The sequence below is a fragment of the Brienomyrus brachyistius genome, chromosome 1 (assembly GCF_023856365.1).
Source record: "Brienomyrus brachyistius isolate T26 chromosome 1, BBRACH_0.4, whole genome shotgun sequence".
Classification (NCBI taxonomy): domain Eukaryota; kingdom Metazoa; phylum Chordata; class Actinopteri; order Osteoglossiformes; family Mormyridae; genus Brienomyrus; species Brienomyrus brachyistius.
The window spans coordinates 46,468,177-46,611,172 of record NC_064533.1 but is presented as its reverse complement, the minus strand read 5'-3'; the positions used below and the strand labels follow the sequence as shown (position 1 = coordinate 46,611,172).

General features: G+C 42.9%; 8 protein-coding genes and 2 non-coding genes across 18 annotated transcripts; 7 read left to right on the top strand and 3 right to left on the bottom strand.

Annotated features, from left to right (window-relative positions):
- Positions 1-2,131: 2,131 nt before the first annotated feature.
- On the bottom strand, positions 2,132-19,689 carry LOC125736726 (ephrin-B2a-like). 2 transcript variants are annotated; one of them, XM_049006334.1, is made up of 5 exons: positions 18,931-19,689; positions 12,122-12,405; positions 6,908-7,000; positions 6,211-6,324; positions 2,132-5,918 (listed from the first exon to the last, which is right to left on the bottom strand). In XM_049006334.1, the coding sequence occupies exons 1-5, from the start codon at positions 19,038-19,040 to the stop codon at positions 5,515-5,517; spliced, it is 1,005 nt and encodes a 334-aa protein (XP_048862291.1). In that variant the 5' UTR covers positions 19,041-19,689; the 3' UTR covers positions 2,132-5,514. The 2 variants fall into 2 exon arrangements, with proteins under 2 accessions (XP_048862291.1, XP_048862292.1); XM_049006335.1 differs by having other exon boundaries at positions 19,370-19,689.
- A 9,022-nt stretch (positions 19,690-28,711) lies between these two features.
- Positions 28,712-32,132, top strand: vgll3 (vestigial-like family member 3). Of its 3 annotated transcripts, none has more exons than XM_049006330.1 (4): positions 28,712-29,180; positions 30,072-30,429; positions 30,681-31,185; positions 31,335-32,132. In XM_049006330.1, the coding sequence occupies exons 1-4, from the start codon at positions 29,070-29,072 to the stop codon at positions 31,378-31,380; spliced, it is 1,020 nt and encodes a 339-aa protein (XP_048862287.1). In that variant the 5' UTR covers positions 28,712-29,069; the 3' UTR covers positions 31,381-32,132. The 3 variants fall into 3 exon arrangements, with proteins under 3 accessions (XP_048862287.1, XP_048862288.1, XP_048862289.1); XM_049006331.1 differs by having other exon boundaries at positions 28,716-29,180; positions 30,681-31,178; XM_049006332.1 differs by having other exon boundaries at positions 28,717-29,180; positions 30,138-30,429.
- Positions 32,133-55,584: 23,452 nt separating this feature from the next.
- Positions 55,585-59,137, top strand: tpt1 (tumor protein, translationally-controlled 1). Its single transcript, XM_049006336.1, has 6 exons — positions 55,585-55,693; positions 56,330-56,403; positions 56,675-56,859; positions 57,832-57,937; positions 58,115-58,231; positions 58,766-59,137. The coding sequence occupies exons 1-6, from the start codon at positions 55,666-55,668 to the stop codon at positions 58,766-58,768; spliced, it is 513 nt and encodes a 170-aa protein (XP_048862293.1). The 5' UTR covers positions 55,585-55,665; the 3' UTR covers positions 58,769-59,137.
- Positions 56,929-57,061, top strand: LOC125706192 (small nucleolar RNA SNORA31). Its single transcript, XR_007381923.1, has one exon. It is a non-coding gene; the product is annotated as a small nucleolar RNA SNORA31 (small nucleolar RNA).
- On the top strand, positions 57,975-58,044 carry LOC125706182 (small nucleolar RNA SNORD58). Its single transcript, XR_007381920.1, has one exon. It is a non-coding gene; the product is annotated as a small nucleolar RNA SNORD58 (small nucleolar RNA).
- A 4,477-nt stretch (positions 59,138-63,614) lies between the features above and the next one.
- On the top strand, positions 63,615-65,306 carry LOC125704587 (BTB/POZ domain-containing protein KCTD4-like). Its single transcript, XM_048970338.1, has one exon. The coding sequence runs from the start codon at positions 63,921-63,923 to the stop codon at positions 64,695-64,697; it is 777 nt and encodes a 258-aa protein (XP_048826295.1). The 5' UTR covers positions 63,615-63,920; the 3' UTR covers positions 64,698-65,306.
- Positions 65,307-69,305: 3,999 nt separating this feature from the next.
- Positions 69,306-73,846, bottom strand: gpalpp1 (GPALPP motifs containing 1). Its single transcript, XM_049018974.1, has 8 exons — positions 73,686-73,846; positions 73,290-73,431; positions 72,889-72,996; positions 72,644-72,770; positions 72,196-72,327; positions 71,546-71,710; positions 71,174-71,275; positions 69,306-71,069 (listed from the first exon to the last, which is right to left on the bottom strand). Exons 1-8 carry the CDS (start codon positions 73,765-73,767, stop codon positions 70,851-70,853), a joined length of 1,077 nt encoding a protein of 358 aa, XP_048874931.1. The 5' UTR covers positions 73,768-73,846; the 3' UTR covers positions 69,306-70,850.
- A 90-nt stretch (positions 73,847-73,936) lies between these two features.
- nufip1 (nuclear FMR1 interacting protein 1) lies at positions 73,937-80,439 on the top strand. Of its 2 annotated transcripts, none has more exons than XM_049018952.1 (10): positions 73,937-74,397; positions 74,543-74,607; positions 74,800-74,901; positions 75,033-75,095; positions 75,228-75,304; positions 75,696-75,788; positions 76,007-76,188; positions 76,476-76,607; positions 77,033-77,244; positions 79,209-80,439. In XM_049018952.1, the coding sequence occupies exons 1-10, from the start codon at positions 74,073-74,075 to the stop codon at positions 79,821-79,823; spliced, it is 1,866 nt and encodes a 621-aa protein (XP_048874909.1). In that variant the 5' UTR covers positions 73,937-74,072; the 3' UTR covers positions 79,824-80,439. The 2 variants fall into 2 exon arrangements, with proteins under 2 accessions (XP_048874909.1, XP_048874917.1); XM_049018960.1 differs by having other exon boundaries at positions 73,944-74,397; positions 75,895-76,188.
- Positions 80,440-85,439: 5,000 nt separating this feature from the next.
- LOC125738520 (TSC22 domain family protein 1-like) lies at positions 85,440-128,174 on the top strand. 5 transcript variants are annotated; one of them, XM_049007566.1, is made up of 4 exons: positions 85,443-86,338; positions 86,431-88,820; positions 125,681-125,732; positions 126,722-128,174. In XM_049007566.1, the coding sequence occupies exons 2-4, from the start codon at positions 86,545-86,547 to the stop codon at positions 126,989-126,991; spliced, it is 2,598 nt and encodes an 865-aa protein (XP_048863523.1). In that variant the 5' UTR covers positions 85,443-86,338; positions 86,431-86,544; the 3' UTR covers positions 126,992-128,174. The 5 variants fall into 5 exon arrangements, with proteins under 5 accessions (XP_048863512.1, XP_048863523.1, XP_048863544.1 ...); XM_049007555.1 differs by having other exon boundaries at positions 85,440-88,820; XM_049007587.1 differs by lacking the exons at positions 85,443-86,338; positions 86,431-88,820 and adding an exon at positions 121,088-121,504.
- Positions 128,175-134,325: 6,151 nt separating this feature from the next.
- Positions 134,326-137,427, bottom strand: serp2 (stress-associated endoplasmic reticulum protein family member 2). The gene is made up of 3 exons (XM_048972421.1): positions 136,676-137,427; positions 135,070-135,142; positions 134,326-134,732 (listed from the first exon to the last, which is right to left on the bottom strand). Exons 1-3 carry the CDS (start codon positions 136,757-136,759, stop codon positions 134,692-134,694), a joined length of 198 nt encoding a protein of 65 aa, XP_048828378.1. The 5' UTR covers positions 136,760-137,427; the 3' UTR covers positions 134,326-134,691.
- Between the last annotated feature and the right edge of the window lie 5,569 nt (positions 137,428-142,996).

The window sequence follows — 142,996 nt, the reverse complement described above, 5'->3', positions numbered from 1 at the left end:
TCATCATTATTGGAGGGATATTTACAGGACATGAGGATAGATTGGCTCAATGTGAGTTATGCCTCTCGATGACTTTGGCGTTATGGCCAACACGTAGGTATGAAATGTGGAACGTGGTGTTTTTGATCATGGAAACGCCTGAAGGATATAAAAGCACTAGATCAGTTTTAGAGCCGTGTAGGTAAGATTGAGCACTAAACCCTAACTATGGCGTATTTGTGAAACCTCAGGCTAACCTCTAACCCAAAAGATACCTATTAGAGTCACCAGACTTTAAAACATCAAAACCTTTTGGCAAGCACTGGACTGAAGAATGCAAAGGTGCCTGTCATGAAATTATCACTCAGCTTATGAATGCATCAACATGTTAGCCTTGGCTGATTCCTGGAAAGCTTGCATCCTGCACACCGATGCCTTGCTGGCCATTCCGGAAAGCTAATGCTGCCTTGTCTGGTTTCCGTAAACGATGGAGTAATATTGTTGAAACAGTGAAGTGTACCCCTACTCAATACATCCTTCAGCTATTATTATACAAATATGAAATAATGATCAAATAGCAGTTTACTATAAAAAAAAGGAATGTGATTGTCTAAATGCTTTTGGTTGAAGGTACCACGTCATCTAATAGATCTGGAGGTGAGGGTGACTCTCGAGCTTTATGTCAGCAAGATCAGAAGCTGCTTTCAAGCTCCAGATGACGGATGCTGGCACTGAGGAATGTCCACTTAAGAAGTGTACGGCCGTTCCACAGGGTGATGGCAAGAGAGGCTCATTGTAAAACATGGGGGTGGAGACTGGGGGGGGGCATCAATTCTGATCAAACAGAAACAGTCAACCACCACAGCAAATCTCTGGAGTGTAACCCATGTGCTCTTTGTATCCATGGTAACTATGGTGGCAGTGGGGGCATAAAGCTCTTGAATCTTTATATCTTTCTTCACTTTCTTCAGTTTTCCTCTTGTGTAACTTTTTATCCATTATACAGTATTGCTGTCTCTTACCAATCCTAATGTCTGTGTCTGTCAGTCTCGCATCCACTCTGATGTAAAGTCTGGCCCCTTTTTATTGCATCATTTTTGCATCTCGTTCTGCCACCGAAATGATCTACAATTTACATTTGCTTCTTCAGTGGTGTGCCCTTTTACACCCACCCTTAAAATTTGATGATGCTTCTTCAGCCACGATATATAACTGATATACAGCACAAAATGTTCAACTATAGGGCCTCAGAGATACCAGCTTTAAAAGCAGAGTGCTGTGCCAAACCTGTAGGTGAACAAAACGGCATTTTTATTTTAAGTTTAATATTTTTATTTCTGCATTCCATTTTTGCAGCCCCCCAGGGCTCGGCACGGATACTTGGAGAAGGCCGGACAATCCCTGGGGATTCCAGGTCTCCGGAATAATTGTTGGGAATGAGAAGCAGTAGGAAAACGAACACAATACTGCAGATGACACTCGTGCACACACACACACACACACACAAACACACATGTTGGCTATACCTTTCCTTATGAAGACCGCTCGTTATGGGGACCAGGAAACCGGTCCCCATAAGGGAAAAAAAAAACGCATATTTATCAGATTACGGGGACATCGTGTCCCCATAAGGATAGGTATACCCGCTCACACACACACACGCACATACACATTTGCAGTCATATGTTTATGGGGACCGTCCATTCACTTCTATGGGAAAAAACCTAGTCCCAACAATAACGACCTTAACCCCTACCCAGTGCTAACCTTAAACATCCATCCATCCTTCCATCCCTCCATTAACATAACCGCTTAATCCCCACTGGGGTCGTGGGAGGGGGGTCCGGAGCCTATCCCGGGAACAACGGGCGCAGGCGGGAACCAACCCTGGGCAGGTGCCAACACACCGCAGAACGCACACACTCACACAACTACAGGTCCAATTTAATCATAAGTAATCAAAAAGTATTTTGGCATTTTTAGTTTTATGACTGCGGTCACAGATTTTTATAAAAATGACCAATTCCTTTGGGGGAACCAAAAAAGTGCGATATATACACCCCCCCCCCCCCACACACACACACACAGCAACAGCAGTTCAGAAGCAGGAACTCAAGTACATATTACAACAAAGACATCATACCCACAGGGATTATTGGGACGTCTGTAACAGGAAAGTGCGGAATTTTTATTTATTTGTTGTTTAAATGTTGCACAGCCTGGCCTCTGAACTGAAGGGAAAAAACTGCAAAGAACAGATTGTACAAAACAAGCACAAGAATGTACAGCTGTTTCATACCATTATGTAACAAAATTAAACAAATAAGCACCACAACCATGGCACAAGTATGCAACAGTCAGCCTGACAAAGGTTTCTTTTTTATTTACTATTTTTAAAGAATTTCCATGAAACAATGCAAAGGGACAGGGGAGAATCTAGTGAAAATACATCACAAAAAAACTGTCATTTTTACAAAAGAATCTTAAAAACATTTTTCGGCAATGTCTTAAATATTTACACAGCCTGCTTCCTAAAAAGTGGACTCTTACATACTGTTATGTATATTGTTTGTTCCTCTTTAGTGTTCTATAAACTTTAATAAGGCTGTCATAATTCATATTTCATATAGATTATATCTATATATCACATATAGATATAGATATGATGCACACATGTACATACAGTTTCTTAAATACTGCATGGTGCAGAGTTCAGACCTGCACTAGCCATATAAGCACAGCATCCCACAGTAGTCTGAAGAAGCAAATCCCAACTAAAGCATAACATCACGGCAATATTTCATGAATGAATGCTATATAATGGCCCTTAATGGTCGGAGAATATTATGTATTAGTTGGGTAAGGACTTCAGATGTAAAGAAACTAACAAGATTGTCATATTCTGCCAAAAAAATTGGCAATTTTGAAGAAATGTTGTGGCATTAAATATACATATAAAAAAATGGTTTAAAATTGTTTCACAGTTTACTTAAAGTTATGGCACATAATCAAATTATTGAATGTAGTGAATGATAAAAATTTCACTAAAGCTAAACAGCAGGTTGAAAGAGTATAATCATATGTTAAGCTTATTAACAATGGTTTAAGAACACTTACTTGGGTACAGAATATTGTTTAAAAAAAATTGCATATTTGCAGAAATTTGGCCTCAGAGCAGCAAACTAGTTACCCAAGGCCCACCTTCTTAGTATATTGATATAGAGTGACAGAGTGACCGTTCAGCTATATGATGTAAACCATTCCAAGCGAATGCTGGAAAGTTGTTCACCGATGTGATTTCCGCAGTTTCTCCATATACTGTTTTTACGACATCTGTGAATTAGGTGGTGTGAAACCATGAATGGAATAAAAAGGGAAATAATTCATATAAAAATAAGGAATCTGCTTGAAGAGAAGGTATACAAACACACGCCCATGCCCTCGCCTAAACAAATTCCCAGAGTGGAATCTGTCCCACAATCGCTTGGGAATTGCTACAGTAGAGTGGAATAAGCTTGACAATGGATGGATCCAGCTAGTCTGCAACACCACCAGTTCGGAGCCCCTGACTGGATGAGAGAAGCTACTGACATTGTTTGGTTTTGAAGCACTTACAGAAACTCCCACAGCACCTGAACCCTTCCATCACCGGCCCTGTGGTTGTAAACAGGCAGCTTAGTGTCTGTGGGGATACGCTATGAAAATTCACAGGGACACAGAGCAAGACCACAATGCATTATTTATACTTTACCTATTCAGATAAAAAAGTGCTCTCTAAATCTTAAATAAATTCATTAGATTTGTTTGCGTCTTCCTTTACCCTCTACGACGTATCAAAATCAAAGGAGTGACTATATTGAAAGGCCAGGTTACCTGTGTTTGACCACACAGCACAGAACCGTGCGCTAAACTAACTTCCTGCGGCAGCTTTCCTTTCTTACCAGGGTTCTAATATCTGAAATGAAATTCAGTGAAAGGAAGGAAACTTCTTATTGTATGACTCTTGAACTCAATTATTTTCTCCATCAGGGAAGATCCTTTAGAGGGAAGTTCACTCAGACCGTACGAAACTCGATGTGATTGAGGTTGCTCTGCTGATTTCGCACTATATTTCTCTTTGTGGGTACAGGGCACAAGGATGGGCTGATACCAGCCCAAAACCTGGATCATATCGTTTCCTGGCCTGATACGAGACCCAAAATCGACTGTGACAATACAACAGAAATAAAAATGCCCAAATTCTCACAAAGTAATATCCTGTAACTCACAATCATAGAGATACTGTATGAGTGCACTTCTTCATTCTTCCAGGTTTTTCCTGCATTGATAATTCTCCAGTCTTTTACTCTCTCCCCTTCCATGTGAATCTTCTCTCTAAGCTTCTAACCCTCTCCTCAATAGGGTTTAATTACAGAAATCTTCAATGGAAAGTGCTGAAACGAAAGTGAATAAATGTCGACTTGTAAAGACTAAATGAATGGTTATATAATCCATCCACCTTCTAATCACTTATCCCATTATGGTGGAGGATGGGGCCTTTCCATTATAGCGAAGGGTGGAGCCTTTGCCCTTATGGTGGAGGGTGGATCCGTTCCCTAGCAGCATAGGGTACAAGGCTGGGGTACACCCTGGACAGGATACCAGTGCATCGCATGGCACAAACACCCACATATAATCACACACTACGGGCAATTTAGAGACATCAATTAGCCCAATTCTACATCTTTGGACTGTGGGGGAGAAACCAGAGAACAGAGGGAGAACACATGGAGAACAGAGGGAGAACACAGGGAGAACACAGGGAGAACAGAAAGAGAACACAGGGAGAACAGAGGGAGAACACAGGGAGAACAGAGGGAGAACACAGAGAGAACAGAGGGAGAACACGGGGAGAACAGAGGGAGAACACAGGGAGAACAGAGGGAGAACACAGAGAGAACAGAGGGAGAACACGGGGAGAACACAGAGAGAACAGAGGGAGAACACAAGGAGAACACAGGGAGAACATTCGCACTCTGCATGTTGTTAGAGTCAATATAAAGGCAGCAAACAGAAAGGAAACAGAACTTCAATCTGACGAGCATTGCACTAACTGTTAATGAGTGAAATACATTCATGAGATAGGCACAAACATTGGGACTCCCACTTCAGTGTCTCTATAACTTGTTTTCTCCCCACAATTCCTCTCCGGATCATCTCTAGAAAGCGTCAAATGATCAACCAAAGACCAACTGTTATTAAAATTAGTAAATGATTACCCATTCCTCTATTGCATTTCTCTGTTTTTACATCCTAGGCAAACGTTGTGTTTGAAGGATATTCCCAGAGTGAAATGCACCTTTCACAGTCCTTCACTCATCTGTGCTTCACAGGTCAGTGTCCAAGCCAAGGGTAACATTCGGCATTCTTAGCATGACAGGTCGTACCAGGAAGGAGCTCCGGCAATGGCAACAACGTGCCAGTCTTCCAGTGTCTTGACAATTATGAGTCCCACAATAATAATCTTTAAAAATCAAACGCTCAGTCTGGTGGAGCTCACACTTTATAGTAGATATTAGTGGGGCTCTGGGGGGCTATCTCTTGAACAATGTAAACAGGGTGGCCATAGTCACCGCTCACCTTCTCATAATGTGGGCAGAAGATGCTGTCAGCAGTCCTGAGTGGAATGATGATGTCACTCAGCTCGGAGCCATTGCTATGACCACCGTTGCCACGCTTGGGTGTTGCCAGGGATCTAAGTGACATAGTGACGGTGTGCTGGGGTGGATGCTTATGGTGCCTTTGCCGATATTTCAGCAGCACCACCACCAGGGTGACGATGATGATGATGAAGATCACGCTGCCAGATACAGCACCTACAAACAGTGCCACCTCAGAGCCAATGACACTGGTCGACCTGCCACCCTTTCCACTGGTCTCACCTTCCTGCTGCGAAGCCCCTAATGAAAGAAATTCACATGGTCATATGGTATCACATGGGGCCGCTTCAGTATAACGCCACCAGAAAAAAAAAATCACCTTAGATTTAATCACTCATAACTCAACAAAAAACTATCTACCTTGACCTCTCTGGGCAGCAACGGAACCCAGGACAACCATGTTCCTCACTGAAACCGACCCACATACATCTATAAATCCACTTTCTGTTGAAAACCACGTTCATTCATGAAGCCTGGTGGCATCTTCAGTAGGGTTAAGTTAGCATTAGCATTAGCATTAGTCTCTACCCACCGTGCTTCTCCACTGAATCATTCAGCTTCTTGTGAGAGACCTTCCCCAGTCCCTCTCGGTACCGGGGCGGATGTCTGGTAGGATAATCTTTGGATGAAACTGGATAACTGGGACCTGGAACAACACAGGTTTCACATACAGCTTTTTATTTAGGCTGGCTTCAGTTTTCTATATAGGTGTGACAACACCATTTACAGCATTAGAAATTTGTTACTTTTTTATATCTCTGGCCTTTATTGATGGGTGTAAGCTTCAGAAAGGTAGCAGGCGGTAAGTGATTTGCACATTTTGTTTTATCTTATGGGTAATTCATCCGGGTGTATACATCAGTGCTACCACTGACAATGCCCCATGGCTACAGAGCTCTGACACTGAACTGATAGTAGCTGAGACGCAGTAAATCCGATTTAGCAATTCTGACAGCTGTCATGACACCAGGAAGGCTGTGGGCATGATATTTTAATTTCAGGCTGAAAAATTATATGGGCTTGGAAAGAATCTGATGTAGAAGTAGCTAAACTGACATGCTTCATACAAAGCAAGCATGGATATAACGCAAATCTCGACACTAAAAAAAGTCCGAGGATGACAGCAGGTCTCATTACATGCACCTTAATCATGCCTTTTCCCCCCTTAATCTTTTACCTGCCCATACACAACATTTATTACCATCACGAAGGCCACTGGTTGCACTCACTTTGGCCAACTTTCATGACGATCTTCATAGATTTGGTCTTGCACACACCTCCTTCCTGGTTCTCCAGTCCTTCCAGGGAGCCATTAGATGTGGCTACGAGATTGAGAGAGGAACAAGGTAAACACAAGCACCCAGCATCAGTATTTTTCACAATATAATTACATTATATATCAAAGAAAGAAACCCAGCCCTCCCTTTGAAAACCTGCCACTGGCCTCATTGATCATGTATACCACACCTATATATTCAGTACACTGGTAAATACTGATTTCCACTCAGTTCCAAACAAGTTACATTTCACATGACTAAATGTCTAAGTTAGTAACCCTATCCATTAAGGCTGTTCAAAAATGTAGATACAGAAGTCCTATGAAAACTAAAATACGTGAAGATACAGCCAAGGTTCTCACTTCCCTACGCTGAAAGCAGAATCGAGGAACCGTCTTCTTAAAAGCACAGGTTTGCACCAATGTTCCCCATTCTTTCTTCTTAACTGGCGTTACGAGTTCAGTTATGAGCTTTTCTAAGACGTTACAGCAGCTGCTCTCCAAACACAATAATATATCCATTTATTTACATACATCTAAAGGTGTCCAACGGATTGTCATCGTAAGAGTTTTACCGGGCCGTGATTTGGGGTTGATAGGCGCATCGGCATAAATATAAATGGGGGTTCATAACAGAGTGGCTATTCTATCCTGAAACCGTCAGCTGGAAATTTTTCAAACGTAGTATGCATTTTATAATATGTCGAATAAATATAAGTCGTTTTTTTGGTGATTTCATGTTGGTCGAAGTTTGCGGTTATTTTCTATACAAATCAATCAGGTGAAACAAAACAAAATGTACGTGTTCAGGGTTGCAAACTCTTTCAGACTCTTACACAACAAATCTTATGGCAAATCTACAGTATATTATTCCATTCTGAACTTAAAATTAGCTGCATCAAAAGCGGTAGGGCAGTTTGCAAACCCTGCAGACTATTTACAAGGTAATGAAACATACATGAAAACGTGTGTGCAGAACAGAGAAGAGAAAATCTCACTCCATGCAGCTGACCTGCAACCCTGTATTTTATTTGAAATGAGAAGTAAAATGCAGTTTTCAACTGAAGTGGCTTATTATTCCTTTGCCTTGTTACTCTGACAAATAAAAAAATTAATGAATAAACATTATATGTGTCACTTTTTGTATCTTTTTTAAATAATAACATGGTGCCCATTCCCAACTGTAAGAGAGATTAAAGTGATCTGTTCTTTCAGTATTTATGTTAATGCAAGGCTTTTTTTATTACTGTTGTGGGATTAAGATTAATTTCACGCAATTAATCTATGGAAATAATTAAATCAATGAGAACAAAAACATATGACATAAACACGACTGTATTGTGGGTTTTATGGCTTTTTTGGGGGTCACCGACTGCTACTGTGAGGATTACTGACTGTCTTATTGTTGTTTTGATGGGCTAGCGGTATGCTAATGCTATCGGCCATTAACAAAAACAAAAGGTATGATACAATGGAGTATGTCGCTGCTGGTGGTTAAAAGGAAATCGCCGGTTCTATTGATGATAGGACCTTTCTGAAACAATCTCGGACCATGAAATAGGAAGGCAATTCACTTATAGCTCAGTAGCGGAATCAGTATTTTTTACGCACAGCGAATGCAACATTTTCCTTGGGTTTCACATGTTTGCTGTTTGTGGGCGTATATGCAGTCGTCTTAGGCCACTTCTGACTGGTGAGCCTGACTGGCACGCGCGACATTATACATGTGCTGTTTAATGTATATCTTAAATCGCAATGTTTGCGATTTGCTAATCGCGTTGTTTTAAATCGCGATTTCAATTTGAAATCGATAAATCGTCCAGCTCTACCTCTAACTGTATCCAGACAATAGCCAGAAAGAGACTCGGCCACCTGGAATGAACTCTGCCTTACCATCCGCAGTAAATTAAATTAGTATAGGTTATTTCGACAAGCACCTGCTACGGTAATAGTACATTTTCACTCTGTAATTCAATCACCTGTGTTCTCCTCAAGCCCAACATCACTCTGCTGCCCCTAGAGGCTCAGACAACTCAATACAATCAACATCCTGCTTGCCTAAGTTAATTTAGTAATGCAGATTCTATAACATCTGAGAGCCTATCCACTGACTGACTGCTTGTGTACTCTGACCTGTATTCCCTCCACTGGGCTGAGAAAGAAAGCCTGCTCCTTTCAAACTGCACCAAAGCCTGAAAACACTAAACAGAAGCTTCTCTGTTAAGAATAGCTCAACTATAGTTATGCATAACAGTTTTTCATGAATAGAATTGCCATAATGCATCTTTATATGTTCATTTTGTCCTAAAGCCTTTTGCCATTAAAATCTGTAACTCTAACCCTACATGCATCCACAGAGCATATATGTCTCAAGCAGAGAGCAACACCAGTGTTGTGTCGCAAGAAAATCCAACGAATCACCCTGCAGTAAATAGCCAAGGATTGCAAACACTTGCATGACCTTACACTTTTCCCAACAGACCTAATCTTTCAAAGCACCCCATGCAGTTTAGGATTATTTCCAATTGTCCATCAGTGTCACAAACATATTGCAAGACTGGCAAAAGAACCTATTATGATGTCATACCCATTCATATCTCCATTCTGAAAATGGTACCATTAAACAGACATACGCTGCAGTTGATCTTAAAGCGAAACACAAGGATGGTAATGCAGCAAAGACAAATGCGCAGCACAAAGTGGGAGAAACGCAGCGGGCACCACAGATAACACACATACGGCGTAGGGAGGAATACCACATCTTTCTCTTTGCAGACTGGGACTGTTTATTCATAATGGGGCCACGTGTCTGCAGGAGTCACACTGGAGTCACAGTAGAGGTACCCACCCGTGGTCAGGGTTACTAACACTCAAAGAAGTTAAGCGTTCACTCTTTTGTCACTAATTTGGCTATTTGCTTTCTTCAGAGGGCATCTTTGTTTAAAAGCTAAAACAGAACATCACTGTAATCACTCTGCAGGCACTGGAATGCTGTACTTGTCTAATTCACAGTCCAACATGTTTGATTCTGAAACTAATAACAAATTTGCCTCAAATATTAATGACATGGCCGTCGGCATCTTAGTTCTACCCCAGATTCCAGCTATTTCAAGCACTACCTTATAAACAAGAGTTTCTTTAACAGAACTAACCCTGACCAAGGCCAACACGACGTACCAGTGTCAACAAGAAGTTGCCTGTCACTTATCCGGCTCCAAAAATGTTAATATTGTCGAAAGCTTTGATGGTACTTGTGGAGAGGTAGATTTGTGTATAGTGGTGTATAAGATGCAGTAATTGCTTCCTGCTTTTCCCTGGTGCATGCAGTTATGGGTTTCCTGGTGCCACTTAACTCCAGAAGCTCCATTATCCTGATCGTAACCCTTGACAAGTCCACCATACGTCTCCGAAATTGGGTGGACCCTCACTAATGCTGCACGAAGGGGCAATACGGAAAATTTATCAAGGTTTCAGTTTTGTCTGTATTAATGAAATTAGTAATGGAACTGGAACTCAGATTTCTTCATTCAGCCTCAGGTTTTATACATATTCCGAGTTCTCCAGTGCATGAGACTATGAGTTGAGGCACAAAAACTGTATTTTTCTCAGTTGCCACTAGAGGACCTCACATTAATCTGAGCAAACATGCTTAATTTGCCATTCGCTCAAGTACAAATACAAGTACATTGGAATGATTCTCTTCACCAGCCCCATCTTGCTCTTCATAGCTTTTTGAAGGGGGGCAGCCACAACACAAGGGGGTCAGCCAACATGCAGCGCCCCCGGAGCTGGGGTTAAGGGCCTTGCTCAAAGGCCTGCAGACATGTGAGTGTTCTACCGAGGTCAGGGCTCAAACCACTGATCTTCTGAGCTGAGGCACAGAGACTTAGCCTGCTGAGCCTGTCACCGATTCAAACCCGAGCCGTATGGTGGAATACTGAGTTAGAGGATCACGAGACTCATTTCAGAGCTCATGAAAGAAGGTGGGTAGCTTTCTGACATCTTCCACACCCAAATGCGAATGTACTGACAGTTTCTGTTGACTGTATCCTTACTTTATGTCTGCTAACGTTGAGAATGGCGTTAGAGCTTACTAAAGCTTTTATCTGGATTTTTACCAAATCATTAAAACTATGCTCTTTATTGAACCCTCTACCCACAATATATTCAATCCAGTACAAACTCTGACATATACTGAATTAATTTCCCCAAGTGATGTAAGAAACACAAACTATCCATAGTGAATATAGTCATTATTCTTTCTGCATCTGTGTGGCATATACAGATTTATAGCGATTCGTGTGTTTTAGGTTGTCTAGGTTTAGGTTGTTTTAGGGGAAAGGCACATTCAAAATGAGGGTGTATGCTTCTTTAACGTTACATGTTACACTGTAATAACCAGTAACCCCGATATCTCCTGCAGCACCTTCAGACATAATGATGTGTAAATAAATATGCAAATTTTCTCCTTTGTGCAAACAGGTTGCAAGACCAGAATTTCCAATGAATAATTCATCAAACCACATAACCATTCGCTACAATGTGTTTTTGTCTGTGTTTCTTGACAGAAAGGCAGATCTGGAATTCAGACAGAAATTCATAAGAGTTGCATATTCAATAACAGCAAAATTTAATATACAGAAATGTAGATATGCATAAACATAACAGTAACAAAGTAACAAGAATGCTGTTTACTAAAGCAACCTTCAAATGTACCTATAGCCAGTCAGTTTTACAAATATAATCACTTTTGAGGATGAATCTGAATGCCTGCACACAATTAATTTAATAATTCATTTCATAAAATCAGAAGGAGGGCCATAATACTCTCCTAAACTGGCTTCTGTCACTTTTAAATCAATAATACATACTTAGCTGTTTAGCAAATGTCATGTATCAATACACGTATCAATACAGCATAAACAGTTGTTTCCTTACACATTCACAAGTACAAATGCAATCCCTGATAAGTAAATAAATGAAAGCGAATTCTAGCAACTTCGATTGTGGCTTTTTCAGACACTGCTGCAGGAGATCTCATGTCTGTATCGTTACTCCCAAAGCCTACATTAAGTGCTTTCAGGCAACATTGCAAGGGAGTGCAGCGTTTTCAAAAACTAGACCTTGTGGAGCTCCGCTACATGGAGTAATGAAGAGTAATACTCACAGATGATGTAATAATCTTTGCCTCTAAAGAACTCGAGACCCCACAGGTTGGGACTGAACTCTTGAAACTTGAGTGTGAACTTGACGTCCTGTTCAGGCTTCACGCAGTTCAGCAGCGGCGTGTCGGCTTTGGTGATGGTGCAGCTCTCCAACTGTGCTCTCTGAACCATATACAGCTTGTAGAACTCTGCCCCCTCACCCTCCCAACCCTCAACACGTGGGCACACAATGTCCATCTTGTCCCCGATCTGGGGGTACAGCACCATGCCCTGTCCGGCAACAAACCTGAATGAAAAAAACACACACAGCAATCACAAATTCTTCTCAGACTGCTATACGTACATTATTTGTATGACAGATTGAATGTGTTGCTCTCTGTCTTTCTGCAATCCGAACACAATCCAAACTAACTCTTATTTCCAGTGCATCCTGCATGTCTGACACCATTTCTAGTTAGCAAATGATGAAATCATTTTATCTGAATTTCCCAACACGTGCAATACATTATATCCTAAATCTTGTACAATAACACACTAAATCATGTACTGCATACCTCAAGGTTACTTTTAAATAGAACTCAGTAAAAACCAAGATCTATAGCCATAGCTGTGAAACTATGTACTTAAATATCTCTGCAGATTACTGTCCAAAAAGTGACCCTCTTTGAAGCAGTGTAACATAAACGGACATCAGCTGAGCTTTAAGTGTTTACTCTAGTGAGGCAGGATGGTTACTTGAATCAAGGGATTTGAGTCTTTTTTAGACCACGGACCCCCAAATGAAAACACAGCAAACTTGGGCCCCCCAGCCACTGGGGCTGGGTGGGCCTACGAATGGGGAGATCCCCCTTTAGCATTTTTGGAAAGTGCAGAGCACCTGCATCAGCGCCTCTGGGACCCTCTAAACCTACTTCCCTGCAGACCCCAGTTTGAAACCCTGGTCTGAGAGATCAGCACATCTGCCACCTAGACCATTGCCATTTATTTTAAATAAAAAATTACCATTTTGGGGTATTCTGACTCGTTTTCCCTTAAATCAGTACTATACAATTCATGACAATAAATAAAGAATTTAGACAAATATGTTAAAAAAACGACATTCAATAATAATGGTTGTAGAAGATGGAAGGATGGAATGCTTTGATTTAAAAAAAAAAAAAAGTTAAATATATCCAAGTTATAAAAGCAATATGAAACAGAAGCGGTAAAAAAAAAAAACTTGCTTGACATATTTAAAAGAATGTGTGAGTGTAGCTGCTCCAAGCATCGTCTAAGTTTAACCATATCGTCATCTTTTCTATTCTTTCCACAGGTTTCATTTTGTTCTCTTTATCAGGACCAGCAAGAGACGAATCTCGAACCTTCCTGCGTTGTGCTGACCCCTGCATTTCATCTCATATTCTACAAGTTCCATTATAATGCCTGCCTAGACGAACAGAAGTATATACACAGAGGAATCTCATCTCCGGCCTCTGCTGCAGATGGAATGCTTTGTCCGTACTGTAGTACCTCCATACAACACATTCATAACTTGCTCTCTGTCAATGAGAGCCACCTACACCGTGCCTTCTTCCACTTCCCAGTTAGTATTTGATGCTGCTGAAGAGAAACACTGGACAAACACAGTCACTGGGATGGCTCATGCTGAAGAGCGATGACAGATATGGTTCAATAGTGATAAAGGCCACTCTGTCTTTGAGCAAGATATAGTAGATATGAAAACATGAGGATTTATGCTGGGTAATAGAATGCGTCTGCTTCTGTTTCACGTGTACAAATTACCAAAGGTCTATGTGATCCATGTGAGGACTCACCCCTAACACGTCTTTGTGGGGGGAGGATAAGGCCAGGAAAGCTGAATTTAACATTAAAGAAAATACTTCATATTAATATACCTTACTATTACGGTGGGAGCCCCCCTTCTAAGGTTGCCCAAATGCATCACAGCAACATCCCAAGGCTCCTTCAAACGGATCCTTCACAGCCCAACATATCCCTAGATTCATTTCACGGAGGTAAAGTGGGTGTGTCCAGCCCAGGAGACAGTAGTAGGAACAGCAGCTGACGGCCAGACAGTCCCATTTGACAGCGCTTTCCATTCAACCTTCGGAAAACATAGACTATAAAGGCTGTGCCTTCACAGATCGCGTCCCTCGAAGGATGCGGCCCCTGAATTAGGAAACAGCAACTACATGATCTGAGTCACCCGTGGATTTGAGTCGCGTATGTGCTGCCAATCTAAGTCAACTGTTTTAGATATTAAAGTATTAAACTATTCAAGTAATAAAGGACTTTAGACCATCTGCCACACCGGCATCCTGGCAGTTATAGAAAGTTAAGGTCCATCTCATATATTTGCATAAATTTTGATTAAATTGCTGATTCCCTATATTGCCTGTATTGCTACTGGCAAAGTCCCTCAAAAGAACTAGACATGTGTTTTTTTGTATTTGGCTTGCTTTTAGTTAGCTTTCAGTTTTAGTTATTTTTTATTTGGTATTAGTTAGTTTTTAATTGCTTATGTACTTGGCTTTCAACACCGCCGCATGCACGACTCGCATCCAGGCGACTCAGATCCTGCAGTAATAGTGTTTGCACTTTGCACGCCTGCACATGCACAGCATTACACTTTACAGCATATGTTATGATGTGTACCACTTCGTTTCACGACATTTTCACTTCCTAACCTGATCCCATTAATATAACCTTCCACTACATCAGATTTGTTCTATGCACTGCGTGTGAGCGATATCCACGAGCCCAGAATGGGATTTTAAGCCAAATATCCCGATTTTGGATTCTTTGCGTTCTCTGTCTGTTTAATAGAAGTTCTGCAAAGCACCTGCACTTCTGTGCATTTATGGGTCTTGTTAGATACCCCAGTCCAGGGGCGTCAGAAGCATTTTGAATGTGGGGGGGGGGGGGGGACACACTGGCATTAAACTAATATTTTATGTTAAATGTGGGGGGGTCCAAACGAATAATTATGAAATGTGAGGGCAAAACACAGGCACACAGGGCAAAAAAGCGACTTCGCCGTAAGATGTCAAACTTCAACACTAGACTTCAATGACCTGACTGGGGAAACGTACTTGAAGTCAGACTTAAATACAAAGACTCAGTTTGTAAAGGCAACATAGGGATTTCACAGGAGCTTAACGAGGGGGCGTGGCACACAGGAGGATCGGATGAGCAGGACATGACAATGTGGTACAGATCGAGTAGTGACACACGTTATTACTGGCCATCGAAGTTTTATATGACGTTCAAAGAACTAATTGGAGGACATTAAAAATCACAATCTCTATGATTCACGTGAAAAGTAGATCATAAACATGTTCAAGATCAATCACGAAAAAGTTATCACTTCGCCCAGCCCTACTTTATTATATACTTTAAGGAATTTAATACTTAAAATATACTTTAGCAAAGATGAACCAGCAAGCCAGTTGCAGCATCCCACTGCATTACTACAAATCTACTCCCTCACTACGACAGGCCTTCTCACTCATCATCACAAATCTACTCCCTCACTACCACAGGCCTTCTCACTCATCATCACAAATCTACTCCCTCACTATCGCAGGCCTTCTCACTCATCATCACAAATCTACTCCCTCACTACCACAGGCCTTCTCACTCATCATCACAAATCTACTCCCTCACTACCACAGGCCTTCTCACTCATCATCACAAATCTACTCCCTCACTATCGCAGGCCTTCTCACTCATCATCACAAATCCACTCCCTCACTAACAAAGGCCATTTTGCTAAGAGATTCTGTTCAGCATGTGAATTAATAATAGAGACAGAACAGAAATGGGGCTAAATCTCCCAGCTTTTGCAGAGCCCCTTCTCCTTCTTTGTGGCCTGCCCCTTCTTTCCCTATCTGAACCCTTTCTTCATACAAACAAGCCTGTTCGCACAGAACAACCACCCGCCTTCAAGTCCCACCTCCCCAGCTTTCATTAAGTCTCCCCTCTTCCCCTCACATATACAGTCTGGTTTGTCAGTGTTTATTCTTTTCGTTTCCATGGAAGCAGTCTCATTCAGTCCACCTTTCGCTAAAAATGGGAGGATTTCATTTGCCCCTGCAATCCTTCTTTTCTCTTAAACTCCCTTGTTAAGAAAAAGAGGGAATGGAGGGCAGAGAAAGGAAGAGAGCTGAGAACGAGGGGAAATGAAACGAGCTTTTCTGTGCATAACAAATCAAGCTGCATCTTGTATTATCTCTATGGTTTCCTGAGCTCTCCTCATTCCCCTGGGATGTGAGTATCTCTGCACCTCACTGGTCAGGTGTTATGTCTATATAATCCCCTTACATGTTACACACCAGAGTGAGATGCTGCTTCATTTAAATATAAAAATTGTCAATCATGTTCTTTTTTAGGTTTAACAACAAAACCTCATGCAGTTCAAAGTGAGCCATAATGGATTTTATATCTGAAAAATCTGCACCTTCGAAGACAGAGTTATAAAATGCATACGCATAACTCAGTATAACAGTAATTTTTAGCTTATTTTCCTCGTGTTTTTAGGGACTTCCATTATTATACTTTTCAATAATGAAACGTATATGCAACAAGAATCCTATAATCACTTAAATCATAGCATTCTTATCTCTTAGACTTGGCTGTATTCTACAAGCCTATTCTCCATTAATTTTGAAAGCAAAGGGTTAAATATATTGTAATGACCATATCAACATGTTTAATCATACTCCGTGAAGATAATCAACCCAGTAATTACAGAATATTCGGTCTAAAGAGTATCATGGATTGCATTCGTTCCACTTTCACAACCCAGATAACCAGCCTGGTGTAACAAAGCTTTTCTGCTTCAAATCAAAATATAATATGTAAAAAATAAAAAAACGTGTTATGTGTGTTATCAGATAGACTGATAAAAAATGCAGATGAAGTAAGATGGATTTCAGCATGAGAGAACGTTTGACATTGAAAAAGAGAAGCTTTAGTCAATGCTATAAGACTTCATGAGAAACATTGTCTTGCATGAACCAAGTATGGCTGTATTTTCATGAACAGTTGTAAAAATATTTAACTAATATAATGTGATTATAAAACTATTTACCGTGCTGTCAGGTGGAAGAAGTAGATATGCTTTTCAGATCATTTTTATAATACGTTTTCCTACAAAGACGTGCGGCAAAGTGATGTCTGCACAATTACACACTTGAGTCACACTCTCACCCATGATGTTCAGTACTGCTCATACCCTCCATCACTAACAGCCCGGAGATGTATAGTATAATAACCAGTTTGAGGAGAATTTCATCAAATTTACATGGGAACTTGATAGTTTTTCCTTTTTCACGTCATTCTTTTGAACTTAAAGCTCATACTCTCATAATCATACTCTGTAACACTGCCCTGTAAAAACGTTCAGGTAAATGAATTTTCTTAATGATTAAAATTAATTAAAAAGTGGCTGATATCTATCGAGAAATTGATACCATACCATTACTCCCCAGGCATGGCTATAACTGTCTTCATATCTATTGCCCGCAGTTGCTTGTGTAGCTAAGGCAGATGGAGTTAAGGGTGGCTTTCCCAGCAGGCTCTGCTGCTATTTCACCGGCAGTTTCAGAAAAATTAAAATGACAACAACACACAGAGAGAACAGGAAGACAGGCCTCTCTTCCGCTTTGCAGTGACAGTCACATACTCCCCTTCAGTGTCTTTCTACTCCTACACCTTTCATTCATCAGCCACAGTTTGTCCTGATATGACACTGGACATAAAGGTAAAACCACGTAATATGTTACTTTGCTATGCAGCGCCAGTGAATGGCAATGTAGAATTAGTCAATCTGGGCCATGGTAAGAATATACACATTTATGTACTCTTTTGGCAAGTTTACTTGTAGAAATAAGAAGTTAAAGTTAACACGGTAATGTTTATAAGGAATTGTAAGCACATTCTTTGTACTGGATAACATCGGCTGAAAATGTGAACAGATTCTAATTCTTGTACAATGCTGATGTTCACAAATTATACATGTAAAACTGTTTTATAGATTACCGGAGAGCACTAAGTAACACTGGAAGAAGGACAGCTAGTTAGTTAAGTTAATAATTTAGCTAGGCCTATTCATTTACTTTTGGTCCCTATACCTGCAAATAATTCGTTATTCGTTTTACATTTCGTAAGGTGAGCATCACTATCCGTTGCAGTTTTCGCCTGAACTCTAATTATAATGACAGAAAACGACATTTTTTTTCCACTTTATTATAAGATTATCCAAACGTAACCAATTGCTGCAATGCCATAAATCCTTTAAATTTTAATATATAACGCTCACGTGTTATAAATACGCACCGGCACCGTGGGATTGTAATTTTTTATAATAGTAAAACACGGACCGATAATCATGAGATTGCACACTAAGTGTGTTTAAACGTACTAACGAGATATATATAAAACCACTTATTATATGAGGTGTCTTTGCACAAGATAAAAGTTTAAAACACCAGGGAATGAAATTCGCAGTATGACACTGGATGGACCGTGTATTTCACTGTAATGGATGTGAACGTGTGTGTGTGCATTTAACTACAAAAAAAGAGGAAAAAAACCCTTAAAACCTAAAACTACTATTTCTTAAATGCATAACTATATGAAATACCCAGTGGAAGATAATGTGTTGCTTTAGTTTGCTTTGTGAGCATTTCCCCTGAGTGTGCATATAACTATTCACAGCATTGGGCGCAACTTTACATGCGTTTAATTATCTTACATATCCTATATAATTAAATGTGCAAGATAGATTTAGGGTACTCCTTAAACTTACTTGGTGTTCGTTGTATTCCAATAGATAGACTCTAAAATTACTGCACTTGCCAGGTTTATCTTGTACGAAATCACGAAAACTCCAAAATAATACTTCCACAAGCCCCCCATTACTGCTTTGGCCAAAACCAAATTTAAAAGTCGCCTACAGGATGCAGGGAGGTTATCAGACTGTAATCCTGATCCAAAGACAGAGGAAATAAGAATTGATTAAAAAAACAATCTCTAGTACAGAGTATCCCAAAGAAGAGAGATGTTCTGGGTTTAAGTCCCATGGAGGAAGGACAGTATTTTCTGGAGTATGGCGCAGAATTCTCCTACGCACCGGGACAGACGCAACTTTCCTCTCGAGCGCAAAAAGCAAAGCAGGGAAGCGGCGATACCGAAGACACGCATTCAGATGCGAAGGGTCACATTCCTTGGAACAGGGAATCCCTCACCGCTGCTGTGGTTTACATGTGGCAATCCCCGGTGTCCCCAGAGATCGCAAAGACGTAAAAGTATTCATCCGATTTCATGGGTGCTCCGTAAAAAGAAACGCGATAGATTTATTCCATTGGGAAGCAACACGTATCGGGGACTAACATTATACGATGGTAAATATTAATTATAACAGATCATCAAATAAAATAAATCATTCCAAAATGACATTCCCAATGGAAAGAAAACGTGCCTTGTAATGAAATTATCAGTAGATTTGTTCTGCGAAACAAGACCACTGTAATCTAACGGAGTGTGACTGGATGGAGAATATTTAAGAGCGGCTTTTCACAGTCTCCGCCCAGGCTGCTCGTCACTGGGCAAACCTTCGCGAAAAAAGCCGATTTGTGAGAGATACGACGGCATATTAGTGTGCAAAATAGTAAAAGATCAAACAAACGTCAACAGCTCATAATAGACTGTTTGCAGTCAAGCTGCGTGTCACGCCGAGGTGATGGCGACTTCTCCGTTAATAATGAGAATGTTTAGTAATGTCAAGTTTGTTAACAAAATAACAATGATTATATGTCTTTACAATATTGCATGACTCTGTCTCCATTGTTATGAATTATTAATTTATTGTTACCTGAAGGACATTTGCTTCGTCATACTCAGCTTAGTCATATGATTATATGAAATTTACTTAGACAAGCCGCCTGGAATATTTGTTTTGTTTTTGCACAATAACGTTATGTGTAAGGTAATACTTTATTCCGAAGAGCGCTGTTTTACGAATGACAACAGTGCCGACTAGGGGACATGCATTGAACAAACTTTACTGAAGCAGGCGAAGAAAAAAGAAGAGGTTATGACTATTGTTAGCAGGGCTGGACTGGGATAAAAAATCGGCTCTGGACGTTTTCCCAGACAAACCCGTCATGTGTGTGTTTGAGGACGGGGTGGCTCATGATAGATTTTGCCAAATATGATCCCCATCTGCCCAGTATGCCTGACATAGTTCCATATCCAGTTGAATGTGGCCATGAAGAATAACATAAACGAAACCAGGAATACCAGGAATTCTACTGAGACACAGCATCTCTCCATCCAGGATGTCCTGGCCAAGATTGCAGCAAATAAGAAAATAAGACTAAAGTACTCTACAAAAATACATGGAATGAAATTATTTTTTAATTAATAAGACGTGGAGTGGAGTGGAGTGGAGTGGAGTGGACTAGTCCTTGGACATTTCTCTACTATTAAAGTTAATCAGTTATACAAACATCCCCTCCTGCAACAGAAGAGAGAGAGGAGAGCAGCAGTGCATTTGTCCACTAAATGAACACTTCTTAGAAAAAGAGATACACAAAAGAATGGATTTGAAACTTTAGATAAATTAGATTTAAAAAAATTGCATACAGAAGAACATAGACTGGGCGCGGGAAGACGTTCTGAACTTAGGGTGCTGAAAGTCAGAAGGACTAATAGATTTCTTTTGTATCATTGGTAGATCAGTAGCAAACAACTGCAGTATTTTTGGTGAAATAACCATAGTCTCTTCTGAGTCATTGTGAGATAATTAACAATAAGCTATGTTTTCCTTTGACGAAAACGTTAGCAGGGCTGCCAGTTCTCACGCACCTGGCGTGACACTCATGCTTTCAGACTCTCACACTTACGGCAAATCTATATTATTACGTTATAAACCTAAAATTAGCTATATCAAAAGCATTGGGGTAGTTTGCGAACCCAACACACTATTTACAAGGCAATGAAATTGATACATACATGTAAACATGCGTCTGCATGTGTGTGCAGACTTGTCTCGAATTGAAAATATCACTCAGGGCAGCTGACCAAAATTGGCAACCCTGGATAGCTATGGGCATGCTGCCCAGGGGTATTTTGACACTGCATTACCACCAACCACCAGAGATGGTGCTAAGGAAGCGCCCCTTCTTCCAGAGCTACTGCAAAACACAAATCACACTGAGACACAAGTCTAAGTATCACAGCGCACACTCAAGTGAACTGTAAGTTATTAAAGGAAGATCCAAACAAGGGGCGAGTGGTACAGAAAACGCCACATTGTCCAGGCCGTGCAGAGATGCAGCTTGGCAACAAGACAGTGACACTAGAGCAAGATGGAAGAGAAAGTCACGATCATTTGCTGAAAGCAGATGACTTCGTCTTGACTTACTTTTCAGTTAAGCAAACTAAAAATGAAAATGCTTTCCTAGGCTTCCACAGTTCGCAAACGGGCTTTATCTGCACCAGAGGAAGAGAAAAATGCCTCGTTTACAAAAAGACGATGAAAAAATTAAAATGGGGAGGATTGAAGGTACTGCATTGATTGTCTCTTAAACAGATTAGGTTGTGAGTCATGTACTTCATGCTAAGGAACTACAGTGACTTACAAGAAATGTATGAAGAGGTGAGTAATGTTTTCCAAATAATTGTCCTAACCCTAACAATAATAATTTTGGTGATGGTGAGCAGATTTGCGATAATAAAATCTAAGTTGATTTAATATGTATGAAGCTGTACATGGTGTGTAATAAAATAGCACCCAATCAGTTAAGCACATTATTCAGAGTATTCAACTGGTTGGTAGAAACAAAATCCTGGTCCGGATTTTTACTCTCTGGACCTGAATTTCCAAACTCTGGACAGCGTTCACTATCCTACAAAGGAAACCAAAGGATGGCACATTTTGTAAGACTGGATCACTGGATCCTAGTGCACACTGCATATGCATCAGACATTTACATATATATTGTATAGGTTATGCTTTGGTCTATAGCAGGGGTGTCAAACTCCAGTCCTGGGGGGGGCGTAGCCCTGTGTAACTTCTTTCCCTGTTCCACCACAAATTATTCAGCTCAAGAACTGTGTGGTAATTAGCACAAGGAGGTGCAAGGAGTTGAATCAGGTGTGTTAAATGAGGGGGGAACCCAAAAATGCATAGGGCTTCAGCCCCCCAGGACTGGAGTTTGACAGCCCTGCTCTCAAGTGACCTACAAGTGAGGCAAATAGCAAATTGCAAAAAATTCACACTGTCAAGGAGTCAAGTAGGCATAAGTGCTGCTAGGTAGATCTTCCAGTGACTGCACAGGTACAAGTGTAAGCAGTATGGGAGTAGGAGCTACACAACAAGTACACAACTACACAATGACTTCTAACAAAGCAAGAAGCTATTAAGACTGTTCAAAGAGCAGAAATGCAACATAAGGACATTCAAAGAACATAAATAGGCATTGGGTTAGTAGAGAACGTCATGAAACAGATGGGTCTTGAGGCAATTCTTGAAGGTGGAGAGGTTGAAGGAGTAGTGGTTCAATAGCTCATTTCACCATTGAGGAACCACACAAGAGAACCGCCTGGAGTGAGACTTCTTTCATGATGGGCAGAGCTCCAAGCTGTGTTGGTTTTCTGAAAGAAGGGGGCAAGACGGAACATAGGTCTTGAGGAGCCGTTTGATGGATATGGGCGACTGTTCATTTATGAACCTGTAGGCCAGCAGTAAGGCCTTGAACTTTAGCCCAATAGGGTGCCAATAGGGACGAGCACCTTCCAGTAGAGAGTTGCAGTAGTCAAGTCGTGAGGTAACAAGTGCTTAGACTAGAAGCTGAGCTGCATATTCAGACAGAGAAGGCCTGATATTCTTCATCAGACACATGCTGCTTGAAATATTTGTTCTGGTGAGTCCAATTTACTGGCAGTGTGCAGACTGGCCATCAAGCTGTAAACTGGCCATTTGAGCGCAGTAATCCTTTTGAACTCAACTTCAAAATAACAGCTCCATTTACCCATTAGCAGAACGAATTGTAGCCATAAAATAACAACAAAACGCTAAACGTTTGTGTTGTGTTGCTTTGGCACGTAGAGCGAAGAAATTGGTACAATTCCTGTAACTTCTCTCTACTTTGCTGCATCTAGGCTAACTAGTTAAACTGGCAGAACGCACGTGTGACTGTCTGGATATCATAGGATGCGATAACTGCCATGGTAACCATAACATTATGGAGAATAACCAGGGCTGTTTCCAGTGACCTAGGCAAAGCTTTACTAGGGAGACCCCCTACCAAGAGAACTGATGGTCATTGTTTGCGGGCCATAGGCTATACCTGCCAACAGTAGGCCGTGTAAATTAGGGAGATTTGCCAAGCATGGGGGGTGGGGGTATGTAACTCATAAATCTGCTGAGTGGGGGTGTCCCCAACCAGGGTATATCTGAATTTAGTAAGGGGAGTACGATCCCTGCAGCCATGGCATAGTCCAGGACTGATTGACTTCCACCTGAGCAGGCACGTTATTAATTTGAGGGTGCGATGCACCTGCAGGCCGCATGTAAACTTGGGTCTGTCCCTAACGATAAAATTTGTCGAGCAGGAGGAAATCAATTCTCACAATCGTAAAAATGTTGATACTGAAAATTGGGAGATTACAGGGAGCACAGTGGCAGGAAGGGTGGAACATTGGGAGAAGCCAAGGAAATCTGTTACTTCTCGTTATAAATTCAGAAAGACTCACCTCAAATTTCACTTCCTTCACTAGCTTTATATTGCATTTTCACATTTGCACTATACTGCATACATGCACATAATCATAGCTTATACACTTTTTATATCTATATTGTATTTATTGTATAGTATTATATCGCATTGTGTTGTTCATGTTATACTTTTATTTATTATATTGTATGTGTGGCTCCACAAGAGGTATATTTCAGGACTATTTTAAAATATTTTTAAATAAAATAAAAAGAAATCGATCAACATAAGGGGCCTATACAGAGTTTTATAGAGTCCCTCATGGTAAAGCAAACATGTTTGGCACCGCAGTGCATTCAGACTGTGATTCTGCTGGCTAAAGCTGCCAGACAGGACAAAAGCTCAAAGTTCCTACAATAGCAGTACAAGAACAAGGTGAAGCAGGAGACATTGGCAATGACCAAAAAGCAGGTAGGTAGAGGGCGGAAGCACCTTTCTGATGCCAGAGATGCCCCATAAGCGGACAGTTAGAACTGCTAGGACTCCTGGAAGCCCTTAAAGACCCATTAAGCATGGTACAACCACCTCATCAATGAGAATCAGGAAAGAGCCAGGCTGGTGTTTGCAACAAAAAAACACAAGACTAAATTTACTAAGCGACAAATTTAAATGCGCTGGACTTCCTTAAGATTATAACAATGGAAACCAAGCAAAATCATGGCTGGAGATGACAGGGAAAGAAAGGGAAAGGAATGGACTGGACGACTAGATTCAAAATTACAAAGCAACAACCCCACTAACATTGAGAACATGGTCTACAAGTCAACTAGCATACCCATCTTCTCCGGTGAAGCTCAGCACTAGATTAGCAAGCCTGGGAGATATAGATTTCCACACTCCAACTAACCAATACCTCCAGCACAGACCATTATCTCATCATCTCTAAATTGCCCGTACATTCTAAATCGAGAGATCGTCACTCAGATTTCTCGATTTTGCAAGCATTGCAATTTCTTTTTGCTACCACGAAGTGGCAGCATTGCGTAACATTTTCTAAGTAGCCCTCGTCAAGAACCACAAGGAAAGGAAGGACTTGTTTGCTCTCATAACAATGTAAAATTTTCTAAATCACCTTGAACATTGTGAGACCAAGCAGAATAACTTAAAGTTAATAGCATGTTAAACTTTTCAGCGCAACCGATTAAATGGAAATCTGTTCTAAATAATCAGATTCCCGTCTTTGCCAAATCAAATACAGCACTGGAGCAGGAAAGTGAGACCGCTAGCTTATGGCAGCCTTAATTTATTTTTTCGAGAGATATGTTGGTTCGTATTATCAATTCGAAAATTAAAATATATAAAACTTACTTGGATTTAAACACGTTTAAAATGTTGTAATGATGAAAGCAACCGCTAGTGGAAGGGACAAGATCACCCAGGCAGAGTGAAAGTATATTTTATCTGGCACAGTATGTGATTTGTTTGAATTACAATATGCAAAATACCCATTGCGCCATACTATATAATCAGTGTTAAGGTTGTACACTGATATGTAAAAACTTAACTGCTGCAAGACCATAGTGGAAATTCAAGGATTGTTTTTTGATAATAGTCAAAGCACAATGGCATCCAGAATATAAAAAACAGAGATCACTTAACCACTTGCAAATGGGTTTTGTCTATTAAAAACACACATAAAACATACATTTTCTACCAACAAACGAGGTGCTGTTTGTTCAACTACCAGTAGGAGGCAGTGTAATCACTTGGCATTGGTGAGTTTGTTAGCGACTTAAGATGTTTCATAAAAAAAAAGTTGTCTTGGATATTTTAGATTTTGTTAGTTATTGGGGAGCGAGAGGTGTGTGGCTCAGGGGGTTGGTTGCGATTCTGTGCCTGTGTTTGGAAGGTCGCCAGTTCGAGTCCTAGAGCCACCAAACTAATGTCACCTTTGGGCCACTGAGCAAGACCCTTAACTCCCAATTGGATTCCGAAAAAGAGAATTTCCCCATGGTGGTGAATAACACATGTCTGTTCTGTTTCAGATTTCCAAACATTCCCTATGCAATAAATAAATAAATATCACAGTGACATTTTTGTATGTTGTTAAAAAAAAAGTAACATGGTAATACGCCCGCTTTCCAGATTAAAAACTTGAGGTCTTTGTCGGCATATTGCCCAGTGCATGATTAAACAAATATAACAAGCAGGTGCTAATGATCAATGACATAATGTGTAGATTGAAACAAACTGATTAAGTGAAACAGAAACAGCTGTGTAGAGGGAAGAAATGCGGGCAGAGTACAGCAATGCAAAAAGGGCAAGGCTGTGTGGATGTGGCAGATTAACCTTTAAATTTTACACTAGGAGCACAGGAAAAAAATACACAGCCACCCACCCACAAACACACACACACACACTCATGGTGGTCACCCTACATCAGCAAGGTCCCAAGCAGATACTTTATGGCAGACAGTTGTTTCCAAATGTGCTGTCCTAGCACTTGAGCTGAAGTACAAGACAAGGATGAGAAGCAGAAACACTTTGGCCAGAAACTGAGAGCAATGGATAAAAGGTACATCAAGCTTAATTTCCCTTAAAAACTTAATAAGTCCAGATCTCCTATCAACTGGCAGAAACCACGGGGACCCTGGTATCCCCAACTAGAGAAGTCTTAGCAGAGGTGGTCTTCATGCGACCAAAAAGCCATTCTCTGATTTGCAAGCAAAGCTAAGCGACAAAACTACAGCAACTAGTGTGCAGGAAAATGGCAGCAGGTGCTCTGGACTGATGAGTCAAAACTTGAAATATTTGGCACTAACGGAAGGCACTTTGTGCGCTGAAGGGATGGAAAGCAATAGATGGATAATTGTTTGCAGGGAACAGTGAAGCACAGCACAGATTCCCTACAGTGTTCTGCAAACAGAGTTTGCAATTTGGTCAAATTTAATGACTCCCTCTCTGCTGGGAAGTGGAAGCAGATTCTTCCCCATCACACGGTATCATCAGGGAGGCATCCGATTGAACCCAAATTCATTCTGCAGCATGACAATGACCCCAAAATCACGGCCAAAGTCATACAGAACTATCTTCAGTGAAAAGAATAAGGAATTCTGTGGCATATGCTACAGCTCCCACTGAGCCCTGATCTCAACATCATCGAGCCAGAGATTATACAGAGAGACAGGAGCGAGTGAGACAGCCGAAGCACTAGCCAAAGAACTGTGGCAGCTTCTCCAGGATGCATAGGGCCACCTACCAGCCAAGTACCTTAAAAAATGCATACAAATGCATTTAAGAGAAGTGATGCTGTTTAAAGGTGGTTACACCAAATATTGGTTTGATTATATATATATGTGTGTATTTATATATATATGTGTGTGTGTGTATATATATATATATATATATATATATATATATATATATATATATATATATATATATATATATATATATATATATATATATATATATATATATATATATATATGTTTACGGCACATTCTAGGAAACCCATTGATTACGCAAGGGGCAGGTTTATTTCTATAGCACAATTCAGACACAAGGCAATTCATGGTGCTTGACAGACACACAGGGATGCATTAAAACAAAAATGTATTATGAAACATATTTGTCACATTGTTTTTGAAAGTATTCTCTATAGAGCATTTTTACAGGAACAGATTTGCACAGTAATGTGTGTGTGTGTGTGTGTTTGTGTGTGTGTCTGTGTCTGTGTAAGCAGGGGCAGATATACATTATTTTGTGGGGCCAAATGTCCTCACAGTGTGATAAAAAAAAACTGTTATTCTGACATTGTGGGGACCATTTTTTCGGTGCTCACAAGCAGAAATTCAATTTCATAAAAATCTGTGACTGCAATCAGAAAACTAACAATGCCAAAAGTCTTGTATTTTGTTTGGTTACTCATGATTAGGATTAGGGTTTTCCCCATAGAAATGAATGGACGGACCCCATTTAGATAGGTGCGAATGACTGACGGACGGACGGATGGATGGATGGATGGATGGATGTTCGATACTAAAAAGAAACTCTGACCCAGCTGATACTCATTGTCACATGAGTTCCAACAACATTAAAATGAAGTCACAACCAACATCAGGATCTCATGATCGCTTTTCCATGTTCATTCTATCGTACTGCTATTCATTTTCATCTAAACCATATGACGAATACAACTTCAAAGCGAATCCAACAAATTACAGTTAAATTAACTGCAATTGTAAATCAATCGTAAATAATATTAGCATCAGTACTCCGACGAAAAGTAATACCTAACCTCACGATATGAAAATGTCCGAATGTACGAAAAGACTGGCCGCATCACGGACAATTGCTAAAATTATTACGGTTATGCATTTTTCATAAATTCTGACACTGATGGAAACGTTTGAACTAAAGACGCCTATAGCTAAACAGCACATAGCCCACGTCTGTTATTTTTAACATTTAACAAGGTTCCAAATGTTTTTAAACTAAGACGAATGTTTTGAGCAGATTTTACATTGCAAAAAATATGCATTTCACTAAAATGCAAAACTGTTGCTGATTTTGTATATGCTTATTTTTGCTTTACATTAGCCTTAATGTGAACTAAATAAAATATGTAAACCACCTCACGACTTACACTTCATAGCAGGAAAAAAGTAAAAGATAAATCTCTTCTCAGATTACCAGCATCTCAATATCGGAACATATTGTCCGCTTTCTCTTATTTCAGCCTCCTTTGCCAAGTTTTCTGGCCAAGTACTTGTTCTCTGTTAACAAGTGAAACCCGTATCTACTCGTTTAAATAATGAGAGGAACAAGCAGGGTTTACAACCAAGTGGTTTTGGTGTATTAATAGAAAGGCGATCGCTTGGGTGTGGTTATCACTAACTTAACTAAGACTGAAACTCATCTCCCTCAGTTTTAGTGGGCGTGTGACGGCTTGATGTAAAACGCCCCATGAACATTTGTGCGGAGGCGAAATGGAGTTTTAGTAGTCTTCTGTTGTAGTCTGCTTTTTTGATGCATGGTCTATTAGTTGTGGAAAAACCTGATGGGGAATCTTTTGTTTGTATGCTAATAGTTCCTCCGTTGGCGGATCAGCCTTTTGTCCACGCACAGGTTTATAGGGACAATGCACCCGCTGACGTTTATCCCAGTGTGAGGATTGCACCGCTATATTTTTACCTCCAAACTCTTGAGATACAGAAGTCCTGCCATGAGTTGTCTGGATGTTATGTATCATCAGACTTATGGAGCCCATCAGTACTTGCCGGCGACATCGGCGGCTTACAAGGCTGCGTATTACCGTCGCCAGCAGAAACAGCAGGTAAGTCACTGGCTCATTGCTGATCATGATAAACCGCATTGAATTTAGAAGGTGGTTTGTGATCGATGCTTTTAAAAGAAACCTATCTTCCTCTTTCTTTACGTCGTCTATCAACTTCGCGCAGTTGTCTTGTTTTGCGCTGCGTTTTTACGCAGATTTAACAGAACAGAGACCCCCGCCCTTTATGTTTTTCTTAGATATTTATTATTTGCCAACTGAAGGAATGTGCTAACTAAAGCTTCTTTTTTTAAAGTGTGCAATTGTAATCATACAAGAAACTGTGACTGGGCTGTGTGAGCGTATAAAACTGGGTGCCTTAGCAGATCCACCAGCTGAATAGTAAACCTCGGGTGATTTATGGATGAAAGCGCTTGGATCGCTGAAATCTGATAGCCGATTTGAAAATGTACGAATGGAATACATATCCGAACATATTTTGTATTATTTTTCTTTACCTAAATAATTATCTAGTGTTAGTAATATACTGTACGGCAGTTGTTTCCTCACAATTTAACAGTACAGTAGCGTCAAGCGAGTATTCCACATAAAACAATGCTAGTTAACAAAAAGACAACTTCCAAATGTATGTTTAATTGGTGTATTTCGGTCTTAATGGTGCAAAAGGACTGTGAAACAAGGCAGAAATAATGAGAACAGGTGTACGTGAGACAAAATGAAAAAAATTAATTGCATTCTTCTAGAACCGTAACTTTCTCAGCGCGGAAAAAAACATAACAGGAAACATATTGTTAGTGTTTTTATTTCCCAGAATGCTGTGGCGTAAATGATGGAGTAATATAAGTATGAGAGTTTATACACCAAATGTATGATGAAATACTTTGATTCTTTGTGGCTCAGGGAGAAATAAAAGTTATAATTTATATATTACAGAGGGATGCCCCCCACACTTGTGATGTCACTGCCCTGATGTCACTCTCCCCCGCCATATCTTTACAGAAGAAACTCTGCTTCTACAGAAAGATGCAGGACTCTCTGGAAGTAACAGTGGAGGGAAAAGAGCAAAAAGAGGAGCGTGGCAGGGAGAGGGCGGGTGGAGAAAGGGAGCCTGCAAAGGAGGCTCCACCCGCAGAGGCTGAGTACCTGAGCTCCAGGTGCGTCCTCTTCACCTATTTCCACGGAGACATCAGTGACGTGGTGGATGAGCATTTCTCCCGCGCTCTGAGCCAGTTCAGCGCCTTTACTGAGGACAGGAAAGGCAGCCAGACCCCCTTAGGAGGACGCTGGAAAGGTGAGTAATATAACCCCATAACCATCATGACTTTCAGTTTCTGTGGCAAGAATCTATTGAAATGATATGATAGAAATTTTTTTTGTCTTTCTCTTGTGTGAAGTACAACCCAGAAAATGTATTTTGAACATACGCAGGCCTAGCTTATGGATCGGAAAGTTCTTTTGCTTAAGAATGTCATTTCTGTGTAGGTCTTCGTGGAGGCCGCGTGGGAATTATTCAGGCGATGACTCAGCATGCTTGTGTTGCAGATGGACCATCTCTCCCTGCAGGTCCCTGCACCGGATTCCCGTCGTCCCTGTGGAGCAGCAGTTACCCCCCACAGAGCAGTCCCTGTGTCCCCTCCGTCCATCCCGATATCCCCCCAGGCGCCGCTTTCCATTCTGGGGAACCCAGCACATGGGCTGGGCACAGTCTCCACCAGCCTGGCCTGCCTGCCTCAGCCACCCTGTCAGAGTCTTGGCACTATGCCCTGGGGGGCCAAGGAGGCACGAGTTACCCTCATGTGCATGAGGTGTACCCCCACGTTCACGCCCATCACCCGCATCCGCACGCCCATCACATGCTCCACCACACCCACAACCCAGCCCTGGACCCCCGTTTCAACCCACTGTTGCTCACCAGCGTGCGTCCAGCCTGCAACTCTGCCCCGCACTGTGAGGGGACCAAGACTGTCCCAGAGACAGGCAGCGGTCCTGCACACAGCTGGCCCAGTTCATTCCATGGGTCTCTGGACATCGTTGATCCAGGTGGGTGGTGAGTCACAACCACTTCCTAGAAAGTCATCTGTCCAACAAGTCTACTATTAGTCTTCTTCCTTTGCTAACCAATCAGAATACATGTTAAGAAGTTTTAAATAATCTAAACTGAATATAACTCCTGTCTTATTCCCTTTCTACCTGCAGTCGTGGATCCGGAGAAAGGAAAGCCTTCTGTTTGGTTCTGAGATGAAGGTGGTGAGTGAAGCCTTCTAACAGACAGTTTCCTGCGCTAAGACAGCGAGCGTGATGAATTCCCTGGGAATTCTTTCCGGAAAAGAAACTGTCTCCTTAGGTTCATGCACAGCGGCGTCTATCAAGAACATTAAAGTTTTACCAAAGCCAAAAGACTTGCCTTACGTGGGATTTTTGATGAGATTTACAAAGTGGTATGTTGCCAAAGAGAGAAGGTTCTCTCAGGAAGGACATCTTTGTGACAGGACCTGGATTCTAAGGTATACTTTTCTTTTTTAAAACCTGTTATGATTTTGATTTGAATTTTATTTTGAATTGTTGTGAGTCCATGTACACCCCGATAGTTCTGTTTAAAGAACTGATATTGTTTGTGCACTACAGCTCAGCCTATTAGAGATGTTATATTGCTGGAAAATCCCTTTAACTAACAGTATCATATTTTGTTTAACATAGAGTATAATATCATCCTTAGTGGTTTGTTAACTGCTTGGACGCAGTTGGTGGTTAATTTCTTGGGCTTTCATTTTCTTTCATCGTTTACGTGTGTACCATGAATATTTGCCTTTATGGTGCAAGTTGGTGTAGCCATTGATGTGAATTTATAAATTGCTAAGTTCTATTGGCAAATACTCATTAGTTCCCTTTGCATGAAAAAAAAAAGTGTAATTGCAATATTAAATATTTTAATGTGAATCAGATGTGCATTGGAAATATACTGTTGACTCAAAATCAAACTTTTCTCTCAATGCAACTTTAGTATTTTTAACGATTGACTGCCCCCCCCCCCCCGCCCCCATCGGATTGGAAAATCACGGAAATACCTGTAACCCTTACACTTCATTTGATGGATGCTCTTTGTTTCCTGCTTGTGGACCCAAGCAGTTGGGAGAAGGATGTGTGCATGTTCTACACAAAACAATTGACTCCATTTATATAACTATATGTATATTACTATAGTTATAGCTGGTTTGTATCAACACTAAACAGCCCTATTTAAATTCCACATAATTGACATAACTTATTATGTATTCAGTAAGCAGTGTTCCGTCCCACTCATATCCTGACCTCTTCATAGTGTTTCTCGCTGTAACAAGGAAATATGAGCATTTCAGTCATTGCAGATACTAATGCTGTGCATTAAAATTAGTTGTTTTCATAGTTTTGTATATTATTCACAGGCGCGTTTATGTCATTTGCAAGTTCAGCGTCCCGGCAGCCATATTAATAAATTATTATACTGCGTCAATGAAAATCTGCTTTACTTCTCTGGCAGTCAGATTCTACCCAGTGTTTATGAAAATGAATGCTGGAACCTTATCCGACAGGGAATGAAGAAAGAGCCGGCTTCAAATGTGTGATTCTTACATAAGAAGAAGTTCGTTAATATGTTTCTCAAATAACAGGAAACGTGCTCTTCGAAAGTCGGTGCGGGGCAGATTTACTGACTAAGCAGGAAGTGGTCCTCTGAGAGGGCTAGTAAACACATACCAACAGCATAAGCAGAGACCTTTTTTGATGGTTGCCATGGGAGCTGATGGGAGCTGGGGGAGGAATTGTGGGAGGCAACTTATAAATGCTGGTTTGCCCGTACGGAGGCCCAGAGCATGCTGGGAGCATGTGCCGTGTGCTGAAATTGAGTATCATCTTGGAATACTGCATCTTTTGGGTTGGGAGTCTCTGTGCCTGAAATTTTCCCCATTCCTAAAATGACTCAGAGCTCCAAAAGATCTTCAGCCTGCCCTCCCACCTCCGGGTCTGATCAGCATCCTAGAGTCCAAGGCATCCAAAAAGATCCCACTGCCTACAAGTACGGCACACGGATGGAATGTACTGGTCATCGTTTAAGGTCTCGGAAAAATAGTTCTTGCATTCCCAGTCACTGACTATCTGTTAGAAAAAAGTTTAATTCTCTGTCGCCCGTCCATAACCCGCTGGTAAAGAACAGAGGCTTTTCCTGACCTCTCTTGGTTTGTAAAAATGTCATACAGTAGATCTTATTTTCAGCACATTATCCTGTACATCACACCACTTCTGAGACCTGGATATCTCCCTCCTCGTGTGCCTTGTATGTTTTCATTTCCTATAGTGTTCCTCAGTAATGATGTCATTGTCCTTTCTGTTTTTTATCATTTTGATTCGTTGCCTGTGTATAGTGAGGTGTAAATGTTTTATTGTTGAATAAAAGTAAAAATAAACTATTTATCATGAATAATTAAGATGGCTGCTTTTGCTTTACATATCACAGACATTCTCTCATATTTCATATTAATATTTCTCATAACTCCTATTAATATCTGAAAACTTTATCTTCATGGTAACTGCTAGGTTATGAGTAAAATTAAATTCCCCGTTATCTTCCTGACACAGACTTAATCATCCCTGCCATCCCAATGGATGGATGGGTGTTGTAACAATGTTCTGTGATTCACACCTGGATGATCTTCAGTGGGGGACATCAGCAACAGGGACTCATCAGCAAATACTGTAGCTATTGTTGTCTTTCAGGAAGTCCTAATTGGTCAAGTGATTTATGAGGACCAGTCAGCCGCACCATCTCTGTTCTGATAACCATATGTCATGCTGGATGGAAAAGGCTCTTTCGTGGGCATACATAAAATTTAGAATCTAGAGTGCCCTTCGTTGGTGTAGAATGTGTACATATTTTACTTGTGGTAAATGGAAACCTATGGACAGTTAGTATTTTAATGATCTACTTCCGCCACGCATGATTGTACAAGGGACACTAAAAAGAGACACCAAAAAGGTTTTGCTGGAGGCAAAATAAAATTATGCAGTATAATAATTATGCATGGAAAAGTTAGAATTTGCAACAAAAAAAATATATTAACATTTCAAAGTTTTAAAGGCACCTGCTAGTGACACATAAGTCAAGGAAGTGGATGTTTCCGGTTCATCACTGTTTTATATTCCCCCCATACTGTGTCAGAGCTGCTGGCAGAGAGTGTAGGCAGCAGCAAACCCCTGCTCACGCCCCCCCCACACCCCCCACCCCATCTCCCGGCACGCTCCCCAGACCCCATTCATCCTTCAGGAAACCAACCATTGGAAAAGTGGAACTCCTGCCTAGAGCATGAGAATCAAAGGCCTGGGCTTGTAACCCTGTGATTAGCATGTACTGCACTCATGTGCTAATGGAGCAGGTCTCCCGCGGGTCCCTTTCAGACATGCCACAGCCACATCCCACTCAGTATACAGCTTTCTCTCTGCAGAACGTAGCTGATGTGCTTCAGGGTACCGAGCAGCAAGGCCATCGATTTCTAATGAGCAGAACGCGCACAAACCTGGCTTATCCGCCAGGTTAAGTATCAGTTTAAATATTTATGTTTACACTTTTTGTAAATACACTGCGATGGATTTTTAGGTGGCATGCTAGCACCCAAAGTCCAGGTTATTACTTTCAAGCATTAGTATGTGCAGAGGTTTGACTTTATAATGTTTGGTCTAATTAAGCAGCCCCATTTAAAGCCTGAATCCGTGCGTGCATTTCCTCATCTTTAAATACGTTTTTCTTTACGTTTGTAGAAAAGCTTAATAACTCACTAATGCTGAAGGTTCACTTCTTCTTTGATCTATACAGATGTGGACCAAAGTGAGCGTACAGGACAAAGGCTCCATCTCATTCTCCACAGGGAGCCAAACTCTTCGTGCACAAGCCAGAGCCAATTTCACTTTCCAAGTCCCTTTATTGCCTGTGACCAACACTTCCAGTCTGGGGTCCCGGCTGCCAAATGTTCAGTTCCGTCATAATCACCGTTTATGAAGCATCCTGGTATACAAAAGTTTTGAGTAAAACATTCTACTCAGCCACTACATAATGCACACAATCTTTCAAATTATGCACCTGTATATACTAAATAATTTCAAATCGCACAAGTCACTATACATTTAACCAGACTTGATCAAACAAAGGTGGACTCAGATGAACATGTCACAGCCAGGAACACTACAGAATGACTGTTTTCTTCTGTATAAGGTCTAAGTATTAGCATGATCTAATGAGTGAAGTATAGCTTGCATGTGAGCACTGGAGAACAAGCACATGAATGCTATGGCCCTTTGACTGACCAACAAAAGCCCTACATCGCAATGAAAGCTCCTCGAGGTGGGAGTGCAGCAAACGGACGAGATCACAAATAAACAGGAGTTGTAGACAAAATAAGCTGGAGGCTCAGCCTTTAGTCAAAAATAGTTCTCAGTTAACAGATTTCAATATCGACATGACCAGATTGGTCAACCACCAAATTATTCAGTGCTCTGCAGCCAGTAAACAATGCAGCTTACCTGGCTCAAAGTACAAATGTTCCGAACGGCCGAACATTATGAACTTGAAATGTTCGTAAGTCGTAAGTCCGTAAATTCGTAAGTCGTTTTAAGGATATACGCAAGTACATCCTTCAGCGAGCGCTGATGTCACATACCGACACCATATCGAATCTAGGAATTATCTGACTTTATGGATTTGGTTACTCTTCTGGGGGAAGGGAAGCAGACAGGGTGGGGACCGGTGAGGAAAGGGCACAGAGGTTCGTAATATAAACTGGTCTTTACAGAGGAAGTCCTACAACATTACACTTGTAGGCAGCATACAGGATCAATAAGTATCACTTCAAGGCCAAGCTAACCTAGCCTTTGCCGTCTATCTTTAAATTCTCTGCATAGTGCGCTGGATAGACTTCTCTCTTCTCTAATGGCAATTAAAAGTAAATTAAAAGTAGCCTCCTGCTACTATTTGGATATTAATGGTGTACATCTGTCTGGCCAATCTGCACGTGACTTTAATGAAGTGTATTTTTTGATTGGTGGTTTCATAGAATGAGTAAATAAATTATAAATTACAGTTGAGATTCTAGACTTTCTCGGGGCAGACATTAAATTTCAGCTCACCATGTCTCAGTAGTGACAGAGTGAAGCATAGAGGTTATCTCGATATTTTAGTAGTTAAAGCCACATTAATGGTATGTCGGTTTCAGTCAGCATGGGGTTTTAAACCACATGCAAAAACCCACTGGAAAAGCATTCATTACTTCACATATAAGATTTTACAACCGTCTTAAAATGAAGCACAGCCTGCCAAATATACTGACTCAGCAGATATTACATAATGGCTGCAGGATACGCAGGACTAGCACTTCAGATTCTTCAAATCTAAAGCAGACCGCAAATAAATCCACGCAACTAGCATGGAGTTACTCAAAATAAGCATTGCGATGTTTGGTTACATTAAACCAAAGGCATTGTGGTCCATCTTTCAGACATGGCAGGTGTTTATGTGTTGCAGAACAGCTCGGGAGATGCACATTTGCATTGCATTGCTAATTTGGGTCCCGCCAACACTCATGTAAATGGTAGTAAAATATACAGTTAAAGACACGGACTATGGTAATACTGATGAATGTTTATGATGTGCTGTAAGACTATCCCCCAAACATTGCACACTAATCCACCTTCACTCACCCAGCCCACCCAGTAACTAATGAGGGCATGTGCTTCTTTTAACTGACGCTTCTCTCCAGTTCACCACTGTATAATGTGATCACAATGGCTCTACCAGATTTTCACCAGTATAGCATACGTTACTTTTGCATGAAATTCAGAATTTTTTAAAGAATAGCAGGCAGCAGTGTTATCTATGAAATTACTGAATACAGCTTCTCCCCGGGTTATGATGGGATTACGTTCCGATAAACCTATCAGACAAAAATATCGTAAGGCGAAAATATCTTAAGGCGAAAATGCATTTTATTACAACACAAACCACTAACAAACCCTAACAAACATCATAGCCTAGCCTACCTTAAACATGCTTAGAACACTTACATCAGCCTACAGTTGAGCAAAATCATTAACACAAATTCTTGTTAGTGTTGAATTTATTGAGTAATGTACTGAAACAGAAAACATTTATTGATCGTAAAGTCGAAATATTGTAACACAGACCATCATAACCTGGGGAGCGTCTGTATTTTGCCTTTTTTTTTAATAAGCGTATAATATAATTTTATAGATGTATGTATATATTTTTACCCACTTATTTCATGGTCCTCATGATGGACTGGCATTCTGTCCAGGATGTAGCCCTACCTTGGCTCCCCATGAACTTGTTCAGGATGGGCAGGTGGAAGGCGGGTACATGCGTGACTGTCACAGTGGTTCCCCGCAGTCCGCTTTTGCCCCTTCCGGTCCCTCTTCAGTTTCGCCTGCTGTCTGTCCTCAGGTGACCGAAGACGGACCCTTGGGTAGCAGATTGGATTACATTGGATTAAACATGACGTTTATGCGGTGCATAGGGCAGTTTCCGAGGCCCGCGGTGGTAACCAATGAATAAAGGAGGATATGTTTACAGACGGAATTCCACACAGCGGTCCGTTGAGAAACAGAGGAATTCGAGGGCACTGACTATTCCAAAGTTTTTCCTTAATCTTTGTGCTACAGAGATTGGCATGCACATCATCACCCCCACCACAGCGTTCTGCTGCCCTCCAAGCACAAAGCCCATGCTTAAAGGGCATGAACTACTATCCAAAAAGACCACGACAAATCAGACTAGGATCTGGTCTGACTGTGTGATACATGCCCTTATTGTTCCCATTTCCTGCTCTACAGTGTATGTGCACAGTACAAAAAACTTACATCATACTTGCAAATTCAGAGAAAGCATGATCAAAGTACCCTGTTCTACTTGAGATTCACGACTTAGGTTCAAAATAAGTTCTATTCTCCAAACTGCCTGGAGCTCCTTGACAAAGGACTCCTAATAGAACCCACCTTGGACTCAAAATAGTATGGTTATAGGACACCGCTATGTCTAATAAACTAAACAATCATGTCATCATAATCTCTATTATTTACAAGCAAGGATACCATGATAATGCCTGTTATGTGGGTACTAAAAGGGTTCCACGAGTGACATCACCTGTAGTGAGGGTCTGCTGGGTCAGCCTTTCTGGTAACTTGAAATGTCCAGATCAAAGAATTAAAGATTTTGTGATGTGCTTGAGAAACGCAGATCAAACTGAAATGCAATGTCTCTGATCGGAGGGTGCAACGCATGTTACTTCACCTAAAATGATCAGACCGATTTAGGCTTTTACAGGATAATGTGATGGAAGTGTGAGATGTCCTCCAGCTTCTGTCCATATTTCAGACAATTCAATATGTGCCCTATCTTCAGATGACAAGCAATAAAAGCTACACCAAGTTCACAATCAGCAGCAAAGCAGTAGTTCCTCAGTCTATGGTTCTGCTCTTGATGTTAGAGGTACATTTTTTAAGGCTTAGGAAGTCCACTGAGCTGGATATATGAACGACAATTAGAGAAGCTGCCAAGAAAAGGGTCTGGATTTGGTCAGAACCACAGCAGAGGAAGATATGAGCAGGCCTCATTTCAGTCATAATACCAACATAAATGTTCTCATTCCATCCTCTAATCAGTGCCCCATTTGATTATTTGACAAATGAGATTGATCATTTGCCCTCGCTTTGCATGAGCCGGTGGACAAGTCACACCAAAGGCAGATGCAGGGATCTAACATCATGGCTCATTAATGCACGAATGCATCAATACCCCCGCAGTGACAAACCGTCTGACTCCAGCCGAGATGCAACAGGTCTTGTTGCCAATCCTACAGGACTAACAAAGGTGTGGTTTTTATTAACGGCACAAACACGGGATCTGTTCTACATATGAGATCGATCAGTCGTTTACTGAATAAACGTGGCTTTGGAGAAGACCTTTCGGTAAGGAGAACAAGCAACGCTTCTTTTTCTCACTAGCTGTGTCTCCGTCTCTCCACAAAGTATCAGTCATGCAGATTCCTGTTAGGTAATGCGAGCTGAGCGACCAGCCAGGGGCTGAAACAACAGAGTGCTCCTGTGCATTTCTGGCATTCCTCTCCACTTTAATAAGAGATTAGCGGGCGCGCTCCACCTGTTCAGGAGGCTCAGGCCCTGGCAGCGGGTACCACATCTGCTTTGGTCATGTGACCGCGGCACTGCCACAAAGCGCACTCCCCACGCACTCGCCAGAACCCCCCCCCTCCCCAACCACTCACAATGAGATCACTGTGCTCTGGCTCTAGTTGACAGGAGAAGTGGGGGTAAATGTGTTATGGGGGGCGGGGGTGGGTTGGCCATTGAAACGAGAGATCCGTTTTTTTGCCAAAGGAAAGTAAACAAGTAGCATTGCACAACGTCTGTCTTTAGGTCGAATTTGTAGGTAAGTTGGGAAAATAATAATAAAAACATAATAGGGCTGGCATGGTGGTGCAGTGGTTAGCACTGTTGCCTCACATGGGACCCAGGTTCGAGTCTCCCCCTGGATTACATGTGTGTGGAGTTTGCACAGTTCTCCCCATGTCATCATGGGGTTTTTCTCCAGGTTTTCCCCCCACAGTTCAAAGACGTATTTGGAATTGCTAAATTGCCCATAGGTGTGTATGTGTGAGTGAATGGTGTGTGAGTGTGCCCTGTGATGGGCTGCCCCCCCATTCTGCATTGTTCCCTGCCTTGTGCCCATAGCTTCTGGGATAGGCTCCAGACCCCCCACAACCCTGAAGGATAAGCTGTTTGGAAAATGGATGGATGAATAATAATATTATACAGTAATAATAAAAGTAACTACATACTGTACCTTGAGCCACTGAAGCCGCACAATGTTTTTACAACCGTCACAAAGCAGCGCTTGCATTCGTTATTGCGAACTATTGTATTTAACCTGAATTTTTAATACAACAGGATATATGACAGTCCGTTCGTAAGTATGAGTTGTCCGTAAGTCGGACGTTCTCAACCCAGGGACTGCCTGTATTACGATTCTTTGTCGTCTGTAGCACATGCCTTTCTCCAATCATATTATTTCAAACAACTGATCATTCACTCAGTCAATGTTGGTAAAGTTTGGCAGCTCTCTACCAGCGACTCCTGGTTACAAGCTATGTTTCTCAACTACGGTAACTATCGATAACTACAGTATATCAAAGGGACAGTCAACCTCTGCAGGAGACCACTTGTGGTGCCAACACAGACCAGAGTACAATACAAACTACTTCCACACATTGTAGCAGGCCTTTTCAATGATTCCTTCCTACATCACAAATCAAATGTTTTTCACTAGCAATCCACCACAGCAGAGGAATGTACGGGGAGGGAGTGTGTTTTGATTGTTACCTGCATATGGAACAGACTACTATCACCAATTGACTAAAAGAGCTCACTGCGGGAAATACCAGAGGTATGAAATTGGGTGAATCTCAAGATGCGTACTTAACGATACTTGTGTTCTTGTGCACCTGTTTTATGTCATCTTCTATTGCCAAAGACCAGTTCCAATACTAATATCACAAGTACAAAGGACGGTAAAAATCCCCGGATGCTGCTCTTGCTCTGGTCCAAATATCAAGGATACATAAGTTGCACCCTCGGCAAACAAGACTGATCTCGTGATTCATTGCACCACAAGTTCATTCTTGGAAGGCAAGCTAGCAAGACCGGTCTTGCCGAGACCACAAGTTCAGTCTTTGTGTTCTTGTTGTTGAGATTCACCTCAGGGTCTCATGAGCAGATTTGGGATTCTAACCCAACGAGACCAATAAGAACAGCACTAATGATGTGATGCTGCGAGAGATGCACAGAGAGATGGAGCCAGATACGTGCGCCATTAGGAGCTACTACAACCACCATTCTTAATTTTTCTCAATGCACCAAGAGGGTCTTCTGACTTGTCCGCCTAATCATCAACGTCCCAGCCACTTCAGGTTTGATCCGCAGGCAGGACCTGCGGATCTGTGATGGTGTTGAGGGAAGGGCGGCGAGGTCTCCATCCCTTGCTCCTCTTGACATTTATGCTTCCCGCTCTTTCGTCAGCACTCGGCTGGGTCTCTGGAGACTCACTTAATGGCCATAGCGGGAATGGAGTGGGCTTTAGAGACGTGCATTGAGACCCTCTCGCAGCACCACCCCCCATATCTGCCCCCCGCCCCCCCACCCACGCACTGCACCCCAGTCACTATGTTCCCAACTGTAATGCGTACACAATGTACTTGCATGTTGTTTATGCTCGAACTGGCATGTTTCACCGGTCTGCATTAGCGCTGGGTACTTGTGGTCAAGATGCTCCCAAAAATCGCAGAGTGCTCTCACATATTCCTTTACTTGACAGGAGCAGCATGCTCTGGGTACAAAGCCGGTTTTTCAGACAGCTCGGATGTCTGCGGCACATTAGCTGGGAACATCTATGAGCACGGCTGGCTCTGAAAGGATAAAACTGACTGACCAGATCCAACACTGGTTCCTACGGTATTCTTTTTAGGAACACTAATTAACATCCATAACCAGATACGTTTGTGTTTAAATTCAACTCAAATTAGAGAGTTTGCATATTTGATTACATATGGATTCACAGATTCACCCACAAAGGTGCTGTACCCCAAATCTCTCCTACCTTAATAAATCCAGCCATAACTAAACTGAGTGATAGCACACCCAAATTTGCATACGCAGAACTATCCATAGCAAACCTCTCAGGATTTGAACAAACCCATTCTGATTCTGTTCTGACTGCGAGACCCTTAGGCTTTGATTGGCAGAGATCTAACCCCAGCCTGGTTGTGTCGTTAATCAGAAGAAAGCCACATATACAAGATTGCTTATTAATAATCTGTACTACTTAATTAATACATCACTCAATGCATACAGTCTGTGGTTTTCCATTCACGAGTTATATGTTTATAATTCATCTCCTGTGTCACAGTAAGTTGTTCTGGCAGCCAGGCTATGCAATTATTCTCTTCAAAAAATGAGGGTAATTAATGTTAGGTTCTTCCACTAAATCCACTAGATACTTTGTCCTACAGCCAGCCTGTAATGGTAATGGCAGGTCCTATAGGTCATTCCCCGTATTCCTGAGCTGTCCATCTCACTGCATGTTGTCTGCACAGGAATGTGACCCATGTCAAACATGCCTGCTGCGGGGAATTCCCTGCATTCAGGGGCTACATTCAGCTGAAAGCTTATACCTGCAATGGCGGGAATGTCACTCCTGGTAGCAGGGATATAGTTTAGGCAGTGACCCGCAGTTCTAAAGGAGCTTCGGCTGGGTCTGGGTGAGTCCCAGCATCCTGCCATCCAGCGCCACCTGTGCCTGACGTCACAAAAGGCACCATGGGAAGGCGAACGTGACGGGAGGCGGCGCCTCACAGATGTAAAATGTCTTCTTGTCAGCCACCCTCTGAAACATCTGTCAATCAGCCCGGGCCAGAAGCCAGGAAGGGAGGGGTGGCCAGAGCGCGGGTGTGGAGCGGGGGGGGGTTGGGGCACAGCTGCCAGTCGGAGCCCCCGCCGCTCCGAAGTCCTGCACCGCAGGGGACCCGATCCGAGGCAGCCCCGCACCGAGAGCCCCAGGGTAAGCTGTGACATCCTCTCAGTGGGTAACCCTGGGCCAAAACAAACAAAGCCATGGAGTCTCCAACGCCAAAGAAAAAAAGGCTCCTGATGTAATGAATCAAGCTAGACAGCTGGACAATAGTGAGAGCAGCGGTGGATAATGGAATTAGCCTCCAATTTGTATCACTTCCCCCAAGGATTGACTTGTTTTATCTAGTTAGCCCCTTTTTTCTCCCTTTTGGAACACACTGTACCCTTTAATGCCCCGAGAGCGATAAGCAGGAGAAAGCCCTTGTTATCCTGCTCTGCTCTCAAAGAGATTACAATCTTAGCTGTCGCGCAGCTCAGCGTGGCGTTCGGACGTCACATGTCGCTTCTCAGTGCCGACTGGACAGAGCCTCAGAAGCTGTCATTCCATCAAGTCTCACATCTCCCAGTGAGGGGTGGGGGGGGGGGGGGGGGGGTGGTAGAGTCACCTATCCACCAGGGCTGGAGGTTGGTCCGGGCGCTGCCAGAAGCACCCTCCCCTTAAAGGTGTTCCCCCCCCCCCCGTACGAATTCTCGGTACCAGCTGGGGGCCGACGTGTCCGACAAAAAGTGGCCGGGGGTGGGGGGAAAAGTGGGGGGAAAAAAAAAAGAACGCAAGGATGAATGAGAGGAAGGACAGTGGATTATGCCTTATGGGACACTGATGTGGAATGCAGGGGTGATAAAGAGCCTTGGCGGGTTGCTTCTGCTCGCCTGATGCCTCAATGGCGTCTTTGACAGCTGAGAGAAGGGCGCCTTTGTGCAGGCCAGGCACTGACACCACACAATGTTGTGAATGCTCCACATTGCTGCCATTCCGGCTCACGCTTTCCTCTGCTCTCCCGGCTTATCAAGAATTCTTCTTTCTTTCTGGCCTTCCATTCTTCGGGAGTGTGTGAGCATTGTGCTGGCTGGCCAAGACATTTGAGGCGAATGCTTTCCCAGAGCCTCTGAAGTCAACTTTCGGGTGTAGGGCAAAACGCGCCATTTTTTCAATTAGAAAATCCGGCCCATTCAAATGACTTATTTGACTAGTATATTGAGATGTATTTCTTTTTAACTATTCAGATAATTCTGTAAATAGGATACCTTGCATGACAAAGGGTTAGATGTGATACTGGTATTTTTGTAATGAACAAACAAAACTCTCTAATGTTCAACAGAAATATTGTTTAGAACATTTAAAATTTATCATTTAGAAGTAACTCGGTAGGCCTTTATCAAGGTGACTTCTTAGGGAGTAATTCTCAAGGGTAACCTTCGTGTAGACAATGATTCCATAACAAACGATTAAATGGTGCACAAAGCTTAACCTTAGAAGCCAAGATCCGGAAGGTCTAGGTCCTGCAGGTTTTAAAGAATGAATTTTAATGGGTTTCTGGTGTTTCCAATGTCAAGCAGGTACAACCATTTTAGTGTGGAGGTCACCAAAAACAGCAATTCAAGGAACGACCTCCCCTAAGCAATTAAGTTCTGAGGCTCAATAAAGTTCAGCAATTGGGTACTGCTGCTCTTGGTCTTGTTCAGAGAAGCACAGAATGAGCTCAGAGATAAAATTCTGGAGACCTGCTTATGTATAACAGGGTAAAACATTTTATAAGACCTTTTTAAATGTCAGACTTTTTCAAGCTGTACGATCTCAGCACAATGTGTTTGTATGTGCACTGGCTAAATGAATGAACATCTCATGTCCGTGATTGTGCCTCAGCTTATGATTGCCTATTTTGCAGCGTAATTGAAATTCAATTCCAGGATGATCTTCTTTACAAGATTTTGCAGGAACACAATCATGGATAAGCATTTCTTTTCTTCCTGGGTAGAAGCAGCAGCTGCTGCACTTCTGCCACTACATGGTCCGTCTCCAGCTCCATCTCCCCGGCTCTCCATTAATTCACATAATGTTTCTGTACCGTTCAATTTGTATCTGTATAGAGGCCTCCTGCATGGTGTAATAGAAGGGCTCCGCGCTGAGAGACCGAGTTCCATTCCAATAACCAGGTCGTTAAGTGAGATGGTTGCCAAATGAAAATCGCAGTAGCCTAGGCGTGACCGCGACTGTGCTTACGACTTTCTACACTCAGCTTTCTACACTCAATTTCTTCTATCCTCTATGAAGTGGACATTTTTAACATTTTGTACATTTTACTTCAAAGATCTCTCTCAGTCCGGTGTACACTGGCACTCAAGTGAACAGAAACTGAATGACAAATTTGCAAATTTGCAAATGGTTACTAACTGAGGTAGTCGCTAAATGATAAGAGGTTGTAATTCAGGTTACAACAGGGTTCTGTACATAATCCAGCTTACAGCTCCATGAAGGAAGGTTTGGCCCGCTAGCTAACGCGGTTGCCTTGCACCTTTAGACTTTGGGCTTTGAATACAAACTCCACTGTGTGTGTAGAGTTTGCATGTCATCCCCAAGTCACACTGGGTTTTCCCTGCAGTCCAAAGCTGTTTGGCTAGTTGGTGTCTCCAATGGGAGTGATGCCACCATTAGGTCCCCGAAGAAGGCCTTGAACCCGCAGTTGCTCCAGGGATTGTATGTTGCTTAGGATAAAAGCATCTGCTAAATGAATGTAATGTACATTGTCCATAGTGTATGATTTTATATGTTCCCTGTGATGGACTGGCACCCCATAAAGGTTACAGGCCAGCCCAGTGGCCCATACTGCCTGGAATAGGATCCAGGCCTCTCTGTTTATTACCGATATGCTTTAATTATGTCTGTGTGACAATCATTCAGGAGTTTCCAGTCTCTCAGTTTATGAATCGTGGTTTTTGATGCTGGAATGACAGGAAGCACTGACATCCTCTTTACTGACCCCACATTCTGATAATCCTTTTGATGATTATTATGTATAATGTATATTGTAACATATTGTGCTATCACTATAGCAGTTTAAATTTCACCTCAAGCAGAAATGCTGTCCTTATGTGCTTGAAGATTAGATATTAATCAAACAAGATTGTTTGGTTATGGGAATACCGTAAAGATATACTGACTGGTTGCCGTCCACAAGCCGAGTTTGAAAACCACTGGCGTGTAGAATCTCTATATCAGACACTCCTGAAAGAAAAGTAGCCTGAGGAAAACAGCACAGTGTCTAAAATAATCTAACCCTTACTTATGTAGCAGGGACTTGTATTCAAAGTGACATACAGTTGAGAATGCAGGATCAGACGGTAACCGGAGCTTAAGGATCTTGTTTAGAGGCCCAATGTTGACACCATTCAGTCAACCCTGGGATTCAAAGCAGCGATCCCTGAGCCACACAGCATAAGATAGCATCAGCACCCGTGACACACATTCACTCTCAGAAAAAAAGGGTTCCAGTTTGTACCTTTGCTTGTCACTAGGGCAGTACCCTCAAGGGTGGGCAAGTTTTACCCTTAGCTGTAGGTAACTGTACCTTTTAAGGGGCACATTAATGTTGTTTGTACCTTGGGGTCCATTTCTGTACCTTGAAAGAAACACAAATGTAAGGTACAGCCCCGGGGACAAGCAAAGGTACAAACTGGTACCTTTTTTATGAGAGTGTTTGCCAAGTCAATTTGATGTTAAATCACTGGCTCTCTGACTGTCTTCATCATGTCTGATGACTCCTAATCCGCATCCAGCAAGGCAATATTACCAGGGTGGAATTAAGTGGCTTTGCTGCCTTTTACCAAGCAGGGGACAAACTTATGGTCAAACATGCAAAAAGGCAAAGCAGACATACCCACAGGTATGACACATACAGACAAAGCAGCAGCATACTGCCAGACACACAAAAAAAGGTACGACATAACACAGAGGTACAAACAAAACAGATTTTCAGCTAAAGATATATTTATATATAGAAAAACCAAAGATGCAAAAATTCCTGCAAATGCACAGAGATACCATACATCACGGGGTGAGTAGATACCAGAGACAAAAGCCAAAAACATACACACAAGTGCAACATGTGTGAGCACATTCACACACACCAATAAATACTACAAACAGCATGCTTACGCACAGATAACACTCAGTAACTAACAGCAAGTCCATTTAGGACGAACAACATGGACATCACACACTGCTACTGCTGTACCGTTAGACTTCTACTTATTTAATGTTTCCTGGCAGCTGGCATGTGCGGGATAGAGGAATTGTATAATATAGCATAATAGTAGTATAATCCTTTATTGGCCATCGCACAAGCACAGTTCGGGAACATTGGAATGCTACCCCAACTTGTTCTTCATAGCTCGGGTGTCACAGTGCAGGGTCAAGCATCGTGAAAAGCAAAGGGGAACGGGGCTTTGGTGGCCATTGCATCTCAATTATGGAGCTCTCTTCCCAACTTTATCAAGGAATCAGGAAGGAACAGTATAAAACCAGACAAAAAAATTCACTTTTATGCTATAGCCTTTGGTGACCTTCAATGGCAAGGCTGCTGGTGGCCCTTGACAACACGCCTGTGTTTTTGTTAAGCTCCTGGATTTTCTTTTAAATTGTGTTTTTCTTTTTAATTGTATTTTATGGTACGTTTCACTGTTTTTAATTTGTTACGTTCTAGTTTTATTTCATTTCCTATGTTGCTTATTGAGAAGCACTTCGGCTACAGCAATGCCAGGGCTGTTTTAAACATGCAACAACCATGCAGTGCACTTGGAGCTGAGGGTTGAGGGCCTTGCTCAAGGGCCTACAGCCATGTGACTGTTCAGTCAAAGCTTGAACTTGCAACCTTTCCGATCACGGAGCCTCGTGCCCCCCTCGGATTGGTAGATGAGATGCCTCTGTGTTGCTCTAAGGATCATGCGAAGTTCCCACCTTCAGCAAGATACACCTGCAATGTTTTCCTCTCCGATGACATAGACTAATATTCGAAGATTACAGGGATTAGACCTTGGCTGTTTAGGTGCCCATGGAGCTGGTCTGTAACCAATCCTCCCTAATCAGATTTATCACACACCGCCACAAGAACAACGTTACTGAATTCGATGCTCTCCTGCCCGCCTGCACATTCGTTCGGTGTGCTTCTCAGAATAATGAGGCACGAAGGAGTGTTTATTTGATGTAATACAAATAACAGGAAAAACGAAGGCATTTTCCAAAAGGGGGGGGGGGGCATGAACGGAGATGAATAAAGAGATTACGCAGCGGGGTGAAACCGTAAGCCCACTTCTGGCTTGTTAGGCACTTCAGATGCTTTTTTTCTTCATTTTGATTTTAGCATCATTCGGATAAGAAGAATCACATCTACAGATCCATTAGCTACTCTCACTGCACTAACCAATATAAAAGTAGGACAAGATCTGGGGAATTCACGGAGGAATAAAAAGCAGTAATAATAATGCAAAAATAAATAATGTAAAAATTATGTCAAAAGATTTAGAATATATCGTTGCTGTCCAACGAAAACCACCAATATCCAAATATCTGTTATTTCGAGAGCATGAAAAAACACATTTTCTCAAAAACTGCTCCACAATATATACCTCAAAACAACAAATAACACCCTTAGCGTCGCAAATAGGACCCTCTCTTTACACAACTGTCAGTTAAAACAGTTTCATGTCTTAAATGGACTTAAATGTGGATTGATATCAGCGAGACCAATATGTCAGCATCAGCAAAATATAAACTAATCTCTCTTTACCTTCACAATTAACAATGATATTAACTAGATATCTAGCTATCAATGTTAAATTGTTAAAATTAGCAATATAAAGTATTCCTTACAAATGACTATTGTCACGTTTTCGCTGAACGCGGGTAATCGCTCGGGCAGGCAACAGGCAGAAGCAGGCAAGGCAGGTGGAATCAGGGAAACCGGGGATTTATTGAAGGGTAAGGGCAGGACGGAGACTAGCACTGACATTCACAAACATCAATGACGGACAAGGGATACATGCAAGACTTGGACTTAAATAAACAGGACTGATCAAAATAACTAGACACAGCTGGGTACGACCAGGGAAGCACACGTGGATAATCAGGGGGCGTGGCACACACGAGGAGCGGACGAGCCGGGCATGACAACCATCATGAATACAAATATTAATTAGAAACATAAATACTAGTCAAATAAATGCTAAAATTTGTACCTTTGCTTGTCACTGGGGCTGTACCTACAATTACCTACAGCTGAGGGTATAACAGACCCTTGAGGGTACAGCCCCAGTGACAAGCAAAGGTACAAAATTTTACCTTTTCTGAGTGTGTAGTAAATGTCACAGTCGTCAAAAAGTAGGCATTTTTCATCGGACACCAACGATATGCACGCATCTATGGCTCCAAAACACATCCTGGATTTACATCAGGTCCAGTTAAAGTAATTCAGTGGTCATTCTGAGTGAGGCAAGCAAGGTATGTCCTTTGAGTGTGGCCCAATTATTGTTACATGTGGAGAACTGCGCTAAGATTAGGGTCATCTATATGTAGACTGACACAAAGAAAACGCACCTTTATAACGGACCACAGCAAAGGAGTACTAGTCCTTATTTAACTTTGTGTGCTCCGCGGGCTGGATGCTGAATATGGAGTGAAGCGAGTCAGATCGGCACCCTGCACCCCCCCACCCCCAACAGCAGGCTTGCCGTCCCCTTGGGGCGCCAGGGACCAAGCATATTGACCCCAAGCAGAACCCTTGGCTGTGAACTCCAAATTCCGCAGCATGCAGACAGCCCACAAACTCCGCTTTCAGTTAAAACAGCATCATCCCCCCCCCCCACCACCACCACATCCACTGCCACCCCCCCCCCCCAACACATATGACATTCCCAAAAAAGGCCCTGCAGCCCAAGGCTGCCCTGATTGCGCTGCATGACTCAACTGGCCAGGAATTAGAAGAGTGAGCGCCGCTGTGGGGCCTCATGGAGCAATGCCACAGAGCCCCCATCCAGGCCAGTGTTACAAGGCCCCAGCTAGGCTGGGGCAAACCATTGTTATCATCTCACCCGTAATCGTCCAATTAGCCGCTACCATAAAGAGTGCCAGTCCATCAGTTCCAGATGCCATCCACAGTTTTTCTCATTCATTCACACACACATATCAAATTAAATGGACACCACTAGCAGAAGCTCGAGGTAACAAAAGTCCACTATGCCAATGTGTGTGTCAAGGTGATACAACTGAAGTGCACAGCCAAGACGGGACAAACTCCGATAAGCTCCTCGCTACCTCAGGGAACTCTTACCACTCACCCTCTCTCTCTCTCAGATCCTCTAATAATAATCTCCTCGCTGTTTCACATCCCAGACTTTCCATCATGAGTGACAGGTCCTTCATCGCCATGGCCCCCAAACCATGGAGCTCTCTCCCACAATCTCCCCGTGACTGCTCTTCCTTCTCTTCCTTCCAATCTGAACTACAGACATTTCTCTTCCATGAACATTTCTCTACTGTCTCTTCCTCATTTACTCATTGCTGAATACAGGCATGAATCACGGCCTTCATTTCAGTGTGGGAAATCTCTCATTTACCAAAACTACTCCAAAATCTCTCTCTCATCCTGCAATTTCATATCAACCACTAGAGGGTGCCATCAACAGACTTATACTTAACAATTTCATTCCTGTTCAGGGACTCATTATTTCATACTCATGATATTGCCATAGCAAATTATGCCCTGCTCCTAGCTCTTTATTTAACTTTATGCTTGGCTGTCATCTTCACAATTACTCCAGTGAGACCTTTCTGCAATATGCAAAAAGGAATTTCATTCAGACCACACACAGAGGTGGCGTGAATGATTCTGTAAACTTTATTTCAGATTCAGCTCATAACCTTATTCAGGTGAAAATGGGGCATGTGGGTGTTACAGTAACATCCAAGCCCTCCCACATGCATTGCTACTGTCATTAGCTTCTAGCTTATTTAATGCACATATAAATGCAAACATCCCCCAGGTACTTCATCTTCCTCCCACAGTCCAAAGACATATCATTTAGCTAACTGGTATCTCTAAATTGTCTGCAGAGATTTATATTGCATGCAAGTGTAAATGCCCTGCAATGGACTAGCATCCCATGCAGTGTGCACCCCAGCCTTGTGTCCTACACTGCGTGGGATAATCCCCCCACCCCCATGACCGGGCTAAATGGTTAGAAGTATAAATTATTTATAGAAATACTATAAGAACACTAGCAATGCTCCGGAAATGAAGGCATCCATACTCCATAACCATTTGTCCTATTCAGGGTCACATGGGGTCCAGAGGCTATGGGCACAACCCAGGATGGAGCACCAACCCATCACAGGGCACACTCACACACACACCAGCAGGCCATTTTGGTAACTCCAATTAGCCTCAGCATGCTTTCGGACTGTGGGGGGAAACCCAAGTACCCAGAGGAAACCCCACGATGACACAGGGAGAACATGCAAACTCCACCCAGCCAGAGACTCTAACCCAGGTCCCCGAGGCATGAGGCGACAGGGCTAAGCACTGCTCCACCATGCCAATCAAAACAAACGCAGGATTTCTCACAGTAGACGGACTGATAGAAAACCTCATATAAATAAAAGTAGGAAGAGAGACGACATCAGGCCCCAGCACCAAGGTGATAATTGTAAGAGGGCCTGAAGATGAACAGCTGCATTCTTCCTAAGATGATTGAGCATCATCTGAGTTACACTGCTAATGACGCCCAGACTGAGTGACAATCCCACACTGTCCCCAGCCTGTTTTCCATTCCTGACACAATACATCGTGTACACTGACAATTTATTACTTTTAAATAAACACACGGTGAAAGTGAATTTTAGAAATAAGCCTGATATTCTGACAAAAGCTAATATGCTCCATTATATCTCATCCAAGCTAGTCTCCTCCAACCTGGTTCAGCCTTAATTGTCAGATAATATTGCAGGTCAATAGACAGCACTGGGACTCACTGGATAACAGTACAACTTCAACCCAGTTGGGAATCAAAAGCTACAGCTCTGGAAAAAATTCTGAGACCACTCTATATTAAAAAAAATAATCTGCATTCTTACATCCTGGTTTAATCCTAGTTCTGCTGGCAGAAGGCTACAGTGTGTGCCGAGCTGGTTCCAGTCTTTGCACCTTGCCTGCTAAGCACCATACGTATGTTAGTCTGTGCATGTTCTTGCCACTGTATGCATCAAAATTTCTCACTTGGATCAATCAAATACATCTTAATACTAATACTCCAATTCCCCCTCCCCATACTGAAACCATGCAATAAGCTAGACTGGCATCCACAGTGTTGTGCATGGTATGCATGTGTGTCCTGTGATGATGTTGCATCCTGTTTAAGGTGCGCTACTGCCTTGTGTTGTGTTCTATCCAGCCTTGGAAAGGCTCCCTCTACTAGATCAGCCGTATGGAAGACAGATGGATAGATATGTATAATATGCAATGTATGTAAGGCCAGCTGGGCCACATGCCGGCAGCTACAAGGCTGTGCACCAAAAACAACACAGATCTGGGGCACAGGAGACAGATTAAACAATGGAGAACAGCGTCATTACTTCCCTTATGAAACTCCATACATATTTTAATGAACATTTTATGCTTACATTTTTCAAGTATAGTGAAATGAGCATGCTACTACATACACTCGTACATCATTTAAATTATTACAAATATAAAACTGACTCTTTAGATGCTTCCATGTATCTTTCTAACTGAATGGAAGGGGTTAAGTATTTCTATTTGAAAACAAACCAAAATCCATGTATACAGTATACAAGTATCCATGTATACAAGTGTCCATGTATACAGTATACAAGTGTCCATGTATACAAGTATCCATGTATACAAGTGTCCATGTATACAAGTGTCCATGTATACAAGTGTCCATATATACAAGTGTCCTTGTATACAAGTGTCCATATATACAAGTGTCCATGTATACAAGTGTCCATGTATACAGTATACAAGTGTCCATATATACAAGTGTCCATGTATACAGTATACAAGTGTCCATATATACAAGTGTCCATGTATACAGTATACAAGTGTCCATATATACAAGTGTCCATGTATACAAGTATCCATGTATACAGTATAGAAGTGTCCATGTATACAGTATACAAGTGTCCATATATACAAGTGTCCATATATACAAGTGTCCATGTATACAGTATACAAGTGTCCATGTATACAAGTGCAACCTCGCATAAAAAGCACAAGATACAGCACAGGAAAAGATTCAGAGACCATTCTATGTATATATTTTTAAAATCTGCATTCTTATATCCTGGTATAATCCTAGTTCTGTTGGCAGAAGGCTACAGTATGTACAGTGTTGAGCTTCTTCCAGGCTCAAAGTTTTTAAGACAGCAGGACACAAAAAAGGTGAAGCAGGAGACACTGGCAATGACCAGAGACCAGGCAGGAAGAGGGCAGAAGGGGCTTTATAATGCCAGAGACTTTCCAAAAGAATTGGAAACATTAAGTGGTGTGAAGTGCATTGCTAGGCCAGTTAGGACTGCGAGGACTCTTAGAAGCCATTAAAAACCCATAAATAAAGGAAGATCTTCATCAATGAGAGGCAGAAAAGAGGTGGAGTATATTTTACAAAGACACATTCCCGTAAACTGAGAAATAAGTGAAACTAAAAATGTTGCTGTGGTCTCTAAATTAATTCCACAGCTGTATTACCTGATGAGATCCAGAACCAGCACTCACAGGACAAAGGACATGTTAATCTAGCGAGAAGTGTGAATATTGCCTATCATGGTTGCAATACAGAAAGTGACAGACACACATGAGGCTACTCTCTGAGTAAATATTACTTTCCAAACAAACAAACACACAAATGAAGACCAGATAAAAATAAGTGCTTCTAATTACTTCAATTAAATAGCTAAATTGTAAGTACATGGAGCTATCGGCAATTAACTAGATTCTAACTAGATGTGGAAAGTAATTTAATCATGAATAATGATCAAATTTGCGAGATTAATGCTTTTGCCATGTATAAATCGTATTCTTTGGTCATTTAATTATAAAATTTATATCTCAAAGAATAATTAAATTAAAACCATCAAAAAACCTCCGGGCCCATAAAGCCACATCATAAACTATTCATACGGAAATTAAATTTAATTTAAATATTAATACCATTAATACTACTCAACGTCTTATTACTACTTGATTTAATGCCTTCCAAAACTCAATCCTGTATAGAATTCGTCTTAAGAACTTTAAAGCGTATTTCCATTAAAACACTTGATTTTCAAGTTGACGTTTCTACATGTGCTCTGCATCAGCCATTTTCAAAAGCCAACAAGCTCATCTGTTCCAGCAGACAGGGTAAGGTTAGAGATAAACAAATATCTATTTAACACAAACCCACCTTTCCTTTCCAACCAGTGTTATCGGCTAGTATGAGGCAGTGCTGTGACTGAGATACCCAGTCTGGATGAGCTGCACTAATGAAAAGATGGTGGTTTGTAGCCCAGGAATCGAGGTAAACAAACATTCATCGTATTAAAAGAAAAGGTTCTATCCAATCACATAAACAAAAATCACATACTATGCTTGAAAATCAGCGATCAATAAAAAATATATTTGTCAATTTGAGCATGTATTTCTGTCCATTGCAGGGCGTCTGTTATTGGTGGTAAAAAGTAAAATGCTTGGTATCACGGTTATACCGTATATATTTTCCCAACTGGAGTGGATGGGGGGGGGGGCGGTAAAATTTGGTATAGAGTGGTGGTAAAACTTGAGGCGAGGTTACAGCGGTAAAACTCCAATAGGTTAATTTTACTCACGCAGAATGACAGATTCCCGGGACATTGCACATCATTTACGGGCGTCAGGGAGCCGCCGTCTGTTTGCGGGAGATTCCCGGAACTTCGCGTAGAGGTGGGATATCTGAGTATGTCACTTTGGACATACAAATATATCCAAGCGCACACAGAAATTCAGAGTCAACTGACTGCATACTTTTGGTCTACGGAAGGAAAATACATAAGTGCTACCCACTGGACTACCGTTAAATAAATATTAAATCAATTATAGCTATAAACGCAGCTGTTCATGTGTGGTTTGATCGTATTGACTGCAGAATTGTGTGTGTGAGCTGAGTAAGATGGAGGCCTAGATTCAAGCCGGCAACAGCCCCAACAAAATTATAGAAATAACCCTAAAGAGAGCATCTGCAAAAAGCAGATGGACAAGTTGTGAAGTGGATTAAAAGATGCTGACAACCTTGCTTAATGCTGGGCTACACTGCCATCTACTGGCCATCAAGTCATAATAACAGTCTGGCTGTAACGGTTCGCGACAATTTATCAATCGGCAAAAGAAACAGTACCCCAGTTTAAGAAAATTGAAATTTAATTTCCAGAATAAGCAATAAGTGTCCCGAAAGCCCCAGAGAAGCACAGGTGTGACCCAATCATCCATCTGTTTTTCTTCATCAGCCAAACATTACAACAAGGGCATAACTTTGGGTTGAGTTTTTTTTTTTTTTTTTTGGGGGGGGGGGAGGCTGAGGTCTCCACCCATTTAAGGGGATCCAGGGGCTGTACTGGCTAATTGTGATTGTTCACTCCCATGCATTGCAGTGTCATAATTTTTACTTTCTGGACCTGAAATTTCCACCTCTGCCTGTGTTACCCACTGAGATACGGTGCCACCTAATATAGGAATAATTTACTATGTCCTCATTCATGACCTTCCAGTACTTATGAAAAGTAAAAGCTCATGATATTATTTTTAAAATACTACGTAGAGCGATCTCTCGGCATCCATTAGATGGCGCAATCGCGCTAGCTGGGCTGACGTCAGTGCGTTGCCGGTATCTAAGCTGAGTTAAGGGCCCAGTCTGTCCTTTTCAACGGAGCGAGCCGTAAGGGGGAGACGGGAGCCATCTTAGCGCAAACTCCTCAGCACAATCCGACAAAATGATCATCTACAAGGACATCATCACGGGTACGTGCGATTTTTACTCTCACCGCGCCGCCCGGATGGTTGCGGTCCGGGGGTTATTTTTAACATCTGCTGTTGGCGAAGCTGTTATTTACTGCTGCTGTTTCGAGGCCTGGTTGTGCTACCGAAGGCCTTATGCCCGTTACCCGAATGTCTCGAAAATTGTTGTCGTTGCCTGATTTTTCTTTTGTAAAATGACGTACTGGTTAAAATCACACTGTGTATGACAGAATGTGTGTTTTCATAGCAGCAATTTTACTTAAAATGTTTATTGGCCAAGTAAGCGATAGCTTTTAGCTAACGCTGTTTGTAAACTCGCCGGCTGGGTTTGTCACAGGGATGTATCTGGATATCACATTGTATCCAGCTGCGCGGCATGTTTTTAGCTAACATGTTAGGTGAATAAGTTGTGTTTTTCAATAATCGTAAGCACGGTACGGGTAGTTGGTACCACAGTGTCCGGGGCTTTAAAACTTTTCGTAGAAGCGCTGGGTAACTTTGGCGGCGTTCCTGTCCAGGGAAACACGAGCGGCCGTTTTTCGGCGAGCTGCGCATGCGCCGCCGGGCGCGGAGCCGGTCTTGCTATTGCGACAACTTTTCTATATAGTTACCGCCCTGCGTTGCACTTCTGTCTTGCAGGAGATGAAATGTTCTCCGACATTTACAAAATTAAAGAGTCTCCTAATGGAATCTTATACGAAGTCGAGGGAAAGGTAAGTGTGTTCTATGTTGTGGTCGTTCCTGTTGTAGTCATCGTGTTCCTATGAGCTTACCAGTTGTCTGTTTGCCCTGCCGGTCTCATCTGCTCTATGTGCACTGGCATGTTCACACAGTCACACGCAGTTGCAGTATGGGTTTACCAAGGTTCTGATGCCATAATTGACTTTTTTTTTTTTTTCTTTTTGGACAATAGTTGTGTTTTAGAGATCTGTCTTTCCAGGTGTGCCACAGGTGGCAGCGGTTTACATTATGTCGTTTCTGCAGATGGTCTGTAGAACAGAGGATATCGATGATGCCCTGATTGGTGGCAACGCATCCGCAGAGGCTGCAGATGAAGGCTGTGACTCAAGCACAGTCAGTGGTGTGGACATAGTCCTCAACCACAAGCTGCAGGAGACCTCCTTCACTAAAGACACATACAAGGCATACATCAAGGACTACATGAAAGCGTGAGTGTTGAGATATGGTACTGCCCCCCCCCCCCCCCCCCCCCCCCCCCAGAAAAAAAAATGAATCCTGAGCATCCATTGACAACCTGACGCTGTTCACTTGTGGCCAATCAGGTATTTGGAAAGAGGATGCAAATTAATGTCCCAGCGCTTTCTGTCTGCTGTCACTGTAGCAGCACAGATTGAATGTGGGATGACAGTCTGTGTATTTAAGGGACGGTCAGGCTAATGCTCATTCAGATCCATTCTAGTGGCTCGATGGACGGGGCAAGCAGAATTAGCTTCCAACGGCGAAGGGAAATCGCAGGCTTAAATGGCCCGTATATTAGCGCTGCTAAACTGATCCGGATGGGGTATGGACAAGGTACAGTCTCTCAGAAGTGCAGGATGGAAGAGGATATGATTTTTTGGGCTTTTCCACTGTTATGACAAAGTTTGAGTAATAAAAATCTGGGACTGCTTTTCTGATCTTAAGAAATTGCCAGCCCATATCACCCTTCATGCAGCTAATTCATATTTCCCTCTTTAAAACATGCTGTTACGTATCATGCATCTTCTTATGTCTTGTCATGGAACGTTTTTAAAAGCAACTCTATTCTGGCATCTTGGAGGGGGAGGGGTCCTCCGCAGTAAGTTTCGCTGAATGAAAATACCGAGGTATATCTAGTCACGTCCATTTTCTCTCAACCCTGCAAAGACTGAATATTTTTTCACTCTAGCATGAGTTGAGTTTAGTGCCATCAGTCTCAAATCAGGCGTGTATCTTTATACAAGTGGTCTCTGGTTATTATGTGAGGATGAGCAGTTCTTTTATATTAATGACCAGATGTTCTGTTCAGTTGATGGGAATATATAAATATCGAGTTTTTCCAGTTCTGTATTTAGTAATGACTGTAAGAGCCTCCCTGAACTGGGAACTGTTTTTTTTTGTATCTGCTTTTCACAGTGTATGATGCTTCTGTGTCATGTTAGGCTCAAGGCAAAGCTGGAAGAGACCAACCCAGACAGAGTGAAGCCCTTCATGGCTGGTGTACAGGAAGACATCAAAAAGATCATGAGTAACATGAAGAACTTCCAGGTAAGATGAGTCCCTGTCCCTTCTGGTCTTCAGAGACGTGCTGTGATGATCATCTTAGGACACCTTTGAAGGTCTAGGCCTGTGAAAAGGAACTTAGTCTGAGCATGCTGATGGGAGACCAGTGACCGTGTCCTTCCTCTGGCGAGAGCAGCAAATGATTTCTGTCCCCTGGTTTAGTTTTTTACAGGAGAGTCCATGAACCCAGAGGGCATGGTTGGTCTGTTGGACTTCCGTGAGGATGGCGTCACCCCCTTTATGACCTTTTTCAAGGATGGTCTGGAAATTGAGAAATGTGTAAGTTGATGTTCACATCTCCCGGGTTCGAGTCCCTGCCTGGGTCACATGTGTGTGGAGTTTGCATGTTCTCCCCATGTCGTCGCGTGGTTTCCTCCGGGTACTCTGGTTTCCCCCCACAGTCCAAAAACATGCTGAGGCTAATTAGAGTTACTAAATTGCCCATAGATGTGCATGTGTGAGTGAATGGTGTGTGAGTGTGCCTTGCGATGGGCTGGTCCCCCATCCTGGGTTGTTCCCTGCCTCATACCCATCGCTTCTGGGATAGGCTCCGGACCCCCCGTGACCCAGTAGGATAAGCGGTTTGGAAAATGGATGGATGTTCACATTTTCACAGTTGTTACCTCTGACTCAGCTGCCTTCTAACTACAGCCATTGAGCGAATAGATACATGTGCCCTTATCTTTGCTCCTTGCCCTTACATTATGTGGGTGGTGGAATGATACTTTGCATTCCGTGAAATGCGCTTAGCGTAACTCATTGCTCTAGAGCCCCGAAGGTTGACTCTCTTTAATGCATTCCGTTTGGTTGCAGTGACATCTCTGAAGACCGTTTTGCCTCCACTGGCTGCTTCATTTCATCAGTACTGACCCAAGATGAGGACCCTGGCTGCTCATGTGCTCCTTATTTGGAATGGAAGCATTATTTTAAATGTCAGGTTACGTGTTTGTCCCCAGCCCAAATTCAGCCTTTACGGGTTTCCAGTGTCAAATGCTATTGGGGATGGATAATGGCAGTATTGTATTTGACCCCCACCCACCCACCTCCAGGCCGCAATTAGGTCATTCTTGCAGGACTTGCCACTTGCTCTGCATTTGGTTGTGCGAAATAAAACGCCCGCTTCCTTAAAGAATCATTTTGATTTCCTGAGCTGTAAGATATCTAATAAACTACTGGACAAATCTTCATGTGCTCTGTGGTTGTTCTGTTTGTCCAAAGTTCTTGGCTATATTACCAGTAAACCTGCTTTTAGAGGATACTAGTATTTGAATAACCAATTAATGGATGTGTTGTAGCACTACACAAGAAGCAGTGATTCGGTCATCTGCAGTGGGGTATTTTTCTCCCCCACGGTATTTTTTTTTGCCAACCCTGATTATGGTTCAGTGTGCCAGCTTACGTCTGTGCAGTGTGTTGCTGCCAGCAGATCGTTTGAATGCTCAGGGCAGTATGCTAGGAAAGTGTTGTAGATTTTTTTTCCCCCTAACTGCCTAAATATGAATGTTAAGTTTCTTCTCTTCATCCCTTTGTGTAGGTGTAGTACTATGGTTTGAACTCCCATGTTGGCCTGTCAATGCCCTTGATGATGCCGTTTTCAATTCTATGCAGAATTATCTTATTTAAATGCTTGGAGGCTAGATGTTTCATAACAGTGCAGCTTTAAAGGCCAAGAAGTCTGAGTCTCCAATACTGCTGTGGTGGAATGACAAGTCCTCTTTAAAAAGCGCCGAGCTCCTTGTATTGCACACAAAAACATTCTGTAAGTGCATGTTTTTAAATGCTAGCCTTTTCTTGTGATTTGACGATTTGGCCACTAGGTGTCAGGAGTGTTGACGTCGTAAGATGGTAAGGGAACTTGGCAAAGTATATCCCACTCAGATCTATTAAAAAGCTTCCATGTTTGCGTAACTTCATGATTTCTGAGTTCTGTAAGAGCATCGTTTCAAAGGGGATATTATGTGTAGCACGTATTGTTTACACGGTGTGTGGGAGATTTAACTGCAGGGCGTTTGTGATTTGTAGGTGAAGAGACCTAATCACTTTTGCTAATGAAAGGCAGCGCATGAATCACAGGTTAAGTACTTAACCCTCTTTTGTCTTCCTTACTTTCTTTTGCTAGTTATGCTAATCCTCCTGTATCTTCTTATGCTTAACTAATGTGATCTGCAATCTTCCATCTTGTAATTTTCAGCATGCATTACAACCACCATCTTATTAGCTAGCGCGGGCTAACGCTGCTAATAACTCACAATTCTCGACATGCATAATGAAATCAGCCTCTACCTCAGGATAATTACATTCCTCAGGAAATGGTGGATTGAAACCGCTATTGTTTCCCATTGTTATAATTTATACAGACGTGATTGGATCAGGGTATGTGGTCTGTGGCTGCAATGGGCTGCAGTTTGTAACATCCACTGGTCTGTTTTTACCATGCTGGGACAGATGATATAAAAAGGGTGGCACTGACAGAGCGAATTAAAAGCAATTCCAAGAGAAAGAGTATGCATGCTCTTTTAGCAAAACCCCTTAATAACCTTTAGGAAAGAATATCCTGAAGTTTCATCTGTCTATTTTCTATACTTTTTTTAATCTTATACAGTGTCACAGAAGTTTGGATCTACAGGCAGGGACTAACCCAGGATAGTGCGCCTATCCATGGGGGATACACAATTTGGCAACTCCAGTTTGACTTACCATGGTATTGGTCTGTGGAGGACAACTGCAGAACCCAAAGGAAATCCCATGACAGCAGGGGACGACAACAGAGATTCAAATATCGGTCCTAAAGGTGTGAGGCAACAACAGGGTCGTCAACTCTCATGCATCTGTGACACTCGCATGTCTTTGTTACTCATCGTTGGCAAGTTTGTAGAAATAAAACCAAAAATCATTCACCTGGTTGTTCAAGTGAGTCACAGATTGAATGAAGAAAGGCTCCTAACTATGAATTCGCCAACACGTTCGTCAGCAATGTCATCTGACGTGATTTCATGCCCTCCGCGGTCAATTGTTACATCCGGCCTGGCCAAGATGGGAAAATCAAGAGCCATCCGCTAAATGCTAATAGGCCTTTCACTCGAAGGAAGCCTCCAAAAAAATATACTATATTAAATCAACTTGACATTTGAAATGATTCACCTATCACCTCTCTCTCTCCTTCTGTTCAGGAATATACACCTTTTTGTTAAAGCCATGTAATAGTTTTTTCAGTCTATTGAGGATTTCATTAAGTCAATCAATGTAGTTAAGCCACAATTGTTCCGTAACAATCTGTGAGACATATCGCGGCGGTCAAGAGTGCAAGTTTTGGGTGCCTGACGTCACTTAGCGAATCAGCGCCGGCTCCCGAGCCCAACATAATAACAGATTTGATAATGGACACAATTATCTGTAATTATCACACGATGAGTGCCTGTGCCGTTTGATATAATAACTCCATAAACACGCCCACACTACGGTTTCAAAACCGCCAGGCAGCGCTGAAGCATCCACTTGCTTCGCAATTACCCAGAAGGCAAAAGCCGGGGTCGGGGCCGGAGCTGGTAACAGTTAACATTCCAGTTTTGGGTTTACAACAAACAGGCCGTCGTTTTCTGAAAACAAAAGTTATGCCGTCCGTTAGCTGCTCTGAGCCTCCGGGTTGCATAATGCCGATAACATTTCCATAATATTATTGCGGAGCCGTAAGCAGCCTGCCAAGGTGGTGGCGGGGGGGTGTGGAGGTGCGGAAGGAGGAGGGCCCAGGGCTCTGTTGCCTCAGGCTCCAATGCCAGTGTAGGTGGTTTCGGAGAGGTCGGTCAGCCGCCCCCTCACTCAGCCCCCGCCAGTTGAGTCCTCGCAGCCCCCGAAGGCTGCTCTCTGAGGATTAGCCTGGTTCCTCTAAGCGGTATAGTGCATATCCGCCCCTGCTGGGGCCAAAGGGATCCCATGTTCGCCAGGGCCCCTGCATCTATGTCCATTTTAGCTCCCCCTGGAAGGATGAGGCCTATTCCATGCCTAACCCCTACCTAATCCTGCATCTCGCATAGAATTGCCTTCAGAAATGTGAGGAGACAGAAGGATGGTGACCATAGTTAGAACCCGGTCAGGATCGGATCCATCAAACCGAGCCCAGAGCCCCACCTGGAAGGTGACAGCCCTCTACTGCCTTGCAGGTACTGTCAGGGAAAATGAAAATGCATTTCTATTTAACTGTATGACAGCGCAAAGGCTCTTCCCTCCCCCATCCTGTGGAATGATTAAATATTAAATAGACTGCTTCTGAGACATCAAAGATCTTTCAATTGCCAGGACACCAAGGAGATGCTAAAAGACAAACTACGTTATTGCCTCCTTCTCTGCAGGATTGCAAATGGTTCCCAGTACAGGGCGGCTCTTACAGTCATTACTAAATACAGAACTGCAAAAAATTCAATATTTTTATATTCCCATTAACCGAACAGAATATCTGGTCATTAATATAAAAGAACTTTTTCGGATAACAGCTACTTAAAAGCATGCAGTTCTTGAGACCAAATTAAATTCATGCTAGACGAGAAAATGTAATTAATGTAAACAAGTATATATAAACATATAGCTCATCATATACATAAACAACTGCATACATAAAAACTGTCCCTCGATAATTATTCCTTGTTATGCACTCAGCAGTCAGAAATAACTACAACCAGACAGTCCAGCCAAGACTATGGATCTCCAGAGATGAGACATCACTCTCATCAGGGCCCTCTGCCATGTGTTATATAGCATCACCTCAAGGTTCCCAGAAACAGATTGAACATCACATACTCATTTCTACAAGCACAGCTTGCATATACATTCATAGTCTATGCCGTCGTGGTCTTGCTTCATGAATAAAATCAGCCACACTGTGAAGCACAATTACGGAGTCCCATTTTGTGCCGGGAACCGGGTCTGTCAGGCCTGGCTGCTTGTCAGTCATCCAGTCACCCTCGAGGACAGGCTTCTCTCAGATGTCAACTTGTTATTTTGTAATTACTTCGCACAGTTTCCCAGCACACATTTCGGCAGCTGTCTTTATGGAGCCAGTCTCCCTGCTGACATATAAGTCAAGGCCCAAGTGTCACTGTCTGCCCAGATCGACAGAGTACTATATTAGGCATGTCTGCTTGAACCATAGCCTCAGAGGTTATTGACACAACAGACCTGTCCTATATTGTGTTTGGTATTGTGACAGAGTACTATGGCCACACCCTTACAGTGCAACATCGACCCAGGGGAACCATAGAGCCAATTACACGCCGGATCCCGTGTGCATTAATATAGGACGACACAAAGGAATTTGTCCAACTCCCCCATCCATTGCAGTTAATTAGGCCAGCTCTTCCCCGAGAACGTGACGGAGTATTAAAAACACCACAGTCAGGCTGGGTACCGATTCTCCCCAGTCACAGTATCACAACAATTCTGAATCGTTGCAGATCCTGTGTTCTTACGCCCGGGGCCACAGTGGTTGCCGAAAAATCCGGAAATACAATGTTGAGGACCAAAGTCCGAGGGCTGGAAATGTCAAGCTTCTTTGCTTCGGCCAAGTGCAAACACACAATGAGCCCATTTATAAATATGTGTCCCCGTCCCCCCCCCGCTTGTTGCAGATTATAAGCTCGCTTCCCAGAGACTGCCTCCCTCTTCTGTCAGCTCACGTGCCGCCGTCCAGCTGAGGACGCTTTTCATCTGAGGGAGCGGCGCTAATTGCCGAGCGCGTCAGCAGCCGTGAGCGCATGGAGCGGAGGGGTGATTAAATCATGCCTTCTGAATGGAGGCCAGGCAAGCGGCTCCGTTTCTCCGCCCCCCGCCCCCTCACCAAGCCCACCCTGTCTCCTCCGGCGAGCGGCAGTAAGAGGCTCGGCTCCAGCGCCAGTCTCGGCAGCTCGCGCTCCATGCCAGCGCCACTCGGCCGCGCCGCCGCTCCTGCTCGCTCACACCACAGACTGCACGCCTCGGCATGGACTGGAACCTCCGGAGGATGGACAGCGAGCTGAGGGAGATCAATCCGGACCTGCTCCAGCCCAGCAAGAGCTTCAAGAAGTCGTCTTCAGCCACCGTCACCCTCAACGTGGGGGGCTACCTGTATGCCACTCAGAGACAGACGCTGTCCAGGCACCCCGGCTCGCTGCTGGAGGAGGTCGCCAGCGGCAAAAGGCCTGTCCAGCATGTGGATTCCATGGGCAACGCTTTCATAGACCGGGACGGCCCCGTCTTCCGCCACATCCTCAACTTCCTGCGCCTAGGCGAGCTGCTGCTGCCCGAGGACTTCAAAGAAGCCGAGCTCCTGAAGCGCGAGGCCCAGTTCTACCGCCTGGATGACCTGGCCCAGGCAGTGGCGGACTGGGAGCAGCGGCAGGCCGTCCAGCAGGAGACCGCCTTCCTGGAGGTGACCGACAGCCACGAGCGATCCCAGGGCCTCAAAGTCTACTGCAGTGACCCAACGTTCATCGAGGCAGTCAAAGGCCGCCTGGTGCAAGTGTCCAAGAGCCGTCTGGACAGTTTCCCAGAGGAATTCGAGGTCTCGTCCAACATCATCCAGTTCCGCCATTTCATAAAATCGGAGATGGGCTCTCGGCTCGTGCTGAAGGAAGACAGCACCTTCCTGTGCAAGCTGGAGTGCCTGAAGCTGGAGATCGTCTTGCTGGCTCTCAGGGGCGGCTACCGGCTCCTCACCAACCTGGACAGCAGCAGGGGGTCGGTGGTGCAATGCGAGGCCCTGCACTTTGTCAAATGACCTGCCGGGAGCGTTTCTCTGGGCTGCTCAACTGAAAGGCTGACTCCGCCAAGAAAGATGAAGGTGGTTCTTTTCCTCTTAAGAGAAAACACTTAATGATTTCTAGCTTTTCTTTGCTGTTACTGCCCCAAAAGCCTCAGTATACAAGAATTGATGAGTATTGTGTACCTTCTGCCTGCATTCAGATTCGTTTATGTCGCGCGCACTCTTAGATTTTAACTTCCAGCTTCCACCTTCCCGCTGTGAGAACAGGCATGAGGCTTCGTGCAACAGGCTGCTCAAAAAACGCTGTTACTTATGGCAATCTTCCTGGCTCTTTTCCCTTATAATAAAACCTCCAAAGTACTCAATGATCTTGATATCATAAAACAGTATATGAAAAAATTTAACTGGCATTATTCGTTGTATTTGTTCTCCTTCATACAAATCCAGGTGCAGGTCGAGAAAACAGTACGAGCAAATGTTTAATAATGCATGCTTATATAAAAGTGGTTGTTCTAACTGGAGCGATCGTATGATTTGTATTGTGAAGTGACTTACGATCTGTGTTCTCCTGTATCTGTGATTAGGTTTTCCAGAAAAATAAAAGGTGTAGTATTATGGATGCTATTATAGCTTGTTTGAATGCAGTGCTGCAAAAATGTCTAGAAACTGCCGCTCCACGAACTGCTGTTGTGAGTGTGCGAAACGTTAGGGAATGAAGGAATTTGGTTTCGAATCATTTTCACTACGCAAGGGTGAGATAGTGAGTTGCTGATTTTGGCGCTCGAGCCTTTACACTGATTTTAATATACGGAGGTTGCCGTAGACTGCTTAGTTGGAATTGGCTGAACGTGTGAAAACAAAAACGATTCTATTCATCTACAATTCTCGTAGTAGTGTATATTTAAATCAGAGAGGTAGGAGTATTTATACCTCTTGTCTAAGAGTATATAGTATACAAATGAACAGTAAGAAATGTGGCTATGCATGGTTTATGCCTACGTTGCTCACTAGAATCAGAACGTTTTCAATGGGAATCATTTTCTTACGCACATAAAAACCATGTGCATCTGGCTCATAATTCAGCTTCATTCTTTAATAACATATAATCAGCCTCCACAAAACGCATGTGTGAATTGAAGACTGTTTGGAACGCCGACTATTTATCTGCATGGAAAACATGTACGATAGTAAACATTTTAAACGCGCCTTCATCGATCTTTTCTTCAAACGTGGAAAAAGCATTTCCCTTTCCCTTCCACAAATGCCCTTTGGGAAACGGCGAACTAAGTAGATGCTGTCAACTGAAAAATTGCCTTATTTATCAAACGGATTATCAGGGAAAGCACCACACCCCTAAAATAAAGATTAAAACTGATCAAGTCTGCGTGTTTGAAGTTTATTTGTAACTCAGAAAGCTTGTCAGCTCTTTGGTTCCCTCTGGGTAAAACACGTTGTAATGAAACACTTTTCAATTTGAGTTTAAATATTCATCTTTGTGCAAATTATAAATTATATTACCAAATAGATAGAGTAGTACGGTTTTCCTTTGCTGTTGCATACAATGCACTCATACCTTTTCAATACTCGCATTATTACGCATTAATATGGTTCTTCCCTATTTCATCTATTTTACAAATACAACGTTTAAAAATGACAACCGATTGTGATCACCAAAACTGATATACGATGGAGCTGATAATGTAGTGACGGCCTCGAAAATGTCAATGAGCGGTTTAATTTATTTGATGTCCTGGACTCAAAACATAGCGCTAATGCAACAGCTTGTGACCTCATACCACCCTTACTGGATTTTTTTTTTTCATTTTGGGATCAGATCTCCAATGTTATGAGACTGTTGAAGTTATGAGATGATGAAAATACAATTAAATAAAATAGGTTTCTAGTTCTCCCTGTTAATTAGCCCAATAAGGGGGAAAAAATTAGATGGTACCCAGAGGTAGGAAGGGTAGTAGAAGAATCCGCCCAATTAAATGTCTGGGGCGTTCAGATGGACAAACACATTCACATATTTCACATACGGTAACTCCCACTACAGAGCAGACTACAGCCTCACACAGAAGAAACAATCTGCTTCAGTTAACTGGCATCCGCTTATCAGCAATCACATGAATCAGAAGGACACACTTTTCATCAAGGCACCAGGCCATTCATTCTCCATCATCTTCATGGTGCATCTCTCCAGACCAGCTGTCCTGCTTCCATGGCCCCACTGGTTTTTGATCGCGGAATGCGACGCCAGAAAGAGACGTCGATTCCTGTCACGTGACGATGAAGACGGGAGACGGACAGCACTCCTTCAGACAGGAGATGCGTGTTTTCTTTCTGCATGTCCACGGGGTGGCTCTATATTCATTTGTTACAGACACATCAAATCGCTCGCACATTAGTAGTTGGGTTGTTTTCTTTTTCTCCTTGCTGCGCGATTTCTTATTAAATCCATCTGCCAGAACACAAGCGAGAGCACGGACAGACCGACAGGGGGACTTCATTAGCCAAGGCTCGTCGTGCGTCTCTCCTGACTGTCCTGTTAAGGGGGACTTTTCCACTGTCACTATATCGCCCCACTCTTTAAGCCATGCATCTCACATTCTCACAGTGGCGTTAATGAATTGACCTGAGGGGGCTGATGCGTGAGCCAGCCCTGCAAAAAATTTACCTCAAAATTCACAAAAAGCCCTCCTAAGTTATACACGCTGCATCTACAGTGCTGCTCACACACAGGACCTTGTGCGCAAAAATGCTTTCGCCATTTGCTGGTGGGGCTAGTTCTGCATAACCATTCACCTCCAGCACAAACTTATCTTTAGTTTGTAAAAACAAATAAAAAATATACTTGAGATGCACCACCAGGCAGTCAATAGCAGTCATATGCATGTTGTGCACTAATAAGCTTCTCATCTTCCACCTAGGAAATATGCATCGCATTAAGACACCAGTAGGTGGCGCAGTGGTTCCGGAGCTGCTGTTGCCTCATACCTCCAGAGAGGGCACCGCTTTGTTTGTGTAGTTTGCATGTTCATTTTGTGCTTTATGGATTCCCCCTAAGTACTATTTCCCTCAGTACAAAAAGTCTTTGTGTTCCAAGCCTCCTGGGGTAGGGTTATTCCCTAAGCTGTTGGTAGAGGACTGGATGGATTTAGATATAAAAGCATGTTTTTTTCATGCTGTGGTCACAATCAGTTAAAAATGTGACCAAGACAAATTTCACACATTTGATATTTTTTCCCTCCAAACAGGCTGTGTACTCACTTCACATGCATGTTATCAAAACCATTCTACAGTTCTCAGGCGAACCGGGGACCCGAAGGTCTCGCACAGATGGGATTCTTGCACACAAAAGGATGAATGTGCTGGGGTATTTCTCCTCGACAGCAGGGACCCACATTCACAACACGCTTTGCATCACAGATTCAAAGATTTGCAGTCTACAAAGAGTGTGTCCCTGCCATTCTCACAAGGTAAGACACAAAAGATAGAATTTCTCATGCGCTGCACCTTTAAGAAAGGCTGTGCGATCGAAGTGAATTGACCACAATGTCAGTGGCACGGAAAATAGGATTGATTCTGCAAAGCGAATTGCCACTTAATCACAAAAGGATGTGATGAACATGCCTATTGAGAAAGATGAAAAGCAGAAAGGCGGTAATGTGTGTGTGTTTTCTTTCTTGAAAACGACAGTTGCTGTGATGGCCAACCAGATCTGCAACAAAAAAGGTTTTTGTTCCTCTAGGACTGCTGATGTCATACACCTGAGGTGACGGTAAACCTGAATTACTTCAATAAGATGCAACCCTTTTAGAATCACACGTTTGTACTGATGTTCACCCAGCTGTAGGAGTGGTTAAACATTGCAAGTTAAGCTGAAAGAAAGCAACACTGTCAGCTAAATATTGGTTTCAAAACAATGTGACAGAGCTGAAATCTTTGTCATTAATTTATGGACATTTCTGGCAGCTAAAATCCATAAATTACTAATCCAAAAATGTAAGAACATACAAAACCAATCAAAATAAACTCTTAGTTTGCTCTCCTCTCGCTGGGTCATTTAGGAACACTCCAGCAATCATCTGTCACGATAATATCGCAAATTAATAAAAATCGTCACTACTTCCGAATATCATTTATCTTCATGCTAGGTCAGCAACTCAGGTACCTAAGCCTGGGAACACCTGGAACACTGGACAGCGCTTTTCACACCGACTCATTAGCAGCTAAGAAATAAGCCCACAGCAGTCGACGAAAATCAGCACAGCGCCGAGGGGCAGCAACAGCACGACACCCCTCCCGAAGCCTGTATTCACCGCCAACTTCTGTGGCGAAACCTGTTGCTTAGCAACTACTTAATCAGTACCTGCAGCTTGTGAAAGCCTGGCAGAAAGCTGGGGCCAAAAAAAGGGGGGGGGGGAGGGGGTGGAATGAAAACTGCAATTTACATTCCACACATTTCTGTATGAATCAAGTCTTTAATGGACCCAATTAGCTTGACCGCCGCAAAAATGCATCTGTAGGCGCACGCCCTGTAATCGCCATGCAAATTACTAGTGAAAGTGTCACCAGCTGGAAGCAGCTCACACATGTAGCGACCAGTGATACAGACCTAGATGTGGACAGACACAGCTTATTTTTATTTCCTATAGTCATAAGAAAAAAAAATACAAGTACAATATTCAAACCAAGAACAAAATCAACACAAAATCTAGGATTATTAAGCATAAAATGTGCTATAGTATGCAAGACGAGCTAACGTCATGTAAATAGACTGACTGACCTTGTTAATACATTTGCAAATATGTGTTTTCCCAACAGACAGCAGTTTATAAAAAGCTGTTTTCAGTGACATTATAATTCCCAAATTGTTGTGATACGTAATTACGCTTAATTTCTCACAATGACAATGGCATGATATTTGCACGACCTGATGAGAATATGCATAGCCAGGCAGGCAAGAAAACACGCTGACTTAATGTTCACATTTAGTATTTGACTCTCTCAAAGACTTGTTACTGGAAGTCTAACAGAGGGCTTATCGCCACCCAGTGGCCAAAAAAAAAAAAAAAAAACTAATGAGCCCTCAGAACTATTCCTTTTGGTTCAAATTGTCGAGCTCCTGAGATTTCTGGCTTTGGGAAACACAGATACAGAAGATCAAATCACTTCCAAATTAAATCGATAAGCTTTAGTACAACTAGCTGTACTAATTGGTACTAATTGGATTGATCTGTTGGGTAGGTTGACTTTGGCCAGGTCTCAAGTTTCTGAAACATCATGGATTGAAAAAACTGCATGTTACTTAACTCAGATCAGCTGAAATGGTGAGAAAGCAATAGGGGCTCAAAACCGTGACAGAATGCCTAGGAATTTCATTCACTTTAAGACAATTCTAAGACTAAACATAATATCATTTGAAAAAGATCATTTTAGGTTCACTTTCTACAGGAAAGTACTGGGATCAATTGATAACAATGGAAATAGAACTCCAAAACTACCCATTAATTAAATTCTGCTCACTGAATCAACATATGAAAAGATTGAAATATCATTTTAATGATAAATGCTGATGTTTAGTCTTCACAAAAAATATTAAGCCCTTCGACATGCCTTACGGTTCGTGAGATGCAACAATAAAAATGTTTGAGGACACAATATCGTTCACTTTATATAAAAACACACTCTGGCATCTCAAAGTATTCCTCGAATAAATAAAATGCAGGTGCCAAGTTCCATTTTTAAAATTCTGAGGAGAGAGAGTAACATTTGATGTTGCATTAAGTAAACTTAGACTTTTAAAGTGAACAGCCAACACACTGGTCCTCAAAATATCTGATGACGTTCATTCAGCCTACACTCGGAAAGTAAACATATTAGTCTAAATACGAACCTGTGGTTGAAAGGCTCCTGCTGGCATGCCACCTGATGCAAGAGGAGCCCCCTTAAACGCAATTCCCAGCTAGGAACAGGCTATAAAAGGGAATTATTTCTGTTCTTTTTCTGGTGCCTCTCCCTCTCTCACAAACACACACACACCTCACAAAATAAAGTTCGGTTATTAACAAAAACTCCAGATTTATCAGACTCCACATCCTACACCTTTGCCAAATTAAAGAGCTGATCTGATGGACTGGATGTGAAACACGGTCCTCACACTACCTACAAGAACATGCGGTCCTTGCTGTGCGAGAACCGAGTGTTCAGCTCCTGGGACTTCTTCAGCAGGGTCCGCTTCTGGGCCTCGTCGAAGCGGTTCACCTGGAGATCGGCGTCTCGGTCGAAGGGCCGCCTCTCCACCGGCTTACTGGCGTCTGCCTCGGCCTTGCTCTTTATCTTCTTGGTGTGCATACTGAGCAGCGATTCTCCCCGTTTGGATTCCTTTTTTTTTTAAAAAAAAAAAAAAAGGCACACAACAGCCGTTTGGCCATGTCAGCTTCAACCAGCGCTCCTGCCACCATTGCAGCAGACGAAGCTGAGCTTACATTGTACTTGGACACCTTCTCAGCCATCTGGAGGTCTTTTTGGGAGAAGCGTGGTGACTCTTCCTCCTGAGACTCACCGCGTTGTTTCTTCTCCAGACATTCCTGTGGGATAAGGAGGGAACGAAAGAAAAATAAATCAAAAAAATAAACAGATCAACCCCCACTTGATGATTAATCACCATGGATTGTAAACACATGCAACACAATCATACTACTTTTGAAAGCAAACTCCTATGAGGTTTCCTGGTCTTACTAAGCTTCAACAACACTTTTCCAAATTATACAAATTGCTAAAATGATAAGCTGCGGTTGTTGCCTTGGATACAAGCATCCGACTAAGATCAAAAGTACTGTGTTGGTCGTTGGACGTGCCTTGGCTTTGCGCTCGCGGTCTGCGGGGGTGTCTGTCCAAATGGAACGATCTTTGTCCTCTGGTCCAGACCGCTTTTTGAAACTGCGAGCTCCCAGGCCAATGTGCTGGAGCTCAGGCGGAAGCTCGGTCATCCAAGCCTCCCTGGAGAGCTCCTTGGGACCGCTCTGCAGGTGGGGACAAGCTCATTATCTCCTCCCTCCTGAATTAAAATGCTCCTGTAGCTCAACAAGTAGCGCATGGTGTCAACATTTCAAAAGTCAGGGGTACAAATCCAAGGGAACGCACATTAACAACATCTGCCTCTGCTGTAAGCTGCTACTGATAAAACAGTCAGATAAATGAATTAAATGCATCAATTTTCTTTCCTTGCTACTTTACGACACAGAAGGCCATGACAGCAAATGGGCATATTTTGACTATCCAATTAAGTGACACGCTGTTTTATTCAAACATTTGAATATTTGAAATTTAAAAAAACAATCCAATAAATTACATTTATAAGTAGAAATAGTTCAGTTGGAATATTGACGAGGAAATATGCAATACTCAATGATTAACTTATTTCTATATCAAAATTCCGTTTAAGGACCAAAAAAAACAAGAGAGAACAAAAGACAAAAGAATTATGAGTCCAAGTCACAGTCCTTACATCACCATGAATAAGTTTCTCTTTCATTCTTCTTGCTCGGAGTTCAAATTCCATGGCAACATTGCTGCAAGCGACTCCCTGGGCAGGCATAGGCCCAACAATGACATCATCCTCACCCTCACTGCTGGATGCCTGTACAGACACAGCCACACACACAGACACTGTCAACACATTTACACTGACCGTTCCAATGCCCAGTAACATCTGTTACACAGGAAATGGAATTTATCTTCAAGCCTCCTAATTCTACCTTTAACATTAATAAACACGGGATACTAAATACCTTCTAAGAACTGACAATGATCGAAATGCAACAGACTACAATGTTTTCTGGAGAAATTACACAAGAAGCTTTGATTAGCAATGCTATGTACTGGACAAGCAGCTAGCAGTCTAGCAGATGAATGGATAGATGGGTGGATGTACATTTCACAATAGCGTTCCGCACCTCTGCCACATAACCCGGAGGCAGTGCTGGCCCGGAGAAGACCCGGCCGTCTTCATCATTGCTGTCATCGTTATTGACATGTGCAGCCTTGAGAAATCCTGGCGGAAGGGCAGGGCCCAGCACCGGCCTGACAATAAAACATCTGCACTTATTTTCCACAAGAAGGTACTACTTCACTACACAATTAGTTGCTTACACTTCTCTGTATGTAACTGACAGAGACTGGGAGTGCTGTTTGTCAGTACCTTTCTGGCGAGCCCTGCTTCTTGTATCCTGGTGGAAGAGCAGGCCCAAAGAAACCTTCATCTTCATCCCCCTCATCTTTCTCTGATTCTTCCACCCTACGCTGCTTGCTTGAAGGAAAAAAAAATAGTTCTTAACGTAGCAAAAGATCATGAAACTAGGCTTCTTTCACTCCTAGCACTGCCATTACTTGTTTGAACGCATCATGTTTTGACTGCACAACATTCAATGACACAGCTTAATTCCTTTATGTCACATTGCATGGGATCTTATCGTTCACATCCCAGTGACTCGCCTACATGGAGATTTATACTTTCAGATGTACTTTTCTTACATCCTTCACCTGTAAAGTGCTACCACACAGTGTGAAGTTAAATAAAGGATATCTCAGTTTTCCACGTACTTCGATGTCGGGCCATCGCCTATCTCCTGTTTAACAGCCGGCCTGCTTCTCTTGAAGACCACCTGCTCTTCCTGTTCGCTGTTATCCGACGAACTAGAATCATCTGCCGGTTTGTATCCCGGCGGAAGCGCCGGGCCTGCAACTGTGGAAAGAGTTGCGTTTATAACTCTGGCTACCTCCACATATAAAAACTGCGACCAAAATTCCCGGTCACTAAGCAATCCAAATCCACTTCGATTTTACAATTAGGCTGATAAGCGACTCCCGCAAAGAATGCGTTTTTAGTAGCCAGTCATGGAATTTCACGGATATACAGTATTCTAGATGTAGTTGGTGTATATTAAACTGTTTACGTTGGAAACATATCAACTTAAAGGTTAAGTGATTTACATGTACCTTCTCCATCGGAGTCATCGTTCGTGCTGGTTTTAATCCATGGAGGTAGGGCAGGTCCAATTAAACCATCATCCTCTGACATAATTCTTTACAAATCATAAACCATCCGCAGCCCTCGGTTAAGTTCTTGTATTTTGAACCTTTTTCCTGACCTTTGACCCCGCTGTGCTCCGGAAGTGAATGAATGAAAACCCGGTGATTTTAGCACATACTGCCACCTTGTGTTCGTTATTTTAAAACACTTCGAAATTGTTTTTACGTATATATAAAGACAAAGACGACATTGCCTGGATCCCATATTTTAATTATGCATTTGTACGGTATTGATTAATGTTATTAAACAACCTTTCCCGAAAAGAGTGACCGGGCTGTTTCCGGATATGACGTATGACATATTACCCACATGGCTTGGAAGCAGAGTGGAAGACATGTGCAAGAGAATCCAAACAAGTTTACGAACGCCGTGTTGTTGCTGAAGTTTATGTCGCCATGAACGATTTTACACAATTTCCACCTCCTTTCTTCAGCAGCCCAACCCAAGACTCTGTACTCCGACCTCCGGTGTTTAACTGGCAGCCTCGTCCCGGCAACTTTAACTCTGGTAATGGGAACTGGTTTCAGCCTCCATCTGTTCCGTGGGTTAGAAACCCTCCAGTGAATTACTGCAGAGCACCTACGCATTGGAAGAATGGCTTTGATTCAAACCGTAATGGTGAGTTGCAGTTTATGTTCATTCTCATAAAAGTTGATGTGTTTACTTGGCAATTATAAGTTGCGCCTACCCGTAAAACGTCAAACCAACCAGTAACTTAAACGAGAAACCGTATCTATTTAGCTGTTTGTCGTTTTTGTTTTAGATCGGTATTACAGTGCGGGGTATCAACGTCATCTCCAGGAAAATGCACACGTGGGGAGAAATAAGGTAATTTTTATTTCCGCTTCTGCGGTGTCGTATGGTACTTTAGACAGAGTTAGTTGTAATCAATATACTCACCAAGGCCCCAGTAACCGTTCTGAATAACAATAAGATAACTAATGTCAAAGCGTCAAATGGAGGTCAAAGAGGAAATATTCTCCTATACCGGGAAAATGTTTTACTGTTCTTATTTTTCAGAAAAAGAAAAAGGAACCGGTGTTTATGCATTTCTGTGACACCTGTGACAGAGGTTTTAAGAATCAAGAGAAGTATGATGAACACTTGGCGCAGCATGTTAAGGTGGGGATCAGTTAGACTTTCCATTTCTGCTCCTTGGTATGAAAAAACATCAGTCGTACCCTAAAATTCTGAATGAAGTCTAGCATTTCTGCTTTTCAGTAGGAGTGTTAATTCATGCGTCTTTTTTTAAGTGTTCAGTGGAAGGCTGCAGTTTCACAGCTCATGAGAAACTTGTCAGCATTCACTGGAAAAATGTAAGTATAATTGAATGTTTAGTTGTAGTTGATAATTCATGGTTTGCAGTTAGGTCCAGCTTTTTGCTATTTTATGTTTTCTAAAATATGGTTACGTGGTTGATCCAACATGAATTGTATCAATTTTGTTAGAGCCATGCGCCTGGAGCCAAGAGGATCAAACTTGACACTGCAGAAGAAATCGCAAAATGGAGAGAGGAGAGAAAAAGGTTAGACAGCTTTAAGGCTCCCACTATGTTCCCTTTCTTTACCTGTCATTTTCCTTTTGTTATAAGTACTTTTCCAATATAGATGTTCTAAGCAAAGGACTGTGCATCTGTGCCGTTCTGAATTTATTTTATAACCAGTATTTGGTTACAGAATAACCACTAGGGGGAGCACGTGTTTGAAATTTTGACGTGTATGGGAAGTTGAATTTTTTTTTTCTACTTCCAATGCAGGCTAATAAAGAAATGGAATAATGTACAACAAGCAGTAGTTAATTTAATATTTGCCTTTACTGAAATACACAGTTTAGTGCAGGTATATTTAAGGATCATAAATATAATATAAATGTATGTATTTTAAATCCAATAACTGTGGACCAACATTATTTCTCAGGAACTACCCCACTGTATCCAATGTGGAAAGGAAGAGAAGGATACTGGAGGATCGAGGAGAAAGGGGAGAGGTTCTGGAAACAGCGCAGTTTGGGTACGCTGCACATTCATCTTTAGATCCTTCAGTGACTATACTCATCTACTAAATGTATCTTAACTCTTTTGGTGAATTCATACCGATTTCTTATTCCTGATTGCAGCATCTGCATTGATTCTGCTGTTCTGCAGCATGGCCTGTTTTCGTTGGATCTCTCGTGCATTTTTTTCTGCACGTGAAGGACCAGAGCTTACTCAGGTGTGTCCTCTGTTCAGGCGAATGAGAGGAAGGGGTCGCGGCTTCCGTCAACGAGGCGGGAGGTTCCAAAACAACCAGAGAAGGGCATGGTCAAGGCCTGGGATGCCTGGCCATGTGATGGAAAACACCACAGCCCCACCCCTTAAACATACCCCCAAAGACGGAGATCCACTCGGAGCCATTGTTAACAGTGACCTAGGTCAGAGAACACTTGTTTCTTTTGTCATTTAACTTTGTATTTTGATGTAGGGTTTATAGGATTGCATTCCATTGGCAAGTAAATGTGTGTCCTGTTCAGAAATGAGGTACGTTACATAGTAAAGGCCTCTCAGATCTTCAGCACAAAGAAGGGCATTCGTGCTTACAGTTGCCACGTGCCTTTCACCACCGTTTTATAACGTGTGGGCATTTTGTCACGTACTTGCTGTTCTGGAGCTAATCTTTTTTAATAGAAGTGTGTTGAAAGTCCATGGTCTGTCCTTGTAGAGTCCGACAAGGATGAAGCAGCCGACGCTGGAAAAGACGGCCTGACTGTGACCCCGAAGCACATGACCTCTGGTCTAGGTGCCCTCGTGGCCAACTATGACTCCACCTCTGAGAGTGATCAGGAACCAGAAGGTGCGGCATTCAGTTGATGCTCAGTCAGACATCTATTTCCTGACATTTTTTTGTAGACCTTTTTTTTTTTTTTTTTGTCAAGATTTAGGGCATCTCTTCTTTATAGTCTGGTTTGTAACCAATAAAACAATAAGTATTTTCCATTCGTGGAATATATCGGTCATACTTTTGAGATTTATTTCCCAAGTATGATTACCAGAAATTATGATATTGTTCTCATTTCATTCCTCGTAAAACATTTGGTATTAATTTGGCAATGTTGCATGTTGTAATATTAGGATGTTTTTCTCTGTATGCCTCCTGCATTAAGTAATATTATCACAACAAGCAGGGAACTGAATGCTAGATACCTGTATGATCTTAACGAGGTAGGGAGTTGCATCCAGGCATGTGACAGTAACGGTAACGTGTGGTTCCTCTTCCAGCTCTGCCCATTCTGAAGGTCACCAAGATGCTTGAGGAGAACCAGGTCATGCTGAAGACCGTCCAGGGTCAGCCACCTCCCCAGGGATCAAGGGCTCCCCCAGCTGCTGGTCCACCATGGGCCGGTACTGCCCCTAATAGGCCGGGAAGAGGGAGACATCCTTTCCGGGGCCCAACTACACCTCAGCAGCGCCGCCCTACATTGCTAGAGATGGTGAGTCCCCTGTCCATTGGAGCAGAATGGTGCAGACTGTCTACTGTAGGAGCTGCTGAGGATAGAAAGCCAGGCCTGAGACATTCATTCATTAATTGATGTGTTCGTTTGGAGAGTTATGTTGGGAAAAAAAATTCCATTATGAGCTTTTGATTTTATATATCGTCAGAAAAGTACTTTTTAAGGGTATTTTCCTGTCTGAGACACACAGAACTAGGGGTGTCCTGATCCATTTTTTTGCTACCCCGGGTGCATAATTCGTCTGAGAAAATGTCATGGTTTTACAGTGTTCCTCTTCATGTATCTAAGTATCTAATTTCATTTGTTGTATTGAATGACGCTGTGTTGCTGCCTCTTCTCAAAAGGACGACATCGCAAACATCGCAAGTTGCTGTTGGGCCGCCTTCAGTTTCCAATTTTAAAGAATTTCCACACGGCTGACATCTCAATAGTTCGTAGTCTCAAGGCCCGTGCCTCAGGCTGACTGCAGTGTGCGACGGAACTTTACAATCTTGCATGGCTGACGTAAATCGGGTGGATGCGGGAAATTAAATAGATCGGGTTCTGGAAGCTGATACCGTTCTATTAAAAATCGCCCGGGTCGGCCCCGATTCTGACGTTTGATATCAGCCCAGGATATCACTGCATAGACTCTACCTGCAAGCCCTGTTCCTTAATGACAGTGCACTTTGCCGACTGAAAAGGTCTCCTGCTGCATGGAAAAGGTCTTCATGAGACCAGATCAGGCGCCAGTGTAGCTAAAATAGTGGGCAGCTTGTCACTGGTGCCACCCGGGACACTGCTCTGCAAATGGGGCACGATCGTATGTTGTTAGGCAGATGACATTGTCTAAGTAATAAAAGAAATTGTAGCAATTATTACTCCAGGTTTTTTTAATCGTTTAAATTTTTGTCCCATGCATCAGAAATGCTGTTGCTGGGAGACCTCGCTGCTCTTTTCAGTTATTAAAAGCTTTCAATCCGTTGGGAACAACAACTTTTTGTTTTGTTTCAAAAACCAGCGAAATACTTGGAAGGAAAGCTTATTTATTTGAGGTAAGGTAATGATTAGTTGAATCATGTGGTTGAGTGCCTAGCTAAAGCAAAAGCCTGTAAACAACAGTGCCCACCCCCCACCCCCCCAGAAGCAGGCTTGAGTAACTGTCCGTTGGGGCAGCAGGGCTCGATGCGTTTCCCAGACCCCTCTGGCGGTGACCTCATCGACGGCGTCAGCCAACTAAAGTTTGCTGACAGCAGATGCGAGCGCAGTTTCTATACCAGGAGTGGCTTCGGTCATTCAGCAGCATAGAAAGGGATGCCAAGGGCCGATATGCTGAATGTACGCACTCAATGGGGTTGCCTGGCTACCGGCCCCTCGGGGCAATTCCAGTGAGCTAACCCCGGCTGGAGAAAGGAATTTGTATTCACATAAGAAGATTTGTGGGTGAACGGGACAGGATAATGTGGTTTAATACCATTCATTTCGACTTACGATTCATAAACTCAACCGGTATACAACGCATCAACAGTGGAAAAAGTAGCCCAGTTCAGAAATGAGCTGAAATTTGTTTTTTTTTTGCTTGTTTTTTAAACAAACAATTGATTTATGTTTCTTTGTGGCCATATGACACACGTTGGGTAAATGTATGTACAAATAATTTTAAGGGAAAATATTTTGTAATTTGATACCTTTTTATGGATGCTCCATGGCTGTAATTATAAGGAGTTTTTTTTTTTCCTCTTCTCACCCGACAAATTATGAAGAATATACAGTACTTCAAAAACTGATAAAAAAAAAGAACTACTTCAAACTCATGCGTTTTGTCCAGTGTAGTTTATTTCCTAATCGATGGTAGTTTAAGATCTTTTGAACAAGAAGTGAATCCTCACGTGGGTTTTCAAGTAGCTGAAGCGACTGATTTGAGCGATCATTTAAGTAAGAGTGTCTTCATTGTGTGTCCATAGCTGCTGGCCCCGGAGGTACGCCATGAGAGAAATGTCCTCCTGCAGTGCGTCCGCTTTGTCGTCCAGAACGCTTTCTTCGGGCTGGACGTCGGAGCTGAGGAGAGTGCCGCAGTGGACAGTAGGTCGGTCACCGCACTTGAAGGAAAGCGGCGACCGCAGACTGGAACTGGAGTAGCCACATCTGATGGAAACCACCAGTATGGGCTTGACCTTTCTGAGCAGAACGTTGGGGTTGGGAGAAGCCAGAGTGCCCCAGAAGCTCCCAGCCTAGACGGATCCACCCAAGACTGTGGGCAGGACTCCGGCAAACCTGGATCATCAACAGAGAAAACGTCAGCATCCGCAGGCCACTGTCCAACAGGAAGTGACACAAACATCCAGCTGCCTGTACAACTTGAGGAGCAAACGGAGAATATGTTAGCTGAGGAGCAGGAAGTTGATGGAGATGTGCCTCATTCTGAGGACCGACAGCCCAGTGGGAATACTCAGCATGGAGGTTTTGCCACACCAGGGGACGATTCCGGTATGCGTGAAGAGCAGAATGCCCAACCAGCTGTTTCTGTGGTGGATGAGGACGTTTGGGAAATCCCTGAAGCATATACTCAGAACATCTGATAGTAAATCTCCATGAATCAATACCTTTTTGTGTATGTATGAATGAATTCCGCCCAATTTTTCAATATTAAATTAGGCAAATTATTATGAAAGTCCAGTTAAAGTTCTTTTCTAACTTTTACGAACCATTAATTGTCAGTCAAGAAGATTGGTTACCCCACCTAATAATGCAAGTGATGGAAACCTGGTTAATAAGTCCATTCATTTGTAGCTGTGCTGCGTCTGACTTGCCGCTGGACTCGCGCCATGACCGTGCACTGAGTGCTTTCACTGTTGCCTGCTTTACCGCTCTTCCTGCACGTGCTCCCATGGAGAGAAGTGCATACCTTGCTCACTAAAGGGACATGCTTCCAGTCCATGGTTCTATAAAACTGCCTAATAGCAAGTATTTTGTGTTCGTTTTATTCCTTTTTAATATGTGTACGTTTGCATAAATTTAGTAGTTATTCAGGCTGACTATTTTAATTTTTTTTTTTTTTTAAGTCATGTGGCTCTGTCATTTCAGTTCTGTTTTTTGGTTTATAACCAACACGTATGACAATTATAAATTTACTGATTACAAAAAGCCTTCGGTTTGGTTTATGTCAGCAAGTAATAAAGTTATTTCAGCTCTGAAGAGTCGTACTGTTTTATTCATGCTCAGTATTTTTACATCAATTGATTTCATAATTTTGACAGTTGCTGACTGACATTTCATCCCTTTTTCGTTTCTTTTTTAGGCTCATGCAGTGGCAGTTATAAGTTGTTATAAAATATGAGCATTTTAGACCTTAGAACTTCCTTAGGGATGTTTAGGTCCGAGTGATGTTCTGTCCCGTGCATGTGTGGTGACGTAGTTTCTGAGACGACAAAGATGCCTTTTCATGGCCGCCTTCTGCTCTCCTGCATATCTGTCGTCCTTTTCGTTTGCCGGCCAGCTCAGGTTTTCTCCTTGGGCAGGGGAGGGGACAGGGAGGCTGTCAGGTGCTACATCGGTAATTGATGTCAGTGCCACGCAGGCGTTGATATGCACACCTGTTGCAGACGTGTTGCCCTGCCTGGAAGCTGGAGAGCAGTGAATGTCTTGTAACCTTCAATGGGGTTGTATTGTTAGAATAGCACTTCTTAAGTTAAAATTGCTGTCTTTGCATTTTCTTCAACACATTTTCTTCTAGTTGTTATCTGAGTCATATTCTGAAATTTAAACAACTAATAGCTAAAAATTGAAAATGCTGGTGGTCATATGTGGGGTTTCTGAACTGGCCGATTGACAAATGACCTGTGATTTGATGTGGAAAATAAGGGGGCTGCCCGATTTATCCATACTTTATGCAGACCTGCTGGTTTGGTGTGTGATCATTCCATGTGTGTTCTGCTTGAATGGGCCCCTCACACACAAGGCAATTATTTCCCGAAAAAAAAACAGTTCACTGTAACTTTATACTGTTGAATAATTTGACCTTGTTTGACCTGCATCTGTTCATAATGGAGCTTCTCAGACAGGTCTTTTGGTCCCTCAGTAAGGACTAAGGAGGATTTTGTTTTTAAAAGACTTGCACCACAATCCACCTAAATCTGATCCATAAGCTTTCTTTTCCTGATTTGGTACAGACTGGTCCTTTCGCAAATGTCCAGCCGTATCCTGCAGTAAGCAGGTGACCTAATAAAGGAGAATCTGGTCACTGGAAGGAAGAGTGCATCACCAACAAATGTTCAATGAGCCCTGCCTTGTAAGGTATCTGGGTCTTTTCGAAGGATGTTTTGAATGAAAGGGGGTTAGTGTAATGATGATTACACTTTACAGATTAGCTTCATCACATAAGCAGCCCTGAACTGTAAGGTGAGTTTAAGTCGCCCCATATCTACTGCAAGGCCTCCACTTCACACTAGCTCAGGAGTAGGGAACCTGGTCCACGGAGAGCCGGTGTGGGCTTTTGGGATGACCTCTCAGTCAGCAAATAATAAAGCAGCGATTCTCAACTCCAGTCCTTGGAATCCACTGTTATTGGCTGAGAGTGGATTCCAAGGACTGGAGTTGAGAATCGCTGCTTTATTATTGGCTGATTGAGAGGCCATCACCGGCTTTCCATGGATCAGGTTCCCTACCCCTGCACTAGCTCTTGCTTTTCAAAATGTTCTATGAAGACTATTGTAAAGACTATACTATATAACAGTCTTTCCCAGTCCAGTCTTCAGGGACCCATGGACAGTCCACATTTTTGCTGCAAAAATATCTGCTGTCTGAGAAGAAGCAACTTCAAGTCACTTTATTGTCATTGCACACACGTGAAACCAAAGTGAGATTCTTCAGAGCATCAGAAGGTTGGAACCAAAAATAACAATAAAAAAAAAACCAAAAACAACACACAACAGTACAGAGCAAGAAGAACAACAACTTGGTAATATGAGTAAACAGCAGTGCACAATAACACAAAAATATTGCAGTGCAAAGGGATTTGGGTGTTTGAGAGGGTCGGGTGTAGATGATGGCTCTGCATTCATGTGTCCCACCACACTTGTAATAAATGATCTCTGAACAGGTAACCGTGCTGATAGCAACTGTAATTGTGTAGAGAATCTACTTCAAAAACTTGAACACTATGGAAAGGCAGAATTGCCTGGCCAGCGATATTTGTAATGGAAGTTAAATGATGACAGGGCAACAAGTAGAGAGCATATAACCGAGTGGAGGACTGGAGGCGGGTATGGCTGGAGTATCCCTGTGCTAAGGACGTGAGATGATCTACTTTAGTAAAACTCCGTGCTTTATAGTGTCATGGTGTACATGTAATGAACTGAACAGTGCTTCACTAGAACTTGAAAACATAGTTCCTTACCTTCCTCCTGCTCTGAAAGACTATTTACATTAAAGTCCAGAACAATCTATGAAGGAACAATATATTGTAATGAATGTTTATTATGTCAAATCATTTGTTAAAACTGGGAAGTATTTTGTTGACTGTACAGGAAGCATTATATGAAGAAAGTGAAAAGCTGATGTTCTAATTTGAATGGTTTAACTGGTTGATGACTTCACATGAATTGACTTCACATGCCTGTGGCTGTGGCTGTTGGCCGGATGAGAAGAAAAGTGCATGAGTCAGTGTGGCCTGATCTAGAGTGTTTAACAATAAGGTACAACAAAACCCCATCAGCTGCTCAGTGGCCTGTCTAACCAAAATAAACCTGTAGCTCTGTGCCAAGAGGCAGTTCTACCCAACTGGCTTCAACTCCAGGCAGCAGGGAAGAGCGGATGACAAGCTCTAAAGGCCCTCAGGCTGGGTGCCAGGCCAACCCCCCCCTCCCCCTTGATTACAGGTCTCTGATGGTGGCTTCCATTTGGAACATCAATTCAGGTTCTAGAGCTTCTTTTTTTTCATTGCTTCCTTTGTCAAACATAATCCCCATTGTTGTGCCTAAACTATTCTCTTGTGCCTAAACTATTGTTTTAAGCCTCATGATACATGCACAGTACAACAAATAACTCTGGATAATTGATATTGATGTGGCATTGCAGAATAAATCTAAGACTGAACGTAATGTTTTATCATAGGTAATTAATTGACAAAAGTGGTTCATTAAAGAAGCCCATGTTGTATTAATTGCCTGCTATTGTTCGATATCACAATAGCTGTCTGCGCTTTTTTGTTGCCGAGTGCCAGTGTGATGTAAACCTGCTGACGTCAGTAGACGCTTACATTGCAATCAGACCTTGCTTGCTCTCCCCCATCCTAACCCTCCTCCCCAACCAGCCCCGCCATTTGTATGGATGGGAATAGGCTTTCAGGCAGCTATCAGTCAAAGCAGACATCTCTCCTCTCCATTGGGTAAGGTGATGGGGGTATTTCCCCATTAAAATGCAGGACGGATTGCATTTGGCTCTCCGAAGACTGATCCAGTCTTACATGTGCAAATGACATGGCAGCAGTAAGATCTTCTGGCTCTAGTTTTACGAGCTCATTCTTAAACCGCATTTTCAAATATGCAGGGATGGCCATTAAATATAATTTCTGTGCAAGCATGTTTGTTTAAGAGCAACATCATAAGGAAGTTATTGCTACATTTGTAATGGATCCAGAGAATCATCGGCTGCCTTGGTGCAATGAAGAGACACCATTAGCTCCTGTAAAATTTCAATGATAAGATTGGTCCCTAGGTACGTTAAGCATTGACCATGAATGGTAATTGTAATGCCATATCTGTCAGACATCCACATTACCAGTGTATTACGGCTTTTAGGGATTTGCTACAAGCAAGCATTGTCATGGTGCATGGTGCATGTGATACTGAGCAGTTAGCTATTAATTTGTATTAGTCAAGTTTTTTATCTTAAAAAAGAAACACTGTGTACATTTTTCTGAGAGATATGTGCTCACAGTTTAAAAATACATTTTAATGAATTTATATGGTACTCTTCTGGGATATGTAAGACACTGAGGATGAATACTGTTGTTCTCAAATGCTCATTTCATAACAGGCATCACATTTAATACATATAATAAGGTAATAGATAAATCACTTTTTAATGTGGTTCCTTAATTTACTTACTTCAGCAGAAATGTTTTCGCATTTCTTAGACTTAATTTCGGATTCGGCATAAAATAATTCGAATGGTTACAATTTGTATGGACAATGTAGACATTAATTTCTGTATTACTTTATTATTACGCTTAATATATTTGGAAGATAAGATCATCTTGAACAACGCATAAGCCACATATAAATATATACAATATATTTAAATGGTAATATTCATTGTCGATCACCTAACAAATTTCTGCTTAAAAAGCATGCAGTTTCTTACAATATGCGGACGGGAAGCGATTATTCGTGCTGCATTTTTATTGGGAATTGGAATGCATATATTAATTCATTAATCATGTATAATGTACTCGGATCATGCTGTTATATGCTAGTCACTGTTTCCTACATTCAGGGTAAAAACGGTTTAAAATTCTTTAGGCATTTCGTTTTCTTTTTGCAAAACACTTTCCGCGATGTTTCAGCCTCATATCATTCACTTTTGCTTTACTAATCTAAAATACCATTTACGTTCAATACTGTTTACAATTTAGCCGCAAATTACCAATTACTTATTGAGGCCAATTAAACTGTATTTTTAGAGGGTAATCATTAAAGAAATTGAGTTAGATAAGGCCCCTTTGTTTTATTATTTGTACGTTAACTGAGTTGTAGACCGCGAATCTCATCGTTTGCTAGCAGCTTTTTTTACTTTTAAATTCATATAATGCGCAAAGATCTGGCAACGCCCATGTCGTTAGAAAGAAATTGTTGCCAGCAGTTCACCCTTCAGCTGCAATGCTCCTAAATTAGAACAATACGTGAAACTGAATGTGAAACACAATGACCGACTCTGGTTCATGAACAAGAAACAAAGCTTAATTTAAAAAAATATCATTGTTTCTTTCAGCCAAAGCGGCTCCGGCTTTTATGTCATTAAGAAGTAATTGTGATCAGTTTATCGTCTCCCACTCTTAACTCGGATATATTATTAGCGAAACTATTGCACCGATCTGTCAGTTGGAAGGCGCAGCCAGCATCTCGTTCTCTGTATGATCGTACATTTCGTCAAAGACTCGTTTCTGTTCGGGTACTGCTTCCGGAATCTCTCGGCACTTGCCGGCCGGTTCACCGAGGCTCCGTTTTTGTTCGCTTCTCCGCGTCCCCTCCTCACCCTCCGCCTCTCCCCAGACTGGCTTTATGTCTGGCGGCTCTGCGGCGTTAGCGCGCATGCGCCGTCGCCATGTTAGCGAGCCCTCCTCCCCCTTGTCTCGTCACAGAGAGAAACAGCTACATTACGAGAAGGTGGCTACGGTGGGGAGTCGGCGAGAGGGTGATACAGCAAACATTGGATTTAAAAACAAAGACATGACAGGATGGAGTAAACAAGCGTTGTGATCGACGAAAAGGGGATTTTCCAATAAGAAGAATCTTACGTCGTTCACGGATTGTTTAATTTAGCTAACGTTGTTAGCTATTTTCAAATTATGCGACTCAGCGGCTGGCAGTGATGGAGATGGTCTCTTGTTGCCCAAGAAGTGATAGATGTATACTAATAACTAGCTATATTTTTGTCTTGTGTATATGTACTTAAATTGTCTTATAAAGATAAAAAATAAAGAGATGAACTGGGTTTAAGACACGCAAGTACAAGCGCGTCTGTATAGATCGCTAGCTGCATAGTTAGCTAACCTAGCTATCACAGTGAGAGCTCCCGATTGGCTAGTGTTATATCACTGGGGGGAAATTTTACACCGACGGAAAGTTAAACTAGTTACGGCATAAAATAATATCAGTGACGGATGTTATTTTTTTCGATTATTACCGAATAAAGTCTGCTCTCAGCTAAGGCTTTGTTGACTCAATCCTACCTGATATCTTCTGAAAACGTGTCTATTTATTAGTCTGTGAACTAGCGTTACTCCTGGAAATTCACGAAATGCATCATCCGGAGTCTTCGGGAGATTCCGCTAGCACTAGAAAGATGGCGCACCCGGCAATATTTCCTCGCAGAGGTAGTATTTCGGCATTGACAACGGCGACGAGTACTAGCGTTAGCAATAATGTTATTTCTGCTGAAGATTATCAATCTCCCTTGTTGATACAGCCCCCACCTCCGGCCGGCTCTTCCTCCTCGGGGCCACAACATCCTCCTCAGAGCCTTAACCTCCTTTCCCAGTCCCAGCTGCAGTCCCAGCCTCTCCCGTCGGTCGGTGCTCAGATGAAGAAGAAAAGTGGCTTCCAGATCACTAGCGTTACGCCGGCTCAGGTATCCGTAAGCACCAACAATAGCATTGCAGAGGACACTGAGAGTTACGATGATCTGGATGAATCGCACACAGAGGATTTGTCTTCATCTGAGATCCTGGATGTGTCCCTATCCCGGGCCACCGATATGGGAGGTCCGTTGAGGAGCTCCTCTGAAGAGACTCTGAACAACTTTCATGAGGCAGAGACCCCTGGTGCGGTCTCTCCCAACCAACCCCACCTTTCCAGCAAGCCATCGCACCACCTACCCCAGACTCATCAACAAGGCACTATAGTGAATGGGACTGTACACCATCAACATCACCACCACCATGGGCAACACCATCAAGTGCATGTCGCTCAACCTGTGGCCGCTCCCCCACCTGCGGCGGCCTCTAGTGGGCCGTCTTGGACACCAGAGGGGGGAGGCATTTCTGCCTCTGCTACCTCCACCACCGGGGTTTTGTCAAGCATTTCCCAGGTGATACCTGCTACTGCCGGCACGGGCAGTATCACGGCCCCACCGTTGGCCAACATCATTCCGGGAATGCTCTCTGGCACGGCTGGAGCCCCAATAAGTGGCGTAAATACCTTGACGAGCAACGTCAGTAATGTGAGTAGACTGAGTTCCGCAAGCACCCCGGTGCCGGGGATGACCAGTACCAAAAGCAGCAGCACCGGTGTTGCCCCTGGACCCGTAAGTGGCGGAACCGGTATCATCGGAAGTGGAAGCAAGAATATAAACTTGGTGCAAAAGCAAGCTGTCACTACAACTGGCAGCGTTGCCATAACTACTGCCACCCTGACCGGTGGCTCCAGCGCAGCGGGGTCCGGCACGCATGGTTTGGGCCAGCCAACCTCGTCTGCCCCACACAGCCAGGCTCAGCAGCCGGCCCAGGTTCCTGCTGGTTCCCGCTTTCGGGTGGTGAAGCTGGATTCCAGTTCTGAGTCGTTCCGGAAGGGACGTTGGACATGTACCGATTATTACGACAAAGAGGCACCCTCTGCCACTGTCATCGCAGCTTCTGCCACAGACACCATGCTTAGTCACCGGCCAGTGGAGAGCAGCGTAGCAGTAGAGCGGGAGTCTGTGGTCAGTGAAGAGGCATTGGGACCTGCTGCCATGCAGGCTTTTCAACCAGCCCAACATCAACCTTCTTCTCAGCTGCAAGACTATGGCACCCATCCAGGCCTGCAGCCCTCCCATCCTAGCCTTGCTCAAAGTGTGGCCCAGCCTCTTGGACACCCCCAGGACATGGTGCACCCTCTCCTAAAGACCAGTGCGCCTCTTCCTGTGCCCGCCAGCATGGGTTCCATCCGGCCGCCGGCTATGGTGACTCCTGGAAGTCTTCCCCAGGCAGTGGTGCATTCCACCTCAGCTGTGCCCCCGCAGCAGCTACCGCACGTTCAGGCCATGCCGCCTGTCTCAGCACAGGGTTTGCCGGGGGTGGCCCAACAGATGGGTTACCCTCCCACACAGCCCGCTCCCACCCAAGCCGTTCACGCTTTGCCAACGAGCCAAGGAGGTGGCCTGCCACCTGAGTTTTCCCAACATCAGCCTATCCTCCAGGCCCCGGTGGTGACACAGCCGTTGCCTCCTATGCCTGCCAGCCTGCCCCCAGTGGCGGCAGCCGCGCCGTCTGGGGCTTCTCCAGCGATGGCTGCGGGTCAGCAGCCTGTGGTGAGTCTGTCTGCATCCATCTCTCAGCCTCTTCACCAGGGCCTCCTGCCACAGCAGACCTCGTCAGTCCCGGTCCCTCAGGCGTCCCAGGGTGCCATCGCCACTCAGATGCTCCCGGGTGCAGCGCAGGTGGCTGCCCAACAGCTGATCCAGGCCCAGCAAATCCCACCTGAGCCTCAGCAACCGGCCCCGACTCCTGCCATGGCCTCGAGTCAGGTTGCACCGACGGTGCCTCCCAGCGTCCCGGCTGACTCTCAGTCGAGCCTTTCCCAGAGCTCTCCACCCGTACCGAGCGGAACCCGATCGAGCCTACTGCAGGGCTCGCAGCCACCTGCCGGTGCCCAATACATCAGCCCACCCTCTGTGACCGCCACGCAGTTGGAGGACGCCCAGCGCCTTCTCTTTCAGCATCATTCCCTGCTTTCTCTCCCCAAGATGGCTGCTGGAGACGCTTCTTCAGAGGCCAGTGCCTCTCTGGGGGCAGAGGGGAGCAGCGGTGCAAATGCCTTAACTGCCTCAGCGGGCCTGTTTCCTCTGAAGAGCCTGCCTGTGGACGGAGAGGATGATGGGTAAGCCTGTCTGGGGTTCCGTCTGACCTGCCACTGATAAGATCTGATGGGCTTCTTTGGAGTGCATCTGTAGAAAAGCTGAAACCTAGAAGAATCCTGAGTCCATTTTAGCAGTGGAAGAGCTCACATTTGTTCCTGTTTGTTTATTGGATCTTGTAATTCAGTTCTGTTTTTTTTTTTCCTTCTCGATCGTTCATACGTGGGACCTAGAAATACATTAGAAACCAGCCTCTGTGCAGTGCAGGGATTCTAAATATAGCCTGGATCACAATAGCAAGCCCATTTGAGGAGGAGAGGAAATATTTATGACACACAGACCTTCACGAGAGCCTCTATTTGTTTCTGCTTTTTAGTCTGAGGCCGAATTATGCACTGACGTTGAGCTATTTTTTTTAATGGTTCCCTGGCAGTGATATATTTTTCTGTATAGATTTGAATGCCTTTGAAATACGAAGGACAAGTTACATGTTGTAATGGTGATTCTGTTGGAGGAACAGTGGCCTGGTTCTTCAGTGGTTATTGTGACCTTGCAGTTCAGCCGTCTGCGCTGCTGCAGTCCATATATATTTTCTATTCTGCAATGTCACAGAGGATGGCGAACACACCCAGTGGGCACGAGTGCCATCCAGGCGGCTGGTTGCTATGGCCTTCAGCTTGTGGGGCTTTGCGAGGCGCGGGATTGGACAGATCCCAGTCGCCGTGGCAGCTCTTTTGTGAGTGGTGCCACACGAATTCCTCAGTGTTGTCCAGGAGTCTGGCGTACACAGTGTTCGCCGCTGCAGTTCACCGGATCACCGGTGCACGCCTCAGCCCGGACGTGACGTGTTCGATTTAATCAGGGGCTGATGTGCGATTACTCCAGTGGAATGACCAGACGTTCCTTAGGAAATAAGTCTTGTGATTGTTGGAATGAAGTACATCTGTGCCTCTCTTAGTATGAATGATATTCTCGCTCGGCTAATGTATCTATTTTTAAAGGATATACTTGATGCGTTTTGCTGTTTTTTTTTAAGGGCTCTTCAGCTCTTCCATGACCCCTCGGGTTTGTTTGTCCATTGACTCTCACATATGTTTCTCATTATTACAAACTTTTTAGTGCGTTTCGGTCAGTCATAGGCTTGAAAATCTCACACTTTTCCTGCTAAAGTGAAAAACACTTTTTTTCTATGTTCAGTTGCCCCTGAACCTTTTAAAGCAGAATATATATTTCGGAACAGCTGGTTTCTCCAGAAATATGCTTACTAGCTGGAACCTTCTACATGTGGAAAGTCATATATATTATGTGTGAATGTAATGCACACGCATGCACACACACTCACACTCTTAAACAGAAGTTGCAGTTGAAGTAGATATGAAAATTTGGTGAGGAACTTTGAAGGACAGAAAGACAGGGTTATCCTGTTGAAGCTTACGAGATTTTTTTTTTATATAGTATTAAAAGCCTGTGACAACGGTTTGAGCTTTCAGTGCTGGTCATAAGTACTTAGCAAAGATGATTTGCTCTTGTAATCAGTTTTAATGTTTGTTTCTGGTGAGGGGTTTGAATTACTTTGCTGCCGCAGGAACTACACATGTTAATAATCCTTGGGATGTTGGCGCCTTGTTTTGTTTACCGATAAAACTCTTAAATGCTCAGCAGACTGTTGCAGAATTGCCCGTGTAATCATTTCATGTCATTCCCATTGACCACCTTCCCATTTAAGTTGCTGTCTGAACTTTTGGGGGGTGGGGGTGGTGGTCCTAGTCAGCTTCCACCTTCTGCTCTGCTCTTCTGGTCTGTGTTTTATGCCTCTCCGTTTAAGGCAACTGAACCTTAGTTTCAGGCAGGTTTTGCAAGAAGTTATATTGATCACTTTGCGTTGGGGGAGATAGCAGATGACAGTCTTCTGACCACCTATCCTGATCACATATTATAGGCAATTTAAGGACGCCAGTTTGCCTAAATGCATGCACCACTGGAGTCTGCCTACTTTGGACCACAGGAGAAAAGCCTCACGGCACAGGGAGAACATGCAAAGTGGCCAATCTACGCGTCAGGAATAATTTTCACGAGATCATTGAGAGAAGCATTAAGTTGGGCGGGGGCTCTGCAAGAGTTTCCATCTGGTTTTTAGGGAGAAAAAAAAGATGTTTGAGATGTTGAAAAAGCAACAAATGGTATCGAAAATCAGACAAGCTTTCACCCGGATAAATGAGAAGTGCAAGTGAGTCACATGGGCTAGTGTTTGGTGAAGTCACGCTGTAGATTGCCTGGCAGGAAAGCCGTACACAAAGCAGAAGTGTGTGTGTGTGTTTATTATTTTTAATCAGCCTTATACACATAGAAGCTGAGTGTGGATCTTATGCCTGCAGCATGAAAAACCTGAAACAGAGCTGTCCTGCAGTTCACCTTCGGAAGAAGTCTGGAAGGCCGACCTGGTTTGCGAGCATCGAATTCTCCTGCTGATGCAGATCAGGCATGAGCTTATATCGGGAATGCAATATTGAGTAATAATTTTGCCCCGCTAGTAACAGGGGATTCGCTGATAATGCGAAGTGTGCTGCTCTGTCTAGTAACCCAGGATATTGCACGATCAGGAATCTGAGATCCTGACGGCTAAGAAACGACCTCTCCGTTTCAGGTAGAAGTACGTTTAAAAAACAAAATAGAATAAAAATGCCACAGCATCAGTCGCAGTGCTGACTGATGAAAAATAAGGAACGCAGTCACCTTCGCTGGCTCCTCTTCAAGAAACCCATGCAAGTTTTAGACTTAAATATTCCTGTCTGCCTGAGTAGATATTTTTCCCACCATGAATGGATGCAATAATTTATTAAATTATGAATTAGCCTTTTGTTTATTATTAACTACTGAAGTTGTTATAAAGCAGTTTAATTAGTGCCTGATTTACACCTAAAACAGCAGGGAACCTGTTATTCAATTAATCATTTTAATAAAGACAATGTGAATGAGGAAGGTTGAATGAAAGAATGAAACAGCTTGTGGCCCTCATGGGCTGCTTTGGGCACCTGTGGATTTCGGGTGTATTTTTTATTTTTTTGCTGACCTAAAACATTCGCAGACAGAATGTTGCTGTCAGCAAGATGCCTCTTTTGAATTTCTAATCAGGTGAGCTAATTTGGTATCAGTTTATTACAGCCATCCCCTGTGATGCCGGTGAGAAGCAGTTGGGCTGATTGGAGTACAATTGTTGTCCGTGGTCCAGCTGACGTCTGTCACTGTCGAGGATGGGGGGTGGTCACTGGCACTGCTTCCCATCTGTGGGACCTGGTTGAACCCTGCTTTGTGAGCCTTGCCTGTGGGACCCTTTTGATAAAAGCCCTGGGTCAGTAGCTGATGGATCATCCCCTTTCATTAGCAGTTAGTGTTAAGCTTTGCTTAGCTAAGCTGCTGATTTACCCCCCAATGTATGGATTTCTTCTAACTCTATTATAATATTTTCAAATACGAACAGTATCAGTATATGTTGCTTGAGTAAAAAAAACATGAATCCTTCTTAAGTTGACATTATTTCCATTTAAGATATAAATAATTACACATTTCTCCAGTATTTTTGCAGACATTTTCTTTTAAAAAACTGAATTTACCGTGTACCATAAGTTGTTCCCTGCCTTGCGCACGTAGCTTCTGAGATAGGCTCTGCACCCCTTTAATCCTGCATAGGACATGGGTATTGAAGATGCACATATACCATCTAATATTAAGCTCTGACTGTTTTTTTTGGAGGGTACAACAAAATGTGTCCCTGTCTGAGGCTTGTATTCCACTGCCCCAGACCACTTTTCCAAAATCGCCTTGAAAGCCCAGTGCAGTTAATCTGTAGCTTGTAGCTTTATAACCCGTCGTCACGGGAGACCCACAGCAGTAGCCTTGAATGAGGCACATAATCTCAATAGCTTAAATGTGATGACAAGCTGTGTAAAGGGTGGGACGGAGTGTTTTGGTAGATAAAAGCACCACCAGATTTTAATAAAGGTAAATGTGAGTTGCATAACGTGCTCTGTATGTAAATGGCTGGCAGTTTTACATTTTTTCTCTCACACGTCCTTTCACAAATTTTCTGGTTGAGTTTCCTGTTTGGCAGAGAGGCAGGCCCGTTCTCGCGTCCTCGCTGCCTTCCGCATGTCGCGGCCCTGCCCCGCGCTTCCTAATCCGCGGCGGCCTTTTTGCTGATTCGCAGACCCGGTTTGGGATATTTGGCTGCAAAGTGTATCGGTTATGCTCTGTCATGAAGTACATGATTCCTCTGCTAGCCTGATGCCTCTTCACAGTCCCTGAATGTTCTTAAGGTCTGCTCATTGAGTGAGTGGCTCGGTGCCTGTGATTAGAAGATCGCCAGTCGAACCCTGGCTTCGGCAGAACAGTCAGATGTTCGTGTGCCCTCGAGAAGGGCCGTTAACCCCCAGATCCAGGGGTGCCATAGGTTGGTTGACCCTGCACTGTGGCTCCCAAGCTTGAGAGAGCAAGATGGTTTGTGAAGAGAAACATTCCACTGTACTTGTACTTGAGCATTTACAAGCATTTATCATTATTTATATCATGTATAGTCTTATTAGGTTCTTGCTTTGTTAGAAATCGTTCCTTAACTCCTGCTTCAGTACCGCTTACACTTGTGCCTAGACATTCCCTAGATGCTCAGCCTAGCTACACTTGTGCCTAGTCAACTCCTTGACAGCACCTATGACTTGTATGTCGCTTTGTCCAAAAACATCTGCTTAATGTATAAAGTGTAAATTTATGGTCACGAATGATGTGTGCTGGGTGTATCGGCTTTCCTTTGCATCTATTTCCTTACAGATGTTATGATATTTACCTATTGTTTTGTTTTATAGGTATTTATTGTTATAGACATTTTGTTTGCTGGTTGCAGTTAACGCTTGGCTACCTGCCTCTCACGTATACAGCCTTCAGTGCACATATATAACAAGCAGTGACGGTTGTATGGGAATTACATGTGTTATGTGGCTCAAAATGTGTTGATATAATAAATGGTACAGCAGGTTTTGTTTGGACTGATCTGATCAAACTCCTGGCTGGATATGGATTCATTCACAGTTCGCCGCACACTTTGGTGTTCAACTCTAAAAATAACACAAAGGCTTCTTTGGTGTAGCTTCACAAAGCTATAATTATTTTCTTGCTGAATTGTGACCACATTGGCACTGTGCATTTGGGCTTGAGCACTTTTAACAAGATTTTAAAATCCATTGTTTTTGAGTAGCACGATTAGTTTTAATCCTGTTCTCAACTTGCCCCAGTGAGAATAAATCTTTTTTTTTTTTTTCAAAAATGGAAAAAAACGTAAAATGTAATAAGTATGAGGAATTTTCAACATTGACTTGAAAGACTGCCGTTTGTATATCTGCAGTAGCATTTTTGTTCTGAAAACCTTTTGCCACACGTTTTGTCAATTACGGAAAACTGCTGTAGGGCTGTTGTGATCATGTCACGATAAAATCGCGATTATATGGCATGTGCAATAATCAGCAGAGCTTTAGATGATGGGTGAAGCATTTGTCCGGACACCAGCTTTTCGGTACTTTACAGACATTTATTTACGTCCAGAATTTATTTGGTAATCGGATTAGTAGTTTGCCTAAGATATTTATGAGATGCTTATTGTTACGCCCAAAAGTTAGTAGTCTATATTCAGCGTACCTTTATGAGTATTACATTCAGTTAGCGGTGCACACCGCATGCTATTGTTTTAGTAAATCATGGAAACGATAAGTACTGAAGTGGCGGTGAAGAAAGGCACAGCTCAGCAGTCATAGCATCTTTTGAAAGAGGAGATATTGTGAATAAACCAGGTCTGACACTTTCAACCATAAGAATACGTTGAATTTATACAGATCACTAACTTTTGGGCATCACAATGTGCATCTCAATATTTTAGGCACATTACTAATCTGTTTACCAAACTGTGGGTGTAAGTAAACGTCCATCTAGTTCCGAAAAGCCAGTGTCCCAACAAATGTTTCACCCGTCATCCAAAGCCCTTGTGATGATTGCCATATAATCGCCATTACATCATGATGATCGCGACAGCCCTTATTCTGTCTTTTTGCATACATGTTTCCAGTACTGGCAAGGATTGTTCTGCTAATGCATTGTTTGAAAACCATTGACTGGCAGATGCTAATTTTAACAATGCCTAGAGAGGTTTTGAAAAAGAAATACTGCTGCCAGATCTAGAGAATTATTTTTAATCGCGTGTCCTTACCTGCCGTTGCATATTTACAAAGTCTCGTATTATGTTGTCAAAGGAGGTATTGTTAGGTTTTTGCGTTTTATGTGATTTATTCTGTTTATATGGCATTAGTACTGCAGGAAGCAGAACCATGGCTTTGCATGCTGTCCTTAGTCTGCAAATATAGGAAGACGATTATGTTGTGTTTGCCTGTAGGAATGCAGTGTGCTCTTGGCAGTGCCGGGTTGCGGGCGAGAATCACTCTTTCTCCGTCGATCGAGTCGATTATCTTTGCAATTAGTGAACCGAGTGCAAGGAGGTGGTAGGCGGCAGTGATTCGCATCATTCTGGCACCTGAAGTACTCACCAACTTTAACTAGGGCAATACGATGCCCAATGGGGTTTCTTTTTCCCCGAAACATCCACTGACCTGAGAATATATTCATACTCACTCCTTTGTACACCTGAATACATTCAAAATATATCAGTTTTCAGAATTCTTTAATTAAAAATTTGTAGCCTTTATTCAATCAAATTCTTGGAATTAGTAACATGTACTTGTTTAGCTGACACTTTTGTTCAAAAGAACATACGAGTGAGGGAAATGCCACATTACAAACATCCGCGCTGTCAAGGAGTCAAATTAAGTGCAGCTCGGTTGAGCTTCCAGTGAATGCCCAAGTACGAGTGAGTGTAAGCAGGATTGAAGCAGGAGCTACACATCAGGTTCTAACTGAGCAACATCCTAAAGAGAATAGAAGTATTTTCATACATGATCTTTGTGTTCCTAGAAATATCTCTGTGTGTCCAGGCCTGACTTATATCCTGTTGGAAATCTGCATAAACCATCCTGGATGAGCGTTCCTCCGACTCAGTGCATTGTCATCAGTGCGAAAACAACACCATGAGTTAAGCAATGGCTACTGGGTGTGTTTCCATCAAATATCGAACCTGGAATCCCTATGGCTCATACTGAACATCTGTTGTCCCGGGGTTGTGTTTCAGCATTGCATGGATTCCAGATTTACTTGATTTGCTCACCAGGATTAACCCTGGCTTTTTTTGCTAGCTTTGCCAGGCTCAAAATAACTTTTTGCTGAATGACCAGCCAGTCTCATGATAAAGAATAAAAAGAGGCCGGCCCTTTCATTTATTTAGCCAATCAGAGCTCCATTTTTTTTTCCCCTCTATTGCATCATGATGTCTCATGATGTCCAGTCCACCTCCGCAGTCGATCAGTTTTAGCTGGTGGGGCAGATTGATGGTATCTGTGAAAGGAGGATAATTTCTATGTTTCTGATAACCTTCTTGAAAGCTTCTGCCCGGCAACCTCAGGCATGGGGGTCATAACTGCAGTCAGCAATATGGACTCCCTTGTCTAAATAATCTGATTATTTCTCGGCAGTTGTCCTCCATCAATGAATACCTTTTCTTCTTCTGTGCTTCTAACCAGAACTTCTGGATGACTTGCAGTGTTGCGTTTTAGTGTTATAGTTTTGGTTCATTCCTGAGGTTCCTTTGTTAACAGTTCATAAAAAGGACATTTGAAGACCTAGCCTCAGATCAGGACCCCTATATCTGAAAACCCTTTGTTCTGTTGGTGAAGTGTTGTGGAATTTCCAGTAACTTGCTTTTGGAGTTAGTTGGATTCATGGTTGTAAATTCTGTTTGATGGCAAATCTGGTAGAACCTTGGAACTCGAACACCTCTTAACTCAACCATTGAATGGGCCTGTTGAGTTTTTTTTTTACTTGTACCTTGACATAACTCTTCCTGCTAGAACTTGTATGGGTCGAGATGCGTTCAACTCTACCAAATCGGACCACGAACGGGTCGATCCACACTGATCCACAACTCGACCGAAAACTCGGAACATGACAAATTAAAACAGACCTGCTGAAACTTGTACGGATCGAGATGCCTCTGTGGGCTAAAACAAGCACAAGCGGACCTATTGGGATGTTAATGCGTATGAATCGCTCTCAGTCTTGCGGCACCTCTAGAACAAGTTTAGTCTGATTTTTTTTTTTTGTGTTTTATTTACAGTACATTGAGTGATACAGTAATCATGGCCCCTATGAAAGTGATCAGTGATAGTAGCAAACCAAAGAGGGAAGTAGCGAGAGTAACTGTAGAACTTTAAAAAGGCAATTACAGCGAGACTTGAAGGTGGCGCATGTGTGTCTGCTCTCGCTTCTGAGTGTGGGATTGTCATTTATTTCATGTTAATTGCTTTTGTATGTGTGCTTCTTCATATGTGTATTAGTTTTATATTGATTGTTAAAGCTTTTTATCATTAGTTAGGTAGGTAGATAACTTTAAATTGGGGGTCTGGAACGGATTAAATTCATTGACATTATTTCTTATGGGGAAATTCGATTTGGAACTTGACCAAATTGCAACTCAACCAACCTTCTGGAACAAATTAAGTTCCAAGTTCCCACTGTATTGGAAAAACAAAGGGTTGGGCTAGTGAGATGTGACCCTCCTGTCCCCCCCATCAGTTTCCAAAAACATGTACAGCAGACCTTTTTGGGGAGAGTCGTCTTGTTTGACTGTAAAGCATAACCACATGCTTGAACACGCCTCACAAACGCGATCATCTATGTGCGTCCCCCCCCCAGCCCCACCTCCCATGCCACTCCCACACAAAGCAGGCCAGAGAAATCCAGAACATTGGCCTGATTTATCCCCTCCAGACACCGAGCTAACCCGTCTGTCCACCCATTCCCCTGTCCTCTCCATTAGGGAGGGGGTCACTAGTGCTGAGATCCAGAGTAAAACAGCTTGCAGCTAATGTTGTCCCCCCCTTCCCCTGCCATTAGCACACTAATATGGTCAAACGCGTTTAAATGAGCCATTAGAGCTGACAGGAGACTACTGGTGGGGTTTAAAACAATGTTGTGTTTTATTTTTTTCTCTCTTTGTCCAAATGTGTTTTGAGGGCTTTCAGCGCTGAACTGGAAACGCCTGATCTGAGTGCTTTGGCGCAGCAGTTTTCACCGTCAGAATTGCCATGGAGAAGATTTGGGAATCTCACAGCCGATGACGCTGTTTTGAGTGTAAATGAATAGATGGTTCTGCAGAGACCTGTCATTTCGCCAATTGCTGTTAAGGTTCCGAAATAGCTCTTTGTCATTCGCATTCTCCGGCCCCATCGTTTGGTCGCCCTTAGGCAGCGTCCTTCACATGTCACATCTCACAGCTGCGTGGTCATGCTAGCATTCAGGCTGATGCGTGCTAACCAGTAGGTGACCGACATAATTGTTTGGTGCTCAGATTACCAACGTTAATTAGCAACATTGTCGCATTTACATTTATTATACCCTCTACTCTTCAGTAAGATGACTATACTCGTGTTTTTGGGACAAAGCTAATCTATGCAAAAACCCTTGCTGCTCCTCTCATTCCTCCACTTGGTGCTTCATTCTCGCCATTCTCCATCTTGCCCCCCCATCCATACTCGATACTGGCCATACTCCCGTTCTCCCGATATCCATTTCCCTTATACAGTACTGTACCCTCGTCATAGTCAGACCTCAGAACACTTTATCACAAGCATAACAGAATTGAAGAGCAGATTTTCAAAGCTCACTCAGTACACGGGATACGATTTTGAGAAAATTTCTGTAGACTTGGTGAAAAATTGAGAGTTCATTGTTGCATTACGTCAGTGGCGGTCTCACTTCAACAAAAACATAAAAAATAGAGTGAGTTTTGGAAATCTGCTCTTCAGTTGGTTATGGTTGGGTGTGAAACATGATATACAGGACAGTATTTCAAGAATTTTTTTGCTGAATAGTATAAACAAACCTAAGCAAACCACACAGTAGAAATGACAGATTTATAGGAAAAGCGTGCAAAGACATTGTAAATAAGTTTGCACACACGTGCCATGTGTAAATGACTGTAAAGTGCAAGGGAAACGGCTAATGTGCCGACTTCACAGACTCATAGTAGAGCAATAACCTGACGTAATGAGAAAACAAAGGCTCACTGTAGTGCAGATTAACTGATGTAGTGCAAATGGACAATGGAGAGAAATGTCTAGTCATGGGGAGAGGGAAATTCGGGCCTGCTCTTCCTCCATCTGCACTGCAGCCTGGCCATGCCCCTGGTTAAGATGGCAGTCTGAATCTCTCAATCTAGAGTCCTACAAAATCATTTTTCCCCCCCAAATTCCATTTTTCCAGATTTATCCCGATCTGTTTCAGATTTTAAGGTTTTATAAGCTCGCGAACTGGTAAAAAATTAGCCCCTAACTGTCACGAATGTGAAGGGGTTACAGTACAGCCATATGTGTGTATATTCGTTAGAGGAATTGTTGGGAAATAAAAATGAAGGGGATCTCAAGGCAGTGCAGTGTCCTGGCTTTGATCCTCTAATCATGTGGGTGACTGATGCACGCAAGGGTGTCCATCAGCAGTGTGTGTGGTGGATCTGGGAGCATGGCACTGCCGTCTGTATGAAGTCATAATTCCTGCTGCTGGGCCCTTTAAATTAGAAAGGGAGAGGAACCCCAGGCAGTCTGCTTGTTATCTTCGGTGGTCAGTCCTTTTTTAGTGGTTTATGGTGCTGGGTTGTGGCCAGAAGATGTGCGATCTTCGCTTGGGATGAAATATCGATCTTCAGAGAGGAGTATCCTGCTCAATCAGGCATCTTGTGAAAATGTAAAATCGTAAACCTCTCTGTTAGTAGCTTGAAACCTCAGGGTGGATGTGACCTTAAGAGGTGCGTGCTGCTCCTTTTCTTAAGCTTCTCCCTGCACTGTTCTTCTCAGGCAGGGTGAAGGACGTGGAGATAAATTGACATGAAAAGCAGATAGTGGCTGTCGCCTTGGGTCATGCCTGGGTAACACCGGCCTTGGTTGTGCACCAAGTCTGTATGTGTGAGAGATTTCTTTTTCATGATATTTATTTAGATAGGGACAGTGCACAATAAAAGATTAACCTTGTACAAAACAAGGAAAGCTGCATCGTACCAGGTTTTAGTAAGTATTGGTATATTCCACCCATAGTCCCTGAGTAGGTAGATGGAATGTTAAAGTAAAGACAGAACGGGATGTAAATGGTGTATGCGATACAAGCCATAAAATCATACAGACATTTCATGTCCGTATCTCACTTCATCTAATCACTACAATGTACAAAGTTTTGGTCACAACACAAAATTGCAGCAACAGCAGTTTTTTAAAGACACGATCATTCCCGTATTGCAAAACTAGTTTGCTCACCCCAACTCTCACAAATATCTACCAATACTGCATATCCCGAATCTGTGGAAACACACCCACCAGTTCATAAATTTGTGCAAGTTTGCTTTGACAGTATCCAACTCTTTGTTAAGCAGGAAAAGGAGAGAAAGTTTGTACGTTGAATCAGTTCTGTTGGAAGTGTTTTCTAGTGATTTAGAGAGAGATGATTTCTTGAATGAGATTTTGCATGGTGAGGAACTGCATTCTCCCCTTATAGCCGATCGAGTTGCTCACATTTTTCAGAGCTGAGTGTAACAATTTTAAAGAGTAAGCAGACAGTTGTGTACATTATCAAATTTTCAAAATTTAAAATATGTTTAAGCGTATGACAGTGGTGATGTGGATGGGTTTTTTCTGTCTCGGATTTTAAGCTCCCTTTTCTGTAATGATTTTCTTTAGGAGTGAGCACATAGCAATGTCTTGCTTGCCTGAGGTTATCTGAGGGCTGGTCTCCTGTGGAGACCCACAGCTCTGCTTCGTCATGCCTCCGGTATCTTCTGCGCCACGCTGCTCACCGGTTACATGTCTGTCTAACTCAGGGCCCGACTTGCCGTGCCACGTTGCATAATGCTCAGTCGACCTCCCGAAAGATGCCTCTATCGAAAGCTATTTTCCCCATTTGCTCTGTATTTTCTACTACTCTTGAGGTTAAGCGCTGCTCTGTAGGGTCCCGTTTGTGGAACACATTTAGACTATCTCTGAGCTGTGAATCTAGCCTCGAAAATATCGTCTACTAACAGACGACTCGCTGATTAGTCTTGGCTTGAAATAGCTTAATCTCTTGCTTAATTAATTCGGAATATGAATGTTTTTTAGAGGTGTGATCTCTGACAGCAGATATCAAAAGTGGTTAATGACCTGTAACTCTTGGTTCACATCCCAAGAGGTACTATGCTGTTGTACCTTTTTGAGGAACCTGAACTTAATAATACTCAGATGTGTATATATATATATGAATTGTACAGTTATGAACTTTTAACCCACTTTTTATAATAGCTTGAAGTAAGCAAAAAAAGTCTGGATGCAAGTTCTTGATTGTGCTGAACTTGTTTGGTTGGTTTAAGGAGCAGATTTTGTTTTTTTTAACCCCTTAAGTTATATTGCTCCCCTCTGTTTGAAATTCATGCACCACTGGCAGAGTCATTAACCAGTCTTTCCCCTTGATGGTCCTTCCCGGGGAGGGCACTGCACCGTCTCTCCCACTCACCACTGTGCTCTGTCTCGTGGTGTCAGGGTAAAGGGAGTAGCACCCTGCTCTCTTTCGAGCTCCCATAGTGCTTTGCTTCACTTGATACCATTGAGGTTAATGAGTCAGATGGGAAATTTCTAGGGTTACATGCCGAAGCTCGTTCTCAGTCGAATAGAGGCTGACTCGGCCAGGCTCACCACAGAAAGCATAAGATTTAGAGGTTAGGTCTCAGGCCAAGAATGTCCCTCTTGTGTTTCCTGGACAGTCAGTGCATTGAGTGCTATTGTACGACTTGATGGATCGATGTAGTACAGCCCTGTTTATCAAAGCCCATATTTAGATCAAATCAGCGTCGGCACCTGGGTGTGCTCATTCATTTGTAATAGTGCTGTATCGATGATAGTCTCTCAAATGGTGGTGTATCGCTTCTGTCATCCTCATGTTGGTATACGTCTCGTTTACAAAAAATAAAAGATTCTCGTCGTTGTAGTGGTGTTGAAGTTCTCTTTGCAGGTTATATAGCAGCTCAGTGTTAAGCTGACTGTGCAAAGCTTTAGTCAAGTTCCTCATGCATTTAGGTGGTTTTAAGCAGAGCTTTTGTTTTAGCGAGTTTCCTGGCTGTATAGAATGTCTCCACGTCTCAGCCAGTCCTCCTACGTCTGCATGCACCTGGTGACCCCTCTGGCTTTTATACTCTCATATATCCATCTTCTTTTGAAGTCTGTGGATCCTCCAGACTGACAGACTGACTTATGTGTGCTTTCATGAAGGTGATTCCCCCTTTTAAGTATGAGGTCCAGCCGCGCTCAGACCCTCTTTCCAAAGTCCTCCCCACAGCTGCTTAGTTTTGTCCACCCCTCCTGTCTAGCTAGTTGCCGTTTAACCCGATCTGTCTTGTTACCTTTGAATATCACAAATGTTTTACAAATGTAAAATGCTGATGCACCTTATATCATGTTGGCTTTTCTTCTCGGTTGATTGGTTGATTTTTATGTGCATATACAGATATATATTCTGTCCCCGCCCGCATCTGTTCTGGTCCCCATAACACCAGTCTGTTTCCGTTTGCTCCTGTGATGGACATCTGGGCATGCGGTGTCCTTTCTGGTCTGATGGCTCGGATAGTTTAGTCTGGAAGGCATCTACGTTCCAGGGACAGAGTGAACATGTTTCCTGAGGCATTCAGTCATTGGCTCGGATGTACACCGCGGTCGTGAAGTGGAAAAACCCGGGTTATGACCCGCGAACGACGCTGCCACACCGAAGACCTCCCGCCTGGAGAGGAGAAATCGCTAGTGAGCTGTCAGCCTTTCCGTTTGATTTCCCATGCAAAGCCGCTGGTCATTTTACCGCTCGGATTGTGTTTCTAGCCACCGTCAATGCGGTTGTTGGGAGCTGAGAAGCCTTTTCAGGGGGAGATGGAGGCAGCGGTTAGCGTGTAGCCAGTGTCCTCAAAGGCCCGGACATCATCTGTGACGTTGCTGGTTCCTTTGCTGGAAGACGGCTGTTGGTGTGAGCCGCTGGGCTATTTTCTGGGTCAGCTGCTTCTGCTGATGGGGTGTAGCTGAGGAAGAGCCGACCCGCCCGCCGCTATGCTGTCCTCAGTTGACTTCTGGGGCCATCTGGGGTATCAGGACATGTGGCTAAATTGTTCGACCTTCTCCGGAGACCTAATTCGGCAGCAGTGGGGAGAATGCAGTAAGAGCTCAAATGTCAGGATTAGGGTAGGGAGAAGGCAGGATGAGCTGTCCCAGACTGAAGTGTGGAGAACACAGAGTGAGCTCTACCGCTCTGGAGTAGAGGAGGGAGGTTACAGGAAAAGCCTTCCTGCTCTGGAGTAGAGGAGGGAGGTTACAGGAAAAGCCTTCCTGCTCTGGAATTTGAAGAATGCAGAAATAGTGCTTCTGGTCACAAATAGATCTAATGTAGCTAGTCATTTTTATTGATGAGCTTTTGATGTTGACCTGTAATACCATGTAAGACCTCCACTCAGAAGGCTGACCTAAGGCCTGCGACAAACCCGTCCTCCTTTAGAGCTACATGAAGGACCAGCTCGGGTTCATTTCCCCCTGCCTTTGGGGCACCCGGATGCTTGGCTAGAGTTAGTCTTTTGGGTCAAGGCACGCCCAGATCTGCATTCCCCGAAGCCCTTTTTCCGAGGGCCAGGCGGGGTGGAAATGCTCTTGGTGACCGTTGAGCTGAGCCATCCCCCTACAAGGCGCCTCCCAGCCTGCTCAGATCCAGGCCCAGACATGGTGATCTGCCGGTAATGGCTGCTGCTGTCATAGTGCCTCCGTGCCTGAGGCCGGTTTTAGCTGAAATGCAGGTGTGATAGTCTTGAAAGGTGTCATTAACTATACTGTGCACATGATCAAAGAATCTTATGACGGGACTCGTTGTGTAATCGCTTCAGTCATGTAATTACTTTCAATTGTTTATCCCTTCACAACTGCATATAGTTACTCTATGGTTGCATAGCTTTGATCTCGTGGCAGGATTTCAGTGTTGTTGCATGTGCGTTTCTTGGAGATCAGTGTTCATTTGCAGTAAGCTTCGGAGTCAAGCTTATCAAGGGGTCTCACTTCTAAGTATCGACGGCATCCTTCGTGTGAGCTCGGTTTTACGGCCGCTACAGATTAGCAAACTTAAGTGCAACTTTGGAGCATAAGAAGTGAGACATATTTGGTTTGTTTTCATTTCTTGGTTTGAGGAACCTTTTGACTGCGTTACAGGTGAAATGGAAATGAGGGGATCTTGTCAGTCAGCCTGTCCCATATTGACTTGCTTCGCAGGAAGTACAGGATCCTTTCTTGCTTTTCTGGAATCTGCTACATCGTCAGCTTTGTTTATCTTTGTTTAGATGTTGCTTTGCGGATGGTGTTGGCAGTTGAGGTAATACCTCAGTGATTCTCCACTCCCATTCTCACATTTATACTCAACAAAGATTAAAAAGAAGTTTGAATGAAGGACTGTGGCCTAACAGGTGTGCCAGCAGGTCTCAGGAATTCACTCCTCTGTGCTAGTCTTTTTTTTTTGCTTGTCTGTCAGCTGACCTTTTAGCTGTATGGGAGATTGGTGGGTCTGGCTACCCTAAAAGTCATGAAGTGTTCATGTACAACTTTCTCACTGAGTCTCTCTGCGGCAGCTCCATTCACCTCCTGCAGGTACGTTGAGCGACCCGCTTAGGTTTAGTCTAGTGACTCTGGTCTTGGGCCCTTTTGTGGTCAGCAGTATCCCAGTGTTGCCCTGAGGCTGCTGTAACGGTAGCAGAGCTCATGCAGGAATCTCCCGCTCAAACCAAGATGTCCAGTACTTTGCCAATTGTTTATCAATTAATGATGTGTAGCTTGTTCTGGAATCTGGTAGGCAGCTTGCCTGGGTGACTTTGTATCAAGACTGAATCCAAGGTAGTTCGTCGTCGTACGTCATTAGCATCAACTGTCAGCGAAGAATGTTGCAAAGGATGTTGGGAAAAAGGAATGAGTAGTGATCTGCTATGACAGAGGCAGCCTGTGTTGGAAACATAGCCGGGCTGTACACCTCCCCCTCCAGACGCTTCCACACCCCTCTGTTCCATGGGATGTCTACCCTGGGGTTGTGGAATGTGCCCTTCCCCAGCATCTGCCCTCTGAGGTCTCACCGTGTCAAAGTGGTCGCCCGTAAAGCGAGTTGGGGGCTGGGGAATGTGGCTGTCGGTGCTTCTTCAGGCAGCAGGGCACCCAGCCCCTCTTGACCTTTGTCTCCCAGCGGTCAGGCGGCTGCTCATTGTGCTCTGAAAAGGACACTTTGTGTCCTTTGATAGTGTGACTGAGCAGCGGGGAGTCTCTCTCCGCACTCGCTAATGAGGTCCGCTGGAAGAATGGGCATCTCTGTGTCAGGCCTTTCTCCCCGCCTGGCCCTTTAGTGGGCGTGTCCGGCGTGACGGTCCCATCTCATGTCAGGCGGCCAAAGCAGGGATAGAACTGAAAATGGCCTGCCTAGTGATCTCCTGTCGTGGGTTAAATTCAGGACCACAGCTGCTTTGTTGATGAAAAATTGAATTGAAAAAGACACCACCAGTCCGCCCAGGCCCAAGGGCTATTCCAGCAGGATGTGAGTCCATTTGGAGGGGGTGCTGCCTCCTCCCGTTTCGGGTCGTCCTGCCGCTGATCCCACGACACACCGCAGAGCTGCTGTGAGGACAGGGTTATAAGGTTTTTGGGTCAGAGGGTCCACGTTGAATAGCAGCAGTCATCTGAGGAAGGCCCAGGCTGGTATTTATGCCTGCCTGCGTGTGTCTTTTGGCATGGTGGTGGGGCCGCGCTCATGAAAACGTGGTGTTTGCACTAGTGACTCATCATGTGTCAGGCAAAGCTGCGTGTCGCCGCAGCCACCAGTCAGGCTTGTGACCAGCTGAGGTTACTGTTTACACACGCGGTGGCCTGGGAACATCATAAATGAGTCACCACGGGCCCGGCCAGCGCCTCGTGGCAGTCTGTAAGGAGAAATGGGGTGGCACTGCACGTCAGGCTGACCCTAATATGCGCGGAGCCGGTCACCACCCTGCCAGCAAAGCCAGGGACGAGCCCCAGAAGCGGGTGCCTTCCTGTTAGTCATCGCTCGTGGATTTGGTTACGAATTCGGTTTGGTTATGATGCTCGCTTCTGGTTTTCAGATGGCTTATACTTTGTGTTTACATTGACGCTGGTGCTTTAGATTGTAATCTGTCAGGACTGCAGTAGATGTAAGTATTATGGTCTCAATAGAAGTGGAGCTGGATCTCCTATCTGTTTGTAAGCTTAAGGGAGTGTAAGGCTCCTCTTCTCCTCCTCTTTCTTCTTTCTAAATAGCTGAATGATGTGATGAGTGACATCATCGAAGCAGCCAGATAAGTGCCGCACAGTCACTTGTGCTTAGCGGACAATGGGAGTCTGTTCCTCTCTTCCTTCACATTGTCTCTCTCTTAAGGACTTGGCTTTTGTTTATTTTACTACAATCACTATTATTCTAAAGTACAATGCCCCCCCCCCCCCCCCCCCCCCCCTCCGCCAGCTAAACACATGACCTGGCATTTACTGCTGTGCTGGGCTGCAGAAGTACTTCTGGTCTTATGGGGAAGGATCGGATGTGCTCCGTTCCCTTTTGAAAAGCGCCATGACCTCGTGGTTTTAAATTTCATGCGTGTTGGTGTAGAAAATGCAAGTGGAATAAGAACCTTCAGTTTAGCTGCCGCAGAACGAGCCTCAGATGAAATCTTCTCACTCTCCTTCCTATTCCGTAAAAGTGCTGCCTAGGTTAATTGTTTCTGTTCTGGTAATGCTTTGAATATGACAAAGAAAGGTCCATCTTTACCCTGCCTTAAAATGTCAAAAAAAAGCATCTCTTCCTTGTTGTTATTATTGATCGTTGTCATATTTCACATCACTTTTACGTATGTAGCTTTAAGGACTGGTGCTGCAGAGCAACAGTGAGGAATTCCAGCACTTAAAGGTTCTTTTGGGTTTAGCTGTCAGTGAGTGGCTGGTAAGACAGTCAGTAATTTTCCATCCGAATGGTGATTGTCATTAAACAACTGAGGTGAGAACCAGACCAGTGATCTTGTGACAATCCAGGCCTCGAGCCAGTTATGCTGCGAAGAGCTGACCAGCATCTGCCGCAGACAGGGTTGGTTCGGAAAGCACCTGATGTGCTCCGTCTCAGTCTGGAGCTTTTAATCTGGGTACTGTCGTTTATGTAGTGTCTGCTTCCCCCTAGTGGCTGATTGTAGCAAAAGGCCATGGACCGCTTCCACATTCTACAAAAAAACGACAATTTTTCTCTTTCTCCTCCATTTTTTCTACCATTTAAATGGCATCCTAATTTGCTAAATGGAGAGGGTGCTCTGTTTGTCCTGGAATGCTTCCTCCCTGAAGGATAGCACATCAACATAACCATGAACTAGCATTTGTCATGATGCAGTACCCCTTGATATGTCGTGCAGTTGTTTAGAAATAGGAATGTTTTATAAGCAAACTTAGACCCTAGACATTATCACTTTGTAAGGTTTTGTTCAGGTCTCATGGGTCACATGTATATTACATGGAAATTGTAATGCAGTGTTAGTAAATGACAGTGTTTGGATGATGTTACTTAAGTATTGTAAATTAAATATGAAGCTTATCTGAGCCTGTGGTCCCATATTTGCATATTGTTTGCATGTTGTTTTCTCTGATGTCAGTTGAATTGTCAGAAGGAAACAGGAGCAGGTATAGAAGCTGAGAAACGTATTTGGGGACAGCAGGAGAGTTACGAGCGAAAGTCACTCTGTTTGAACCCAGCAAGTGCCCCCAACTCCTGCTCACATCAGTATTGTTCTGCTTTTGATGTCAGCCAGCACTGTATGTATCTCTGATGCCTCCACTGGGTCTGCATGTTGCTCTTGTCAACTGAAGTGGGCAGTGGTGGCCTAATGGTTAGGGAAGTGCACGGGTTCGAATCCCCGACCAGCAAGACACCACTGCGGTATCCTCAGCAAGGTACCGCCTCTAAGCACTGCTCCCCGGGCGCTGAATTAGCTGCCCCCTGCTATGTCACGATGCCACACATGGGTTAAATGCAGAGGACACGTTTCGTTGTTGTGTGCTGTGGTGTGTCTACGATGACCACTGATTAAATTCTGAAATACCTATTTTGCCTTGACCTTTTCCAGGTTCAAAAGTAAGAAATAGCTAAACTGCGCAAACAAGACATGAAAATGCAGATTTTTATTGTGAAATAAGTGCATTTTTTAAAATATTTTTTTGTGGATTCCCGCTGCTAACCAAGATTTCAGTTTCCCTGGCTGGATCCTTGGGAGTCTTCAGATTCACAAACTTAAGTTAAATCCCACATTTCCCTAAGCAGGCCTGTTACAGGTGCCGTTTCTTTAATACAGAGACTCTGTTCAGTTATTCGTCAATCAAAGCAAACGATCAAATCTAAATAATCCGTAGCTTTTTTTTTTCTGTTGCTTTAGCCATTGAACTTTTTGCCCAGTAAAAATTCACATTCATTTTAATGGGAAAGTTAAAAGTGAGAAACTTTTATGAAGCTTCTTCATTTAAATGCTTTTATTGTGTCAGATAATTAATTCCATTTAAGATGATTCGTCTCTTGCGATTCGTTTAATCAACCGCTCAATCAAGGGTAATTAATTCAGCTCGGCCAGAGGGAAAAAACAGGAAACGCAGTGGGTCAGCAGGAATAGGATAAGGAAACCGCTTCAGTATTTTACTGCTTAGAGAATTTAGCCAGAATAAGATGGTATATTCAGTTAGAGGAATTTTAGCTTCTGTTGTTTGAAAGCATTATTTGAACAATTTGGGTGTTAAGCTTTGCTGAAATCATTTTACCTGTTATAATAATCAGCATATTATAAGATTAAGGCATTTTTGCATGATGACAAATTACAGTAGCTGTGATTTGTTTGGGGTTTTATTACAGTTTACAGTGACAGAACAATCTAGAATGCCGACAAATACATTTTCATGGGATATTTTGTGATATTTTGTGGTGCAAAGCCATTAGTGTTGTTCTCGTAAGTTTTTGCATTGTGTTCTTAAGTCTTTTTGACATCCTCTAGTATCAGCCTTACAGTACACATTTGTTTGTTCTTACTGGTTAAGTACAGGAGTTATAAAGAATTTTTTTTTGTATGAGAGAGAACTCGTTACCTAGGTTTTTAATGCTTATAGTGTTCTTTTTATTTTAAAAGTCTCATTTGATCAATTGAGGTACTTTCATCCAAAGCACATGGGCCCTTAAGGGAATATTGCATAAGAGTGAACTCTAGTGGTTGTTCATTTCATTTTTCATTGGAGACACTGGGTGACACAGTGGATTAAAACAATTTTAGCTTTTCCCTCTGTGCTGTAAACTTTGCAGTCCGTGGCCATACGAGATCAAGATCTGAAGTGTCCAACCCTAGACGTTTACAGAGCCTTGATCAGAAATGACAGGGATATCTAATAAGGGCCAGAAGGTTCTGTGGCATTACATTGCATTTCAGTTATAAAAAATTACTCATGAACTGGATATAAAACAAATTTTGTGCAGGTGTGTAAAAAATAGTGGTTTCTTATCACTTTTCAATCTGGAAGAAACCATCTGAAAAAGAGCAGGTGCTGCTTGTATATGCAAATAATAAGCAAGAACAAAGGGTAAGATCCTGTAGGTCCCGTCTCTCTGGTAACTGCTGTCTGGTAACAGAATCCGATATGACTTTTCTGATGTTACACCCTTATGGAAATTGTAGATTTTCATCCCACTGACAAGTAAGATTTTCTGGACTTATTTTTTTCTCAGGGTTCATCTTAGTTTTATTTGTTGTCCTTTGTGACGAATGTTTGAAAATAGGGTCTAAAAATAGAAAAAAAGTAGGTATTGCACATGTAAATCATCTTCCTAAATACATGCAATTAAAAAAAATATTTTGTGTTTCCACTTCATGCAACCACTAGGTGGCACTGTTTATTAAAGATGTTTTATGTACAGCATTTATGGTACTATTGTCATCTGTAAAGCAAAATTATTGTTTTAAAATCTAATGTTCTGTTTTTTGCGCTTTGACGTATATACTGAAAAAATAAAAATCAAGCCACATCCTCCTTAAATATCAAGCATTTCTTAGTGTGTCATGTCACTACTAGGGAAATCTACATTGTGTTAATCTGGGTGTGATGTGCACTTCGTATTTCAGGAGTACTTGATCAGACAAAGGAAGGCATAAGACACCCAGCTGCAGTTGCATGACTAGCTCTTGTTGTGGCTATCAGTATCCTTGAGGAGAGTGCTTCAGTATTTGGCATTTAGCATTTGTGGGCGTATGTGTGAGTATCATTGGTCTCGCTCATAATACCTTTTTAATCTGATGGTAGGGTTACTGTTGCATCGGTTCAGCTTTCAGATTCTCTGAAAGTGGGTGGGTGAGCAGGATGGAACAAGATTAGTTGTTTACAGGTGATTTAGGAGGTGTGATTAAACGTTTCAATGCCAGCAGGCTGTGTTACACTTGGAAGGTGGAGTCACGTATCGGTTTACCTGTGTCGGATCACATCTCCTGGGTAGTGGAATGTGGAGTTAGTGCTGGAAAGCGTCCGTATTTCGGGCTTATTTTCAGACACGGTGCCCTGCTCATGAAGTTTAACTCTTGTGTTTATATGCTTTCTTTGTTGATAGTTATCTAAAGCATTTTGCAATTTTTATGAAATTCTTGCAAAACTGTACCTTACTAGAGGGATTTTAACTAATCTTGTTCAAAGGTACTGCCTTGGTGTGCCTCTGAGGACCTGAGCCAGGAGCTTCAGCTCTTACCTCACACTGTCCACTGTGTCCTTACCTCACATTGTCCACCGTGTCCTTACCTCACACTGTCCACCGTGTCCTTACCTCACACTGTCCGCCGTGTCCTTACCTCACACTGTCCGCCGTGTCCTTACCTCACACTGTCCGCCGTGTCCTTACCTCACACTGTCCGCCGTGTCCTTACCTCACACTGTCCGCCGTGTCCTTACCTCACACTGTCCGCTGTACTGGATCTGCTGTGTGAAAGGAACTTAAATTGAGATTTTCATCCAGAATATAGTTGAAATGAACAGTTGCAAAAGCAAAACTCATTTCATATCAATTTTTTGATATCATCTGAGGTTTCTCATAAACATTGGCTAAGTAGCCTGGAAAGGTGAAACATTACACATGAAACTAAAATGGTGACAGAAAAGCATGTCGCATGATTACATCCATATCATCATCCATAATCTGTTATATCAGTCCAGGGCTTCACTATTACAAAATGCAGGCTATTGGACTATTTGCAGTTCACCTCCAGGTAGGTTATGCACCCCAGTGGTGGACACAGACAGGGAAACTTGGGATGCCATGAAACCGTTTCATTATCTCAGATGTTCTCGACTTAGTGACCTTGTGAGTTGTTCACATTTTGTCCTGAAGAACCACCAAAAAAATGCGAGCAGAGTGAGCAGGTGCGATGCCTGCTGAAGCAGCAGGATACGATGCATTCTGTGCCCTAGCTGTGCCGCTGCCTAATTTTTATTTTTTTGCAAAATGTTGCATCAGACAAGATGGAGCCAATGTGAGGTTGTATCTAGGGCTGGGGCTGGATTACTTGAAAATCCAAGAACGTGTGCTGGAGCGAACTTCAAAACATACATTTTGTTATTCAACACCTTTCCCTTTAATGTTATAAACGGTTTAGGACCATAAACATCCTCTCTATCATGGATACACTAAACACCCAGAATGCTGTGTGGGACTATGTTTAACACAAAGCTCTCTCGGTCTCCTTTAGACAAAGGCCATTGAGTGCTTTTGTTTCGGAAGGTGATTTTTTTTCCTTGCTTAATATTTTGCAAAAAAGTGCTAATTTGATCAGCTCCCCTTCTCTCTTGTTTGTAAATATATTACCATCCATCCATCCATTCCTAATGTCTTCTGTGATGGCAGCAATCTAAGCCAGGATGCCCAGACCTCTGTCTCACCAGCCACCTCCACCTGGGGAATACCAAGGTGTTCCCAGGCTAGAGTCCTGAGTCTGCCCCAGGGTCTCCTCCCAAATGGGCATGCCCGAAACACCTCCCCAGGGAGCCGTCCAGGGGGCATTCTATATAGATCCCTGAACTACCTCAGCTGAATCCTATCGATGCAGAGGAGGAGCAGCTCTACTTTGAGTCCCTCCCGAATGTGCAAGTTCCTCACCCTATCTCTAAGGACGAGCCCGGATACCCTGTGAAGGAAATTCATAATTTAACTCCTCCACTTCAGGCAGTAACTCATCCCCACTAGGAGTGAGCAATCCACTCTTTTCTGGTTGAGAACCATGGCCTCAGACTTGGAGGTATTGACCCCCATCCCTATCATCTCACACGCAGCTGCAAATCGCCCCAGTGCATACTGCAAGTCAGCTTGATGAAACCACCAGGGCATCAGGACATCTGCGAACCGCAAATCCTGAGCCCCCCACACCGGGCCGCCTCTGCCCCTTAGCTACACCTAGAAGTTCTGTCCATAAATGTTATGTGAAGAGAATCTGTAACAAAGGGCAGCCCTGGCAAAGTCCAACACTCACCGGGAATGACCCTGATTTGCTGCTGGCAATGTGAACCAAACTTTCGCTCTGTTTTTACAGGGATCTGATGGCCCAAAACAAAGGACCGAGTACTGTTATATGGGGCGTTAATATGGATTCCAATGGGTTTTATCCGAAAAAGCATTTTATGTCCTGTTGCGCATCTGTTCATGTTTTCAAGCCTTACTTCTGCTATATCCAGCTTGAGAAGGTTGAACGGTCAGTCGGATTTTTTCCAGCCACGGGTTATAGAACTTCAAGCTTTTTGTGCGGCACCTAATCCTGTTATAAGCATTGTTTTTTTTTCCTCGTTTGTCCTGCTTAATTACACACTGTTGTCCTCCCTGTGCTGAGGTCAGATACTGTCAGCACCTCCTGCCCACGCGGCTGTCAGCACAACGCTACTGAGCGTGCTGAGCTATGTAAAACTGCGTTTGGAAAGGGCGTTTCTCAGCATGGAATGCTCTTGACAGGTTATGACTGGTCTTCCAAATTATTCTGCTCAGGCTGTCCGTCTGCTGACAGAAGTCATGTGGAGTGTGTCATGGTTCTTCAAGCCTTCGCCATCCGCCTCTTCTCTGAACACAAAGGCGTATCCGAAGCGTGCCTCTGACGAGGTCTCACGCTCTGGTTACCTTCACTCAAGTCGTAAATGTGTGATGTGAACACCCCTTGTCTGTGGAGGACATCTTCTCAATTCCTTCCCAGCATGTCCTCAGTGCAGACCGTCGCTTTTTTATGACACTCTGGGTGTCACGTTTCCCCCTTGCATGTCTGGCTGCAACTGTACCTGCAAAGGCTGGAAAGATGGGAACAAAGGGGGGTGCATAATGAGGTCTTTGTAGAGTGGGGGCACATCCACCAAGACAGAGAGAGATGCTGGGCTGGATCCAAATGGCTCCCAGGCCCTAATGTGTGCTGGCCTGATGTGCTTAGCACAGATCTGGATAAGCTTTCACCTAGCGGCCCATGCTGTGCTAGCATCTTGATCTGCTGTTCTTGCCCTGCGCTTTGCTAAATCTACCGGAATCTACTGGTGTGTTATGGTTTCCTGGCCAGTTTAAATATGGCACTATCCCATAGTCCTTTGCTCTTTCTTGATATGCCAGCTCCCTTGTCAGCTTGGAGCTACTTCTCAGGCTCAGATCAAGGTATAGTTTCAGAGTCAATAAAACTTTTTGGATGCTTCTATCTTGATGGTGTAACTGGCTCCTCTGCAGTTCACTGGCAACAAAGACTTTTCCCACCCACCTATGCTGAAGTATTAAGTATCATATATATATTTATTTGTGTGTGTGTGTGGCCTTTTCAGTCTTCAAGTAGTGCTTGAATCAACAGGACTGTTGATTTCACGTCGGTTTCCATTTTTAATTAAATGGCTGAGCAGTCAACAGAGAAATCTGTATTGTATGTTAAATATTGATAGTGAGGTTTAAATTCACTTAAAAACCACATTAAACATTACAGAAATTGGTTTCAGCTTGAGCACAATGGTTTTTTCCCCACTTACTCCATAGCTTCAGGATTTGTATTTTTTTTTTCTTTTCTGTTTGAGTTCACGGTTACAGCACATTAATCGCATAACTTTGACCTGTGACTTGTCACAAAGTATGCTGTGTAGAACATGAAAACGTACAATAGACAATAAAGACTCATCAAAAAAAAGATAAAAAAACTTTAATGCCATCAAAGATGCGGGAGTATTGTTTGTTTCTATGCTTTTTTTGCTTTTTCATTTTGATATTAATAATGAGAACTTGAAATGCTTTGGGGACCTTTGATCATGGCGCTTAGTATCTTCTCTAGAGTTTCAATTCTGTATTCTGTAAAGGGAATTAACTTGTTTTGCGTCTAACTTCTGTTTTGATGGATCCAGCCGAGAAGGCTAGTAGCTCATCTTTATGAGATGTGCAGTTCTGACATGTCCTTTGAATTGAAGTGAGATTGTTCGGAAGACTTGAATGTCACAGCTTTGTGTTTGATGTAATCTTCACTTAATCTCAGGTGTTGCTGGTCCTGGAATCGAGCAGCCAGTCTGATATTCTGATTGAGATGGATGGACTCTTTTATCAGGGCTGTTGAAGAGAGGGTAGTGCTCCAACACCTTACTGCCATTGTGACTGTGCTTTGGGGATGCATATACTATAGAGGCTAGTACTGAAAATACAAACTTCCATTCCTGTTCTTAAATGGCAAAAAGCAGATGCTTCCAACTTTGAATTAAGTCGAATAATCGATGGGTTGGGTGAAGGTTTAGAAGTAGCCTGGTTTTGTCAGTGTTCAATGACCATTTTTCCCTTTGGGGTTGTAGGATTCATTCACAAGGAGAAGCTAAAGCCATTTAGATACTAAGGATAGTTTAGGAATGCCAATTCACCTGAAGCATATATATGCCTTTGGATTGTGGGAGCTGGATGCAGAGCTGGGGCAGTGATTGGTCATATTAGTCATTTTGATGGTTGAAAAGGCTGTGTTCCAGCATCCTGCATGGTGTCTAACTCAGGGTCTTCTAATTGTGTTTCTTAAACATAGACAGTCATTTCAATTGATAGGTAGCAAAATGGATGGATGTCTTTCCAAAGGAATTCCGTTTCATCCCCTGGTGATACACCATGGCATAGTAATGTTTTGCAACTTTTCCAACCCTTTTATCTTGTTCACGTAAATGGTTTGTTTATTTTATTTTGTAGCACAGCGTGGAAGAAGGTGAGTGATGGATTCATGTACGATCCCCTGTCCTAGAAGGCTGGCTGTTCGGAAATGTGATGTAGCGCGTCTCTCCTTGCCTCCCCTTAGATTATCAGACAGACAGAGAAGGAGCGGGCCGCAGTTGTTTGTTCCCAGAATTCTGAGCGTGTTTCTCCTCTGCTGGGACTGACCCGTTCCCACAGAGAGCCCGCGTTCATTTTAACAAGTGGCACTGGGATTCAAGGCACGACAGCCATACCAACAGCTTATGAAGATAATATAGCTGGCTGTTTCTGAAGCTAGTTCGAGGGGACTGTTAATGGCCATTGAAAAAAAACAATGATGTTGGGTAACGTGATCACAGATATAGCACAAGCATATTGGCTCGACCTCTTGATGGATTAGACAACCTGATATGACTGGTGAGTCAGTCATTTTGCACAGCTGTGTTATGCTAATTTAGGATCGATTTGTTGGAGAAAGCCCTGATAGGAGGCAGGACCTTATCCACAGGCCGGATGTGCAGGCTACTCCCGCCACTGAGCAGTCTGAGTTGTATCTCAAGCGCCATGTAATCTGGCCGCGTGCCAGGGCCAGTTAATCGCTGATTCGCACGTGAAGGAGCTGCGCCAATCGCGTGCTTCTGTTTTCTAACCTCAGCACTTCGTAAATTAGGCCAGGAAAGCATGTTGACATCAGCAGACTCAACAACATAAACCACACGACATTTCTAAGTAACCACCAAAATACAACATGAGCTTGAACGCCAGCATGACGTACCTTAGGTAATGTGCCCTTGTTATTAGCTTTACGTTGTGCTGTGACAAATACGCATGAAGGAGATGATCTACCTTCCATACACTGTTTTCCATGGGGCAGTATCTTTATGCAGAGGTCACAGTGTCTGTATTGTTGGCATTCATTTTGCTTGTATCCTTTTATTTATTTTTTTAGGTCCCTTCCAATAAATAAAAATAAATTGCTTTGTAGGTGTGGTTTTGAAAATTAGTCTGCTACAAAAATAAGTGTTTTCGTTGGAAATAAACACTGCAAGTAATTATCGCCTGGGGTGAAACTCCCCTTTGACCCACGGGCGGGTGCAGGGGGGGGTCCAATTGGGATGTTTATCTTTAAGAAGGTAAAGATGCCTAAAAGCACTAATGTAATACTGCTGAATGATTTATCTTAGAAGTGCGGTGTTTTGTTTTAGGTGTGCTGTGCTAGAAGTTAACCAGGTTTACCATGGATTTACTTTAATTGCAGCTGCTCGAAACTGCAGTGCATAGTTCCTGCGGCTACCTTGCTTTTTAAAGGCGGATGTAGTTCATTTAAAGTTCAGTGTTGATGTTTCTGACAAGTCAGTTATGAATTTAATGGCAAATAAGACTGGTATGAGACTTGTTTGTCTACTTCTTGTAAAGAATAGCGGTTTTAGCTTTAGAAACTGCTATTATCTACATGGGGGGTAATCGCAGTCCTGTTGATGGGGTGGGAGGTTTATGATAGAAATATATTATTTCCAGCCTATTGTGCAGGTGCCTAATCCTAAACGGGAAATACGAGTGAAGGAAAACAGGAAGCGGGCTGTGTGAGAGAATGACATTTACACGCCTTCATAAGAAGCCCATGATTACAGTTTATCTCAATATTACTTAATGACTACATCCCCGAGCTGCTTCCCAGGATGTTCCAAGCGCCCTTCTGCTTTCTAATGAACGGCCGATGGCTGTTTCGCACAGATGCGCTCAGCTGGATCTGCCGGCCATCTGCATGGCGCAGATCAGTCCGGGGATGTCGCTAAGTGAGCCCGTCGAGCGGCACTGTTGAAAAGGAGCTTGTCGGACAATAGGAGGGTGCTGTAGGAACTCCTGCAGGTCACTGGGATGGGAAGCCGCTCTCCCAGTGCCCCCCCCCCCCCCGCCCCCCCCGCACTGCGAAATAAAGACTCACCCAAACAGTGGACTAGCCTTCAAGGTGAGCCTCCTACCCTTCCGACATCTGCCTCGGGGTGGATTAGAGAAATCACTGGTCTCGTCACCATATGGCATGTTTGTTATGTAACGAGGCGCACGCAGACAAGCAGGAAATCACCACAGCTGCAGAAAAGCTACCTCACTGGCACTGGGAGGAGACCATAGAGCAGGATTCAGACCCCCGCCCTCCACCCAGTCTGGCAGGCAATGTTACCCACCCTGTCAGAGGGAAGAGGGGATGAACATGGTGTTCTGATAAATGCAGCCTTTGTCTGTAGGTCCTGGTGTTTGGGAGGTTGGGCATTTCTCATGGGTGGGTTCATTCTGTCCTGTTGACAGTCATATTTAGAGTGTGTATGGAGGAGTATTGCGTGGGGGCAGTATGGTGACTCACTATATTCTTCACTTAGGCCTCTGGTGAGTGAGCTCCCACACGGATCACAGGGGTAAAAAGCCTAGGTTAGAATGAGGGCAAATGAGGAGTGTTTTCCAAATTTTTTCCAAAAAATTATCCTTCCTGTGCTGTCACAGAAGCAAGCATGACTTTATAGTCAACGTTGTGCACTTCGATTTTGTACTGACAGCGTGTAATCCGGCACCCCCTGATCAGTGCATGTGGTCCTCTAGTTTCCTTTATACACTGTAAAAATGCTACAAACTAGCAGTTCACTTGAATATCCTGATTTTGTTGTCATGGAACAAAATCTTCATTACTAAGCAGGGAGCATAATGATTAAGCGGAGTTCAGCTCCCAGACGGAGCCCTCTTGTTATACCTGATTAACTTTAATAGCTTCAGTCACTTGACTCTCATTTTTAATAGAAATGTTTCCATTTGTAGACATTTTCTTCAGTGAGACAACTGGCCTGTATGATATTACAATACATTAGCATTAGCAAAAATTAACTGGTTCTCAGATTTCTCTCCCGCAGCCTGAAACATGTCCATTCAACAGATGTGCTGTTAATTGCCAAGTGGAGTAGGAATCATAGCAAGTACAGTATTTCCACACAGGCCTTCTTTTAACACATGGGTGACACTGCTTCCTGTGTTTGGCTTCCAGACTGGTTACATAGCAACCGTTGCCACGTTGCCTGTCAATGCCGATTGTCCTTGAGACTTTACCTTGAAAAGGTCTCCCTTGTGTTTTTTCCCCTTAACTGTTTAACAAATTGCTTTTTGTTGGGTGGTGTCCTGTTCGGGCGTGTTTTCTAGAAGCAGGCATCATCTGATCATCCAGAGATTCATTAGCTGCGATTTGTATTGTATTTGTATAGATGTTTGGTTGTCATTGTTAGGAGCTAATTGAGAACCTTTGTGGGGAGAACTCCATAAGATGCAGTCGAAGAGGCAGTAAAGTAAGTTCGTGCATGTGTGCGTGCATAAGCATGAACGCCAGTGTTTACGATTCATATGTTTGTGTCTGAGAAGTGACACTCGTGACGTCGCGTCAACCATATTTGGGTGACCAATACATTACATGATCCAGGGTCATGCCTATACTGTACTATGGGTTTTTCCTGTGTTTGACCGGATGGATGGTAAGTTAGATCGTCACTGGTTTAGGTAAATGAGTAAATCTCTTTATTCTCAACTCTTCAGAGGGTTTAGGCACAGAACTCCAAATGAAGGCAGTGTCCCTAAGACAGACATGGCTTTAATTAGCAGAGCTGGCATCTTAAGCTCTAAATGAGTATTGTCTGGAGAATTAAACACACCTGTTGTTGACTCTGTTGTTTTAGGGATGATTCATGACTGAATATAAATCTGCTGGGAAAAATCAGTTGTTTTTCCACTCATCATCTCAGGCTTTTGTTGAGGCACCTGAATGACCCAATGAAGCACAGAAGGTCCTCTTCGCTAGTACTGAATCCTTTTTGGCTTCAGCTGTGATGTAAAGCAGTGGGTCTCAACTGCTTCAGCGCCAGGATCCACATATTTCCTTGGTCATTAAGTCATGACCCGAAATAGTTATCAATCACGGTTAGGGTGATAATGTTAGAAATTGTCAACCGTGGGAGGGGGTGATTGTGAAAATCTTGTGGGGGAAAAAATCGAAACAAAAAAGGTACTCGCACACTCTGCAACCCACTGAAAATAATCCCACTTTAGGGTCGTGACCCACCAGGTAAGAGACGCTGGTGTAAAGGGAGCGCTTTGGGCAGCTGGAGCCGGGCCCCAGCGTGTATTCTAAGCCCTGCAGCTGCCGTGTTTAATATGGCCGAAAGCGAGGCTGGGATTTGCCTGCCTCTTGCATCATAACTCCGATTCGTCTGTCGCTTCGTATAACGGGCTCAGTGGCTGTGGACAAAGGGAAGAGACAAACCTGCTTCGGGGTAGATTTGGCAGCGGTGTCTGAGAGGTAGACGCCCCATCTCCACTTCTGCTGCCCCTCCCCCATCGCCTGTCACGGTTTCGCGCCGGTCTCGCCCCACTGCATACTCTTTGCTCCTCTCCTCTCTTCTCTGGCATTCGTGCTCCTGTTACCATGCCATGCCGTTACATAAGCTGTAGTATGGATGCGTTCCACAGGGAGTTGGCCGCCCGCGGCCTGTGAAATGGCTCCTTTCTTTCCTCCTCAGATACAGGAGATGATTCACTGTGTGGCTGCCTGGTGGGGGTCTAAACGCTGTTCCTCTCAGAAAGACTCTTAATCTTCCTGTGAAAGTGTGCATTATTTGGGCAAATTAAGCAAAGTTAATTTTAAGTTAAATTAAGCTTTACAGTATTCTATTTCTGCATCATCTGAAGGCAGAATGAGTTTCAGGAACTAGGAACTGGGGAGCTGCAGATGTTTCGCTCGGTGAGAAGGCCATTTGCGGAAGCAATTGCACAAGGGGTAATGGCGTGTTTGTGAGATCTGCCGTTCTGTCTTGTTCCTGAATTAATTTGTTTGTAGGTGCCACATGTTTGTGGGTTTGAATGGAGCAGGGTGGACTGTAGATTAATATACTTCCTTGCATGGAGACTTCTGAGTGGGCAGTATTAACAGTGGGGACAAACCCATTGTTGTTGGGGGGGGCCATTGTATTTGTACTAATGGGCGATGGCCCAGAGCACAAAAGGAGAGTCACCCGCTCAATGTAGTTGACGCCATTGGTTATTTATAAGCTGGTTATCTGCGGAATAAAAGGCGTGGCCGCCATATTGGCCCGGGTCCACTCGGCGTTGGAGGTGTTGGCTAAGGCGTGCAGAATCCGCACACTCACAGCGGCATACCTGACACACGCAGACACAGATCAGGTCAAAGCCCAGGAGGCTTCAGCATCGCACCAGTATGGCATCAGCTCCCTGTGAGCTCCATGGGTCTCAGCCGCCAAGCAGCCTGATGCCTGAAAACCTCGCACTGGACCCGGGAGCGACTGTGTTTATTCCCCTGCGTGCGCAGAGTTCCGCTGTGTTTATGTGCAGTGGCCCTGCTTACTATACGTCACTGTGACAACCATGGGAACTGTAGCAAATGGTAGCTTGCATTTGCCTGATGTGAATCTTTTAGCTATTTATGGGGGTGGGGATGGGGGAGATCAGCCGTGTAGGGGAGGTCCTGTGTTTCTCTCAAGCTGTGGTTTTGGCACTGAGCCAGCGAGAACAGCTGTATACCCCCCCACCCCCGGCCTCTGTCTCCCATCCCCTATTCGCGGATCAGACAGGACAACCTCCAGAACTTACTCTGGTGACCCATTGATGCCCCCCCCCCCCCACGTAACCCATTCATTAAGCCAGTGATAACCAGGACCACTGAGCACTGATGGGAAATAATAGGGTAAGATTATGTGGGGGGCGGGGCCGTGCCATGGAAGGGGGGGGGGCAGAAGGGGCTGGATGTTGTGCAGCGTAGCAGATCGCGATGTCCCTAATAACGCGACGAGGTGTAAGCGCAGCACGCTCCGGGACAGTGTTAATCCCGGCCGGTGGTTTATGTAACAGCCGGTCACGTGGCCACAGACATGGCGTGACATCACGCCTTGCCCTGCTCCTGCTCTCGTTCTCGTTCAATCATTCGCAAGTCTGCCCACGAGAAGGACACAGCGAGTACAGCAGGAACAGCCAGACGCTCCACACCAGCCACCCGAGCTCACGCTCTTCGCTTTCCGTTTTGTTTTTTTTCCCCTCATCTCCGCTGACGTTGCGGTGATGGGCTGGCCGGTCTGGGGGTCCGTGGAGATTTAGCGGGAGAGGTTGTTGGCATTGTTATCGAAGGTGGAGTGCTTATTAACACATCAATGAGAGAAACAGTGATCCGAGTGCAGGGCCCGGATGAGATGGCTGTGAAGCTATTGTTCTGGGAACTGGAACAGCATTTGAAGAGGTAAAATCTGCAGGCGTAGCATTACGCTTGAGCAGCATGCTAGCCTAGGGTCTGTTCCTGTCCTTTGTGAGCTAGCTTCTTAGCGTGCTTTGCGCTGATGCTTTTTTTGTATGTGTGAATGCTCTTGGGCTGGACCAGTGGAGGAAAAAGACACAGACATTTCATTTATGGAAAAGCAGTCATCTTGGTGTTCAGATCCCTTTTTTTTAATCAAAGTCCCAGCGGTTTTATGGTTAAAATAATTTTGGTTGGCATATAGATGTGATGGACATCCATTCTGTAGAGCAGGAGCTGTTGAAACTTTCAGTAGAATTAGGCTTGCAGAATTGTAACTTTAAAATGAGTTTAAAGTGACTTGTGTGTTATGTTGTACATGAAATAGTGGCAAAAATTTATTGATTTGTAACTGTAAATTCAGTTAATGTAGCATTTCTTCACCTATCCTGTAACAAGTTTAAACCATAAGATTAAATCCACATAAGTTGAGTTCAGATTGATTTCTTAATTTAGAATCCAGTAGCTATATAACCAGGTCCCCTTTATCCTGATTGTCCATTACATGTCTTGTGTAACTTATTTATTTTGTTGGGAAGCTTGTCTATTTGTAGCTGTTGCGTATGGGAGAAACAAGGTGATTTTTTTTTTTACATTTCTGTTCATGTTTACTCGTTACAGCTGAGCCTCTTGGGATCCAAACCTGTTTATGCTTCATGTACCTGGGGCAATGAGACATAAGCCTTAAGTACCTCCCAGATACAGGAGATTTATTTGGACTCTGTTACTGCTTAAACCTTAGGGCTGTCTAAGAATATAGATGAGCTGACTCCACTCAGCAAACGTAGTGAGATTTTTGGCTTGTTTTTAAAAACCTGGAAAACTGAAGCAGTTTAAGTCATCTATGTTTGCTGTGCAGCTTTGCCTGATTTGGCATTTTATTCACTTGTCAGTCTTGTTTGTGACATGGTATAACGTCATGTGATAGAGAGCCAGTTGCATCACTTCTTTTAAAAGATCTATATTTGTTAGAGAGGGACCAGGTTCTGGCGTATTGAATCTGAAGTTGCATGAGGATGGGGGGGGGGTGTCTAGTCAACCTGATTTGCCCCACCCCCTACACAAGTTTTAATGACAGAAGGATTTGGAACATGTAATGACCCTGTCGATTGTTTCTGCTTTGTTTAGCATTAGGTCTTATACTTGTTAGCTGGTCTTCCATCATTAAGGAGTGGAAAAAGCATTAGCGCTTATCCTTTAAGCTTAGCAGGTTGCCTGTTGGGGTGAATGAGCCTCCTCCACCTGACCCATCCCCAGCCAATAGCGACACGCGGATTACACCTGGGAATTCCTGGGCGTAAACGTCGAAGTTAATAATACAGACTACTCTGTCAAAATAAAGACGATCTGACTCAAGACTACAGTGTGGCAGCAATCGTTCTTATTGGATTTGTTTTAGCCACATTAACTGAAAGGTCATGTAAGCCGTTTGCCATGGTGGGAGTTGGATTGGGCTTTTTGTGGGCTGATCCTCCTGCTTATTAAATATGCATATAAAACAAAGGCATTCCACATCACTTCCTGCTTCTCATATTGCAGTTGCTGGGTTTGCACAAAAACTCCCAGTTTCATTATGCTCTTTGTGTAATACAATTATACTAACCCATTCACATGAGTGTACTGTGTATTTTCTGGTTAGCGTGTTCTGTTTTTTCGATTGTCTGGCATACATTTGCATTGAAGGAAGCTATTTGCTCTGTGCAGAGAGTGCCTGTGCAGTGAAGCATTGGATTTCATTCTTTTCCCAGTACATTCATGCTTATTTAGAAAGGGCTTCAACACTTCAGTACCCACGAGACTGTCTCATTGCAGAAGGGTGTTCTTTTTCATATATATTTGATAGTCGTGGAGGATTATGCTTTCTGTTCCTTATTTTTTCAACTAATTAACCATGAGAAAATAAGTATCTTTTCCGTGGTGGTGGTGGCCCTGCTTAATGTTGGTGTTCGATTCTGTCTTTAACAACAAAGCATGTTATCTCAGCCTTGTCACTTGTTACCTGAAGCAGTTTGTGACTTGTAGTAGTGACAGTCTTTGCAATAACTGTGATGACAGTTCTGAGGTTGACCTCTCAGCAGTGAGAAGTAATGTGTATATTTAAAGATTACCGTACAGTTACACACTAACTCTGGACTATGGAACGCTGGTTCAAGTTTAAGAGAGGGGGTGGGAGGTTTGGACTGGTGCAGGACAGCTTAACTCCAGCCCGACACTCTGTAAGTTATTCCCATCTTTAGGATTTCAATAATGCAACAGTAATATGAGAGTTCTTGAGTGCTCTGGAATGAGGAACAGTAGGCCGAGATGTTTTGGGTGTGGTTTAGGACAGGCAGGCTGCACCTGGGTCACACATTCATGCAGGATTTTATTGTGATAAGTTTCTCAGAAGCTGGGTTGCAATTGATTGTCTTTATTTCAATAAATTCTGTAGCTCAGCAGCAGGATTTGGTCTGGAGAAATTATGTTAGACTACAGACAACATGGCAAGAAATGCATCTCTTGAATTTTTTTGTGGGAAAATAATGAAAGGGCTTTTCAAAGTAATGTGATGTTAACTATAGAATTCATAAAATTTAAAATTATTGTGGATTAAGTATAATAGAAAATTTTGCAGTTGGTTTAAACAGAAATTAATTCCTTACCATTTAAACTGCAGTGTAGCTGGGCTGAGGAAGGTGAAACTGCGGGTTTATGTCCCTTGGGGTAATGCACTTAATTTTAAAGGGAGCCAGAGGTTTGTTTGTTACTGTTCTCTGGTGGCTTCATTTCCGAGAAACGCTTTTCCCCCTCCACAATAAAGGTCGAAACAGTTTTCTCCTTTTTGTCGGCAGGTGGCAGCATTTTGCGTGAAGTGTACAGCAACCGTCAATGCACCTGCATGAATATCATGGATGTCTTTCTGACGTCGGGTTGACGAACTATATAACTATAGTTATTATTTCTACTAAATTCTTTTGTTCTAAGGCTTTGTATATAAAATTGTGACGTTAGAATCTGATGCAGAATTGTCTAAAGGGTAAATAAGCAAAAGTGGTTAACGCGTCGTACAGATTAATAGGTCATTCCTCCTTACTCCAGCCGGTTTTTCCCGGTATGCACTTTGAATGTATTATGCTAAGTATGTCGGCTGAGCTCCAGGTGGGGGCGTTCCTGAATAAATTAATATAATTACCTACTCTCTCCGCCAATGGGAAACCGCAGAGTGTTGCGAGTTTTTTTTCCCTTGGATATATTATGCAAATATGGCAGAGGCTGCAGATTTTCAGCACGGTGGAGATGAGCTGACCTTGGATATTCTTTGTGCTGCGTCGGTAGTTGTGCGGGTTCCCCTTGGATGCTTGTTTTTCTTCTGTCTGGAGACCGATTTCACCCCTCAAAGCCTCTCCAGATCCGACGAAAAGAGAATGTGATTTTGATTAGAGTTCAGAAGACGTTTTGTTTGCTAGCCCGTTATATGGACGTAATAGCATGAATACTCCATGTTATCCAGTGGCGATGGATCTTGGTGTTTGCCAGCTAAGAAATTTTTCGATATCATTCCTGTCATCGTTGCTGGGCACAGAGAGTTCGCCTCTCAGTCTTGATAATAGGTAACGTCAAATTTACATTTAAATATGCAAAGTGTGAATAGCCGCAAATCTTGCGTGCGAAGGGTGCAGCGATGATGAATACTGTAATGTCACCTTTGTGGAATTAGGCGTTATGTAGCAGTCCGTCGAAACGTACCTTTCGCTTGCGATTTGTAAAGAGGAAAATGTACCGTTTTGCCGGGATGCTTGGAGGTAACAATGCTGTAAAAACAACAAGCAGGATTTGAAGTAGCTTTGAAATTGCACTGAAAGTTGGGGAAACCTTGGTTTACCTTTTTTAAAAATGTATCTCATATCTGATTTTATAAATGGATTCTAAAGTTGTCTGACCTGTGATATGAAACGTTCAGGCGGCAGTAGACTCGTTAACATCACTAGGTCCGCCTTCTGTGCTTTGTAAAAACCACCGCATTGACTGTACGTCTCGTGTAATGCTCCCATCGTTTTTAATCTTATCCCACTTCACGGCACTTGCTTATTTCTGTTTGATATATCTATGCTGTCCATTAATGCATTTGTGTTTTATTTTTAGCTCCTCCGGCGCTAGTGTGGTGGCCATCGACAACAAAATAGAGCAAGCAATGGTAAGTGTTATTAGTAAATATATATTCAATGATGTATTTTGCTAATCACTGCATTTATATGAAGATGCTTGTTTTATCTGCATATGCCCCCTCCCCTACCTAAGTAACATTTATTCGATTTTACGTTTTGATTTTTTGATTTTCATTAACATATAAAATGGTTAACGATGTTTTTTTTTATTATATTTTGGACTTGATCGTGGGTTTATATAGGCAGGTATTCGCTTTTCTCTCATATCTTAATTTGGCTGTTTATCCAAGCGTATTTTTAAGAGGCGGACCGCCGGAGTGACAGTTTCAGCTAGTTCATAGCTACGCTCATATTCTAGATGACCAAAGCTATTTAGCCAATGACGGCAATGTATGTTCTGGATTATTTACAGGATAGCAATTCGACGTAAATTAATTTCGGCTACATGTTTTTTTTAACTGAATTCAAGTTTGGGTTATACTTTCTGAAAGAAATGTGCTGGTTTAGACCTACGGTTTCTGTTTCCTTGGCAGTCCTTTTGTTGTTGGATCTGCGCCTGAAGAAACTCACGCGATTCTGCCTCTTGCCGACTGTTGCTAGGCAAACTCCGAATCTTTGACATGCGGTTATAAATAACTCGCCTCCTGATTGGCTGCCCTCTCTGGAGGCCGGCCATTTTGTTCTTTTGGTGACGCGTTGTATTGGCGTAATGAGGAGGGGTCCATCTCTGCGGAGAATTGCCCTGTTTTCTATCCGTCTTTACGCAGTGCCCTGCACCGTTGTTAATTATTCGTCATATTTTTTTCCTGTTTTGTTTTTTCTTTCTCTGTTTTCGAGTAAAGATGGGGAAAATCTAGAAAATACAACCTCATACCTATCCAATAAATTAAATCTGTAATAATAATAATATTAAAATATAATAGTTATTCATACGTATTTCTATAATATTTTGTATTAATATTTGAAATAAAATTCTTGAAGACCAATGCTGAATTGTGCTTGCTATCTCTCTTTCCAGGACCTAGTGAAGAGTCATTTGATGTATGCCGTTCGGGAGGAAGTGGAGGTTTTAAAGGAGCAGATAAAAGAACTGATCGAAAGGAACTCGCAGCTGGAGCAGGAGAACAACCTGCTGAAGAACCTGGCCAGTCCCGAGCAGCTCGCACAGTTCCAGGCGCAGGTGCAGAGCAGTTCGTCCCCGCCCTCCGCGCAGCAGCCTGGGGCAGCCACACAGCAGGCCGCGCCGTCGGCACAGCCAGCCTCACAGAGCTCCGGAGGGTCGGCGTAGCACAGTGCCCCCCCCCCCTCCTCAGGGAGATGGGCGCGGAGACTGTAAATGCACTGGCCCAGAACGAGAGAACGGACGAACATGCTGCAATCATGGGAGGATCCATTTCCGATATTTGCACATATTTAACGTCGCAAGTGTTAATATCTCGTGAGACGCTTTACACACTTTAGACAATCGTCTTCAATAAAGGGATTGCTGGCAGGTGATGGACATTACCAAACTCACTGGACTGCTGAGCTCGTCATGTGTAATTTTACGTGGAATCAGCTTACGGAATCATTGTGCCTGCATCTTAGGATTTCAGTTGATGTCCATTTCAGTGGTGGCTCTGGAATCGTACGAGTGTTGCCATGCTTCACTTAATTTTCTAGTGTAAATATATACGTCTTTTCCAGGCTGTGAGCGAAATCTGAGCAAGCACCTTCTTGCAGACAAATGTGAAGCATTTTCGATGACTATCGACAAAAGATTAATCCTCCTATTTGATATTAGGAAGACAGGATATTTGTGGGATCAATGTTTGCATTTATTATAATCTTTATGTGTAGACCAAGTGGATCAACCTGCGCGAAGAAATTAATTTTCTGTATCTGACTTAAATTTCAAATTCACACCTTTCTTAGTACGATGCTGCTTCTTACCTAAGCCATGAAATCAGGTTCTTGAATCCGAGGCTAAAGGATTTGGGTGAATTTCTGTGCAGGTTGTTAGGTTTATGTATATTTATGTATTTAGTGTAAGTGCTCTGTAAAATAGTAATAATCAGAATGAAAGACAAGTAAATATTTAGGTTGTACAAAATGAAGTTACAATGTAAATGGGCTTACCTGAGCAAGTTTGGATGATCTCTAATGCTGTAAATCAGGTATCTAGCTATTTCCAGCAATTTAGGACATTTGACAGCGAACTGTAATTTCTTGGTTGCTTTCAAATACTACTGTAAACCATTGTTCATTTGAGAAATTACAAACATATGCTTTTACTTTTGACAGTGAAGCACTCCACATTTTTCACAATTAATCCACTCTTAGCATAAATCAGACCTGACATGGGTTTTGCATATATGTGAAAGCTGTATGCCTATGTTTTGTGCATGTTCCTCAAGGCAGAAAAAGTAACCATAATTCAATTGCACTTGACAGTTGCACTCAACTTCAAAATAAAAGAAAAAAAACCAAAACTAGTTTTCACGTGCTTCTGTATTTGTAAAGTTTGAACTTCCTAGAAGGCGTTTGGAAAAACTTGTTGATAATCTTGCAGTATCGATGTGTCCTGACTATAAGTGTGGACCAAAAAACAAAACTCCATTGTAAGTCAGTATATTTACAGGACTGTGGCGTTTGCAGTCTCACATGTCCCCTAGTACTTTATTCTTATCTCCTTTATACTTAAATTTGGAAGAATGTAGGAATTGCCTTGAATGGTAGACATGTATCGTTATGTAGCTAGACCGGGATGCCATAGTTGCAGCCAGGATGATGTGTCAGCGATGATCCTCAAAGCACCGGCAAAATTTGGCATAATCTCAATGAATCTGGAGCTGTACTAAGGGAATCTAACATCTTGATTTTGCAAGGAATTCCAAGTGACGAGCTGCTACTCTGGATGTGACTATGCAGCTGCTAGCAAGAATTCATGGTCTAATGACTTGAGGCATAGGAGAGGGTGGATGGTGTAGGTGTACCCCAACTGAACGGATGACAATATGCCCTGTGGATTAAAAGGCTGTTTCTGAAGATTCCACCCCAAGAGTGCTAACAGGGATGAAGTACGCTAATAACTGAAGATAGTGTGATGTCCTGCCGGATTCACTCCTCCTCCTGCTTCAGTGAGTGGCTGTGCTGGGATTTTAACTTTGGTCTCAGGGAGCTGGTAGCATCCAGATGTCAGGTAACAAAAGTCCATTAACTGAGGACAATAAAATTCGTCCAGCACTCTTCTAAGAAACCTGTCATATGTCCTTTCATATGCAACCACAAGCTAGGTGTGGCAGCCATTTCGTACAGAAATCTGGATAAAGGATGATGGTGTGTCGTGAAAGCAGTCATGCGTCACTCCTGTTAAACTTTAGCTCGCGGTCAAGGTTAATACCTGTGCGTCACAATTTGTTGTAGTTTTCCTAATATAGTCTACGTTGGTCGTTGGCTATGCTGGCTTCTGTTGCATGCATCGACAATGGATGGTTTTTAAATGCCAACATAACAATGGGCACGGTCTTTGTGGCTGAAGCACTACATAACATGTTTGAACGATGACGGTCAATTCGGTGTGTCTAAAGACTCATCTTCAGTGGGGCTAGCTTCGAACCCGGGTTTTGAGGGAAAAAAAAATATACAACAAAGTTGGACAGGAGGGTGCCTCAGTCGATATTGCTGTTGCCTTAATGGTTTGGGGTTAGAATCTCATCTATGCTGTGTATGGAGTCTGTGTTGGCTCCTTATCTCGTGGGTTTTCTCCTGCGCTTCAAAGACATGCACTTAGATTAACTGGGGCTTTTTAATTGTTTGCAGTATGAGCCCTGTGACTGGTATCCCATCCAAGATTTAATCTAGCCTTGTGCCTTATGCTGCCTGGGATCGGCTCCAGACCTTCCCATGACCAGGATAAGTGGTTAGAAGACTGATGGATGCGTGGAAATGTGCTTAAACATAGATTAGTCTATTTCACGCATTCCATACCTGTGCAGTGTCTCGTGCAGTATTAATGGCTGTTTTTAGATGTTCTAAAATAATGCAAACAACCTGCTCCTCCAAGTAGTGAATCATGTGTCTGCAGCACACAGACGTGGTCAAGAGGTTCACTCCTGGGACTCCAGTGATGCACAAGAGACGTCCAGTCAGATGGCAACGAAAATGACATTTCTGGGTCCAGAAACAGAAGTGAGACAGGAAGGCCACAAGTGCAAAAGTAACAGCTCAGTTCAACAGAGGTGTGTGGAATGGCTCCTCTGCACTGGAAAGACACCTACCCTTGAATTGGTTCTAGAAGCAAAAGTGGGTCCTACCCATTACACTCTAGGTGTATATAGTAATATGGCCAGTGACTGTAAGTTTTTAATCCATATTGAAATATAAATAAAAAAATCTGTTATCCAGTACAGGAAACCTGCAGCCTGTCTCAGTAAGCATTGGGCATGAGGCAGGGTATACAAGTCACAGAAATATTACTTATTCAGGACAATTTACAGGGACCAGTTCACCAAACTTGACCAAACATGCAGACTTCACACATAAGCCTGAGACACAATTATAATCCCCCACCTTGCAGGTGTAAAGACTACCATGCTAACAACTAACCCAGCCAAAGTGACAGGTATTCCTTTGTGTCTAGGGATGAATATCAATATGGGAGAGGCAGTGTTGAATAGACATATCAAGTCTTGTAGCTAGAGGGACAGCTGGAAACGTAAATGACGATATACTTCACGCAGGTATCTTGCAAGATCTGCTTAGGGCTGCTTTGTGAACCGCAGTGTGGGAGAACTTCTTGCAAAACTTTCCTGAAAATCTTATCGAATTAGTGAAGGGTACAAATATCTCAGCCATAACTCGTGTTTTTCTGAATAAAGGTCTCAGTCTATCCACAGGGTTTACTGAGGGAGATATATTTTACAAAACCTGTGGTCGTTTTTTTTTTTTGTACATCTGGAAAAAAAGCCAAAATAAAGATAGATGCTTGTGGTTGTAATGATGATTCCTCTTTGGCTGATGGCCGATCTACAGTTTCTTTGTCTATACAACACATATTTAGTTTTATTACCATGTAAAGGAATGAAAATAAATCTTTCCCACAGCAGCAAATATGTGAAACTCACTGATTCAGACAACTAAATGGGAATATCCATGTTCACTATTAGCCCTCTGAGGATCAGGACTTTAGCTGCAGGAAGGGTTTGTCTGCCTTAACAATCCACATAGCTATGCTGTCTGGAAAATCAGCTCCTGCTTGGGTTTCTCTTGGAAAGCAGGTCTGTGAAAAGAGGCCAGACAAACTGCAATCCAACAAAAATCCCAGAAGAAAGGTACTATGAAGAACCCGTGTATCCTGCCATCTAAAGGGTTACCATGTCTCAGTCCTGGAGTCATGCCTGGGGGTGGTGCTCGCCAAGTAACCCAGCCCGCCTCGAGTGTCTGCATGGATCCCTTATGTAGGTCCACCATCTGCAAGATGAAAGGTGGGGCTCCAGTGCAGTGCCATTTGTGTGGCAGGTGTGTGGAGTAAGGACTTCTGCTTCTCTGGTGGGAAAGTAGGCTGAGCTGTTGTTGGAAATGGTATTGGTTAGATATGTTCAGCCTTATGTCCATGCATAGGATGGGCTCCAAAATCAGACCACTTAACTGGGGGTGGAGTCTCACCTATTCTGGAGTTCCCCATATTGGGTGGAAGTAAGAAATGCTTAGAAGTCCCTGGCTGAGGGCTTTATAATTCCAATTTGTCCTGGTGGACCAGATAGTTGAGTGGAAAACTGAGTGAAGTTTGTGTGTAACCTGCCTTCTTAGTGATAGTGGCTGCATACAGATCCTATGGTCCTATAGGGAGACTCCAGTTCTCATGCAGGACAACAATGGAGATACCTGAAGGGGTGTAATTGCGCAGAATGGTGTCCCGTAAACCAAAATGGTCCACTGTTACTGGGCTTCTGGGCAAGTAAGATTGTCCATAAAAAAAAATCAATGTTCAAAGACGGGGTTTGGCATAAGTGCACATGGTAGCACAGTACCCCAGGCCAGAGGTCAGTGAATTACTCAGTTGTGTCTTCTGATTGGACATTGAAGTGAGGCACCATTGGTAATCAATTGGGAGAAGGCCAAATGGACCAGGATGACCCAGACGAGCAGCTGGTTGCTGGGGATATCTGGCTAGATCTTCTATGAGAGATGAATTCAACTCACGCCTCCTTTTCCGGAGTTCCCACATACTGAGTGAGGTCGGGGACATTAAGTCTGAATGGACTATGTTCAGGACATCAATTGTTAAACTGGATGCTTGAGTTGTGGCCAGTGAGGCAATCAGTGCTTGTATCCACTGGTAGGCATCTGTGATGAGGGAAACTGTCAGGCTGAAGAAGGAGGGGGTTTCTGAAAGAGCCAGGCACCGACAGGCCAGAAAGACTGCAGGGAAGTCGGAAACAGAGACCAAAGCTTGTGCATAGGAAGAGTTTTGAGAGGTCATTGGAGAGATAACTTTGGTGACCACAAAGATGTTTTGTCAAAATGAACGATTCCTCAGATTGGGGAGGTAGGGCTGTGTTCAGCCAAAATGGGGAAGTCCTGACCAACTCTTTAGGGTTGTGAGTGACTCTGTGAGATAGGATGCTACTTCTGTGATCGGAGAGTGACTGATTCAAATCACATGACTGGTCTCCATTAGGCCCTAGAACAAGGCCCTTTACGCCAATTAGTTCAGGGACTCACTGAGCCTGCCTGAATGGGGACGTAAAGTCACTGGTTCAAATTCTTTGCTTCAACAAGTGATATTCGTGCATATTTTGTAACCATTGTATGCTTACCTCTAATTGCTCCAGGGACTGGTGGACCCTGTTTCCTACTTGTGGATGATTTTAGATATTTAGCATTTGTTAAATGCATATAAATAAAATATGCCTTCATTCACGAAAGAACACTTTGTTAACTCAGTAGATATGTCCTCTCACAGCAACAGCAACTGAAGTTGCTATAATGGTCTGAGTCCTTCATAGTGGAAAGGCTACAGGAGTACATAAAATCTGCACAGAGATGCTGAAAACAGTGAATGGTGATGTAGCTTCAGTGTTGCATGGTAGGTGGGTGAAGTATCTCTGGACTACCGAACAGGTGATATTCCGTATTATTATGGGTTCAGAAGAGGAACATAGGAAAATCAAAATTCTCGACACCAGTGAATAACATGGGGAACTCCAGCCTCTATCTTTTGCTATTTGGCTCCTGTGTTACTTGAGCAAGACTTGTGTCTAACCATTTTGAATACCCTCCAGCAAGCACGCATGTTGGCTGTACGCCTGTTTGCGATTTTCATGGATGGGATATCAAAACACAGCTGATGGGGAGGCGTCATGTGACATCTATGCTTTTTTCATATATTGTTACATTTTTGGCCTCATCCAACCAGGACCTCCAGCACAGAGTGATCCTATGCCAGATGTGAAGTGCAGAGATGAGCATCAGCGTCTCCAAATCCATGGCTACAGTACCTCTGGATCCTCACCTATGGACATGAGCTGTGGGTTGAAAGAACAAGGTCATGTGCACAGGAGACCAAAATGAGGTTTCTCTGCATGGTTGAGTGACTCACTCTCTGTGATGGGTTAGGAGTTCGGAGACCCAGAGGGACTTCGAAATAGAGCTTCTGCTCCTTCAATTCAAGAAAAGTCAGCTGAGATGGTTTGGGCATTTTATAAGGATGCCACCTGGTCAGCTCTTGGGCATCTCTAACAGGATGGAAGCTAACAACTGGCATGGGAAGCTTGCAGGAGTTTTACCTACACAAATATGTTCCGGGGGCAGAACAAAAAAGTGATTTCTCTACAATCAGATTGTAGAGGAGGTGGTTCTTAGCAACTAGAGGATGCGAGACCAAGACATCTGATTGGTTGTTCCTGCCTCCTCTAGTTGCTTGAACCCACCTCCTCTACAATCTGATTGGTTATCTCTCTGAACCAATCATTTTTCATTCTGCTCTTGATTTTTTTTTTTGTGGAAGTAAAACTCCCATGCGTGGTTGGGAACATCTGGGGATTCAAGAAAATGAGCTAGAGTCTGTGGATGTGGGAAAAGGGATCTGATGTGATCTGTTTGGCATGTTGATATCACATTCCTCATCAGCAGTGGTTCAAAAATTACAATTAAATGCTTATCCACCGTGGTGACCACACTCCGCCAATGTGTGTGGAGTTTGCATGTTCTTCCTGTGTTTGCACCATTTTCCTTCAGGTACAGTATACAGATTTCCTTCTGCAGTCCAAAAGCATGCGGGTAGGCAAACTGGCTTCTCCCAAATACCAGTAGTGTGTGTATGTATGCATGTGCGCCAGTAATGGACTGACATTCCAAACAAGGTTTTCTTCTGTATTGTGCCTTATTCTACCTGGGATAGGCTCAATGCTCAATGTGACCCCACACAGCGTAAGTGGTATGGAATATCGATGGCTGGACCACAAAGTTGTAATCTTTTAGAATTTCTTCTCCAGGGGCAAATTCCTAATTTGTAGATGTCTGAGAAAATGTATCACTTAAAAATAGGGCTTTTGTGTTAAATTCTGGGAATTTACAAAGGATGCTGTTCCAACAACCACCCAAGTAATAATCTCAAAAAGTGACTCCAGGCACCACAAATTGACTTTACCATTTAATTGAAAAACATTTTCACTGTGCGCACAAAATTTATAAACAGATTATGGCACATATTTAGAGATTTGCTTACTTAATGGCACAAATGGACGTTAAATAGGTGAAGGGCAGCACACACGCAAACGGCTAAAGCCAACCGGAATCGCTCCGGTCGGTAGAAAAGCCCCATGTCTCTTTAGCCGAGAACGCAATCAAGCATGATAAGGAACGCGTCATGAACGAGAGGCCACGCGCTGGGACCCGCTCCTGCAGCAGATTCTAGTCTGAACCTCTGGTCTTCCTCCGCGCTGTAACCGTCAGCCCTTGGTCCAACGAGGAACGCAAGAGCTGCCCATTATCCAAGTCCTGAGCTCACATGCCCATCCTGATACTTTGAATGATCTGAAAGATGGCTATAATAGGGGGAGGAAGCCAACGTTACCAGCCAGATAATGAACGCCATGCATCAGAACACAATGCAACCGGGATGATAATTCAATTTCCTCAATAAGACATTAATTTACACTGGTAATTTTGAAAAGGCTTACACTGATAATTGGATTAGTAACGCATTGCACAGGGAAATTAGAAAGATGATGGCCTTTTTTCATTGTTAATCGTAATTATTAAAATTAAACACCAAAATAAAGAATAGAAAACCATCGTGTAAGAATTGAGTCCATGATTTAGATCAAGAAATGAACATGCCTAGTAGGTTTTCCTTGAGATAATGAAGTGTGTGTTTGTTACCTGATCCACAGACAACAAACACAAACAGAGCCAGAAGCCATGGTCCTACTGGGTATTTCTCTTCCTGCGGTCTCTGTAAGACAAAAGCCCAACAATTAGTGAAGCTGATTCTTGGCTATAATTACCTGCATTTTTTTCTCTAAAGGGCCACTGAATTATTATCTACCAGTTTAATCCCCCATTAGATGCAGATGTTGAACTTCTAATCACTATGTAAACTAGCCTTAATACAGAATCCTGTATAGCCATTTTATTTGGAAAATAACCACATATAAGCATTTCATCTGGGAAAAAATTATGCATATTATCCTCTTCCATAGATTTTCAATACACTTATGCAAGCATTTTCAGGGTAGACCGATATTTCAGATTTAATTTAAGTACTGGCACATTGTCTTGCTTATTACCCCTAATATATGTAATGTGTAAGATATAATTGCATATATTGCTAAAATGTCATTATCAGTACTGCTGACTCTCTGTTTTACCAGAATGATCTGTTATTTAATTAAACCGTGTCAGATCTGGTGAAGATTTTAGTTTAGCAAAAGCTACCGTCTAAAGATTTGCAAACCCCCCCACATGTCCTAGTTCTTGCCTGTAAAACGCATTACGTCACTTACAGTTTCACTGGAGCCATTACAGGGTGCCAGTATATCGTCCCATGTACACCTATATATAACATTTAGACGTGGCACATTTCCTTAGATTCGTGCTTTGCCTCCATCGGAAGTAAAGTCACGTGTCCCTTCAGTTCTTGATAAATATGCTATTGATCGTATAACCATCACGGCACTCTCATCGGTTTTCACAATTATAAATTATTACCAAGGATCCAGTTTCCGGTGTTACGCAAATAAAGATGTAATGATTTAAGAAAAGGAAATTATAGGGTAGTAATGTATATTTCTGTGTCGCCTTCGAGATTTTCGAGACACGGTTATCATTGGCTCTAAATCTGCACAGTGACACACTTAAAATCATATTTATTGACAGTAACTCAAATGATTAGATACCGCACAATATATGCATGCAAATATTTATAAATATTAAATACATCGTTTCGATGTTTCCACATCAGTTATAGTGACTTAGACACATACAATGAAAAATTAGGTTAGAATTTTTTTAATATCTCTGTATATTATGGCAAACAAAGTAAACGAACAGAAGTCATGCTTCATTTATGATTTTCCTGTTTAATGGTGATCTTAGGCTATGTCAGCTCGTAAGGACAATGTGCGTGTTTGAATACCAGGCAGCATACATATTTCACTTATAGCTTATCGAACACTTTTTCAGACCCAATAATCTCCCCAAAAAGTAATATATTAAACCATCAGTATCCATGTTCGTTCAGGTGCAATGAAGACGACCGTGGAGATACGGGATGAGGGGAAGATCTTGGGGAGAAGCAGACGAAAGACGCAATGAATCGCCGCGATCCTTCAAAGGGATTATTGGCTATGAAACGAAATTCATATTATGTTATATTCGACAGAAAACAGACTGATCGCTGACTGGTAATTTAACAGAAGCGTGATCGTATTCCTTCCATTTTAGATGCGAACTAGACTTGATCCTGGGAGGAAAACCAATTTCTTACCAGTGTCTTTGCAACGTTGCCTCTCTGCGTGATGTTTTTGCTATGTTTCTCGTTTGCCATTCGGATCCTTTGCTTTGCTACCATCTTCCAAGGAAATAAAGATATTAATATGTAGCCAGTTGTTTTATTATAAGGATGGCGATGATGCTGGAACCGCTACCCCAGAGCACCTACTAGTCGATAGCGTAACATGTAATGGACGGAAGTACGCTTCCATAGCCTGGTGTCTGGAAGAGGCGCATTGGACGCCTTTATATTTATACATTAATACATTTCTTCGCAACCATTTGCAGTGGTAAAGTCTAGTCTACATGTTCTATATATGCTATTCGTTTATGAAAACTGGACAGTAAGGATGAACACAGATAATTAATTACATGATATATATTCAGGGTTTGTCCTCCATTTGGGGTCTTTCCTGCATGTGGGATCTCCTTTTAAATCCACCACTGCATGTCAAAATGGCCAAAACGCTCTATATTTGTTTTATCTGACCAATGCACCTGGTTCCTTGAACACAGCACCTGGTAATCTTTACCTCCTGACCCATCCCGTTCACTGTGTGTGGGGGAGGAAGGATACCATTGTGTCACCCAGGCTAGTTTTGTACTAAACTCTTAATTTATGGTTCCTGGGGTCAAGTAATTATTATTTTCTTTTTGTTTGTAAGTGTTTTGTCTCTTTCTATGCTGATGAATGAATAGATTCACGTGTGTTACCACACTTACACACCCCAGTCCAAATTTAGTTTGATTTAATTTATAAGAATCTGTCACTGTCAATAATTTTGAAGGCAATGTTTCAAATTTGAAATTTTGAAGTTTATATCAAATATAGTTTGTTTTCAGGCAATAATACTGGTCATTAGCTGCTTTGATATATTTCTGAAATATTGCTGGCCATATTTATCATGTCATAATTGTTCTAATTAACTGTATATATTTAGCTACATAAAGTTTATTGATTTATTGAAATTTTATAGTTTTTTTGCAGGGGCATTAAAGGCGACTATGCAGACATTTAATAAAAAATTTTAGGTAACAAAGCAATAGAAATAAAAATGAACGTAACACTACAATAACAAGTATATATTCTCCAGTCTTCTTGGAACAAAATATCAAATATATCGGACTACATAGTGGGGTGACTACTTCGAATTATGACACTGTTCTAGAGACAGCAACTGATTCTGTGGGCTGGGAGTTTGTGTTTGTCCGGAAAGTCACCAGTTCGAATCGTGTGGTTACGATGATGGTCATATTACTGATGGGTCCTTTAGCAGAGTCCTCAGCAAGGCTGCTGGGAAATTGGGCGGCTGTGCACTGCGAGGGGAGCCCTCACGTGTGTGTGTGTGTGTGTGTGTGTGTGTGTGTGTGTGTGTGTGTGTGTGTGTCTCATAGAAGAGCAAAAGTAATGATTTTCTATGTACTAATGCTTCACCAAATGAGAACAATACCATGATTCGATATGACCTAAATGCGTTTTTGTTCACAAGACCATAAGTATGGTATTTGTGTTCTTGGTATAACCAGGGGAGCTGCTGGAGAGTTCTGGTCCCACGAGAGCATATCATACTGGGGCCCCTAATCCTGACCAATCTAATTATGTGTTTTAGGGGCCCTGTCACTCAGGGGCCCACGGAATAGTCCTGCCTTTCCTCCCCTGTATAGCACACCTGGATATCACTGTTGCACTTGCACCCATTTTCTGTGACCACTAATGCAGTATGGGCTGCACTGGCCTGTACTAAGGAACGTGGGGCTACCTGTAATGGATCCCCGTTCATCCAGGCGGACTCACTTGCAAGCTGTGGTCAAATTAGAGACACCACTTCAGTTAACACCACGCCTTAACCACAGCAGGAAACACACACAAACACAGAATCGACTGCCAACAACCCTGGAGATGCGAGGCTTCAGCACATTCTGTTAACAAATTCTGTTAATATCTGTAGCAGTGGTTAAGACCAGAAATCCATTTTCTAATCAAATATTGATTTAGGAAATATTCATATTACATATGTTTTTTTTTTGCATTCTAGTGGTATTGAATTTCTTATAATCTTAGCTTGTAGATTATTAGATTTAAAAAAATCAATTTCTAGACAAATAAGCAGGTTCCTCGGAATATTTTTTTAATTGCTAGAATTTATAATTTTATTTGGTTTTATTTATTTAATCTAAAATTGCTTAAATCAAATTCAAAAAGGCACCAACAATAATTAGTTTTTGAGGGACTAAATCTGCATGAATTACATGTGTCTTTATACAAGATGAAATACTGGCACGGAAAACAATGCTTCAATGAGCTATAGTAGGTTTCCATAGTTGGTCGCTTAGCAACAACATGTACAGGATCATGATCAAGATTTTGCAAAAGAGAGAGGCTCTCACATACAATGCATTATGGGATGCATATTATGTTGATTACATTTAGATAAAAATGTTTAAAATAGTCACATGATGATGATTATAGTGCCAACAAGTGACTTATGCAGGCTGGTGCGGCTTCACATTTTACATTGTAAAAACATTGGTGATATTTTGGTGGATTGGAAAACTGGAATATCTTAGAAATTAAATAATAAAACAAGCAACAGATGTAAAGCTAAACCCAAAGTTGATTGCATCAAATCCTAGAATTGGCCCTTTTGTAGTTCCATTGAGCACAAAAAAATATCCAGCTATGTAAACTGATACAGGAATTTGTTTTCCAGAATAAGCATATGCTGGGAAACTTATTATAAATGCCCTTGTTTTAACACTTAAGAGCAACTGCATTTGTGCAGTCTGCATTATGCAAAAATGCAATAAATGGAAAAAAAGCGAAGGCAACCTCAGAAAGTCCTGACTACACAACCATTGTGTTTGTGGTACATTGCCAACTCCGCAGTGTCACTGGCTAATACATCATATGAATTGTTTTGCCACTTCAGATAAACATAACTCTCTTTGTTTCTGCACGATAAACAAAATGCAAACTAAACTGTACATGCTCATGGAAAATCTTGCAGTTAATAATCCTTATTGTAATATCAGCATGCATTGATCATATTGCTTCACTGGCTTTGCGGCTTTTCTGAAACAGTTATGAGTTTGTGGTGCAGATTAAAAGCAATTGAATGGCAGAAGTTATCAAACAGTGTCTATAAACGGCATATTTTCTAAGGAAATATCAGGGTGACCTTGAGCTGCGAGGGTAATGGGCTCTGTGTCTAGCCTGATGACCCCCATCGCCAATGTCCTATTGCCTCTGGATTTATAACAGCCAAAAAGACATTAGAGATTGCAAAACAATGCTTCCTTTGAAAAAACAGGAATCTCAAAGTTTTTGCTTTACATAAAAGCATTCGCTGACTTTTTCTTTCTGTTGACATGCTGATGAAATTAATGTACCATTAAGGTAACAAGTTAACACGCAAAGAAGGAGCTGGTTTCATATCTTAGCCGGTAAGAAAAGATTGCAGGAGAGGAAAAAGCTCACTCTTTTTACCATTGCGACGAAAGGACAATAGAGGGATGCAAGCATAACACTGTCTGTTTTTCTCTAAGGTACTTATTGAACGTACTTTCATTTGACTTGGTGATTAGCTATAGTGAATGCTGTATAATATATTCATCTAGTTCATACTGCTTCAGTAATACTGCTGACTACAGCAGAAGGTCAGCCACATTTCTGTGCTTTTTTGGGTTTTACCCTTTCGAGAAAATATGCAAAAGATATGCAAAGCATTTAAAAAAATGCAAAAATTAAAAACCGAAGAAAGTTTAGCACTTGGTGCAAAAGAGGATGTTGCATCGTCATTAAGCTGTGCTGATTTTAAAGGTGCCAAGTTCTTAGCTTTGAAATCCGACCGCAGTTTGTTTGGACGCTCTGGCCCACATTCCCCATGTGCTTCTGGGCTTTTCATGGGGCGGCCACGTGTTTTACTACCCTCAGGTGTGAGGACAACAGCTCTGCCCCTAACATAAACCCCAGCAGGACTGAAAGACACATCTCAAACCTCTCCTTCGCCTCCTAGTCCCACTCACACACACATCTCACGGCAAATGCACCATGTAACCAGAACACACAGAAACCCTCTCTGTCGCACGCATATGTCGCAAATCAGCACTTACAAAGGACGCAAACACATACTCAACCATGAAATTACCCCTTCAGGAGTAATTGTCAATGTATGAGATACCCAAGCAAGTAATTGAATCACGGAGCATCAGTTTATTGACTGTGAAATCTTTTCAATTAGATTTCTGCAAGGTTACCCCTTGTCAGCTAGGCTATATCTCAGCCACCACCCCCCCTACCCCACCACTGCTGACTTGAGAGTGGGTTTCTAAAGTGCATGACGCTGTAAACACAGTCTCTTTGCAGAACACCTTTACTAACTGACTTGTTTATATATTCTACTAAATATGACACTTGCAGTTTATAAGATTACACAGGGGGGTTAGGCAGAATTACGATCTATTGCAGAAGACAGCTGCAGGCCTAATTCCTAATTGTTTTTATCAGCATAATGTTTTGATATCTCTGAAGTCAGTAGACGAGCAGCTTGCAGTCTCTCTCTTCCAAGGAACACTAATTCCATCCCCTTGGGATCATATAACCTGCCTGTCGTCTCTGATCAGCCGGCAGGTCTGGTTGGGCTGTCAGGAATGTACAGACATTGTAGGGGTGGGATGGTGATTCAACCTGAATATTGACCTCTGAGTATTTTTGTTCCACTTTTTTATTTTCTATTTCGCTTTTGCACCAGATCCTTACAAATGATACCGACGGTGCAAAGATCAAACGGCATTGTGATATGGTCCTTAGAGGATGCAGGCTAAGGAGGGATCCTGACAGCATGGCGCAGTGACTCACACGCTGCACTGCCATGTCACTGTAAACACTGCAACGAACACAGTGTATTCCTCCTGTCTGTAGTGCGGATTTTTCATTCCCTCTTTCTAATAAAGCAAGTCATAAGTGAGGAATGGGATCAGCAACAGGGTCACACACATCTTTCTGTATGTATCTGCAGAGCGAAAACCGGACTCTGGAGTTTGTCTTGCATGGGTCCTTCTGCGAAAAGCCAGGACTGCAGTGTGTCTCTGTTTGTCTCACAAGAATACCCCTCCAACCCCCCCAAAAAAGACTATGAGAAGACTGGACTAGTTTTACCCAGAGAGGTTCAGTATGTGGTTTGTAAAGTGAACCAGCTGATTCAAATGGGATAAGACACGTGCGTAATTTTCCCAAATGACCAGAGATAGCGGACATTTAGTTAATCCTGTCCAGATTTTAACGTCAGAGTTAGTGTTTCTGAAACGCAAATGACAACTGAATTTTCATTTTTTTTGGGTGACCTACTAATTTAAACACAAAAACTGAAAGTTTTTTCCCCTCCCATCCGTACAGTACCTTACGAGCCTGTATTCAGTACTGTTGTACTGCTCTGCACCTACTGAAAACCTCGACGCAGTAGAGACCATATACTGTAGGTGTAGCTTGCTAGAAGTTTATATGTCCACTTTAAAAAAGAGAGTCATGTCTTTATAGATATGACCTTATCACTGACTTATAGATATGACTATTTGGACAGGACCACAACTAACGGAAAAGGTCCATGCTCACTGAAACACAGAAGGTAATTCTGTTGGTAATAATAACAGACATGGCTGGATAAAAATTCCGCACCTTATCAGTAACTGCTTCAGCTCCATTTCTTCCCCTGGTAGAACAAATCATATCTGAATAGAACTTTAAAGATGTTTTTTTATGATCTTTTATTCAACTACAGTGTATAAGTGTAAGTCAATGAGCTGTTACATTTTCAACAACCACATTACCTAAAGCTAATGCTACAGTTCGCTAAAAATATGCTTTGTACATGACCAAAATTATGTTTTTCCTTTATTTCTGGTTTCATTGAGCGTGAATAAGGAGTGTATAATCTGTCAGGCCCCCGGAACGATGAAGCATGATTGTGAGGTTTGGATACCATCGTTAGTGCTGGTGTAACTGGTTCCATCCAGGCTGTAACACACATACATCCCCCTTATTTAGAGGATAGCTGAGAACAATGCATAGATCATGAGAAAACATTACAGTTACAGGGAGCATCAGGAGTCTGCAACAAACGAACAGGGTAACTTTAAACCCTGTCTTTCTCATTATCCTCTTTTAAAAATACATCATGCAACCTGTAAAATTTCAAATAAGTATTTTTCATTATGAAAGAGGGATCTATATTAACAAAGGGTGCCAGTGTAACATTACCAGGAGTGAATTCAGTAAATTATCTAAGTTTTTAAAACAAAACATTGGTAGGAGAGTAGA

Bases quoted from the DNA above. Each gene is read 5' to 3' on its own strand.
- LOC125736726 (XM_049006334.1), bottom strand. From the start codon at position 19,040: ATGGGGGGCTTGTGGAAGTATTATTTTGGAGTTTTCGTGATTTCGTAC. The intron at 12,406-18,930 runs GTAAGTTTAAGG...TTTTTCATTCAG, and splicing joins TGGAATACAACGAACACCAA to GTTTGTTGCCGGACAGGGCA. The intron at 6,325-6,907 runs GTGAGTGCAACC...GTGTTGTTCCAG, and splicing joins CGTCATGAAAGTTGGCCAAA to GTCCCAGTTATCCAGTTTCA.
- vgll3 (XM_049006330.1), top strand. From the start codon at position 29,070: ATGAGTTGTCTGGATGTTATGTATCATCAGACTTATGGAGCCCATCAG. The intron at 29,181-30,071 runs GTAAGTCACTGG...TATATATTACAG, and splicing joins GTCGCCAGCAGAAACAGCAG to AGGGATGCCCCCCACACTTG. The intron at 31,186-31,334 runs GTGAGTCACAAC...TTCTACCTGCAG, and splicing joins ATCGTTGATCCAGGTGGGTG to TCGTGGATCCGGAGAAAGGA.
- tpt1 (XM_049006336.1), top strand. From the start codon at position 55,666: ATGATCATCTACAAGGACATCATCACGG. The intron at 56,404-56,674 runs GTAAGTGTGTTC...TCGTTTCTGCAG, and splicing joins TATACGAAGTCGAGGGAAAG to ATGGTCTGTAGAACAGAGGA. The intron at 57,938-58,114 runs GTAAGATGAGTC...CCCCTGGTTTAG, and splicing joins GTAACATGAAGAACTTCCAG to TTTTTTACAGGAGAGTCCAT.
- LOC125704587 (XM_048970338.1), top strand. From the start codon at position 63,921: ATGGACTGGAACCTCCGGAGGATGGACAGCGAGCTGAGGGAGATCAAT.
- gpalpp1 (XM_049018974.1), bottom strand. From the start codon at position 73,767: ATGTCAGAGGATGATGGTTTAATTGGACCTGCCCTACCTCCATGGATT. The intron at 72,997-73,289 runs GTACGTGGAAAA...TTTTCCTTCAAG, and splicing joins GGCGATGGCCCGACATCGAA to CAAGCAGCGTAGGGTGGAAG. The intron at 72,328-72,643 runs GTGCGGAACGCT...GTGTCTGTACAG, and splicing joins CTCCGGGTTATGTGGCAGAG to GCATCCAGCAGTGAGGGTGA.
- nufip1 (XM_049018952.1), top strand. From the start codon at position 74,073: ATGACATATTACCCACATGGCTTGGAAGCAGAGTGGAAGACATGTGCA. The intron at 74,398-74,542 runs GTGAGTTGCAGT...TTTTTGTTTTAG, and splicing joins CTTTGATTCAAACCGTAATG to ATCGGTATTACAGTGCGGGG. The intron at 75,789-76,006 runs GTACGCTGCACA...TCCTCTGTTCAG, and splicing joins CTGGAAACAGCGCAGTTTGG to GCGAATGAGAGGAAGGGGTC.
- LOC125738520 (XM_049007555.1), top strand. From the start codon at position 86,263: ATGCATCATCCGGAGTCTTCGGGAGATTCCGCTAGCACTAGAAAGATG. The intron at 88,821-125,680 runs GTAAGCCTGTCT...TTTTATTTTTAG, and splicing joins GTGGACGGAGAGGATGATGG to CTCCTCCGGCGCTAGTGTGG. The intron at 125,733-126,721 runs GTAAGTGTTATT...CTCTCTTTCCAG, and splicing joins ACAAAATAGAGCAAGCAATG to GACCTAGTGAAGAGTCATTT.
- serp2 (XM_048972421.1), bottom strand. From the start codon at position 136,759: ATGGTAGCAAAGCAAAGGATCCGAATGGCAAACGAGAAACATAGCAAA. The intron at 135,143-136,675 runs GTAAGAAATTGG...TTTGTCTTACAG, and splicing joins GCAACGTTGCAAAGACACTG to AGACCGCAGGAAGAGAAATA. The intron at 134,733-135,069 runs GTAACAAACACA...CCCCTATTATAG, and splicing joins GTTTGTTGTCTGTGGATCAG to CCATCTTTCAGATCATTCAA.